Source organism: Callithrix jacchus, chromosome 5 (assembly GCF_049354715.1).
Source record: "Callithrix jacchus isolate 240 chromosome 5, calJac240_pri, whole genome shotgun sequence".
NCBI lineage: Eukaryota > Metazoa > Chordata > Mammalia > Primates > Cebidae > Callithrix > Callithrix jacchus.
The window spans coordinates 165,406,983-165,551,161 of record NC_133506.1 but is presented as its reverse complement, the minus strand read 5'-3'; the positions used below and the strand labels follow the sequence as shown (position 1 = coordinate 165,551,161).

Sequence of the window (144,179 nt, the reverse complement as noted above, 5' to 3'; positions counted from 1 at the left end):
ACTAAAGTTTGTACAGACCCTATCCTATAATTCAATTATGACATTAATTACTGAAGTTTGTACAGACCCTACAGATTAAGGACTTAGTAACACCAGACTGTTCCCATCCTCAGATGCCAATCAAAAGTAGTGAATTCCCAGTTTACCCAAAATTCTATGACTTGGCTAGAAACTATGCACTCCTGCACCCCCTCCTCAGGTTTGATACTTTGCTATAATGGCTTATGGAACTCAGGGAAACACTTACTTATGTTTACTAGTTAGTATGGTCTCAATGTGTGTATACCCTCCAAACTCCTGTGTTGAAACTTAATCCCCAAAGGAATGGTATTCAGAGGTAACTGAGGGGTGACTGGATCATGAGGGTGCTGCCCTCATGAATGAAACCAGCACCTTTATAAAATAATCTAGGAAACTTTCCCCCCCAATATTGCCATGTCAGAACATGGCTAGAAGGCACTATCTATGAAAATGAGCCCTCACTAGACATCAAATCTGTCAGAGTTGATCTGGGACTTTCCAGATTCCATATTTTAGGAATTTTTATGAAAGCTTCATCATGTAGACATGATCAGCTATTAACTCAATCTCCAGCCCCTTCACACTCTCAAAGGATTGCATGTGAAGCTAAAAGTTACAAGCTTCTTATCAGGGCTTGGTGTTTCTGGTGACCATCCCCCATCCTGAAACCATCCAAAAACCCACAGAGGGTCCTTACAGAAGACATTCCTATCACTCAGGAGGTTCCAAGGAATTTAGGAACTCCATGTCAGGATCCAGGGCCAAACACCAAATGTTAGAACACAAGATATTCCTAGCACCCCTATTGTTCAGGAAATTATAAAGGTTTTAGGAGCTCTATATGATGAACTGGGGACAGAGACAAAATATATTTCTTATTAAATCCCAACCTAGAATCTGGATCAAGAATGAATTCCTTGTTCCCAATGGAACAAGGATGAAATAAATGGCAGATAGTGACAGCCACATTCCTCATTGTTCGAGTGAGAAGTTACAGATAAGAAATGCGGGAAGCCTGGAATGATCTCTGTGATAATGGATCAGAATATATATATATATTCCCGAGATATATATATATATATATATATATATATATATATATATATATGTAGGTATAAACTCAGATTTAACATATATATATATATATATGTGTGTAGGTATAAACTCAGATTTAACATATATATATATATATATATATATATATATATATATATATATACACACACATACATACACACAGATGGCTCCATGTAGAAACCTGTATAATTGAGTACATATAAGTTAGAAAACACACACATATTTGTTTGCACTGTCAGCTGTGAGGGTCATGATGCAATAACCACATTTAGTGGCCAGATGTAAGTTTTTAATACCATTGTCTATCAAAGGAAATTACGGGTCTTTGAAAAGCTGGTTGAAACTAGGACTGGGAAAGAAAATATATGAGCCAGGGTACTTTTGAAGTAACAGAAAGAAATTGTAAATAAATACATGAAATTATGTCAAAGGAGACAGTGGAAAGATCTCCTAATGGCCACAGGGTATAAACAAAAAGCAACAAAATACTGCAAAATTGGAGAAGAACCAAAACATTAAAGTAACTGAGTGTCCACACTGGTATCTATTTACGATTAAATTGATACATGAATGGCCTGAATAGAAATCTCCTATACAGAATAATTCCAAATACCTGATATACACACTCAGCTATCAAGGAGGTGGGGCTAAATCCCCACTTCTGAAGTGTGGGCTCTGCATGGTGACTTCCTCCAAAAGCATACATAAGATGTAGACATGGGAAAAAAGTAACTTCATAGTGAGAAATTTGAGAACACTACCTCAGCCAGGTGATCAAAGTTAACATTATGGTGATAACACATCTTGAGGCATGAAGTGACTAGAATAGTACCTGCAAACCAAAAATAAAATTCAAAGGCCCTTCCCCCAACCATCTGTACAGACTCCCTCCTCTCCACCAGGGGACATCAAAGTTAACCTGGAAGACTGGTTCAGGCCTTGATGGGAATGGGGTAGTCAGACATGCCTCATTATTCCCTCCTCCCTATTGGAATTCAAGAAAAGCCAATCAGCATTTAGTTTCTTTTTTTTTTTTTTTTTTATTTATTGCATTTCAGGTTTTGGGGTATGTGTGCAGAGCATGCAATACAGTTGCATAGGTACACACATTGCAGTGTGTTTTGTTTGCTTTCTCCCCTTCACCCACATTTGGTATTTCTCCCCTGGCAATCCCTCCCCACCTCCCCCTCCCACTGGCCCTCCCCTTTCCCCCCTATAGACTCCAGTGTTTAGTACTCCCCTCTCTGTGTCCATGTGTTCTCATTTTTCATCACCCGCCTATGAGTGAGAATATGTGGTGTTTCATTTTCTGTTCTTGTGTCAGTTTGCTGAGAATGATGTTCTCCAGATTCATCCATGTCCCTACAAACGACACGAACTCATCATTTCTGATTGCTGCATAATATTCCATGGTGTATATGTGCCACATTTTCCCAGTCCAGTCTAGCATTGATGGTCATTTGGGTTGATTCCAGGTCTTTGCTATTGTAAACAGTGCTGCAATGAACATTCGTGTGCATGTGTCCTTGTAGTAGAACGATTTATAGTCCTTTGGATATATGCCCAGTAATGGGATTGCTGGGTCAAATGGGATTTCTATTTCTAAGGCCTTGAGGAATCGCCACACCATCTTCCACAATGGTTGGACTAATTTACACTCCCACCAACAGTGTAAAAGTGTTCCTTTTTCTGCACATCCTCTCCAGCATCTGTTGTCTCCAGATTTTTTAATGATCGCCATTCTAACTGCCGTGAGATGGTATCTCAATGTGGTTTTGATTTGCATCTCTCTGATGACCAGTGACGATGAGCATTTTTTCATATGATTGTTGGCCTCATATATGTCTTCTTTCGTAAAGTGTCTGTTCATATCCTTTGACCACTTTTGAATGGGCTTGTTTGTTTTTTTCCTGTAAATCTGTTTGAGTTCTTTGTAAATTCTGGATATCAGCCCTTTGTCAGATGGGTAAACTGCAAAAATTTTTTCCCATTCTGTTGGTTGCCGATTCACACTAGAGACTGTTTCTTTTGCTGTGCAGAAGCTGTGGAGTTTCATTAGGTCCCATTTGTCTATTTTGGCTTTTGTTGCCAATGCTTTTGGTGTTTTGGTCATGAAGTCCTTGCCTACTCCTATGTCCTGGATAGTTTTGCCTAGATTTCCTTCTAGGGTTTTTATGGTGCTGGGTCTTATGTTTAAGTCTTTAATCCATCTGGAGTTAATTTTGGTGTAAGGTGTCAGAAAGGGGTCCAGTTTCTGCTTTCTACACATGGCTAGTCAGTTTTCCCAGCACCATTTGTTGAACAGGGAATCCTTTCCCCATTGCTTGTTTTTGTCAGGTTTATCAAAGATTGTATGGTTGTAGCTATGTTGTGTTGTCTCTGATGCCTCTGTTCTGTTCCATTGATCTATATCTCTGTTTTGGTACCAGTACCATGCTGTTTTGATTACTGTAGCCTTATAGTATAGTTTGAAATCCGGTAGTGTGATGCCCCCCGCTGTGTTCTTTTTGCTTAGAATTGACTTGGCTATGCGGGCTCTCTTTTGGTTCCATATGAAGTTCAAGGTGGTATTTTCCAGTTCTGTGAAGAAAGTCAATGGTAGCTTGATGGGGATAGCGTTGACTCTGTAAATTACTTTGGGCAGCATAGCCATTTTCACAATATTAATTCTTCCTAACCATGAACATGGAATGTTTCTCCATCTGTTTGTGTCCTCTCTGATTTCGTTGAGCAGTGGTTTGTAGTTTTCCCTGAAGAGGTCCCTTACGTTCCTTGTGAGTTGTATTCCAAGGTATTTTATTCTCTTTGTAGCAATTGTGAATGGCAGTTCGTTCTTGATTTGGCTCTCTTTAAGTCTGTTATTGGTGTAGAGGAAGGCTTGTGATTTTTGCACATTGATTTTATATCCTGAGACTTTGCTGAAGTTGCTTATCAGTTTCAGGAGTTTTTGGGCTGAGGCGATGGGGTCTTCTAGGTATACTATCATGTCGTCTGCAAATAGAGACAATTTGGCTTCCACCTTTCCTATTTGAATACCCTTTATTTCTTTTTCTTGCCTGATTGCTGTGGCTAGAACTTCCAGTACTATATTGAATAGGAGTGGTGAGACAGGGCATCCTTGTCTAGTGCCGGATTTCAAAGGGAATGCTTCCAGTTTTTGCCCATTCAATATGATATTGGCTGTTGGTTTGTCATAAATAGCTTTTATTACTTTGAGATACGTTCCATCGATACCGAGTTTATTGAGGGTTTTTAGCATAAAGGGCTGCTGAATTTTGTCAAATGCCTTCTCTGCATCAATTGAGATAATCATGTGGCTTTTGTTTCTGGTTCTGTTTATGTGGTGAATTACATTTATAGACTTGTGTATGTTGAACCAGCCTTGCATCCCCGGGATGAATCCTACTTGATCATGATGAATAAGTTTTTTGATTTGCTGTTGCAATCGGCTTGCCAATATTTTATTGAAGATTTTTGCATCTATGTTCATCATGGATATTGGCCTGAAGTTTTCTTTTCTTGTTGGGTCTCTGCAGGGTTTTGGTTTCAGGATGATATTGGTCTCGTAGAATGATTTGGGTAGGATTCCTTCTTTTTGGATTATTTGAAATAGTTTCAGAAGGAATGGTACCAGCTCCTCTTTGTGTGTCTGGTAGATTTCGGCTGTGAACCCGTCTGGACCTGGGCTTTTTTTGTGTGGTAGGCTCTTAATTGCTGCCTCGACTTCTGACCTTGTTATTGGTCTATTCATAGTTTCAGCTTCCTCCTGGTTTAGGCTTGGGAGGACACAGGAGTCCAGGAATTTATCCATTTCTTCCAGGTTTACTAGTTTATGTGCATAGAGTTGTTTGTAATATTCTCTGATGATGGTTTGAATTTCTGTGGAATATGTGGTGATTTCCCCTTTATCATTTTTTATTGCATCTATTTGGTTGTTCTCTCTTTTATTTTTAATCAATCTGGCTAGCGGTCTGTCTATTTTGCTGATCTTTTCAAAAAACCAGCTCTTGGATTTATTGATTTTTTTGAGGGTTTTTCGTGTCTCAATCTCCTTCAGTTCAGCTCTGATCTTAGTTATTTCTTGTCTTCTGCTGGGTTTTGAGTTTTTTTGATCTTGCTCCTCTAGCTCTTTCAATTTTGACGATAGGGTGTCAATTTTGGATCTCTCCATTCTCCTCATATGGGCACTTATTGCTATATACTTTCCTCTAGAGACTGCTTTAAATGTGTCCCAGAGATTCTGGCATGTTGTGTCTTCATTCTCATTGGTTTCGAAGAACTTCTTTATTTCTGCTTTCATTTTGTTGTTTATCCAGTCAACATTCAGGAGCCAGTTGTTCAGTTTCCATGAAGCTGTGCGGTTCTGGGTTGGTTTCTGAATTCTGAGTTCTAATTTGATTGCACTATGGTCTGAGAGGCTGTTTGTTATGATTTCAGTTGTTTTGCATTTGCTGAGGAGTGATTTACTTCCAATTATGTGGTCAATTTTAGAGTAGGTATGATGTGGTGCTGAGAAGAATGTATATTCTGTGGATTTGGGGTGGAGAGTTCTGTAAATGTCTATCAGGTTTGCTTGCTCCAGGTCTGAGTTCAAGCCCTGGATATCCTTGTTGATTTTCTGTCTGGTTGATCTGTCTAATATTGACAGTGGAGTGTTAAAGTCTCCCACTATTATTGTGTGGGAGTCTAAGTCTCTTTGTAAGTCGTTAAGAACTTGCCTTATGTATCTGGGTGCTCCTGTATTGGTCCATATATGTTTAGGATCGTTAGCTCTTCTTGTTGTATCAATCCTTTTACCATTATGTAATGGCCTTCTTTGTCTCTTTTGATCTTTGTTGCTTTAAAGTCTATTTTATCAGAGATGAGAATTGCAACTGCTGCTTTCTTTTGCTCTCCATTTGCTTGGTAAATCTTCCTCCATCCCTTTATTTTGAGCCTTTGTGTATCCTTGCATGTGAGATGGGTTTCCTGGATACAGCACACTGCTGGGTTTTGGCTTTTTATCCAATTTGCCAGTCTGTGTCTTTTGATTGGTGCATTTAGTCCATTTACATTTAGGGTTAATATTGTTATGTGTGAATTTGACACTGCCATTTTGATGCTAGCTGGCTGTTTTGCCCGTTAGTTGTTGTAGATTCTTCATTATATTGATGCTCTTTAGCATTTAGTGTGATTTTGGAATGGCTGGCACTGGTTGTTCCTTTCTATGTTTAGTGCCTCTTTCAGGAGCTCTTGTAAAGCAGGGCTGGTGGTAACAAAATCTCTGAGTACTTGCTTGTTCACAAAGGATTTTATTTTTCCTTCACTTCTGAAGCTCAGTTTGGCTGGATATGAAATTCTGGGTTGAAAGTTCTTTTCTTTAAGGATGTTGAATATTGGCCCCCACTCTCTTCTGGCTTGTAGAGTTTCTGCCAAGAGATCTGCTGTGAGTCTGATGGGCTTCCCTTTGTGGGTGACCTGACCTTTCTCTCTGGCTGCCCTTAGTGTTTTCTCCTTTATTTCAACCTTGTTGAATCTGACGATTATGTGCCTTGGGGTTGCTCTTCTTGTGGAATATCTTTGTGGTGTTCTCTGTATTTCCTGCAATAGAGTGTTGGCCTGTCTTGCTAGGTGGGGGAAATTTTCCTGGATAATGTCCTGCAGAGTATTTTCCAGCTTGGATTCATTCTCTTCATCACATTCTGGTACGCCTATCAAACGTAGGTTAGGTCTCTTCACATAGTCCCACATTTCTTGGAGACTTTGTTCATTCCTTTTTGTGCTTTTTTCTCTGATCTTGGTTTCTCGTTTTATTTCATTGAGTTGATCCTCGACTTCCGATATTCTTTCTTCTGCTTGGTCAATTCGGCTATTGAAACTTGTGCATGTTTTGCGAAGTTCTCGTATTGTGTTTTTCAGCTCCTTTAATTCATTCATATTCCTCTCTAAGGTATCCATTCTTGTTATCATTTCCTCAAATCTTTTTTCAAGGTTCTTAGTTTCTTTGCATTGATTTAAAACATGCTCTTTTAGCTCACAAAAGTTTCTTATTATCCACCTTCTGAAGTCTAATTCCGTCATTTTGTCACAGTCGTTCTCCGTCCAGCTTTGTTCCCTTGCTGGTGAGGAGTTTTGGTCCTTTCTAGGTGGCGAGGTGTTCTGGTTTCGGGTGTTTTCCTCCTTTTTGCTCTGGTTTCTTCCCATCTTTGTGGATTTATCCACCTGTCATCTGTGTAGTTGCTGACTTTTTGATTGGATCTCTGAGTGGACACCCAGATTGTTGATGATGGAGTATTTCTGTTACTTGGTTTTCCTTCTACCAGTCTAGCCCCTTCGCTGTATGACTGCTGAGGTCCACTCCAGGCCCTGCTTGTCTGGGGTGCACCTGTAGTGGCTGCGGAACAGCGAGGGATGCTACCAGATTCTTTTTCTGCTATCTTTGTCCCGGGATGATGTCTGCCGAATGTCAGTCTTATGGATATAGAGGGGTCAGGGAGTTGCTTGAGGAGACAGTCTGTAGGAGCTCAAGTGCTGAGCTGTGAGCTCTGTTGTTCATTCAGGGCTGCTAGGCTGCTATGTTTAGTTCTGCTGCAACCTAACTCGTAAGAAAACCCCTTTTTTTCCCCTCAGATGCTCTGTCTGGGGGGGGTGGGGCTTTCCTTGTGAGTGTCCGCCTCACTGTCCTGCCCAGCTAGGAGGCAGTCTAGTCACTTTTTGCCTGCCAAGGCTCCGCCCTGCTGGTGTGAGGTTCGCCCTTTTCCTGCAGGCTCCACCCTTCTGCTGTGGTCTTCGCCCTGTTGCCACGGGCTACGCCCTGCGGGAGTCTCTCTGTCTTACCGGGTTGCCTCGGCAGCGGAAGGCTGCATCAGCAATGGGCGTGTACCTCAGTAGGGGCTGATTGCCTCAGTAATGGCTGACGCCCCTCCCCCGCGGAGCTGTGCTTTAAAAAAAAAAACCTATTTACCGGGAGCGTTTGGAATCGCCGTTTTATTTGTCCCACTGCGCTCCCCCAAACGCTGAGTCCCTGGGATTTCCTGGGCTGGGTCACAGTTCAAGACCCGTTCAGTCTCAAGTTCAGCCCTCTCGGGTCTTAGTTTGCCGGTTCAACAGGGCACCCGTAACAGTGCGCTTTAGTATGGAGCGCTGTGGAGCGCCTCTGCGCTCCGGCATGGGCCGGAGCTGCACCGGCTGCCGGCTACTCCAGCGGAGACCTCTGCCTGGCATCCTGCGTCTCTTTTATACCTGGGAATTTCCCCGTTCTGTGGGCAACTAAGATCTGTCTGGAAATGCTTCCCCGACTCACCCTCTCCGTGCATCCAGCGAGAGCTTCAATCCTGGGTTGTTCTCACAGCGCCATCTTGAGTCCCCGCTTTCAGCATTTAGTTTCTTATCAGACCTTAAATCTGATAAGAAACATTTACAATCTAACCTTAAATCTGCTAAGAAATATTTAAAATCTATTCTCTCTGAAGCCTGCTACATGGAGGCTTCATTCTGCATAAAACTTTGGTGTCCATAACTGCTTATCATAATCCGGACACTCCTTTCTATTGATAGTAATTCTTTCAACCAACTGCCAATAAGAAAATGTTTAAATCTACCTATAACCTATAAGCCTCACCCCACCCTAACCCACTGGGTTGTCCCACCTTTCTGGACCCAACCAGTATATATCTTAAATGCATTTGATTAATGTTTCCTATTTCCCTAAAATGTATAGAACCAAGGTGCACCCCAACCACCTTGAACACATGTTCTCAGGGTCTCCTGAGGGCTGTGTCACAGGCCATGGTCACTCATATTCAGCTTAGAATACATTTCTTCAAATATTTTACAGACTTTGACTCTTTCTTATGGACACACTACATATCTGACCTGCTTCCCCCAGACCTATAACCCCAGTCTAATTATGAGAAAAATACCAAGTAAGCCACAATGGAGGACATTCTACACAATATCTGACCAATCCTCCTAACACTGTTCCAGGTCCTCAGAAGTCAAGTCTGAAAGACTGTCACAGCCAAGAAGAGTCTAACATGATGACTAAATGTCCTGTGGGATCCCAGATAGGATCCTGGGACAGAAAAAGGCAGAACTAAGGGAAACCAAATAAAATGTGAGCCTATATGGTAATATCTGGTCATTAACTGTGACAAATGATATAAGATGTTGGCCAGGCATGGTGGGTCATGGCTGTAATCCCAACATTTTGGGAGGCTGAGATGGGAGGATCACCTGAGGTCAGGGGTTCCAGACCAACCTAGCCAACCTGGTGAAACCCCATCTCTATTAAAAATATAAAAATTAGCTGGGTGTGATGACAGCTGCCTGTAATCCAAGCTACTCAGGAGGCTGAGGCAGAATCACTTGAATCTTGAATCCTCTAAAAGGTAAATTATTTTTTAGAGTCACTTGAATCCAGGAGGCAGAGGTTGCAGTGAGCTGAGGTAACACCACTGCACTCCAGCCTGGGTGAAGGAGACTCCATCTAAAAAAAAAAAAGATGTTAACATATGTGATACATGTTGTATGCTAATGAAAAGAGAAACACGGTTGGGTCTACATGGAAAATCTGCATTTCCTTCCCAATTTCTGTGTGAATCTAAAACTAATTTAAAATATAACATTTATTTAAAAACTGTAATTTTTTTATAAGTCTGCTTAATTACTTGTACCAGTAAGTAGTAATTGACACTAACTATTTCTACTTTTTAAAGTAAGAGCATTCATGAGGCTGCAAAGTAAACTATGCAAACTAATATATAATTCCAAGGAAATGCCGCTTTTACACATTTTATGATAAAATAACAAATACATGTAAACATAATTATCATATCTTTTTTCCTGTGGTATGGTTCACTCTCTAGGAAAACTGGTCACCTTAGAACTGGGAAAAAAATTCACATTTTGGAGACTATTTCAATTTACGGCTGGATGTTTTCAAAAGTATGACTGTGTAAAAAAAAAGTTCAAATAGCAAATTGATTGACTGGATCACTTATTCTAATGAATGCTTGTGTTTATTTTGTTTCCCAGCATCCCTTTTAGCTACAATAAAACAGAAGCAAATATTTGCCACTGGAAAAAAATATTCAAAGAAAAGAAGAATGTAAACAGAATTTGTGACCACAATCCTTCAATGTTTCATCATGATGATTTCTAATACAGAAGAGTATAAAAGGATAGTCAAAGTTATTCCCCCAAAGATGCTTTGCAGAAATTGATGAATCTAGAGAAACAAAAGTGGCAGGACATTCAATGTGACTCTAGGTGTCACTGTGTCTTGTGGGAAAAAATAATTTACCTTTTAGAGGATCACAAAGAATTCCTGGAAGCCCAGACTCTGAAATGTTTCTAAATCTAGATGTTAATATAGCTAGTAATGAATATAATGATAAAAAGGGATCTGTGCTTTATTTGTGTAATAAAATACCAAAGCAGTAGTTACTACTCCAAGGAAAAGAAGTTATGTCTGAAATACAGTTGACAATATCAGAATCAAAATATCCTTCCTGGCCTGGCATGGTGGCTCATGCCTGTAATCCCAGCACTTTGGGAGGCCACGGCAGGTGGATCACCTGAGGTCAGGAGTTCAAGACTAGCCTGACAAACATGGAGAAACCCTGTCTGTACTAAAAATATAAAAATTAGCCATGCATGGTGGTGCATGCCTGTAATTGCAGCCATTTGGGAGGCTGAGGCAAGAGAATCGCTTGAACCTGGGAGGCAGAGGTTGTGGTGGGTCCAGATCGCACCATTCCTCTGCCCTATTGTAGATGTAAAAATGCAGATTCACTAAGCCAGACTAAATTGTGTATTCAGTGGAAGACTGATCAAGGATTCAAAAGAAGGCAACCTTTTGTCTCTTACCTACTTCTGACCTGGAAGCATCCACACTTCCTGCTTCTAGTTGTCCCACCTTACTGGGCCAAACAACTGTACATGTTACACATGTTGATTGTTGTCTCACGTGTCCCTAAAATGTATAAAAGCTCTACCCTGACCACCTTGGGCACAGGTTGTCAGGACCTCCTGAGGCTGTGTCATGTGCACCATCATTAACCTTGGCAACATAAGTCTTCCAAATTGAGACCTGTCTCAGATATTTTGGGATCACAATCCACAATCACCTCGGTGTGAAAGTTAACTACAGCATTCAGTAGAGACGTACTATAGAGCTTTGTAGCCTGGGAGCAATAGGCTACACCATATAACTTACATGTGGAGTGGGCTACACCATCTAGGTTTTATAAGACCGTTATATGGTGTTTGCAGAAAAATGAAATCAATAAGGACAAATTTCTCAGAAAATATCCACCTCATTAGGAGATGCTTGAGTGTATTTTAAATGGTTGAAGCCAAGGAGAAAAAAGGAAGAAACTCAACACCTGTTATTGTTTAATAACAAGGCTTCACATAGTTTACATATTTCATCTAATCTAAGATGCCAATGATTAAAAGACATCATTTTATGCACCACCCCAAATAGGTTGCCAATGAACCAACTTTCTGAATAATAACAAAAATATGAATTTACTTCTAGTGATGCCAGGAAAGTAAAATGAAAGTGAATTATGGTTTTGACGGGTTAAAGCAAAATAGGAGGCCATTAGCCTGAGGTCTTCCCTAAGCAAATGGAGACCAAACTTGGAAGCATTTAGACTTAAAAAAAAAATTAACCAACCAACCACAGTCAATGACAAAACTCCCAGCCGCCAGTGGCTGTGTGACTAGGGACACCGAGGAAACCATCCCCACAACAGGTGGTACCCCAGATGGAGCCAATGAGAAACCTCACTTAGCTGCCACCGCTAAGAGCTCGAAGCCCCAAGCCCTTTTTCTGTTGTGGTGCTTCAGGCGTGATTCATGGATCGTTTCTTTCCTCAAACAAACACTGTTTAAATTTACTGTGCCTGAATTTCTTCTAACCCCTAAACCCTAACCCCTGACCCTCACCCTAAACCCTAATCCCGACCATAGGTTAGTTTCCGTGTTTGCACTGATAGGCCAGTGTTGGTTATTAACACGCTGTATTGGCGGCGTAGGTAGCGCAGACTTCATAGTAACATCTGGTACTGAGGCCTTGCAGTCGCATCCCACGAGTACTGTGGGTGTCGCCGTCACAGTTCGGATGTCACATCTGCCTTAGGAACGCTCTATCTGTGTTCTGAGGCTGCGGTGTGGACCTCATACTGCAGCCCCCTGGCCTAGGCTGGGAAGAAGCTGGGAGCGCAGAATTCAGAGGGGCTTTTGGTGTCCAGTTTTCCACACCGAGACCTTCTTACTAGTCTCTGACCCTCAGCAGCCAGGGCTGCAAACAGGAAGGATTTTACTCACAGTGGATGCGGGGTCCCCGAGGTCCGTGCTAAGATCACTGCTCTGCCTTTGCAGCGCCCTCGGGTCTGTGCTAGGGAGAACGCAGCTCCGCTGTCGCGATGCCCCCGCCACCATGCCCCGGGGTCTGTGCTGAGTAGGATGCAGCTCCGCCCTTGCCGCGGCCCTCAAGGTCTGTACTGAGGAGAACGCAACTCTGCAGGCCCCCGTGACGCCCTCTGCTGGCTGCCAGGCACTGCAGGTCCCTCTTGCTGACAGTGCTGTGCCCACGCCCCCTGCTGGCAGCTAGGGCCACTGCACGGCCCTCTTACAGTGTGGTGACCGGCATCCCCAGCTGGCTGCCAGGGCACTGTAGGGCCCTCTTGCTCAGTGTAGTGGCAGCAAGGCCCCTGCCTGCAACCAGTGCAGTGCAGGATCCTCCTGCTCATAGTGTGGTGCCCATGGTGCTCTTGCTCATGGCATAATGGCAGCATACCCCCTGCTGCTGCTGGGGAAAATGCAAGGCTCTCTTGTTCACAGTGTTGTGGTAGCATGCCCCCTGCCGGCTGCTGGGGGCACTGTAGGGCCCTCTTGCTCACAGTGTGACGGCTGGCGCCCCCTACTGACCTCCTTCTGCACCACCTAAAGTCAGAGTGCCAGTTACTAGGAATCCAGTTCTGGAAACTTAAACCAAAATGGAGCTATTATTGGAGAGCACGGATGTCCCAGTTCTGTTCTAACTTGGAAGAAAGGTTTTCACTAAGAGGCAGTACAAAGATGGCAGATAATGTCATTGAAAATAAATACAGTGTAAAGAGCTTATTGTAAAAAAAAATAGGCAGGCCCCAAGGGAGGAGCAGGCTGATGGTGCAGGAAAACAGCCCAAGGGTCCTGTGCAGGGAATTTTAATTTGAGCTTCTTCACATTCCTGCCTCTGTTTCAAGTCTCCGCCTGTTTGGTCTGATTTTTCTTCTCCTGCCTTAGGTCCCCAACTTGCCCCTCTTAGGCTTGTGGGACCTCCTCTTGCTCACTGTGTGGTGCCCGTGCGCCCCCTGCTGGCAGCTAAGGACACTGTAGGGTCTTCTTGCTAACAGTGTAGTGGTAGCACACCCCCTGCTGGCACATGCACGGTGATTAAGGCATATGTGTTGTGAAGGCAGTTGTGCAGTGATCAATCTCAACCCACTGTTGGGGCCGGCTCCTTCCCACATCTCAGGAAGGTCCTACAGCTGAGACATCTGTACCTCCTGTGCCTGCCTATCTCTTTTGAATGTCCTTCTCTGCCCTAATTTGTACTTATGATGCCAGGTTTCTCTTAAGAATATCCCCTTTGCCCTTCTTATCAGCATATAGCTAGCAATATTCTGACATTTTAACTGCACAGCAAATGATGATTGAGGCATCTTAAGAGGAGTTCTAGGGTGTTTCTTTTTGCATACATACCTCTTCTCCCTCCTACCCACAAATGACAAGTGCCCAGCCACTCCAGCATTAAAGATGCTACTAATATGTAAGTTTTTGGTGGTCCCTCAAGGTGAGCCTTCCCTTTCTCTTTCCCAGGAGTTCCCCCTCCTGTCCATGTCTAACTACATACCTACTTTAACAGAGCACGCTATCCTGTGTCTTTCCTAAAAGTAGTGAAGGAACGATTAATTGCAGACCATCAGAAATAAAATGAATGTAGATGAAAACTTTACAACTTACACAAATAATCACTCAAAATCATCCTTACACTGAAAATGCAAAACTATACCATTTCTAGAAGAAAAGATAGAAGAAAAGCTATGTACCCTCCAGTTTAGTAATGAATTTTAACAAATGACACAAAGTATCAATACACACAGAAGAAAGAAAAATGTGGATTTTTTTAATATTGAAAGTTTTTTTTAAAAAAAGTTTATACTCTTGTTAAGAGCATAAAAAGACAAGCCACATATTGAAAGAAAATATTTGCAAAATACAGATCGGAGAAATAATTTGTATTCAAAATATACCCCCCAAAAATCTTAAAACTAAAAATAAGTAAAACACCCCAATTAAAAATGTACACAATCCTGAACAGACCTCTCACCAAAGAAGATCTACAGATGCCAAGTAAACATACACAAAGATGCTCAACATAGTAGAGAACTAAAAAACCATAATGAGATAGCACAGTTGGTTTATCTCTGTTAGAACTACTGAACTCTTAAAAAAAAAGACAAATTGCTGGAGGAAAGATAAGAACTCCTCATTGCTGGTGGAAGATGGTGTATAAGACCAGAATCTGCTGTCACAAAGTATAATGGTAGGAAACCAGAATATGCTACCCCAAAATATGTCTTTTTGGCATAAGAATTATTCCAAGCTGATTATGTTGAAAAAATTCTAACCAAAGAAGTTTTGAAAACAGAGTAGAAGTTACCCTCGTGTAAGGAAAATTTACATCTATAAAGGAAATCCCCATTTAAAAGATCTCTCTCTCTCTCTCTCTCTCTCTTTCTCTCCCCCCCTCCACCAAAAACAGAAGGATAACTAAATAACTGAAGAGTCTTATCAATGGAGAATTCATGGACTTACGTCTGGATAACAAACCTTGCTCTTGTCTCCTGTGCTTTTGCTGGTTACCTCCTCCCTCTACTGCACTTCAAATCTTCTTTCTTTCAGTTGAAGACAGTATTTACACTTGAATTGAAAGCCACCTCTTGCAACTTTACTCGTTTTTCCCTCAGTATCTCCCATGTATCCATAAGGTGTACATGTTTTTAAACTTTTCTACATTATTCTCTTTTTAATCTGTCATTTGTTACAGAGGATACCATCTAAGAATTCCAAAAAGGTAGAGAGAAAATTATTTTTCCTCCCCCATTACAAGTTGGGCAGTTTTTTCCAAAACGAAACAAGTCTCACCTTACAATCCAAAAATCATATTCCTAAGTATTTTGACAACTACTTTGAAGTTATTTCCAAATAAAAGCTGTCATGTATAGAAGAACGCTTCGATTATTCATAATGACCAAAGGGAAAAAAAGGAATCAGAAAGCCTTACAATAGATGACTATGTGGGTACTCACTCAGCTATCAAGAGTTATTATAAGGATTATTTAAATGAAAACATTTGAGATACTAAAGATAAATGATGAAATCTTACCAGAACTGACTTTATCCAATTAAAGCAGAGCTCCCAGAAAATACAGCTGCCATTAACCCCATCCAAGGGGTTTCTTGCAAATTCAGCTGCCATGAAGTCAGACTGCTGTTTCCCATTAGCACTGATGAATATAAATGAAATACTAAGCTTCCAACTGACTGAACAGACCCACTCTTGACTGAGAGAACCACAGAGTAACTTTCAAAACTGAATTCTTGGCTTAGCCAGGATGGGATGACAGAGGTCAGATACACCTCATTATATCCTCTTTTTTGTGAACCATGGTGAGACTTTCTTCCCCAAGGATTTAAGAGAAACCAGCCCTTTCAAAAGATTCCAATGCTAATGCCAACCAACTACCTGAAGCTGCCTCTAAGAGACCACCCATGACAGAGAGGTACTAGCCAGCACACAGAGGATGCACAGAGCAAGTTTGCCTGTCCTCTCCTTCACCTTCTAATGTCAGAGGGCTGGAAACTCCACCCTGGGATCATGTTAACATTGCCATTTTTGTACATGGGACCCATGAAGGAGTAAGAAACTCAATTGCTCTTGCATGCATTTCTCCTTTCATAAATATTCATGACTCCTCCTAAAGCTTACTAAATATGTATATTTGGTCATGCCACTCAGCATAAATTACTGTCCTTTACCTCACCCTTGAAATGTATGTTTCTGGCTTCTGGCTGGATGCTATGCTTCTCAGCCTGTCAGAAGGACTACCCTGCAGGCTGCTACCCTTTATAGGAAATAAATCTCTCACTGGGTGCAGTGGCTCATGCCTGTCATCCGAGCAATCTGGGAAGCCAAAGTGAGTGGATCACTTGAGTTGAGGAGTTTGAGACCAGCCTGGCCAACATGGTAGAACCCTGACTCTACTAAAAATACAAAAAGTTAGCCAGGTGTGGTGGTGAGCATCTGTAATCCAGGCTAATTGGGAGATTGAGGCAGGAGACTCATTTGAACCCTGGAGGTGGAGGTTGCAGTGAGCCAAGATCACACCATTGCACTTGAGAAACACTGTCTCAAATAAATAAATAAACAAAAATTTAAAAATCTCTCCTTTCCAAATTTCTGAACCTCATCATTCTTCAGTTGACAGTGTTAAAAAGTTCAAAAACACCTACCATACTCTCCCACAGAAGCTCTATAAGTTGTCATTTTGTTATTTTGGATGCCTGAGAACTTGTAAGCAAATGAGTAGAAATGTTGAAATTGTGCTTTACCAGCTATGTGATTATCTCTTAATAAAGTCAAGCAGATGTCTAAAATTAGCCATCAGAACACTCATGCCTGATTCAGGGCTGAAACTTCAGGACCAGCCATGAGCTCTCTGTTTGTGTTTGTACGCCTATTAATGTACATTGTGTGCATGTGATGTTTTCTTAGCTCTGAATAACATTGTATTGATACATGCTATGTGTATGTGATGTTTTCTTAACTCTGAATAACATTGCAAAATTAATGTACAATATCTTCTAAAAGTGCTCTATTCTAACTTGGCTTGGAAAAAAATAAGCATTTATAAATAAATATTCCCCAAACTCCTAGAAATGTAGGAACTGATACAAATGTTTTTCAAATTAACATGATTTTGATGCGACTTAGTTAAATAAGATTAATTTAATATTTTTGGTGTAATAAAACAACTGTATTCAGAGCTCTCATTATTAAATATAAAAAAACATAAATTTCTATTCTGCTTGAGTTCTAGTCTAATAAACTGATATTATGCTTGCTAGATACTTAACATCTTAAAGCTCATAGATTTTATTCTAATTAAGTTGTCATTCTTATGAAAAACAATATTTCAATAATACTTTTTACAGAAAATCTGCCTAATAATAGTTTCCAAAATACTTTTGGTCATTTTTAACCTTAAATTTAAGCTAACTAAAAGATTTGCATGAAACATCTAGATCATTTATAAATAAGATACAATACTAAAACATTAATTACCGGACATAAGTAATTCAAGTGTATATACTTTTGGCCTCCTATTTTTGTGGAGAGACTAAAGATATTTTGGCCCGTTAATAAACTTATTTTCTCTATCACACTGAGAAATTATACTATGAGGAAACACATTTCTCTAGATGTTGGGAGATCATATACTCGTACATTTTACATTTTTAAATCTATAGAATGCTAGTATGTGACAATTTAGAATTGTCTACTTTCTAGTTTACTCTGGAAAATAAAATTACTATTAAAATTATAATTAATATATATAAATACAATTACTAGAAATAATAGAATAACTAGAAACAACTCTATGTGAAGTATGCAAGAAAATTAGGGAAAGTTTTGCAAGTAGGTTGCATTTTTTATAAGAAAAACTATACAAAATATACAAATAAAAAGAGATACCTAATCTTCCCTGGGTTACATTTATATGGGTAAAATGTTATATATTCAGAAATTATATAAAAGTCCTGGAAATTTGTCCATGTCCTCCTTATCCACGGTATGTGCTGGTATGGTGTCGTGAGTCATATTTTCAGTGATTATTTTAAATGCTGTGTGCCACAGGCAAAATCGAACATCCTTGGCAGCTGTGGTATAATGAACTCTCATCAGATCTTTCCTCACAGCCATTCCATGCTCTTATCATTTAGATATTATTTCCCCCTGATGCTTTCATGAAAGCTCCTGCAATCAGCTACAGATCAGAATGTTTGTCTACAACACAGGACTCCCTCTGAGACTCATGGAAAACACTATGACAGGTACTCTGGCTACAGGCTTCTGATGATATTGCTTAAATAACTTTAAGAACATACACTTGATTCAGTGATGCCCTCCAGAAGTCTAGTTGAGAAATTGATGGGTTCATGAGCACTGCTAACACAAGATTCAGCAAGACTGGAATTGATTACGTGGTACTGAATGAATGGATAAAAACGGATTATAATTGTATAGCTTTTTTTGAGCATTGCCGGTTCTTTAATGTTCTGGTTTCTGGATTTAAGAAATCTCTGTCTCTTAAGCTAACTATAACTCACAAGAATTTAGGTTACACTTTTGTAAACAGAAATGAAGTATGTATCTTTTTTCCCCACCTGATTTCTCCAGAATTTTGAAATTCTTACTGAATACTCTTATTTTCATGACAATATAGTTGTTAGCAAAAGTCCAGTAAGAATCTGTTCACCCCAGAACCATAAGTAAGTGGAAACTTTGGTTATATTATCCAGGCTTTTACTGGGATATCATATTTAGAAATAGTGTGCCTAAGATTAGTTATGACCAGCAATTTTAAGAAGCTAATGTTGACGCTCAGGAGCCAATCCTTACAAAGCACTCTGATACTTAGATTACAAGGTTCATGGCCTTACTTGGTAAGGAAGGTCATTTTCTGGTAGGCCCAGGAATTTGGGGTATTTGGGGGACCTCGAGAAGAGAGGAATTCACACAAAGCTATAAGGACTGCAGCTGAAATTTGATAGCGTCTTAGCTTGGCTTTGAGCCTCAATAAGGCCTTTAAAGTCCAATCTGAAATTCTGTAATTTATTTTCCCAAAAAAGTAAACTGTGGAACCACAAGCCCTCCCTCAAAGACCAGTTCATTTATGCAACTCCAAGGACCAAAAGGAATAAGAGGTGAAAATCCTGAACTCATCCCATATCTGCCCTAGGGAAACCCATGATACCTGTCTAGAGGAAGGGAACAAGATGCTGGCCGGCCTATCAGGGGATTGCTTTCCATCCCAGCTTCATGGTCAGGAGCAAACATCATCAAGTTCTTTGCAGTGGGGACGAAGGAGAAGAGGGGCTGGCAACACCCTCCCGGAGACACTCTAGGATGCCACAGGAAAACAGATAGCACTCCCTCCAAGCCACCGTCAAGAACCACTGCCCTAGTCAGGGGCGAACCAGGAATTTAGGCAGGACCCAGCCTATCTAGGGTGGACCAACATAAATGCCATGACAAGGGAGCATCTGGAAGTCTGAAAATAACCAGAACAGAGAAAGAGAATAGAAGGAACAGTCAAGGTCACCATCATGTATCATCCATCTATGGCGGGCCTGGTACTCTGCTGAGTGATGGATACTTAGAATCTTATTTAAATCTCCCAACTGCACAGGAGTAAGAGCATCTGCTTTGGCAGGTGCCTGGCTTCAAACCCTCTCTCTGGTGGTATGATATTGAGCAAGCCATTTGACCTCTCTGAGCCTCAGTTTCCTTTCATGTAAAGCAGGGTAGTGGTTAGTAATACCAGAAGACAGACTTTACAAAATGAGTATCTTTCATATCATCATGAGGAAGAAATGAAATAATTGCAAGTGCTTCTCAAACTTTCCAGAGCATACAAATGACTCAGAGAATTTGATTAGATGCGTATTCTTGTTCATTCAATCAGAATCTCTAGGTAATTTGGAGTTTGGCCTGAGAGTCTACATTTCTTGCAAGCATCCAGGAAATGCTAATGCTGCTGGCCTAAGGGCCACATTTTGGGTAGTGAGGATATAAAACACTCATAACCTTCAGTGATTATTATTGGTATTAATATGCTAACATGATCTCCCTAGCAAGAGCAGCAGAGCTGGTAAGTGGCAGAACCAGGGTACAAATTCAGGACTAACTCTCCTTCTCTTCCTCCACTCTTATTTACCTCTCAAAAGGAGCCGGATATGGTTGGAACAGAGATAAGCCATTTCTGTTTCATTTCTTCAGTTATCTCCCTGCCCAGTGACTTCGTGTGACGTTTCAACCCTGATATCTCAAAGTCTCCAGAAAGTGCAGCAAAGACATTATGGATTCACTGCATCCTCCATCATATTCTTTCATACTGAGGACTTTCTGGGTTGCCCAGAAAACTTCTGTCAGCAAAGACAGATTCAATCAAAAAAATGAAAATTGAGGCTTAATACAGCCTGAGGATGAAAGTGATTAACTAGGAGAAGGGAGATTAACCCCCTGGGCCACATCTCAGGGACAAGCAGGGGCTGACTGTTCCATGTTCATTAGAATTAATTCACCACTGTCTTCCCTGGGAATCACAGGGAGGACGTTCTCTTCTAAGATTGAACAGGCCTGGAGACATGGGCGTGGGGCTTAACTCGCATTGCCTCTCAATGGAGGGTTGGACCTGAACAAGCCGATGTTGGGCTTTAGAGAGGGTTGGTAAGGTTGCCACGATGAGTCTGGCATTATTATTTTATACTTATACTTAGGGTACCTTAAAAATGCAAGAGTGCTTTGCATTTTTAAATTAGTTTATCTTAAAAACACCAGCGGTCATGGGAAAAGAAAGCAGAGATCAATTCTGAAAGAGAGAAAGAAGTGAGCAATCCTCCCATCCAAAACCTTGATGTCAGACACTTTAGAAATTGTGCATATTGGAGCTGGGTGTTGCTGCAGACACATGCGCAGCTAGTTGTGAAGGTTTGAGACCAAGTGATGTACTTCCAAGCACAGCTAGTTCAAAACTGCACTAACCATGGTTCTGACTGATAACAGGTGCTATTCTGTCCCAGGCACTGTGTTAAGCACTGTAAATGCATTGTCACAGTCATCTCTCCAATAATCTTATGGAAGATGGCTCTGTTCTCCCTTTTGTACCAAGAATTGGAGTGATGTTACTTCCCTAAGTTTTCATAGGCAGAGGCAGTGCTACAAACAAATATCCTTGTTTATGTGAATTGAATCATTTGGTAGAAACAAGAGATTCAGCCGCTCATCAGGGCACAGCATTTGAGCGAGAATACAAGACAAAAGAGTCTTGTTGTTATTTGCCAACATCAAAGCACTAGCGCCCCCAGCCTTTTCTAGTTATACAAACCACTCAACAGAATACATGTGAGCTTTACTTGTGGGCAGCATTCTGGGACTTCAAACCACTTCTTGATGTGGCTATTGTTCCTTAAGGCCCACATAAATCCCTGTGCAAAAATCGAGAAACAGAGACAGAAAGTGACTCACCTAAGGCTTGTCACTTGAAAGTGAGTGGCTGACTGACTGGAAGAGGGCTGGAAATCAAATCCAAACCTCCTAATTTCCACGGGTGCACTGCCAACCTGAGGCCCAATTTTACAGTTCAATGACATCAAGATAAATTTGTTATAACATACATGTACTGTGTTTTTAGGAGGGCTGGGGTTATCCAAGGTTCTGAGTAACATGCTACCACAGGAAGAAGGAGGTGCTGGCCCAACCCTGGAGACAGACACAAAGACACACACATACACACACACACCCCACACACACACAGTCTAGACACACAACTGGTAGTGTGTCAGCCAAATACTTAGTAGTATGTGGAGGGCTTTGAACCCATCCATGCTTCAAAGAAAGAGACATTTTTCCCTGATTCACACGTCCATTCTCCCTCCTTCTCCCCCAGCCCTGCCTCCTCCTCAAGCCCACCCATTATTACATAGAACACAATTAGGCAGGGCTATCAGGTTAAAGCATTGTCAATGATGCTCTCATTAAAAACAACAGCACAGTCAAACAGAGAGCATGCTTGCATATGAAATGTGATTAATTCTTTCAGACATGGCTCAAGATGACTGGGGACACAACCAAGACAGCTGCTCTGCTCTGCACCGAGCCTACAACCTGCCTTCAGTCTTCCTCCTAGTGAGAGGAGTCTGGACTCCCATCCAGATTTCCGATCCTAAAATGATCGTTTCTTTTGCTACACTGCAGTTTGCCATTTCCATCTTTCAAATCCAGGAGTATCTTGAGAAAGTTCTGTTTTTCTGACATCTGTTCCACAAGAGCAGAGCTCATGAATGACGATGATTTAAATTCCCAAATCCCTGCTTGAGCATTCCTAACTGTCATGAGGTTGAGTATGGCTTTCTCATCACAAAACGAGTCATCTGAGCCTTTGAATCTTGCATAGGAATTGGAAGCCGGGGATAGACCAGGAGAGGTTGTCAGCACCAGCTGTGGCACTCACCCTCCAGTATGCTTGGCAGAGGTTGTGAAGCGGCTGTGGTACTGTGAATACCTGGGGAAGTATTTCTGTGACTGCTGCCACTCCTATGCGGAGTCCTGCATCCCTGCCCGGATCCTGATGATGTGGGACTTCAGGAAGTACTACGTCGGCAATTTCTCCAAACAGCTGCTCAACAGCATATGTCACGAGCCCATTTTCAATCTGCTGAGCATCGGCCAAAACCTGTATATGAAAGCCAAGGAGCTGGACAGAGTGAGGGTGAGCCGCAGCCCCAACACTGTCCCTCTCATTAGAAGTGTTCTGTGGTAGGAAATGCACATCACCCTAGGATAGGGAACCCATAGATACATCCTCTAAGAAGCAAATGGATCATAAAGTGAGTCAAGCGGCTGGGCATGGTGGCTGATGCCTGTAATCCCAGCACTTTGGGAGATCGGGAGTTTGAAATCAGCCTGGCCAACATGGTGAAATCTCATCTCTACTAGAAATTAAAAAAAAAAAAAAATTAGCCAGGTGTCGTGGCGCATGCCTGTAATTCCAGCTGCTTGGGAGGCTAAGGTAGGAGAATCACTTGAACCTGGGAGGTGGAGGTTGCAGTGAGCAGAGATCACGCCACTGCACTCCAGCATGGGTGACAGAGCAAGACCCTGTCTCAAAAAAAAAAAGAAAAAAGAGTGAGGATTATGTTTTGCAGCCCCTCTCCTGCGTATGCTGTTTCCAAGGCCCCACACTGATTCTTATACTTAGTATTATGTTTTTCTTTTTTGAGACAGTCTTAGTCTGTCACCCAGGCTGGAGCGCAGTGGTGCAATCTTGGCTCACTGCAACCTCCACCTCAAGGGTTCAATGGAGTCTCCTGCCTCAGTCTCCCAAGTGGCTGGGATTACAGGCACTTGCCACCACACCCAGTTAACTTTTGTGTTTTTAGTAGAGACAGGGTTTCATCAGGTTGGCCAGGCTAATCTCAAACTTCTGACCTCAGGTGATCCAAGTGACTCGGCCTACCTAAGTGCTGGGATTACAGGTGTGAGCCACCGCGCTGGCCAGTGTTACGTTTTTCTTGAAAAAGATCCCAAAGCTCTGTAAGTTTTAGGTTCCACAAAACCTGGATCCATCCAAAACACACTTTGTGGATCAATGGACTCAGTTGTGAAGGCTTGCTGTAAAGGCAATCTGGTTTCAAGGTTTGTTTTATACAAATGCAGCATTTCAAGGTTAAAAACAAGACTTGCACTTTTCCTGTGTCGTTTATTACATTTGACCTTCCCCCGTGTTTGGTTTGTCCCATGAGGAAATTCAGGAGCAGCTCTTCCCTATCAAGAAGCTGTTGAAGACCTGCAGGTTGGCTGACAGGTACTATTAGCAGCTGGAACAGGTTGCCTCCCTCCATACATCTGCTAATCCTATTAGTGCCTCCTGCACCTGGCGCCCCCATTACACAAAGCACCTTAGCACAGTGATGACCTCATGGCTTTCCTTGGGAAAACACACCATCTCCTTGAATTACTAAACCAATAGTGGAATGCATTAGTCTGTTCTCAAGTAGTTAATAAAGACATACTGGGTAATTTATAAAGGAAAGGGGTTTAATTGATTCACAGTTTCACGTAGCTGGGGTAGCCTCACAATCATGGTGGAAGGTGAATGAGTAGCAAAAGTGTGTCTTACATGGTGGCAGGCAAAGAGAGAGCATTTGCAGGGGAGCTCCCCATTATAAAACAATGAGATCGGCCGGGCGCGGTGGCTCACACCTGTAATCCAGCATTTTGGGAGGCCAAGGCAGGTGGATCACAAGGTCAAGAGATCAAGACCTTCCTGGCCAACATGGTGAGACCCCCATCTCTACTAAAAATACAAAAATTAGCTGGGCATCGTGGCGTGTGCCTGTAGTCCCAGCTACTCAGGAGGCTGAGGCAGGAGAACTGCTTGAACCCAGGAGGCAGAGGTTGCAGTGAGCTAAGATCATGCCCTGTACTCCAACCTGGTGACAGAGTGAGACTCCATCTCAGTAATAATAATAATTTTTAAAAAACCCATCAGCTCTTGTGAGACTTATTCATTAACCACAAGAACAGCACAGGAAAGACCTACCTCATGATTCAGTTACCTCCCACCAGGCTCCTTCCATCCCAATCCCAGCTACTTGGGAGGCTGAGGTAGGAGAATTGCTTGAGCCTAGGAAGCAGAGGTTGCAAGAAGCCAAGATTCTGCCACTGCACTCCAGACTGAGCAACAGAGCAAGACTCTGCCTAAAAACAACCAAAAAACAAAAAAAGACTATAATTTAACTTAATCTCTGTCTATATCCATCGGTATGTCCCTAGGATAAACTTTTAAAGTAGAATTTATGAAGACCATGGTCCCACTTGGTTAGACATACCTCCCTATAAGGGGTTTTAAAAGGCCTCTGATGGCTGGGCACAGTTGGCCTAACCATATAATGGAGAATTTAACTCATTAAGAAGAATGGTTTAGTTGGAGGATGAAACAACTCTTTTTATTATTGTTGTTGTTGTCATTAAATTGTGGTAAATACATTTAAAATTTACCCTCCTAACCATTTTTAATGTACACTTTGGTAACATGAAAGCATTAACATCATTGTGAAACCATCACTACCATCCAGCCCCCAAACTCTTTTTATCTTGCACAACTAATCATTTAACTCCCCATTCCCTCCTCCTCTTAGCCTAACTCCTGGCAGTCCCTACTCTACTTTCTGTCTCTATGATTTTTGCCTACTCAATTGCCTTATATAAGTGGAATCTTACAGTATTTTTCTTTTTGTGGCTGGCTTGTTTGACTTAGCATAACATCCTCAAGGTTCATTCATGTTGTGGCATGTGTCCGAATTTCCTTTGCATGTATATACTGCATTTTGTTTATCCATCTATTCATCCATGGACACTAGGGTTGCTTCCCTCCTTGGCTATTGTGAATAAGGTGAATATGAACATGAGTATACCAGGGGCCTGTTTGTTTGTTTGTTTGTTCATTTGTTTAAACAGAGTCTCACTCTGTCGCCCAGGCTGGAGTGCAATGGAGTAATCTTGGCTCACTGCCACCTCTGCCTCCTGTATTTTTGGTAGAGATGGGATTTCACCATGTTGGTCAGGCTGGTCTTGAACTCCTGACCTCGTGATCCGCCGGCCTCAGCCTCCCAAAGTGCTGGGATTACAGGCATGAGCCACCGTGCCCAGCCACCAGAGGCCTTTTAAAACCCCTTATAGGGAGGCATGTCTAACCAAGTGGGACCATGGTCTTCATAAATTCTACTTTAAAAGTTTATCCTAGGGACATACCGATGGATATAGGCAGAGATTAAGTTAAATTATAGTCTTTTTTTGTTTTTTGGTTGCTTTTAGGCAGAGTCTTGCTCTGTTGCTCAGTCTGGAGTGCAGTGGCAGAATCTTGGCTTCTTGCAACCTCTGCCTCCTAGGTTCAAGCAATTCTCCTGCCTCAGCCTCCCAAGTAGCTGGGATTACAGACATATGCCATTATACCTGGCTAATTTTTGTATTTTTAGTAAAGACAGTGTTTCACCCTGTTGGCCAGGCTGGTCTAGAACTCCCGACCTCCGGTGATCTGCCCGCTTCGGCCTCCCAGAGTGCTGGGATTACTAGTTTTATTTTACATAAGAAACAGTATTAAAAGTCTATTTAGAGGTATTATACTCACTCCCTGGGTGATGGGATCATACTTCAGTGTCGTACAATATACCTATGTAACAAACCTGTACACAGACCCCACCTGTACACAGACCCCCAAATCTAAAATAAAAGTTGAAAATATTTTAAAAATCTACTAGCTGCTCATAATAGGGCAGTCGTTACATTAATACCATGTCCATAGAATAGAACACTACACAACCAGTAAAGATTGAGGCATTGATTCATCGAGAGAGAGATTTTTAAGTGGAAAAGCACAGGTTACTCAAGGGAGTTAAGATTATTGTAGCTGATGGAATCATAGAGTTTTAAAATAAATGGTTTGGCTTTAAAGCATTTTTTTCAGTGTGTAATCTTTAATGATGAGGTATCTCTTTTTAATTACATTTGGGGAAGGAGAATGTATCCTATAGTCATCTGACTTCATGACCTTGGCATGGCCTTGGTCTCAGGGCCTCAGTCTTTTCATCCGTCACATGTAACAGTGCCTACGCTTCCTACCTTGTACACAAATTCTTTATATTTATTCTGTGCTTCAGATAAAAAAAACTGGTAGATCTGTGTTAAGTCCAGGGGGATGGTCAGCATGAACCGATCATTGTTGGAATGCGTGTTAGACACACGTCAGGGCGCCATGAGGGTACAAAGGGAGGCAGCGTTTATCTCACTTAGGAGTGAGGTGGGGTGGAGAGCAAGCCAGGATTCCAAGAGAAAAAGACTGAGCTTCAGGAGTAAGGGTGGAGCAAAGAAGAGGGACTGGGGACTCTCCAGTCAGAGGATACCACAGAAGTGGGCACCTCAGGCTGGGTGGATAATTGGAGAGAATTTGGCATGAGTAGCATACCAAGTTCAGTGTAGACCATGGCTGTCTTAGAAGTGCAGGGAATAGTGCTTCTCCTAGCCATTTAGAGAATTCAGGTGGACACCTGCTTGGTTGGGAGAAGATTAAGTTTTGAATACCCTGGGGACTGTGACCACTGGAAGTTGGCTGCATGAGCCGCTCAGTGCCTGACTCGTGCATTTGGAAGTCATAGTCTTGCCCCATGAGTGAGAATTCTCCCAGCTGAGCCAACAGTTCATGAGGCTGTTAGACTTGAAATGTAGCTGGAAGAAATAAGGTAGGAGTTTTGATGACTTGGTAAACGAAAGGTCCTAGGTACACGTTCTTTAAGACTTAAAAAACTAATGCTCGGTTTTCTTTTGCTCAGTGTTTGCATGGGATGGCTGTAAGAGATGCATGTCTCTGCTCATTTTCATGGAATTTTAACTTCCTGGCTTCCAAGCAAACTTGCAAAATGTAGAATGGTGGCGAGCATTGTTCCCAGTTGTTTTGGGGGCTATTGATTTTTTAAATTGAGTTTAAGAAATGAAGGGTGAGTGCCAAGAGAAAACAGCAGGCTCCATTCTTCCCCAGACTCTGCGTGGGTGGGTTTCTGAGTCCCTCTTCGTTTCCTCTCTGGCAGTGCATTAAAGGAGTTTGAACAGGTGCTGGGACACTTGGCTGATGAGCTCCACCTGTTCTCTCTCGAGGACCTGGTCAGGATCAAGAAAGGGCTGCTGGCACCCTTGCTCAAGGACATTCTGAAAGCTTCCCTCGCACACGTGGCCGGCTGTGAGGTGAGGGTGTGCCTAGAGCAGATGCATTCCTCATGCACCAGGGCCTGGGCTGTGTGTTCTGCACTTGACTTCATTTAACTCTCACAGGCCCTGAGGGAAGTGCCCATCACCTAGTTAGAGATGAGAAAACTGAGGTCAGAGCTGTGAAGTAACAGCTGAGACGCTCCTGCTGGTACGTGGCAGCGCTGGGACGCAAGCCTGGACCAAGGGACTTTTCATCTTGGTGCCCAGTTCTGCTCAGGGCCCATGCTGCCCTGGAGTGCCAAATACAGCCACGTGGAACCAGGAGTCAATGGAACAGGAAGCTCTGTGTCTACATGGATTGAAAATTGTAGTGCGGCAATGAGAAATGAAATTAGATCATTTCAGAGTGCATGTTTGCAATTGTGACATTTCTCCAGCACCTTAAAACTGCTTCGATGTGGAATTGGATGAATGTACATTTTTTTCTTTTTCTTGGCTCTGTTTCATTCATTGCTGCCAAACAACAGCATCCTTTTCTTTCTAGAGGCTGGAATCACAGACATTCAAAAACTGATGTTTATAAAGCTCTGTAATAATGAACAATCAGGAGAAAGTTGTGACTTTTTGATGTCTTCCTTTACAGCTGTGTCAAGGAAAGGGCTTTATTTGTGAATTTTGCCGGAATACGACTGTCATCTTCCCGTTTCAGATGGAAACATGAGAAGATGTTCAGGTTTCTTAATAACCTAATAACAGGAGCTTAATAATAGCTTAATAATTATCTAAACTAAGTTTAGTAACTTAAGCACAGGCTCACGTCCGTAATCTCAGCACTTTGGGAGACCGAGGCGGGTGGATCACAAAGTCAGGAGATCAAGACCATCTTGGCCAACATAGTGAAATCGTGTCTCTACTAAAAATACAAAAATTAGCCGGGCATGGTGGTGGGCACCTGTAGTCCCAGCTACTTGGGAGGCTGAGAGGCAAGAGAATCGCTTGAACCCCGGAGGTGGAGGTTGCAGTGAGCCAAGATCGCGCCACTGCACTCCAGCCTGGTGACAGAGCAAGACTCTGTCTAAAAAAAAAGAAAAGAAAAAGAAAAAATATAACATCAGCACAATATTAAGCTGAATAATTTAAGCACTGTTACTTAAAGTGCAGTCGTGCTGCTGTGTGCTTGTATGTTGGATTGGAGATAACGAAGTTTTGGGCACAGAAGGAGGAGTATTTGTGTAGGGCAGAGATAAAGGATGATGTCTCCTGGTGCAGGGTTTGAATAGTGGAAATGGTCCCTTAGTTGCCTCTGCCCACCTCTCTATCTTGTAACTGGATCAGTCATGCCCAGTGGTGAAGTCCCTGGCTGCTTTTGTGTCACAGAGGCAGAGTTGAGTAGCTACTGTAGAGAAAACACGGCCCACACGGCCTAAAACATTGCTATCTGGCTCTTTACAGAAAACGTTGCCAACCCTTCTTCTACGGTATTGGTGCCTGAGAGAATCCCGTGTTCCGTAAACTCTGTTTCATGGGAGAGATCCTGGTAACAAACTCTACCTTCGCCCTTGAAAGGAGGATGTCCTCCTCTCAGGCCACTCCAGTATTTTCTCTGCTAACCCCATCCAGTGTTGCAGGATGACCTCCCCGGCAAAGAGACTCTGAGGCAGAGATTTGCATGAAAATAGTTTCATGTTCCTCAACTCAATACACCTGGGGTGTGCAGGCAGCAGGGCTGGGAGAGGGAGAAGTTGAATTGTACAGTGGTTACAATGGAGCCCTCAGCTCGTTTCACAGGGAGCTCTGGAGTTTGGTGGCCTTTCAGCATTGTTCCAAACTGGGGACAAATTGGGGCTAGCCTGCTCACTACATAGTGGCCAGTCATTGGATGCAGGCTGGTGCCAGGAAGGGGGTATAAGCTTGGATAAGGCAGCTCTCTCAATGTAGGGCCATTTCTAGAGAAACAATATGACTTCCCAAGAGTTATCAGCCACCAGCTCTCTCGGCAGCTGGGGAAGCACCTGCCTCAGTGCTTGGGCAGATCCAGGAGGCACTGCAGCATCCATTACATCAGGCTCTCTGAGCCTTCTGCTCATGACCTGTCGGGAGAGTAGTAATTCTGGTGAGTTTCAGCCTGGCTGATTGCTTTTTAGAATATTCTGGGTTCTGGATTCAGATCCCCTCCCTCCTTAGGATGTAGATAAGTGCTGCAGAGCCTGTTTGCTGGCGGCTGTCTTCCTGGCTTGCAGTGTGCAGGGCTTGCTTTCATGAACAGTGCTTCCGGTCCTCCGAGAGCCCCCCCCTGCGTGAGGATCACAGCTAGGAGGAAACTTCTGGAAAGTGTGCCCTCTGCAGCAACATGATGCCCTTGAGTATTGTGAAAAAGACTGTTCAACATGCCTTGTGATTACCCCAATTTGTGTCTATTATTGGTGACACTGTTTTAGATACCAGGTATTCTCTATTAAGGAAAAAGATGGTCAATATTCTCTTTATTGTATATACTTAATATTTCAGAAGAATGCAGATTCTGTGATTAGGCACGGGATTAACAGTGGCTTTGTTTACAAATGCCACTATTGACTGCTCTTGGTTTTTCTAAGAGTTTTTTATACTTCTGTATTTGAACAGTTACGTTGAACTGATGTTGAGCAATTGTGTGTGTGTGTGTGTGTGTGTGTGTGTGTGAATTGTAACTAACAAGATGAATTACTCAATTTCTCCTCCTCTAAAACTTGTTTGATGAAACTGATTGGTACTTTCAGTGAACAAAAATATGACCCCAAATCTGTTTGCTCTGGCTTTTATTTTACTAGAGACAGACCTCGATTTAAATGCCATTTTGTGATTGTGTCAATCTTACACATTTTATTTACTCCAGAGTTTGAATAAAGAGTACACATTTCTTCTGCAGATTTATTTTGTGCTGAGTTTGAGTTGCTTAGCAGGGCGTGTAGGTCCAGTTGAAGTGCAGTTTGAAGCAGTTGCCTCTAGATGGCACTCTTTCAGATGGCACAAATTGAACCTGCATTTGTTGCTCTGTTCCACCCACTGCAGCGACAAGGGAGGCAGAAGTGAGAACTCCATCCCTGCCTTTGGGGATCTTGCTTTATATATGTAAAACTGAACATAAGGTATTTGCAGCTTTAAACAAACTGGGGAAAATACTCTTAATGAACAGCGTGGTTCTAGTGACAACATTAAAATCATAGACATTGACTCATAAGGTTAAATGAATCACAAAACCTTGATGAATTTCTTTTTCCTAATAGTTCTTAGATGTTTTCCTGAAACATGTGAGCCTATTTTTTTCTTCTACTTTCTATATACTTGCTCCTACTTGAGAAAGGGGCCTTGAGGCTGGGTTCCTTCATGTTATATCTTTAGACTGAACAGTTTTCAACCCAGGGTTTGGGTATTACATTCCCTGAGCTTCACATGCCGTAACTAAACCGACCTTGATTTTCTCAGACAGCACGGGCAGGCAACAGGGACACAGGGACAACAGGACAGGTTGTCCCCAACCCCATCCAGCCATGTGTACGTGTGTTTTATTCAGCGGGATAGTATTGAGCACAGGAAAGAAATGAATGACGTCCGTCAGTCTCTTTTCATTCAGTCTTTTCATTCTGACCATTGTTTTCTCATCCTCGATGTCTCTGCCAGAACTGTGCTCACATTCATTATTTAAGTCAGACCTTTTTTAAGTAATATAGACGTATAGGCACATAGGATAAATAGAACCAGATTCCAAACAATGTTTCAGTCTTGCCCATTGCTCATATTCTCTGTTAGGAATCAAGGGTGAGGGTGGTATGTTCACATACCTTTCTAAGGTAAACGTCTGTATCTCCATTTACAGGTAAGGAAATTGAGGCCTAGAGAAGAGAAATAACTTTCCTAGATTCCCACAGAGAGTGCGTGTTGGAGGTGGGGTTGGCATTCAGTTCCACCTGCCTCCAAAGCCCATGCCGAGCCCCTGCTGCTTTTGTGATGTCTTTTTGAGACACAGGAGTAAAAACGACTTTAACTAGTAAGTGTTGCTCAAACCTGCAGAAGCAGCATTGGGCTGTTTTCTCACCTCAGTGTTGATTTAAGGCAGCTGCTGCGGCTCAAGCATTGCTTGAAGGGCTCTGTGCTCAGGGTGTCTGTCTGTAAGGCACTGGTGAGCATGAGTGTGTGTATGTGTGTTGCGTATCTTTGATATTAAAGAAGAGTGCACAGCAGTGGCCAGGAAGTGATGCTTTTGATTTTTTATTTTGAGGAAGAATGAGGTTATTTAAACAACTGCAGCATGCAATTTGTCTGAGACTTTGTTCCTCTCCAATGTGATAATAGAGGCTTCTTCCCAGGAAGGCACCTGTTGTGGAAGTGATCTTCAGCCCACGTATAGCACCCCATAGGGAAGTCATTAGTTGTGGCATATACAGCTCTTTAGTGGGTTTTCTTGATTGTATGGGTTTTGGGTTCAACTCTTCCTTGGCTGCAGGCAGGAAGGTGAGTGCTGGGTCAGACCATCACCCACTGTGAGGCCTCAGTTGCTGTAAAGGTCAGTGATTCATTTTCTGCCTCTACACTCTTCGCATGGACAATTCCAGCCATGTGTCATTTAGAGTCATGATTCTCAACTGCAGGGAGGAAGTTGCACCACCTGAAGGCAGAGCCTATAGGATGAGGAGGGGCAAGCTAGCAAGCTATCCCAAAGACGTTCTGGTGCGTTGACCTGGGTGAGAATTATCGGCCAGGACTTCAGATTAGATCCCAGATACACCACTTTCTGCCTACCCATGGTGACTCTGGCTGCTCTAGTTTGGTTTGTTTGACTCCTCCAAACCTCATGCTGAAATCTGAGACCCAGTGCTCAAGCTGGGCCTAAGAAGAGGTGTTTGGGTCAGGCGGGGGATCCCTCATGAATAACTGGGTGCTGTCTTTGCGGTAATGAGTGAGTTCTCACTCTTAGTTCCCGTGAGAGCTGGTTGTTATAAAGAGCCTGGCCCCTCCTGCCCTGTCTTTGCCTCCTCTCTTTCCATGAGGTCTCTGCACACTCAGGCTCCCCTTCCCCTCTGCTATGAAGCAGCTAGAAGTCCTCACAGAAGCAGATGTTGATGCCATGCTTATACAGCCTGCAGAACCATGAGCCAAATTAACCTCTTCTTTATAAATCACCCAGCCTCAGGTATTCCTTCACAGCATCACAAAGAGACTCAGAGACTGGAAAAGCCATTTAAATTATCTGAGCCTCCGTTTGTAAAATGAGGGGTATGACTCCATTCGGTTGAGATGAGGGTTAGAAATGAAAATGAAACACCCATTAGATATGAAAATGAGTCATACACCCTATTTTCTGTATCTCTGGGTAAGTTACTCTCTGGGTTTCATTTTAGTCTGTAACATGACTATTAGAACAATAGCTACTGCTGTGGGTTGAATTGTGTCCCATGAAAGGATATGTTAAAGGTCTAACTCCAGGTGTCTGTGCTGTGACCTGTTTGGAACCAGGGTCTTTGCAAATGTGGTTTAGTTAGGACGAGGACATTCTGCATTAGGATGAGTTTTGATCTAGTGACTGGTGTTCTTATAATAAGAAAAGGGAAATTGAGAGCACAGAGAAGATACAGGGAACAGCAAAAGCAGGGGTTGGGGTGGTGCATCTACATGCTAAGAAGCATCAAGGATTGCTGGTGACCACCAGAAGCCGGAGAGAGGCAGGGGGCGGGTTCTTCCTCAGAGCCTTCAGAGAAAACCATCATGGCTGACCCTTTGATTTCAAACTTATGGCATTGAGAATTATGAGACAATAAATTCCTGTTCTTTATGTTTGTTTGTTTGTTTGTTTTTTGACATGGAGTCTTGCTCTGTCACCCAGGCTGGAGTGCAATGGTGCGATCTCGGCTGACTTCAACTTCTGCCTCCTGGGTTCAAGAGATTCTCCTGTCTCAGCCTCCTAAGTAGCCGGGATTACAGGCACACACCACCACGCCTGGTTAATTTTTGTAATTTTGAGACGGAGTTTCACGATGTTGGTCAGACTGGTCTCGAGCTCCTGACCTCAGGTGATCCACCTGCCTCGGCCTCCCAAAGTGCTGGGATTACAGGCGTGAGCCACCACACCCGGCCCTGTTGTTTTAAACCCCCAGACTGTGGTCATTTGTTGGAGACTTTGAAATTCAAACCTGCAGGAAGGAACATGGTAGATGTGTCACAGAGGGGTTTGGCACTCCAGGTCTGAGCCTGTGTGGCTGGCTTAGCATCCACCAGATGCCACCTGCACAGAGCTTTCCTGAAGTCATCGGCCAGGGAGGGTGAAGTAGAGAACGTCACTGTGTCATTTGTCAACCTGCTTTAGAAGCATGCTTCCTTAAACCAAGCATTTAAGGATCTCTGTCTTTAAATAACTTCTCAACTGGTTTGGGAAGGGAAACTGTTGTTCCCCTTTTTCACTTCACTAGAAACTAAAATAGTGCTTTTGTGAGTGATGCTGAGGTAGCACACACGATTGGGAAGCCTCAGCACAAACGGAGAAAATGGGAGTTTCTGCATTCTCGCACGTCTGGGCAGCTCTCCCAGCTGAGGGGACTGAGGATTAAAAAGCTTAACCAAATACATTAAGCAAATTGCGTATTTTTTCATTGCACTTCTTTTTTATTGAGACAGGGTCTATCTCTGTCACCCAGACTGGAATGCAGTGGGCATGATCTTGGCTCATTGCAACCTCCGCCTCCCAGGTTCAAGTGATTCTCCTGCCTCAGCCTTCCGAGTAGCTGGGACCACAGGCATGCACTACCATGTGAAGCTAATTTTTTTCTATTTTTGGCAGAGATGGGATTTCGCCATGTTGGCCAGGCTGATCTCGAACTCCTGACCTTGTGATCTGCCTGCCTCAGCTTCCCAAAGTGCTGGGATTACAGGTGTGAGCCACTGCCCCCAGCCCTTCCTTGCACTTTTTCTGGCCTCTACCTCTGCTTCCAGCCTTCTCTCTCCCCAGGGCTGCCCCCTCTTTTCTCATCCTGCTGTGTTCCTGCCTTCATGGTAGAGTCCTCCATAAAAATGACATCAACTTTTCTAAGGGACTCCTTCCCATTTGATCGTTTGTTGTGGGGAGGAAAGGGTGATAGTTTTGGCCCATGGGTGATGAGAATGTAGAGGGAACAGTGAGTCAGGAAACCTACATGGAAAGCGTGGCTTAGACACTTTCAAGTGGGGTGACTTTGGACAGATCATTTAATCTCTGCACCTGGGCTTCCTTATCTGGAGAGTGGTGCATAACACCTACCTTGCGAGGTGATTGTGTGCATACAACAAGCTAATGGAAGTGAAGTGCTGTAATGTGCAGCACACAGAGACGTAGCTCAGGACAGTTACTCTCTTCTGGTGCTAGTGCTAATGAAAACCTAACGCTGGTGGTTTCCATCCCCAGAGTGCGCGTCAGTTGCCATTGGATTTCCTCAGAGCCATCTCCCTACCAACCTTCTCTGGTTGTCAGAGTCCAGATTGGCCACATTTTGGCCGAGCTTCCCAAAGCCCCATCTTTGGATGAGAGAATTGGTGTGGGAGTGGCAGCCTAGTAGGGTTGCCAAACTGGGCAAACAAAAATACAGGCACCCAGTTAGACTGAACTTGAGACATACAAGTAAGTTTTGACTGTATATATGTCCTGTGTGATATGTACATGTTTCTTCCAACCCTGAGCTCTATAGAAAGCTGGTAGACACCTTTCCTGAGCTATGACCATTCATGGTGGCCTGTAAGCTCATGTGACATTCTGACCATGTCCTGACCAGTCCCAGAGCACATGCCACTTTCTTGGCCAGTTATTCCCCCCAGGGAGCTGCTCTTGGTGGCCGTGGCCAACTGAAGATGCTGATAAGTGTGTATCCCCACAAAGCTCTCCTGGTACTGGAAGACTGACCACAATTTCCAGGTCTCCATCGCCCATCTTCCTGCATCTTCACTTCTTGGGTGATCTCATGTATCCAGCAATTCTTAGTTGAAGACAATTTAAAAATCTATCACTGACCATCAGCCTTGCTCGGGAAGCAAAGGTATGAACCTGACCCAGTGCCTACTCGAGAACCTTGCAGCCTCCAAAACTGACAGTATTAAACAGTCAGAATCACCTTCTGATTCCAGTTTCTCCTCAGGCTCTGACTTGGTTCTAAAGCATGACCTATAAAAATGCTACAGTAAGTAGTCTTCCTCACACCATGGGGGCAGGAGTGTGGGTCAGGCTGCATACCACAAATGCCACCAGACCCTCCCATTCCCTTGCGAGTAGTCCTAGGACCCCCTGGAAAAGTCTCCCAAAGGTGCATGCTAGGGAACACTCTCCATATGCATATATATTACAAACACAAACACAGGCAGAATTTACTGCCTTTTTCTGACCAAACCTGATTCCAATTAGGTTAACTTCCTCTGTTAACTACCTCCTCTCCTCCCCCACCTGAAGCTGATGACCATACGCCATGTTGTCTCTGCTCTAGTGTCCAGATGTCCAAAGCGTAGGGCAGGGCTGAGCCGATGCCCCATGCCAGGCCCCTGCCCCTGGCCCCTCCAGCCAGATGGGTCCATGTGGGTCCATGTGGGATTTCAGTAGCTGCTCCCTTCCAGTTCCCTACAGAGGAAGAAAAAAGGCAGAAAAGGGAGGCAGGGTTAATATGATGCAGTCAGTAACAGCACCTCCACTGACATTCCTGCTCCCAAAGTTTTGTTGCTGATGTTTCCTCCCTCGTCCTTTCTGTCCTTGTAAGTTTATGTCTATGAAAGAGTTCCTTCATTGTTGTTTTTGAGCAGTCTTTCTACCGTTGCTTTGGAGGGACTTTAGCAGTACGCAAAAGTAAACGTATGTCCAGGCTGCCAGTTTTATAGGAAGCTCCAGCTCACAGTCTTTTAATTTCATTGTGGTTAAGCTTACACTCGTAACCGTTGCACTATGCCTCACCTCTATGTTTCACTGTCTCAGAAGCACTTTTGACAGGGGACTACTATGTTTGTGCCTTTAGAAAGTTAACTCCAGAAGATGGAGATAGAATCGTGGTAGTGAGGCTGCTCTGAGGATAGTATTTACAAAACCCCGTTACAAGAAGGACCGCTGTGGACTCTCACCTCACTGGGAGCGTCACTCAGTGCTGGGGGCTATAAGTTCTAAAGTTGGATGAAGAATTACTCACTAGAAAGTTACCCTTTAAAACCTCTTAAGCAGCTGCCTCATGGGAGATAAACATAAGGAGGCTTAATAAGTCCAGCAAAGTGAGGCTGTTCCTTACTTCGGAGTAGATTGCTGTTTTAACACTTGAACAACAGAAAAAGTGGTTGGCTTGCATTTGTTGAATTTAAAAAAACTGTCTTCAGATATTATTTTCTTGCTCATGGCGGCATTGTACATGCCATGGGGACCAAGAACCCCCCAGGGGACCACATGCTCTTGTCTGCCTCTTCCCACAGCACAGCCTCCTTTCCTTTTTGTGTGTCTTTTAACCATCTCCTTTTTTTCCTGCAAGGTTTTGATTAAATTGTGGTTAACTCAAATATGCAGATGATGAGATTGTAGTGCAGTAATGAGAAAGGAAGCCAGATTGCTGCGGTGAGGATAAAATGGTTTTGTACCTACGTAAATCGTGGCTATTTGAAAAATGTTCCTCAATTCTTTCTCCTCCTAGTGTTTGTTCCAAACTTACCTGCAGATTTTTCTCTGACATTTTTACTTTACAATATTGATGGGGGGTGAAGTGAATGATTGTTTCCCCCCTGCCAAGCATCTAAATTCCCTTCCTACTTTGGGAAATTTCAATCTGGTGATTCTTGCTGGGAGCCAAAACCACGTCTTGCCATAAATGCAAAAATTTCCAGTCTTCTTCCTTCTCTGACCTTTTCTTGCAGCCAGGGGACTGGCAGGTGACCCAGGAACCACAGATTGGATGCATCCCAGCAGTTCTGAAATCAGGATCTTGTGACACAGAAAGGCGGGGCTGAGGAGCACCCATTCCAGGGGCACAGCCTTGGTCGAATTGTGCCTGAGGTCTGGCAACTGTAGGCTCCTCATTTCAGATTCTTTCCAAGCATGGCTCTTTATCCTTGCTTGCTGTTCTGGAAGCTCCTGATGTCCTTTCTATAAATCTCTGTTCTGCTTAAAGCAACCGGAGCAGATGACTCTTTCTTTTAACTGTGAACTCTGACAGACTTTTTTTAAATGGGGGGAATTTTCCAAGAGCCTGGTTCCAGTCCACAGCCACCAGGGTTACGCCGAGGGACAGAGGTGTGTGCACACACGTCCAAGTACATGCACACAGCCTTATCTACGTAGGCTTTCTTTGCTGTTTAGGTTGGGTTTTTGAGACTTAAGCATCTTCGACTCCTACTGAGAAGGGGCAGGCTGCACTTGCTGCTCAGGTTCACAGCCTGGGGGAGTGGATAGAGTGAGAAGAAGGAAGTGGGGAGGAGGAAGCCCATGGCCGAGAGAGGCATGACTGTCACCCTTGCCTTGCCCCAGCACAGGCAGTGTTGATCTCTGAGGGCTTCTCATCCAATTTAAGGTCATATCTGGTCTGGTGAGGACAAAACACATCTTTTTTGAATAGAAGTGAGTCTGCGTTTACATGCCTTTTCACTGTTTCCAGCTGTTACAATTAGCAGACCATCATAAAGCGGCAGAGGTGCTTCTAATGAATTTTTGGTTGGTATTTCAAAGCATAAACCAAGAAGGATTGTGCCATTAAAATTGAAAAGAAAACATGTAAGAGGAAGTCTTCCCTCTTTACCAGCATGGAAAACTCCTATTCGTCCTTCGCCACCATCCTCTACAAAGCTGAGCCTCGTTCTCCAGCTCTTCTCAGTATTAGTTACTCTTTCTGCTTTATTATTATTATTTCAGTTATTTCATTTATTTTATTTATGTATTTTTTGAGATGGAATCTCTCACTGCAGTCCGGGCTGGAGTGCAGTGGCATGATCTCAGCTCACTACAACCTCCGCCTCCCAGGTTCAAGCACTTCTCCTGCCTCAGTCTATCAAGTGGCTGGGATGACAGGCGCCCACCACCACACCCAGCTAATTTTTTGTATTTTTAAGTAGAGACAGGGTTTCACTATCTTGGCGAGGCTGGTCTCAAACTCCTGACCCCATGACCCTGTTCACCTTGGCCTCTTAAAGTTCTGGGATTGAGGCGTGAGCCACTGTGCCCAGCCCGCTTTATTATTTTTTATGCCTTGTATGGATTTATACTATCACACATGTTTACTGATTATCAGTCTGCCTCCCCTGTAACGTTTTTGAGGGTATCTTGAGTATCTCTGAACATTTTACTCACAACGCTTCAGACACCAAGCGTGTGGGGCTTTTCCACACCAATGACCAATTCTCCTCTTGGGACACCGGCCAGGTGTCCTACAGTTTAATTCAATTCTGGCAGTAACTACTTGGAGTTAGTGTTCAAGCACTCAGTCCCCAAAAACTGTCCTCACTTCAGATGCCAGACCCACGTATTGAGTGCCAGGCTACTCACATTGCTGTCTAATCGGCTACAAAGTTGGAGGTTCTCACAAGCCTCCGCAGTTGCAGGTTCAATAATTCAGAGCTCTGAAAAGTACCTATTTTAACCAGTTTGTTATAAAAGGTACAGCTCAGAAGCAGCCCAATGGAAGCGATGCGTGGGGCGGAGTATGTTAGAGGGTGCAGAGCGTCCGCACTCTCTCCGGGTACGGCGCCCTCCCAGCGCCTTGACGTGTCCCCCAACCCAAAAGCTCTCCAAGCCCCGGGGGATTGCTACGTTCCACCCACACGGATTTTCTCTCTATTTTTAGAAGGCATTGAACTCCTACCTCAGAAGACGCTGTCTTCTGCTCCTTCCCATGGCTTCCCATCTTCAAATGTTGGGTTGCATCCCAACCTCACAGCTCAGCTCAGCTCCCCAACCCTTCCCCTCAACTCAGTGGCTCTTGTTTCTACATGTCTCCAAGTCAACCTGATTATTTTTTCAATGTAGCTTGTAACACAAGAGCCACATTGCTCCCTTCTGACAACTGCCCTCAGAAGCCTCTAAACTGAGGCCAAACACAGTTCATTCGTCTGGCACATACCAGCGACTGTGTATACCTTATTGAATGAATGAATCATTGATTAAGGTAAAAATAAGTGAGAAAATCAGAATAAAGTTAAGCGAAGAAAATATACTACGAATTCAGGGGAAATGTCAGAGTACAAAATGCAAGTGCAAGACGCTTTACCTTCACTAACGGGAGCATAGATTTGGCCTTGAACTTTCTCACGGCCAATATGGATCTCAGTTATGTGATTCGAGCCCCTGAGATAAAGATCAGACCTTTTAGGCCGGGCGCGGTGGCTCAAGCCTGTAATCCCAGCACTTTGGGAGGCCGAGGCGGGTGGATCACGAAGTCAACAGATCGAGACCATCCTGGTCAACATGGTGAAACCCCGTCTCTACTAAAAATACAAAAAATTAGCTGGGCACGGTGGTGCGTGCCTGTAATCCCAGCTACTCGGGAGGCTGAGGCAGGAGAATTGCCTGAACCCAGGAGGCGGAAGTTGCGGTGAGCCGAGATCACGCCATTGCACACTCCAGCCTGGGTAACAAGAGCGAAACTCCGTCTCAAAAAAAAAAAAAAAAAAAGATCAGACCTTTTAAAATCAGGAGAGATGCAATTATTCCTAGAAATCGCCCCTGAGAGATATTTCTCTTGGGGGTCAGGTAGAGCCTCAAGGACATCCTAAATTAATATATTAGAGCTTCAGATAAATTTCTACTTAATTGTAGCTGCTTTCTGCTGAAAGCAGCTTCCCACATAAGCCCCTTGAAGGAGGACCATATTTATTTCTTGTTATTTATTTTAGTTTTTCTCTAAGTGGTAAAGTAATATATTATTATTTCTGATTACAAAAGTTGTTCATGTTTCCAAACCTTTGAACATGTATAAGGTTTGTTAGCTGTTCTCCTACACCTATTAAAAAGGGGATAATCAGCGAATTCTATTATGTAAACTACTTTTCCCACTCAGTTGTATTTTTGGATATCTTTTCATGTCAGTTCGAATAGCTCTGCACAGTGACTTTAATGCCTGTATTCTGTTCTATTCTGTGGTTCTATCATAATTCATATGACTATTCTAATTTTTGTCCGAATATTTTGCTGTTATAATACCCTAATATTTTTTGCTAGTATAAAGGTGTAATATTATACCTATAGCTTTATTCATGGGTCTAATTAATTCCTCAGGATGTGCTTTTCTGTTTTTTTGAGATAGAGTCTTGCTCCGTCACCCATGCTGAAGTGAAGCAGGACAATGTCAGCACACTGCAACCTCTGCCTCCTGGGTTCAAGTGATTCTCTGCCTCAGCCTTCCAAGTAGCTGGGACTGCAGGTACCCAGGCTAATTTTTATATTTTTAGTAGAGATGGGGTTTCGCCATGTTGGCTGGGCTGGTCTCAAACTCCTGGCCTTCAGTGATTCACCTACCTTGGCCACTCAAAGTTCTGGGATTACAGGCGTGAACTACTATGCCTGGCCTCTTTTCTTTCTTTCTCTCTTCTTTACTTCTTATATTTCTTTCTAGCTACTTCTTTGGCACCAGTTTAAAATTTTGTCATAAGATTTATTCTAGAAAAAGATACTGCAAGGTCAAAATGTGAGTACAATTAACATCTTTATAAATATTTCCAAATCACCTTTCCTAATGATGAATCAGTTGATACCCTGTCTGGTTGTGCCTGAGAATTTCCATTTCGCAGCGATACCCCAAACGCCACACCTTTTTTTAACTCTTGCTTTTTGCAGCTCTATTGAGGCATGACTGATGTATGCTAAACCACACATATTTACCATCATTCATTTAAACCCTTGCCTGTTGATGACACATGGTATGTTCCTGATGTAATTCACATTTCTTTCTTTACACATGAGATTTAGCATCTTAGCGTATGTTCATAGAACATTATTTTGAGTGCTGCCTGTTCTATGGCCCATTTTTCACTTAATTCTTAGTCTTTGTCTTAAAGATTTCTGATTGAAACTCAGACTTAGACTTGCCGTTATAGTCAAATGAAAGGTAGAATCTCAGTTTGTCCCCAGCGGCTTGGCTGACACGTGCGCTGTGACATCACTAAGCACCAGGTGAGGGTGTCAAAAAGGAAAATGAGGGCGGTTGCACAGGAGGCTGCTCTTGGTCACTGGTTCACGGTGTGCGTCTCCGCAAAGCAACCCCAAAGGCTAAGGTGCTGCGAGGCTGACGAAAGAGGCTGACAAATCTGGTTTCTCAGAAGCATTTAATAGGGACTTAGGAACAGAAGCAATGTCTTGGACAGCCATGAGGCAGTAAATCTTCATGCCTGCCCCCCAAAACAATCATTTATATAGCAGTCTTTTTTTTATTTTATTTTTTTCTTTTTGAGACAGAGTTTCGCTCTTGTTGCCCAGGCTGGAGTGCAATGGTGCGATCTCGGCTCACCACAACCTCCGCCTCCTGGGTTCAGGCAATTCTCCTGCCTCAGCCTCTTGAGTAGCTGGGATTACAGGCACGCGCCACCATGCCCAGCTAACTTTTTGTATTTTTAGTAGAGACGGGGTTTCACTGTGTTGACCAGGATGGTCTCGATTTCTTGACCTCGTGATCCACCCACCTCGGCCTCCCAAAGTGCTGGGATTACAGGTGTGAGCCACCGGGCCCAGCCACATCTCAGACTAATGACCACTGGAGAGGTTAGATGAGCATCTTTATGAGGAATTATCTAAGCCACAGGCATTGTTTAAAGACCTTACTGAAGAACACCTTGGTCTGCAGGAGTCACGTATCTGTCATCATGGCAGTCCCACTTCAAGATGGCATCAGTCTTGCCACGCAACAGGCTGTTTTCCTAGAGTCAGTCAGGGTTCTGTGAAAGAAACAGACCCAGCAGGACACACACACACACACACACACACACACACACACACACACATTCATTTGTTTGTTGATTGATTGCAAGGAATGGCTTACATGCTTGTGGGACTGACTAGCCAAATCTGAACTCTGTAGGTTGATTCTCCTTATCTCAATCACAATCCTTCCTGAACCTGCCCCAAGATATGGGATGAGCCATCAGTTGGGCCAGCAGCCCAGTAAAAACTCCACAAGTCCTTGATTCTCTCTCCTGGTCCAGACTGACAAATTTTTGGAAAGCAATTATTTTAGCTCAGCGTAATGCAGACCATGGTAATACTCATCAGCTTAACCGACTTCTATACTTTCCTGCATGTTTTCTTTCTACTTTTTGAACTTCAAAGTTCTGCGTGTGCTGCAGTGAGATAGCACTGCACACCCTCTCGGAGGTGCACAAGTTAAAGGATTGACAATACCAAATGCTGGTGAGGATTTGGAGCAATAGGACCTCATGCATCGCTGGTGGAAATACCAAATGGTTCAGACACTTTGGGAAACAGTTTGGCAGTTCCTTACAAAGTTAAACATACACGCACCATATGACCTAGAAATTCCACTCCTACATATTTATCCAAAAGAACTGGAAAATAACCCAAAGTCCATTAACAGAATGAATAAACCAATCTCGTTTTATTTGTATAATAGGATACTGCCGGCGTTAAAAAGAACATGCTGAATGAATCTGTCTACATGAAATTCTGTAATAGCCAAATCAATCGTGAAAGGAAGCACATCTTGTTGTAATTGCCCTGTAAACTCTAAAATGGGATGCTCTAATTATATACAATTTATTCTCCAGCGAGTTTTCATAATGTCCATGTAGATTTCCAAGTGACTTTTTTCAGAAATCACATACAGAACTTCAAAGAAAATCAACTGTATTGAAGTATCACTTGAACACAATAAAATATCACCATGGCTCTTACCTGCATCACTCAGGTTACATGACTAACGTAGGCAAATCTCACCTCCCTGGCAGATCACGCCACTGCACTTCAGCCTGGGTGACAGAGCGAGACTCCATCTGGGAAAAAAGAAAGAAAGAAAATGTAATAGTAACTGCACCCGCTATTGCATAGGGACGTGGTGAGAGTTAAGTTAGGTAACGTGTGTGATGTTTGTAGATCAGCACCCAACACTTAGCCCTCAGTGAAACATTAGTCATTATCTGAGTGTTGCTACTATTTTGTAATTTCGAGGTGCTGTGGGTTTCACATCTCCCCACAAGAGGGCACTGGTGACACAGTTTTGCCTCAAAATGTTTCCAGTTGAAAGACCGGGAAGCTTTGCTTGTTTCTAAGGCACTAAGGGTCCGATTTCTCATGAACTGCTGAACCACGGATTTTAGAGCTGATAGACACCCACAAGTGATCTAATCCAATCATCAGATGTTGCAGTTATAAGCCACAGGTGGGTAAATGTGGACCAGGTGACATTTTAGAGCTTTAAGACACCCACAAGTGATCTAATCCAATCATCAGACATTGCAGTTATAAGCCACAGGTGGGCAAATGTGGACCAGGTGACATTTTAGAGCTGGAAGACACCCACAAGTGATCTAATCCAATCATCAGACATTGCAGTTATAAGCCACAGGTGGGTAAATGTGGACCAGGTGACATTTTAGAGCTGGAAGACACACACAAGTGATCTAATCCAATCATCAGATGTTGCAGTTATAAGCCACAGGTGGGTAAATGTGGACCAGGTGAGTACGACTTACAAGATCAACAGAGTCCCAGGACAGGCGACTTCACATGCGTCCTCTGTGGAGTTGAAAGGTAGGACAGAAACACCATCATTCTGAGTATAAAAATGCACCAAAAGTGTTAACAGCAGTGCCAGGCTGAAATGAAAAGAAGGCAGTGAGTTGTATATATGTGTGTGTCTGTGTCTGTGTCTGTGTGTGTGAGAAAGAGAGAGGCACTCTAGACCTTTGAAGGTACTGCTAATATTTTTTATTATTGATGGATTTGTTTTGAATTAATAATTTACACATGCTAGTATATATTTTTGGGGCACATAATGATGTGATACACGTAATAGTGATCAGATCAGGGAAATTAGCATATCCATTATCTCAAACATTTATTATTTCTTTGTGTTGGGAACATTTAATATCCTCCTTCTAGCTTCGTGAGACAATATTGTTAACTACAGTGATTCTGCAATGGTAGAGAACACTAGAGCGTGTTCTTCCTGTACAGCCGTAGCTTTGCATCCTTTAACAAATCTCTTCCCATCCCTTCCTTCCCTTTACTCTTCGCAGCTAACTAGTATCCTCTGTTCTGCTTTCTACTTCTATAAGACCAACGTTTTAAGCTTCCACACGAGTGAGAACACGTGGTATTTAACTGTCTGTGTCTGGCTTATTTCACTTAACGTAATGTCCTCCACTCCCACCTATGTTACCACAGATGACAGGGTTTCATTCCTTTTTGTGGCTAGTAGTATTCCATTATGTATACATGCCACATTTTCTTTATTTCTCTGCTATTGTACACCCAGGTTAATTCCGTATCTCAGCTGTTGTGAAAAGTGAACTGCAATGAATGTGGAAGTGCAGACATCTCAGCAATATACTGATTTCCTTTCCGTGGGATAAATACCCAGCAGTGAGACTGCTGGGTCATATGGTCGTTCTATTTGCAGTTTTGGGGGAACCGCTACAGTATTCTCCACAGTGGTTGGACTAGTTTACACTCCCACCAACAGGGTATGTAAGTTCCCTTTTCTCCTCACCCTCACCAGCATTTGTTATTTTCTGTCTCTTTAATAATAGTTATCCTAACTGGGGTGAGATGATGCTTCACTGTGAGTTTGATATGTATTTCCCTCATCAAGGACATAGTGATATTAAACACTTTTTCATATATTTGTTGGCCATTTTTGTGCCTTTTGAGCAAAAGTCTGTTAAGATCGTTTACTCATTTATTAATTGAATCTTTTAGGGAATTTTTGCTGTTGAGAGGTTTGAGTTCCTTGTATATTCTGGATATTAACCCCCTGTCAATGAATCGTTTGCAAATATTGTATTCCATTCTCTAGGCTGTCCCTTCACTCTGTTGATTGTTTCCTCTGCTATGCAGAAGCTTTTTAGTATAATAGAATCTCAGGTGTTTATTCTTGCTTTTGTTACCTGTGCTTTTGAGACCTTATTCATACAATCTTTTCCCAAATCAATGTCCTGAACTGGTTCACCATTGTTTTCTTCTAGTAGTTTTGTAGTTTCAGGTCTTACATTCAGGTCTTTGATCCATTTTGAGTTGATTTATACATAGGGCGAGAGGTAGGTTGGTATCTAGTTTCTTTCTTCTGCATATGGATATTCTGTTTTCCCAGCACAATTTGTTGAAGAGACTGTCCTTTCCCCAGTGAATGTTCTTGGTATCCTTTTCAAAAATCCATGGGCTGTAGATACATGGATTCATTTCCAGATTCTCTATTCTGTTGGTCCATGTGTTTGCTGTTACACTGGTACTACGCTGTTTCCATTGCTACAGAGAAGTAGTATGGTTCGAAACGTGGTAGTGTGACGTCTCCAGCTTCATTCATTTTGTTCACGATTGCTTTGGTTATTCAGGGTCTTTTGTGGCTCCATACAAGTTTTAGACTTTCTTTTCTATTTCTGTGAAGAATGTCACTGATATTTTGATAGGGTTGCGTTGAATATTTAAATTGCTCTGGGTAGTACAAATGTTCACATTCATGTGAACCTCTCTCTGTGCGTATGTGCGTGCATATTTACACTTCTGAGATAGTCTGAGTGTAGGATACAGAAATGAAGTTCCTTTACCTCCAAATATTTTTCTATTTCAATGGGTATTTCTGAAAGATAAGGCCATTCTTTTACGTAATGAGACTTTCGTGATCAAAATCAGAAAATTAACACTGATATGATAGTATTATGTTTAAAAATCTATACATTATTCCAAATTCGCCACTTGTCTTCTCATTCAAAATTTGCCACTTCTGATTCAAAATCACACCTCGCATTTTTTTCGTCATAACCCTTTAATCTCCTTTAATGTGGATCAAATCCTTGGTTTTTCTTTCTTTCATTTTGAGACACACATTGTTTTGTAGAATGTCCTTCAATCTGGGTTTTCCCGATGTTTCCTCTTGGTGGCAATCATGTTATATTCTTGAAAGGAATCTCATAGAAGTGAGGCTGTATCCTTCTATGTGCCGGGGCTTCTTAATTCTCTCATCTTTCTCTGCAGAGAAAAGGCAGACCAACACCTTGTTGGAGTGTAAAGTGCCCCAGCCAATTCCCAGGGCTTTGAAAAAACCTGGAAAAATTAACACCTGAAATAAGTTTTGAAGAATAATGAAAAGTTATTGAGCTAAAGGCTGACAGGGAGGGATTCTGGAAGGAGGGAATAGCTCACTTGCTTGGAGGTGAGAACATGTGTTGTGTTGGGAACATATTGGTCATTGTGTGTAGCCGTTGCCAGTACCCAGACACATCATACTTTCTTACCTTCTTGGCTCTGCCCATTCCTGGGCTCCCTCTGCCTGGTGGCACTTCCTCCACCACTTACCTTTTCTTCCTTTTTCTAGATAATTTTACTCAGCCTCTAAAACTCAGTGGAAGTATTTTCCTTGTCTTATTGCCAGGGAATGGTGAAGATCACATGTTTGGAGTCCAACGGGCCTGGGTCCAATCCTGCTTCCGCCACTTTGGCAGGTGAATGATCTTGGGCAAATTATTTAACCTCTTTGAGATCCAGTTCCCTTTTTGGACAAATGAGAGGTTATATCTGATGAATATATAATGTTTGTGTCCCTTGAAAATTCATATGTTGAAGTCTTAACCCACAGGGCAATGGTCACAGGAAGTGAAGTCATTGGTAGGTGATTATGAGATGGGTGTGCTTTTAATAGAGGTTCTGGAGAGCTGCCTTGCCCCTTTATACCACCACGTCAGGACACAGCTAGAAGGCAACGTTTATGAGCCAGGAAATGGGCCCTCACCCGACATGGAATCTGTCAGTGCCTTGATCTTGGACTTCCCAGCCTCTAGAACTGTGAGAAATAAATGTTTCTTGCTTATAAGTCATCCCATATATCATATTTATTATAGCAGCCCAAACGGACTAAGACACCCTCTGTGCCTATCACAGGCACAGTCTAAACAGGCACCTCCTTCCCAGGACCTGTGACCCCTCAGAGGGTCTCCTTGTATTCTAAGAGTTTCTGGGCCTGACTTCTTGTGCTTTTATCTTCTTCTACGTCTCTACACCTATGTGTACCAGCACGATTTTGCCTTGTTTCAAATACAGGCATGAGGCTCATCTGTCACCATTTCCAAAAAAAGGAATATAAACATACCATTGGTGAGTTTAGGAAGCTCACTGTGAATGTGAAAGTCCCATGGGAAGAGAACCACGTGGCCCAGTGCCCAGCCTCCTGCCTACCTGGGGCCAGTGTGCTTGTCCCCTCACACAGTACTGCCTCTTGACGTTGATGCATGCTACCATTAAGGCTTACTTCCCTATCTGAACTCCTATTCACTAGCGGAAGCTGAAGATGAGGAGTCAGAGTTGGATCAGGCAGCAGGTGTGGTTGGTGGTGGGAAAGGTGGCTCTGTGGTCAACCAACGTGCCTGCTGTAAAAGCAACTTGTCAGGCTTGTCCAGACCCTGCACCCACATGGGTGACCTACCCTCACCCTGCCTTCTACTTTCTCAAGCTCCTTGCCTACAGGATTTCGTTTCTCCATATACCTCATCCATGCACTCCTGAAATCGTGGCGTTGTCATGGCTAATCATCTCATCACCTCTGAAACCTCAGCTCCAAGGCTCCCACCATCTGAGCACCATGCTCCTACCTCCAGCCCATTCACTCTTCTCTCCTCACTCAGGTGATTTGACATTTCTGAGCCCTTGATATCTTGAAACTTGTGCTTTCTCCCCATCAATCTCCCTATGTATTTCAGCCCCCCAACCTCATTTTCCTCTACCCTGCCCTGCTTACTTAGTTCCAGCCATGCTGGCCTCTCTCATATCCTGGGATGTGTCTAGCTTGTCCCATTTTATGGCCTTTGTACTCAATGTCTCTTCTGCCCAGAATGTTCTCCTAGCATTGTTTCGATTTTGGTTAAAAATACTTTTAAACATATAGTTAATAATTAATCCATGCATTAATTAATGAATTATTAATTCATAATTATGATTTATAATATAATTTATAGTCTTACATATAAGTTAATTATATTATATATAAAGATAAAATAAAATATATAATAAATACATTTATAATCAGTGAATTGTTTTTAATTCATTAATTAATGAACTAATGCTATATTTATAAAATGAACATCATGTTTAGAGAACAACGTGTCTTACATTCTTGGACCTGCATTTCATTTACCATAAACCCTGTGAGTTCCTTCCTGATCTCAGACCCTCTCCTACTTATTGTTCCTAAGTTTCATTATGTTGGTGTTTAAAGCTGTAATTCATCCATTTTCACTGCTGTGTAGTATTTCATTACATCAAAAATACCCAAATACAACTATCTGTTCTGCCATTGATGGACATTTCAAGTTTTCCAGCTTTTTGCTATTACAATAAACTAAACTTTCTGAAGGATATCTCCTAATAATACACATGTGCAAGGTTTATTCTCTTGAAGTAGGTATAGACTTGTGGGTTCTAAAATATAAGCAGATTCCTCTTCTCTAGGTAACATAAAATTGATTTCAAAGTGGCTATTCCAATTTATACTCTCATCATTAGTGAAGGAGCATCCTGCTCTATATCCTTGCTAATATTTGGTATCACTTGACTTTTCGACTACCACCAATCTGGCAGGTGTAAATGAATCTTGTGATGCTCTCACTTGCATTTTGCTGATGATTTGTCATGACTTCTTCAGGGCTGCTCCTTCTTGTCATTCAAATTTGAGCTTTAAACACCTGGAGTCACCTTGTCCTTCTTAATTGTGTCAACCTATTTTAATTCTCACTATTTGCTATTTCCCTTCCTCTCTTTTTCAAAAAATGTTTGTCAGTCTATTTTAGTTCCTCCTCTACAGAGCGTGTACATAGTGGCTGCTCAATAGGTACTTATTGAATATTGATTAAATAATAAATGTGCCAAGTTTAGTTCTGTTCAGATCAATATTTGCCTTCTTCCTGCTTGGTGTATGTTCTGTCTTTCATCTTGCTTTCAGCTTCATCTTGTACTTGCTCCGCTGTCTTTCAGTCTCCACCAATGTCTACTTCTGTCTTTATTCTCATTCTTGCTAACCCCTTTCTTCCTGCTTCCGTGCTTGTTGCCACACTTGAGACTTCAGGAGACATTACGCATATTCTTCAAAGCTGACTTTTCCATTGAATAACCCTGTGCCCAGTCCCCTTCCCGCTCCTTAAAAACACCGCTGGGCCTTGGTCAGCCAGAAGCAGACTGATTCTAGAATATGCCGGAGACAAGAGCTGACAGAAACCCTCAGTCATTCAAATCATCTGCCAAGGACCCTAAAAGAAACAGCCCCAGGGGCCTGTCTTTTGTCAGAGGTGCTACACTCTAGAAGCAAAAGGACATCTTGTCTAGAGCTCATTTCAACTAGCCTTTTCTCACATTTCCTGCCAAATTTCCCAACTTTGATATTGCAGTAGCCGCAAGTCGGGGTAAATACATGTGGCAGATAGAACCACGTATCCCCCAACGAAGTTTTAAAGATGAATGAGGCAAAAATATTCCTTATCTTCTGAAACAGTGAAACTAATCTTTTTTGTGGTACCTTTTATGAAATATGATCTCATGTTACTTCTGTTTAAAATTATGTAAGACAAAAATTCCATTTTCGTCTCATATTTCAATTTATTATTTTAAAAAAGGTCGTTGTATGCTGCATAAGCATGGCAAATTACGTAAATGCCCTTTCCCCTCTCCCTCCTAGAACCTTACTAAAATATCTGTAGAAGAAGCAAAAAATACAAAAGTCCGATAGGACAAAGTGGACTGCATATGAAACAGCATCTGATGCTGTTTGTTTGATGGAAGATTTCTAACATGTTGGTGTCTACAGAGGGGATATTTGATGGGAAATGAGCGATTCCTCTTCAGAGGCATGAAAAGACTTAACACAGGTGTGAAGTGCCATGAGGCAAAGGTGGGAATGGGGGCATTTTCAGAAGGCTATACGCAGAGTGGTTAGACATCCTCCCCTGTCCTCATGAAGCCAGAGCCCAGGCTGGAGTGTAGTGGTGTGATCTTGGCTCACTGCAACCTCCATCTCCCGGGTTCAAGCGATTCTCCTGCCTCAGTTTCCTGAGTAGCTGGGACTACAGGTGCATGCCACCACACCTGGCTAAATTTTGTGTTTTTAGTACAGATGTGGTTTCACCATGTTGGGCAGGCTGATCTTGAACTCCTGACCTGAAGTGATCCATCTGCCTCAGCTCCCCAAGGTGCTGGGATTACAAACAGGAGCCAAAGTGCCCGACCTGAAGGTTTATTCTTTATGAAAAATGAACTTGAGAAACTCAGGAGAATCATGATGAACGTGAGTGGGAAGAGATGGGTACAGATTGAAAACAAGGAAATTAAGTGAAAATCTGCACATTGAATAGTAGACTCTCAGCACCCTCCGCCAATACTCTGCTTGAAGGACACTAGCAGTCAGGCTTACAATTCTCCCCACCCCCGGGGAGATTGGAGGCATCTTCTCTGGACTATGTGAATGAATCTAGAGAAATATCTCAGGCACCAACATTTGGAGGACCCTTTGGCAATGAAAAAGTTGATGTACCAACTGACCTCTCTGTGGTGGGCCGTGCAGCTACGCACAAGCTGAGCCTGCAATTTGCTTCATGCTTAAATATGAATAATAGGCAAGATCGCCAGACATTTGTAGGTAGCTTTCAAAATTAAAGAGAGCTAGGGGAAAAAAGGACAGAAAAAAATTGAATATGAAGAAAAAATACCGGGCTGAAAACAGAAAAGAATTAATTTTAATATTATATGGTGGGGGAGTGAGAGTGTGTCTGTAAAGGTAGAGCATGAGGGAGATCTTTGTGGTGATGACACACGTCTGTGGGCATGTGCGATCCACCCACCTCAGCCTCCCAAGAAAGATTTTCATCACTCAAGACTCATGGGACTCCCATGAAAAGAATCCCTACTAAATATAAGTACAGTAAAAAAAATTGCTAGTCAAAACAGGAACTCATCCACTCTAAAGGAGAGTTGCCACACATGTGAAACAGGAGATTAGCACATTGAGAATTTGAAATAACAGGATAATCTGAAAGACACTATAAAAGAAGTTTATTTATAATGATTAAATAAGTCTAATAGGATTAAAAATCATAATAAAATAATAGGTGCTGAAAAAGACAGGGTTGAGAAAGAATCAAACAGAAATTTGAGAAACAAAAAGTCATTAAAAACAAGAAGTAGGTGTGTGTATTAAATAGCATATTAGAAACAGCTGAAAAACTGGACGATAAATATGAGAAAATTACCTTGAATCCAGTACGCTAAAATAAATAGGTGGATATGTAAATGAGAAGATAAAAGACATGGAAGCCTAAAGAAAAGGTTTCAAATTACATTTAGCAGGAATTCTAGAAGGAGAGCATAGAGACAATGGGGGAAAAAACTAAGCATTCGCTAAGATTTTTCAGGAAAGAAACAGAAGGCAGCTTCAATTTGAAGAAGCACACCAACACCCAAGCATAATAAATAAAACCAAATTCGCACTAAACGTGTCATGGGGAAACTTCGGAATGTTAAAGACACACAGCCAATACTAAATGCAAGGAGAAGACGCACAGGTTACCCACAAAGGACATACATACATATGATGTATGTTATGTCCCATCATACAGAGAACAGACTTGTTATGAAGAATAGAGCCAGAAGGTAAATGTCAAATTGCTGAAATGAAATAGCCATGAGTCTAGAATCCATTCTCAGCTAAATGCCAGCTCTGCAGGTGAAATGAAATAGAGGCCTTCCGCACATAAACGCCTACCACATAAGATAATTTTGCTTTTAAAAATTAGTTGTCTCTCATAATAAGCTTTATATATATTAGTACTGCTGATTTAATTCTCTGAAGAAAATAAAAGCTGAGATTAAAAACACCAACTTTCCCAAGTTTACCAGACAAATTGAGGATAAAAAAAAACCTTGGATTATTACATTCTGAACTACAAGATAAAAAAATATCAGAAAGGGCTGGGCACGGTGACTCATGCCTGTAATCCCAGCACTTTGGGAGGCTGAGGTGGGCAGATCACAAGGTCAGGAGATTGAGACCATCCTGGCCAACATGGTGAAACTCTGTCTCTACTAACAATACAAGAAATTAGCTGGGCATGGTGCTTCGTGCTTGTAATCCCAGCTACTTGGGAGGCTGAGGCAGGAGAATCGTTTGAACCAGGGAGGTGAAGGCTGCAGTGACTGAGATCACACCACTGCACTCCAGCCTGGATGACAGGGCGAGACTACATCTCAAAAAAAAAAAAATCGGAAATATCTTTCCTTTCTTATCACAGATATGCAACCTATATTAGTCAGCATTTGATAGGTTAGGTTGCAGTAACAGTTCCAAATTTTCAGGGTCAATAGCAAAGAATTACTTTTTTGCTTACAATCCATGTCAGCCAGGGTTGGCTATAGCTCTGCTCTACATGTCTTCTTAATCCTGGTTTACAGGCTGAAAGATTCACCCCTACCTAGGACATCCCCTTCCTGTCCCTCCCCCAATTCCCACTTTTTTTAAGAGAAGAAAAACAGCCATGGCTGAACTATGCAGTGACTTTTTTTTTCTCTTTTTTGGAGATAGAGTCTTGCTCTGTTGCCCAGGCTGAAATTCAATAGTGCAATCTCAGCTCACTGCAACCTCCACCCCTGGGTTCAAGCAATTCTCTTGCCTCAGCCTCCCTTGTAGCTGGGATTACAGGCGTGTGCCACCACACCCAGCTAATTTTTGTATTTTTATTAAAGACGGGTTTTCACTGTGTTAGCCAGGCTGGTCTTGAAGTCCTGACCTCAAGTGATCCGCCCACCTCAGCCTCCCAAAGTGCTGGGATTACAGGCATGAATGACTTTTAAAACTTCTGCTGAGACGTGATATAAGTCATCTGCAAACATTCCATTAACCAAGGCAAGCCCTTGGACAAGTCTGATGTCAATAGTGGGAAGAAATGCATTCCACGGGAAGACCTGGAGGTATAATTTTCTTACAGGGAGAGCGTAAAAAATCTGGAAAAAATACTGCAGTCTATTGCAGATCCCAAAGATAGTTTCATCATTTGTATTTTTACAAATACTTACTGGATATTATTCCTGTCTTGCCAAAAAAAAAGTTGTTATTCTCTAAAAGTTTTCTGATATTAACCACATATTCACCTCTGAACTTCGAAGTGTTTCCCACGTCAGCATTATTCAGACTACGATCCAGGAACATCTGCTACAATCTGCAGTGAAATAAGATGGCGCCAGGAGGCAAATCAACACACTGCTTCCTTCACCACGAAAGCCTTGCTACAAAAAATCAAATGGCAGCAGAACTGAAGGGTGCACTTGCTGATGTAGTTGGCTCACATTTTGGCTTAGCTCCTTATCTTGTCATTGACAGGTACTAAGTACTCCGTGGACTGACAGAGGTTGACTATGCTTTGAGTGGCACTGTTCTGCAGCACCGTGGTTTTACCCATTAGATCATTCAGTTGTGGAATTTTAGAACTGAAAAGTGTCTTCAGCATTATCTATCCAAGTTCCTGGTTTCACAGCTGAGAATCCTTAGAACCTGAAAGTTTTAGCAAATGTCCCAAAGTGGTTGTGATGCGATATGAAATAGAGGCCAATTGTCCTGACTCTTTGCCGTCACCAGCATGCCCTGAAATTCCTGAAGGAAGAAGAATTTCCTGGTGAGTCGTATGCAGGCTCCATCTGTAGAGACTCAGGAGAAAGGGCCAGGTTGCCTCCTGATGGGAGCAGCGTGTGGAGGATGAGCCTGGGCTTACATGGCAGACAGATCTGGTCATGCTCCAGCTCTAGCTCCTACTTGCAGCATGTCTTTGGGAAAATTACTTACATTCTCAAAGCCTGATTCTTTCTTTGTCAACATTCCTTGAAGGCTGCTGTGAGGATGAAATATACTAAACTGAAGACTCTGGTGTTACCTTTTGTGGTAGGGAGAATAATAGCCCCCCAAAGATACGTACATCCTACTCCCTGGAACCTGTGACCATGTTATGTCACATGGCAATGCGAGACTTGAGGTTCCAGGCTGCATTAAGGTTGGTAATCAGCTGACCTTCAGGTGGGGAGACTATGTGGGATTATCTGGGTGGGTCCAATGTAATCACAGTGTTCCTTTTAAGAGGGAGGCAGGAGAGAATGAATCAGAAAGATGGCAGCATGAGGAAGACTCAGCCTGACATTGCTGGCTTAGAAGATGGAGGAGTGAGGCCATGAGCTAAGGAATGCAGGAAGCCTCTAGAAGCTGGAACACATCCCTGCAGACACCTGGACTTGTACCTAGTAAAACCCATTTCAGACTTCAGAGCTCCAGAACAGTGCAGGAATGAAGCGGCATTGCTTTTAGCCACAGATTTGTGGTAATTAGCTGCGCAGCAGTAGCAGGAAAGGAGTTCATCATTCATCTGAACATTGCTATTGCATCCCTGGAGCAACGGCTACGTCATCTTTGGGAAGATACAGCTTTTTTGAGGACGTGTTTTATAGTGATATTATTTGGCAAAATCTGCTGTAACACAAGCTAGCCAAGGCAGGAAGCCTGCTGCTTTAGAGGACATAGTTTCTCTCTGGCTATTTCTCAATCCTTTTTAGCTGTTTTAGTCATAGCTGGTCAAAAACAATGGTTTGCATTTCAGGGTCATTGCACTTGGGAATTTAAGAGTGCTCTAAAATAGCTGATAATCTGATTTTTTTTCCTCTTGCTTGATCATCAATTTTAGTTAGAGCTGCGGTCTCTCTAAAAGTGCTGCCCTTTTCCACTGTGTCAGATACAGTTTGCCAGGAAAGAGTTGAGGTTACATGGCGCCTGGCAGTGGTGGCAGATAGTTTGTGGTCTCCACACCTTGCAACACTCATCATCCTGTTTGCTGCAACTCTTTGACGCAGTCTGGAAGGCGCTGCAGCAGGAGGAGGCGTCTCTGTCTGACCTGCTTCCTCATATTTGAGCATAGGTATTGGGATTTGAATGCTTGATAATCACATAGTCACCAAGTTGCATAAAATTCGCAGCCTGCACCCGACATAACATCCGTGATGAGTTTGTTAGAAGAAGAGAAAAAGCACAGAGTGAGGCTCAAGCCGGCTTCGAGGCATACACGCCCACATGCTTCGAAGCACGTGGTCTGCAACGCTTAGCTTCTTTTGATAACGCAGGTGATGTGCTGCAGCCCTGGCTGGTGAGAAGAGGGGCAGAGCAAGCTTCTTTCTGGTTCCTCAGAGTGAAGAAGCTGTTCCTTTTTCTGGAACAACCCGTAGAAGTGTGGGAGGGTCTGACACTTTAGATTTTCCCTTTTCTCATTTTTTCTTTCCTTTTAAAAATAAAATAGCTAAGTCAGTTCTAGGAAAAATAGTGAAGCATTTCCTCTATTTAGGATTTACGCCATGCTTACTGCCCACAAAACTCAGAAGGACTAGAAAATTGAACCCTTGGAAGACTGAGAATGTAAAATAAAGACAATTAACCACAAGACACCATTTTCCCATATGAAAGGACTGAGTATTCAGAAGACAACCCTGAATGTTTTGGTGAGTGTGTGGTGGGAAGGACAAGTGTGTAGCCTGCTGGAAATGAACACTAGCAGGAACACTGTTTTCAGAAAAACAAATTGGTTTCTTGTGTGAAAAGCCTTAAACATACTTACATTTATGACCTTGAAATTATACTGTGCGAAGTCCACTCTTTGTTAACTCTGTTTGCTTCAGTTCACTAGCCTGCAAAATAGAGATACTAACAGGAACCATTTCATAACGTGACGTGAGAATTAAATCATGGGTAACTGGCACAGAGCGCGTGCCTGAAGAAGTAAGACATCATTATTAATAAAAATATTTTTAGGCAAAAATTATGACAGCATCACGGCATAGAAATTTAGGCACTGATTGCTCCATGTTGTGGTGAATCTGCAGCCCAGGTGTGTGGGGTTTTGAGGCCCTCCCTCCGGTACACACTGTGGAAAAGTATCCATTTGGGTTTTGAGGTCCTCAGGTACACACTGTGGAAAAGTATCCATTTGGGTTTTGAGGTCCTCCCTCGGGTACACACTGTGGAAAAGTATCCATTTGTTGCTGTTGCACCTCGAGTTCCTGTTGTTTCAAAAAGTACCAGAAAGGAGCTCAGCCTCTGCAAAACAAAAAACGGATTGATTCGGGAGATGCCTGCTGTGTTGAAGATGAACTTCGGGAAACTCTCCTCTTTCCCATACTAAAATCCCTGCCCAGGGAGGAGGAGTTTTTTTGCCATTTTCTATACATGCAACGTTTTTTATTTTATTTTTTTGAGATGGAATCTCACTCTGTCATCCAGCCTGGAGTTCACTGGCATGATCTCTGCTCACTGCAACCTCCACCTCCCAGATTCAAGTGATTCTCCTGCCCCAGCCTCCCAAGTAGCTGGGACTATAGGCATGCCCCACCATGCCCAGCTAATTGTTGTACTTTTAGTAGAGGTGAGGTTTCAGCATGTTGGCCAGGCTGGTCTCGAACTCCTGACCTCAAGGGATCTGCCTGCCTCGGCCTCCCAAAGTGTTGGCATTACAAGCGTGAGCCACCGTGCCTGGCGCCATGCAACATATGTAGAAGCATGACCAGCAACTGCACCTGTGTGGCCTAGACTCCCCCTTCACATACAGTGACTCAGCTATCCAGCCCAATCAAAGCCCCGTTTTCATTTCTGTCATGACAGGCACTGCTTTGGGGAACTATCCCGGTGTCTTCCTTACTTGTTGCAAGCAATACAATCCTCCTGTTAAATCCTCCTTGGTCGTGGTCACTGGACGGTCACCTGCCAAGTGATCATACATGCCCACTGTGTGGGTAATAAACAGAAACCATCTGAAAAGAGCTCTGGCTGTCCTGTGAGCTTTCTACCCACCCACTTCCCATTAAGTTCTGGAACAGCCCTCTTCAGATGTCTGAAAGTTATGTAAATTGGAGGGAGTTACAAGAAAAGGACATCTTTGATATAAGAAAGCTACCCATGTTATTTTCATGGATTACTTTGGGGGCATACAGTGTGCTTCTGAGGGGACATTCTAGAGTGTTCCCTGTTACCTGGAATTGTGTGGTTGGTGCAGGCTTTTCAACCCTCACAGGGGCCTCTCTTGCAGGACTAGGATCTGAGTCTATTTGAAAGTTGTCAAGGGCTTTGAAAATGGAGGCTTCTTGGTTCTTAAGGAAAGGGGGCCCAGATTGTTTTGGGCTGGCCGTGCTTGGGCTGTGGTGTAGGGGAGCAGCTCAAGCTGTGCTGTGAATGAAGAGAGGATGCAGCTGTCTAAGAGAGTTGGGAGAAGGGTGTGCAGCAGAACCCACAGAATGGAGAGGAGGGAGATGCCCAGGGGTTGCAGGCCGGAGACCCAGTTTTCTGGGACCTGAGCAAGAGGGAGTTGTCAGAATGGGGAAAGAGGCTGTCCATGCAGTGCAGGAGTGAGGCAGGGTGTTGGGAAGGGTAGACTCATAGAGGGCCTAATGCAGGGTCCCCCTCCCATGCTCCCAGGAGCCGCCTTGAGTACTGTCCTCATTGCTGACCACCCAGCCTTCCTGCATGTAAAGATCTCCCTCTCCTCCTCCTCCACACTATAAGTGGACCTCGGCTCCACGCACCCGTGCCTCTCCAGTTAACTGAGTAGCGAAAGTGACCCCAAGCAATGCCACAAGGCTTGCTTCTGCCCAGTCTTCCTCATGTGGACATCTTCCCAAGATATCTACAAAGCCAAAGGGGGTTCTCACAGCTTCGTGTTCTCAGAGTTCCCTGTCCTGTGCTTGGGGCAGGAGTCCTGGTGAATTGAGCAATTTAGACTCTCCAGCTGAGACAGTGCTCAACAGCACTCCATTACCTTTATAAGGTAATGCTGTTTTCCTATTTTTTTTTTTTTTTTTTGAGACATGGTCTCTCTGTATTATAGGCCTGAGTGCAGTGGCACAATCATAGCTCACCACAGCCTCTACTTCCTGGGCTCAAGCAATCCTCCTGCCTCAGCCTCCCAAGTAGCTGGGACCACAGGCATGCACCACTACAGCTATTTATTTTTTTATTACTTGTAGAGACAGGGTCTTGCTTTGTTGCCCAGGCTGGTTTCAAACTCCTGGTCTCAAGCAATCCTCCTGCTTTGCCTCTTAGAGTGGTGGGGTCACAGGCTTAAACCACTGCAGCTGGCCTTGTCTTCATACTTTTAAACTTATTTGCCTTACACAGGACATCTTTTCCACTTGTGTCCACTAAGGACTACAGATAGCTGGGATTCCACTTGCCCCGTATGAAGTGGAGGACAAGGAGATAAACTTGATACCCATGATGATAAACACCTGTAGCATCAACATGAGAGGATTTCAGGAGGGATCAAAATACAAGGACAGTTAAGGGTTCTTTGAGCTTTGCCAAAAGGAATACTGCAGATCATTTTTGAGTTTTGTTTTTTCTTTTTTTGGTGTACTGCCAAACTGAAAAGGGAAATAAAATGGTACAGTTCAATTAGGCAGTTTGTTCTGTGATGCATGGTGTTACAGAGAAATGCCCTTGTCTGAATGCTGTTTCAAGGACAATCTATCATTATGCTTTCTGGGCTAAGAGAATGCCCAGTTAAGGTCGGCTGGAAATCTGGCATCCCAGCAGATATTTCCAATTAGATAATGACTTTGTGAAACTGTCTGTGTCTCTGGCCCAGGCCTTACAGAGACTATCGATCTGCTTGTTGAGCCAAATTCTGCATTACTATAAATTACTTGGGTAATGCTTACATGTTATTACCTCACTCCTAAATTAAAAGTGCATGACAGCAGCAAGAGTGACCCAGGGTCCAAAAAGTACAATTGGAGTGCATCTCTTTTTAGTTAAAAAAAAAAAAAATACAACCCATAAGCTCTATGTAATTAAGCTAGAGAAAAGTACAGGAAGAAAATCAAACTATTATCTGTACAGTTTCAGGTAAGCCCATGGTTCTCACGAAGCTGTTTATAATTATGGCAAATGGCTCGTCTGAGTTCCTGAACAATATCCCCATTGGCCTCATGGAGTTTCAGCTTAAAAGGATCTAGTCGTAATAGTATTGTGGAGACACTTCTGACGTCAGCAGCTTTCTTTATCTGAAACATAAAGACTGGTTCTCTCCCTGCCTCTGCATGGAATGTCTGGTAGATCCCAATACTCCACCTGTTTTTTTGTGCCATAAGAGCAGTATCATTATAGCAACAAAGTGTCCAGTCCAGTGTAATAATCACACTCCAAGCTCTTAAGCAAGTGAGATCAGTATTGAGTTGGACAAGAGACCTAGAGCCGGGTAGAAGTGATCAGCGTCATCTGTCACCTCCCAACCCCCAGTCCCACCTTGGTCTCCCATTGGCTGGCTGGAGTTTCTGACCCTTTCAGAAACTACAGTGGTGTTCTTCGGGGGCAAAGGAGGTTAGGAGAAACTGGCACAGTCTTGTGTCATGATCTGGCATTGTATCTTTTGGGTTTGGTGGATGCTCAAGGCTGATTGTCCCTGGACAGTTTTGTGGGTTTCCTGAAGAGTCTCCCAAACTCATCACCAGGAATCTCTCACTGCAGCTCCCATCCTGGTGGTGCTTCCTTCAATTTCTGCTTTCCATTCCCTCCGTCAAGCCCTGCACCTCCAGCAGTAGATCCCCCGTGTGGCTCAATCTCCAGGCAGAGCTCCTAAAGAGAACCCTTCCGACATGACCCCAGGCCTGATCCTCCCTCTGGTCCACCTGACTCAGGCGAAAGCTGACACATCCTTGCCTCTGTCTGGAGTCTTGTCGCTTGTGCCTGAGCTGACCTGGGTCTGTTCTTTCTACTTGGCCGTCTTAGGCCAATAGTCAGTCTCTTCCCTTTCGATTTCTGAGTATGTCCTGTGCCAGTGTCACGTCCCTGAGCTCCAGGGAATGCACTAAAAACTCATCAGGCAGGCCTTTGAGGTCTCTCCCACTTGGCTTAGGGCAAGGGGAAGCAACCACGGTGATGCCTGGAGCTTCAGCTCTGCAGCTGTTCTCTCTAAAGAAATTCTTCCATCTGCCTCCTGAGGTCTTGGTGAACCTCCCACACACCTCTTACACGTGTTTTCCAGATTGCCAGAATACATACACACACACGTACACATACACATGCACGCAGACACACACACATACATGTATGACTAACTCACAAAACCAGTTTTAACCACCTTCTTTCCAAGTTCTTCACAACATATCATTTGGGAAACTTAAAATCCTATTTTAAGCATTTGGCCCTTAACTAAAATGGGAAGAACGCGAATCCTATTTTAGCATCCTGTTCAGGTTGCTAACCATGACCGAACAAGAGCTTAGTAACCTAAAAAGAGGTGAGATAGAGTGCACTTGTAAGCACTAACGTGTAAACAAAGGGAAACTTAGTCTGACAGGTCATATTGACAGTTTTGGAGGCACATCAGGGCCTATCAGATGAGAGTGTCAGGATTGATTAGTAATGTCTGCAGTGAGCTGGGGAACGCGATACCTGGTTAGAAATTTGCCATCCCAGTACATGCTGGGAGACTCAATAACAAATTGGATTTTGCATGCAGTTCCCAGGTTTTCCTGGTTTGCTGATTTATAAGGCTTTTTTTTTTTAAAGAGGTATATAGAGATACAAAAAGAAAATATAAGTTGACCAGAAATGGTTGATTTCTTCCGGACGAGTAGGTCATATACACCCGTGTCTTGTGAGGGGAGAGAGCCCAGGCCCCTGCCCCACCCCACAAGTGAGATCACAAATCAGTTTTCTTCAGTTTTTCCCAGGCTTACACAGAAATCTGACTGAAAGTAGGTTTAGAAGAGCCAAGAGCCCCTTGAAGGGAAAAGGAGTGAGTTAACAGATTTCTCCAGTAGGGGGAGCCTAACTCTTTGCTGGTGTCATTGATTACTTTTCTAAAGCAGTATCTGTTAGGATTGGATTTGGCAGGATAAAACAGAGACCCAAATATCAGTGACTGAAACAAGATAAACATCACTTCTCTCCATGTACAAGATAGGGAATGCCAGGTCTGACACTGTGGCTGTATGATGCCATCGGGGACATGGGCCTCTACTCTCTACTCTATTCTCAAGGTCACCTTGTGGTGAAAATGACTGCTGAAACCCCAGTCATCCTGTCTGGTTCTACGCTGGAAGAAACGGTCATGACCAAAGGGTAAGCCTCTTTCCAATCAATCACCTCCCTGAGTCTGACCCAACACTTTCACTCACGTTCTTGGCCACAGTACAGTGGACAGATATAGCCACAAGGGAGCCTGGGGAAAGTAGGGGCTTCTACTGGGCGGCAGTCGTGCCTATCCAAAAACTGGGATTCTGCTCCTAAGGAGGAAAGAGAGAAAGAAAATGCCGTGGGTAATCAGTCTTTTGCACCACACAGGTAATACCAGAAAAACAATGGCTTTAAAACTTCTCCCTCCCTCTATATATGAAAGTGCTTTGCAAAATTATGAACTGTACAGGCAAGGGAATTTGGTTTATATTGGGATGTAAGAGTTTGAAGTAACGCAAAGACAGCGTACTGTTTGATGAGAGATTAAGTGAGCAAATTAGGAGTATTCAAATCATAATGTCTTTTTCTCCCAGCAAACCACTGTATATCTGAATTTATTTAAAAAAAAAAAAAAACACAGGAATGCATAGCCTGGCATCTCTTCTGAGTCTGACATAAATCAGAATATTACAAATGGTGAAATCATTTACACAGCATTATTATTGGAGTCACTTTCTGGTTTTGAGAATTTATTCGACTAAATAAATCTATAGAAAGTTCCCACTCTGCGCAAAGCACTGTTCCAGGAAATACTTAAAATTAGCAAACTGAATAGCATATTCTATTTCATAGAAGGAAAAAGGTATAATCCATTAGAGTGTGCATTCTATGAGGATGGAAAATTTTGTCTGTTTCATTCATCATAACTGAAATGTAGACGATAGCATCTGGCATGGAATAGGAATCCAGCACATATTTCTTAACTGACTGAAAGAATGAATCCTAAAAAATACTGATCTGCCACTTACTCTCAAGAAATAAACGTATCCTGGGAAAAAATAAATCAGCTTGAAAGTACGTGTATGTCTGTTTTTAGAAAATGGATACGTTTCTGAGGAATAATACATTAAATCATATTTAGAGCTAACAGTTTAAAAGTATCATATAAAGATGCATTTTCTAGAACAAATAATCATTTTATAAAGAGAATAATTACCTTCGTTTACTTGACAAATACAGATTTTTAAATATATGTCACATTCGTATAAGGTGGCGTAAAGTCCACTTTAGTACCCAGAAGAGAACAGAACATGAATTAAAACTAACACATAGTTTTGCAGTAGCAGTCCTATAAAAGTATTTTTTTCTGCCGGGCATGGTGGCTCATGCCTGTAATCCCAGCACTTTGGGAGGCCGAGGCGGGTGGATCACGAGGTCAAGAGATCGAGACCATCCTGGTCAACATGGTGAAACCCCGTCTCTACTAAAAATACAAAAAATTAGCTGGGCATGGTGGCACGTGCCTGTAATCCCAGCTACTCAGGAGGCTGAGGTAGGAGAATTGCCTGAACTCAGGACGTGGAGGTTGCGGTGAGCCGAGATCACGCCATTGCACTCCAGCCTGGGTAACAAGAGTGAAACTCCGTCTCAAAAAAAAAAAAAAAAAAAGTATTTTTTTTCTATAAAAAATTTATAGGCTTAGTGAATTGATGAGTGAACTAAAGCTTTTTTAAAAAAATTTCTTCCTCCATAAGATACAAATTTAGCAAATAATTCTAGAAACTTCCCTTTCTCCCTCAGTCTCAACATCCAATCTGCCAATTTTATATTCTAAACATAAAAACAATTTTTCTCTGTACTACTGTCCTGCCTGGTTGGAAATCTTAGCATTTTCTCTGAATTTCCTCTGTATACCTACCAGACTAATGTATTCAGAATGCACTTTAGATTATATTCTTCATCAGTTCAAACCTTTCCATGACTCCTTAACAGCTAATCACAGTCCTTACATGGCCTCTGAGAGCCTTGTGACCTGGACCTGTTTATGTTGCTGGTATTGTCTCCCATCATTATCTGTCATGCATTTTACAACAGCAAGATTGGTTTAACTAATCCCCCGAGTCAGTTCCGTGCTGCTTCACTGCGCTTCTGTGGCATGCCAGGGACACCTCTGTCATAGAAATTCCACATTACACTTTATGCAAAGGATTTAGCATGGCGCCAGGCATCTAGTAGGTGCTCAATAAATCACTGATGAATTGAACCAAGCTTTAACAATTGTGATCCCTAGAGAACACTAGTTTGGAAGTTTTACCCGATAGTTAGTATAGTTGTTATTTTCTTCCACTACAAAGCAACTAATCTCCACATCTCCCCAGAACTACGTTGCAAAAGAACACTTTGAACCATTTGGCCTCACTGCGCCTATGTCCTCCTATAACTGTTTTCTGATCAAACACACAGCATTTTCTTATTGGTGAAAAAACAGGACTTCCTAATATGTCCTATTAGGAAATATTAGAAGAGTGGCTAGGTAGTCAAAATGAGTTGGCACTCTTGGTTTGTGGATGTATGGATTTCTGAGCTTAATTACATTGGGAACGTTTGCATTGCTTGCTCGCTGAAGGAATCCCATTTAAAGATTAGAAGTGCTTAACTAAGCACAACTGGGAGAAAATAAAAAGCAGAATCAATTTTCGTCATTAGTCTCTACCTCCCGTCCCTCCCCTAAATGTAATGAAAACAACAAATGAAAAATCAGAGATCCTCAGCTGACATTCAATCATTTGAAAAGGTCATTGTGTTTATCATTTAAAAGAAACTGGGAAAATGCATGTTTAAAATCTAGTTTAGAAAAACGAACCATAATGTCCTTGAAGGCAGCCATCATGGTACAGGAGAAAGGAGAATTGGCTGGGCAGACACAAGTTCTGACATTAAAAATAAGAGCTTGAGTCCCTACACTGTGCCAACCCCTGCATCAGGTGTCTGTAAGTCCTGTGCTTTGTAGGCCCGGCCTGTTGGATGGATGGGTGTCTCAACTGGGTGTTAACCCTAACTCCTGGGAAGGGGGAGGAGAGAGACTTTTGGGAGGGACCAAGCATCAGTAGAGGAGGTGGTTGGCCTGGAGAGAGGACATTCCACAACCACTGCAGAAGGGGACCACATCTTGCCTTTCTGAGTAAGCAAACTCCAGGACCTCAGCAGCTGTCCTGAGCCTGCAGGAAGCCAGGCTTTTGGGTGGCGCCACCACAAGCCCTTATTGCTGCTGCACCAGCCTGGCTGCCTTGGTTGAGGACTGGTCCTTCCCCATCTCTGGCCGACAGTGACACCAGGTAACATCTTTAAATCATCACTCACGGTTGGTTGGTGGTGGCGGTTTATGGGAGTCAGATTATCAGGGTGGAGGCTCAGGCTGCACGAAGTCAAATATGTGGAAGTAAAGCACTGCCTTGGTGGGCAGGTTATGTTTAAATGTGATAACGGCGAGCTATTTCTCTTTTCTTTGAGGCAGGGTCTCCTCTGTTGTGTGGTCTTGACTCACTGCAACCTCTGCCTCTTGGGTTCAAGTGATCCTCCCACTTTAGCCTCCTAAGTAGCTGGGCCCATGGGCGCACACCACCATGCCCAGCTAATTCTTGTATTTTTTGTAGAGATGGAGTTTCTCTATGTTGCCCAGGCTGGTCTCGAACTCTGAGGCTCAAGCAATCCACCCACCTTGGCCTCCCACAGTGTTGGAATTACAGACATGGGCCACAGTGCCTGGCCAACAAGCTGCTTCTTGAGTGCCTGCTACCCAGAGGATATTTAATATCCCTTGTGAGGTACACAAGTTATTACATAACCCTTAGCCTCCAAACACAAAATGATAGCCCCTATGGAAGGGGGCTCAGAACACCCTGCCCTTCCTTCTCCTCCGTGCTTTTCACCAGTTGGCTGAGAATGTCCCCTGCACACAGTACTCTGATAATGGACAAGAGGACAGAGAGCAGGCAGAGGTGGCATCCAGTGTGTCAGAACAAGGCAGAGTATTCCACGGAGACATATCGGGTAAAACTCTGAGCTTGGAAGTTATGCTTTTTGAGTAAATGCATAAGCATAATATCCAAATAAGATCCAGACAAAACCTGCAGACTGTATTGTTTTTACCACAAAAAAATATGGATCATAGAGAAGTGAATTCCCCAATGACTGAATTATCGTCATCATGATCATTACATTAGCGAAGCTACACAGCACGTTACCAGATGGGCGACTCTAACCTGTGTGCCTCTCAGCTCTCTTCAAACTAAAGTAATCCTCACCAAAATCCAAAGCACTTTACTTGGTATGGGAAAGGGAAATGGAAAGGGAGATAAAACAAAATAATTTTAAAGATGATAAGAATTCTTGTAGAAAAACAAAGGTACAAGAATAGCTAAAAAGTTTTGCATAAGGATAGCAATGAGTTGGAACTTGATAAATCAGGTATATTGAGGCTTGGTTTTGGTTAAAATAATTTAAACATTGGCATTACATAAAGAAGTTAATGAAACAGAATAGAAAGTGGTGGAATAAAATGGCCTAACCATGTAAGAATTTAGTGAATCATAAAATGGCATTTCAGATTGGTGGGGTAAAGATTGAGCAGATAACGGCTAAAGGTACAACTTCCCGGAATTCTAGAAAGACCTGAATTTTGGAACCACACATCGCTTGCCATACTGAGGTAATTCTGAGATGAATCGAAGATCAATTCTGAGGTGAATCAAAGACAAAAATGTAAGATAAGTAAAGTTTAGGTCAATGTGTAATTTAGGAATTGAAGAAGGACTTACTAAGCTTGGCAATAAGAAGAAAAACAAGAAATAGATTTTATCATCTAAAATTTACATTTTCTTTATGGAAGGAAATCTCACTTCAAAAAGACAGACAATAAACTGAGAAAGATATTTTCATCATACATGACAGCAAGTTTACATTCTCTCTCTCTTCCTCTCTCTATAAGCTGTTAACTGTCAACAAGATGAACAAACATGCCAACAGAAACCCGAGAAAAAGATGTAAAGGGAAAAATCAGAAAAGATAATAGGATCATGATTATTTAACACGGAACCCAAATCGACTTTATTATTAATTTTAAAAAATTAGTCACATTGTCTAATGGGCAATAAATATATTAATTTCTATCAGTAATGTGTGCCTAGGCAAAAAGGGCTCATGATACACTATTGGTGGAAAGGTAAAGTGATATGAAGAATAGTTTCAGCATAAAAATTTCTATCAAAATCAAATGAAAATGGGTAGAGATTTTGGCAATGATTTAGCTTTAGAAATTTTCTTTATCAAATTGTTGTTTAGAAAAAAATGAAAGTAATTTGCTTAGTGAATATTAGATAAGTAAATTGGGGCACTTCCATGATGGCATATCAATATTGGAATCTAACAACAGAAAGATATTTGTGATATATGGTTGATGAGAGAAAAATAGAAAGTGTCACCATTATATGATTCCATTAAAAGTTAAAACATTTTTAATTTTCACAAGGGTAATACATACTTATATTAAAAATTCAATCAAAAATTCATCTAGCCAAAAGCAAAGGACCCTGTGATCAGACGCTAGACTCTGCTTCCCAGACGTAACCATGAAATTCATGTTTATCATTCAGGTGGCTTCTGTCAACCTGTTTCTTTGCGTATACGGACACTTGTTTGCACACATACTCACTGTTGCAGGATGACTTTGCGATTCTCTTCAGTACTGTACAGACAGCTTCCATTATTCCTATTTCCCCTACATGTCTTCATTGAGCAAAGCACACTTTGCACTAGGAGTGAGGAAAAGATAGAAAAATAAAGAATGAAAGAAAGGAACAAGAGGGCAGGAGGGAGGCTGGAAAGAGAAGGAATGGAAGGCAAGCAAGTCAAGGAACAGGAAGGATAAAAAAGAGCCTGGTTATTGAGGTGTTTACAACAATGATCGAGAAAACCTAGAAACAGATACGTTCACTCATCTCTCTTCTTTCTCTGGTGCTCCAGGAGTTTTGGAATTTACAGATAATGTGGGGCTTACAGTGATTACCAAGTGACTTACACTGGTTGATAGTTAAATTTTTAACCAGTCCTGCTGCTGGGCATGGTGGCTCGTGCCTGTAATCCCAACACTTTGGGAGGCTGAGACAGCAGGATATCTTGAGCCCAGGAGTTTAAGACCAGCTTGGGCAATATAGTGAGACACTGTCTCTACAAAAAGTATACAAATTATCTGGGTGTGGTGGTGCCTGCCTGCAGTCCCAGCTACTCTGGAGACTGAGGTGGGAGGATCGCTTGAGCCCAAGAGGCCAAGGCTGTGGTGAGCTGAGATCGTGCCCCTGCACTCCAGCCTGGGTGATAGAGTGAGACCTGTCAGAAAAAAGCAAGAAGCAGTCCTGCAATCTTCGGTATTTTTTATAGATGAGATCTTCAATGATGATGATGTATAGCTGAGCCCAATGAGAAGACAATGAGATATGTTACACCAAAGCTGTCTCTCTTTTGAATCAACACTTTGATATGAGCATTGTGACCTCTGGAGAACAGTGATTCTCGATTTTAGGGAGCATTAAAGTCACCTGGAGAGGTAATAATTAAGATTCCTGGATAGAATCCCCAGAGATTTTGATTTAGTAGGTTGGAGGTAGGTCTGAGAATCCACATTTTTAACATGTGTATGAATGATGCTAATGCTGTTCTTATCTTACATAATGTAAAAAAAAAACGCCACTGGAACAAGGAAGATTCTTCTATATACAACTGCGTGCTTATAGGTACTTAATGTTTAAGTAATTGCAAGAAGCTGGTTACCAATATTTGGGCATCTGAAGGAAATTAATACGAAATAGACTTTTCACTCTTAAATCTTTTTTGAGCTGGGTAAAGTATGCTAGTATTACCTATTTAAAAAGCAAATAAATACATATGTTTTCCAACTCCCAATTAAATATAAATGAACATACCTTTTGACCCAGCAATTTACTTAGGGAAATATACCACAGATATTTGTAAACATGTGCAAAGAACAAACTTCTTCATCACAACATCTTTTTTCCAAGTAAGAGGTTAAAAAGATAAAAGTCCATCAAGTAGTGAGCTAGTGAAATAAACTACATACGTTGCTCAATGGAATAATATGCAACATAAAGAAAGAAGATAAACTAATAATGTACTGATGTGGAATAATCTCTATGACATAATTTGAATGGAAAGGTGCAGAAAGGAGTATATATTATGCTGATATTACACAGATAAGGAAGAAATATTTTTGGCCATGCACGGTGGCTCAAGCCTGTAATCCCAGCACTTTGGGAGGCCGAGGCAGGTGGATCATGAGGTCAAGAGATCGAGACCATCATGGTCAACATGGTGAAACCCTGTCTCAACTAAATATACAAAAAATTAGCTGGGCATGGTGGTGCATGCCTGTAATCCCAGCTACTCAGGAGGCGGAGGCAGGAGAACTGCCTGAACCCAGGAGGCGGAGGTTGCGGTGAGACGAGATCGTGCCATTGCACTCCAGCCTGGGTAATAAGAGCGAAACTCCATCTCAAAAAAAAAAAAAGAAAGAAAAAGAAATATTTTTATATGTTAGCATACATATTCATAAGCTATCCTGGAATATAATATGATTTATATCGTTGGTTGTCTCTGAAAAGGGAAAGGGATGCCAGGCATCCAGCTTAAAGAGTTTTTTTCCTATACTCTCTTGTACCTTTTGAGTTATGTGATTATGTTACCTAGTAAATATTTTTGAAAAACTACTTGGTAGATATCTTTCCATTTAAGGAAACATGGTTGTCTAATTTTTAAATGACTGAACTGATAATGCCTTGTGTGTATTTACCAGATTTAACTAATTCCCTATTGATGAGCGCTTAGAATGCTTCTAGTTTTTCACAATAGTAAATATCCTTGTGGTAAATATACTTGAATACATTTTTGGACATATGTGCAAATACCTTTTAGCAGAAAATTATTAGACATATTATGGTAAAAAACAAAAATTAAATTCTGATTGTTAAAGCTGTGTAAATATTAAGCTCATCTTTTTGTTGTTATTGTTACTTGTAACGGTTTATTGTATGTCAGGAAGTTCTAGAATTTTAGCTGCCCAAAACACTTTTTCTTCCCCTAATTTTCAATTCTTCTTTCTTGTGGAGGATCTAATTCGCATGTTTTGGGAGGGGCCAATTCTGCCTTACCTAGTTACAAAGATGGGCATGTGACTCAGGCCTGGCCAGGGTATGCCATCCATGAAGCTCTAATGATTTGTTTGTATTTGGATTGGTGACCCAGGCTGAGCCAATGAAAATCATCCCTAATGTATTTTACAGTAATAGTTGGGGCAGATAGTGTGTCTTCCTCTGAGGTTTCTGAGGTTCCTGAGATTCTTGTATATGAACCTGGAATGATTAATGGCCATCCATATTACCTGGATATGAGACAATTTTTTTAAAAAGTATTGGTAAGAGATAGATGATAAAGTGAGCTAGATTAGATAGAGAAATAGATAATGCCTTGATGACACAGTTGGAGGTCCTGAATGAGTTGTGCCAGAAGACACATCCACAACATATATATGTATATTTGTTGAAAACTTCATTCTTTGCTGGTCATATATACTATATTTTCCCCAGTGTTCTGCTTGTCTTTTTTATTTTTGCCATACAGACATTTTTTTTTTTTTTGAGACAGAGTTTCGCTGTTGTTACCCAGGCTGGAGTGCAATGGCACAATCTTGGCTCACCGCAACCTCTGCCTCCTGGGTTCAAGCAATTCTCCTGCCTCAGCCTCCCGAGTAGCTGGGACTACAGGTGCGCACCACCATGCTCAGCTAATTTTTGTATTTTTTTAGTAGAGACGGGGTTTCACCTTGTTGACCAGGATGGTCTCGATCTCTTGACCTCGTGATCCACCCGCCTCGGCCTCCCAAAGTGCTGGGATTATAGGCGTGAGCCACCGCGCCCGGCCCTATACAGACATTTTAAACTTTTTTTTTTTTACATGATAAACTTATTCAACTTCTTTAAGGTTTCATTTCCGGCTTTAAAAAAACTTTCTAAATCTGATTTTTTAAAGACCATAAGTATTATTTTTATATTTTCACCTTTATGTCTAAAATTGGAAATTAACCTTTGGTGTGGTGTGAGGGAGATAATCCCGTTTTTTAAAAAAAGAGTAATACATTATAATGTGTGTATACACACATACACATGTTGAAATAATTATCTCTGGCTCTCATTGGGTGGTGGTGTAGCCAAGTACCCCATTTTTAAAAGGAAAACGTGATTTTTTTTTTCTTTACCCCACTTCCTACTTAGCTCTTTAGGAATGCAGTTATAACCTTTACCTTCTCTCCATCAGGTGCGGCAAGTTTATCTGTTCACTGAGAAGTTCCAGAGACTAAAACGTGAAGCAAATCAGGCCCATCTGGAACTCTCACCAGGAGACTGCCTGAATTTACAAGGTAGCTGCCTGCAGAGGCACCAGCCAGACCTCCTGATAGGTAAGACCTCTGAACCAAGTCACACAGACCCTGCACCTCCTCCCCTAACACCCCCTAAAAAGCCCTTGTCTCCTGCCCTGAAGGCTGAAGTGGTATCTAAAGGCAGGAGTCTGTACTACTTCCCCTCAGGTAGCTCTTGAATAAAGTGACTTTCCGCAAACCTCGCTCTTGTTATTCAGACTCTGCAAGCAGCGGATTACTGAGTTACAGCGGCGTTACAAGGAGGATTTTGATTTCTTCTTAGGTTTAGTTGTATTTTCTAATATTTCTATAATAAATATGTCTTACTTCCATTCAAAAATACTGTAAGTTACTTTTTTTTGGAAGCTCTATAAGAGATCACTCAGACTCAATGCTTATACTATGCATGAAGAGATTGGGTTCTAAGTATATTTCCTATTTGTCCAAGTATCTAGGTTTATTTGTTTTGAAATGTCTCTCAGACTTTGTCATTTCCCTTGAAAGCTATTCTTTTTTATTTCCTGTGTCAATGTAAACTACTCAGTTAAACCCAAACCCAACATGTTTTGAATAAATAAATAAACATACTTCTTTCCCCAAGAAATATTTCAGGAACAAGTGTGAGTATTAATAAGCTATATGCCACGGGGAGTTAATATTATTTTTTCATCTTGTTTTCTAATTATGAATATATTACATTTTAATGAATTGACTTACCATTCTATCAATATACCTTTCTGTATTACATGTGTAATATGGTAGTTACTTCTTTCATTATAAATAATTTTAATCATGTGCTGGAGAATACAGTGTATATTCTCAAGCTCAGCAAAGTTTACCTGGTTCTGCTTAAAAATGAAACAGAGTCTCAAGGAAGAGTGTGTAAGCATCACAATCTATTGAAATCAATAGTCAGAAAAATTACTTTGCCTGATTCTTTATTTAAATGATATCACTAAATGATACACACAGACATGACATAATGTATATTTTCTGACATTCTCTAAAGATAGCTGTGTAATTTTAAATCATTTCATATCACTAAATTTAACTCACAATGATATTTGAGATTTGAGTGAACTGCACGTAAAAGTTACATTAAACAATTCTATGCCGTTCTAAAGTGGTTTGTATATCAAAATGACCTTTTATCTTTCTCTTACCAAATGTTAATTCTTAAAGCAAGTTTTGCCGTATGCATATGCTGCTTTGCAATGTTATTTTGTAAGCTGTACTTTATTTTCCTGTCAGGCTCTCACTGTAGGCCTTGGTAGACGCTGGTGCTGGCCTATGGAATCAGGCTAAGGTCCAGTTTCTCTGCTTTAGGAAATGAAGTTCAAGGTGACAAAGACTGTACCAGTTCTCTAAAAACTTGGGAAATTAATTCAAACAAATAAATGGGGATAGACTTAATCTTTTATTCCCCAAAACAACCTCCAATTGGGATGGTAGGCACTGGACAGATTCCCACCGAAATGCACAGGCACTGAGAACGTGGATGTATGACCTTGAAGCTGTATGCAGCACAAACCCCACTGGTGACTGCAATGCTATCTCATCACCTCGTATGGATGCAGGAAAAGACCAGTTGTAAGATAGAATCCATTTTGCAAAGGATTTTAACCTTTTTCCTTTTATAGTAAACAGGTTCTGAAATTTTCCAGATCTTTATTCAAATCTAAAGGCTTTACTAATCCTCCTTGAGTATTATTCTGCAACAATTCCCTAACAATCACAAACTTTCATAAGCATCTAGAATTACAAAGAGAATTCATATGAGAAGACACTTAGGTCTTCCAAACAGAACCTGTACTTTCAAAGAGATGAATTATGATATGTAGATATATATGTAGTAAAAGGCAGTAAAGTTCATATATATGTGTAAATATATATATGTATATATATGATAAATCATTGTACTACAATTCTGTTGACAATTCCACATCTAGTGCTATTCTTCTACCAGGACTATCGTCTAAAACGAAACTACTTTCCTTTATTCTTCTATAGCAGGAAGAAGAACAGACATAAAACATAACAGGAAGCTGTGTTGCTCCAAAAATATCACAGGATCGAATGACACGAAAACCTTCACCAAACTTGGGACCATGACACCATTCACACTTGGAGGTGCTGAAATGGAGGAAACAGCAAGTAAATATTTAACAAATTTTTATTAAAGACTCTGTGCTATGCAGGACTCCAAATAGTATAAAATATGGCCCTTGTCTTCATTGAGATTAACAGCTAAATGAGTGCTACCATTAAGTGAATGACTAAATGCTAAAAGAGCTAAACAATCAAGTAGATATATGTATAATACAATCCTAGCTTTTTAAAACAAAAAAGTATATATGCATAACAAGAAAAGACTCTAATGATCGATCCCTATTTGAAAATAGTTATTCTTGGGAAATGTGATCACAGGGAATTTTACATTTCTTTACAGTGTGTTTCTTTATTTCTAATTCTTAATAATAAACGTGTTATTTTTATGATACAAACTAAATATATTATTTTTAAAGATAAAGATACTATCATAACCCATTATAGAATTAGAGTCCATAATGTATTTTTAAATGGTTAGAAATCAGTTAAGAAATAGTAATGCATTAGTACATTAGTACATGAATAGACTATTCACAGAAGAAAAAAATGAATGTCAAGAGACCATGGGTAAAACTTCTCAATCTCCCGAGTAATTGGGGAATACAAAATAAAACACCAGGAATGACTATTTCACAATCATCAGATGGGCATAATGTAAAAGTCTGACAAAAAAAAAGTTTGGTGAGGATGAGAATCATTAAGGATTCTCATACTTTCTTAGTGGAGTATAAATGGGTGTAATCACTTTGGAGAATGATATAGCAGTTTTTCCTTAAATTGAAGATGCACATTCTCTGTACCTAGATAAACTTGCATATTTGCATAAGGAGATGTTTTTAAATGTCCATTGCAGACTTCACCATATTAATGAAATATTGGAAACAATCCAAATGTTCATCAGTAAGGGAAATGATAAACAAATTATGAAACACTCATTGCAAGAAAAACGATTCAGAAGTTAAATGATCTAAAGCCATATAAATCAACATTGACAAATCTAAAACAATAATGTTGAACATAAAAAACAGGTTGCAGAAGAAAATACTGTGTGATATTTAAATATATATATAAAGTATAAAACATGAAAAATACTAGATATTTGTCAGAATTTTTAATAACAGCAATCAATGTTCTAGTCTTCCGTGCATACTAACTGGGTATCCTATAATTCAATCAAATTTTGACACTATCTACCCAGAGTTAGCATCAGACTTCACAGGTTAAGGGCTCAGTCCCACAGGGCTACCCTCACTTCAGACACCAGGGCAAGCATTGGATCCCTGTAACAAAAACAACAGAAGAAAAAATAAATTGTACTTCATAAAAATGTAAAACCTTTAGCATCAAAGGACACTGTCAACAATGTGAAGAGGCAACAAGCAGAATGGGATAAAATATTTGCAAAATATATATCTGATAGGGAATTAATATTCAGAATATAAAAAACTCCTATAACTCAACAACAAAAAACAGAAAAAAAAATTTTTTTAATGGGCAAATGTCTTAAATGTACATTTCTCCAAGACATACGAAAGGCTGATAAGCACTTAAAAAGAAGCTCAACATCACTAACCATTAGGGAAATGCAAATCAATATAACAGTGGGAACCATAGCTCACTGCAGCCTCAAAATCCTGGACTCAAGTTATCCTCTAGCTCCAGCCTCCTGAAAAGCTAAAACTAGAGAGTTGCATGCCACCACATCAGATAACTTTAAAATATTTTTTGTACTAGCTGTGTTGCCTAGTCTGATCGCAAACTCCTGGCCTCAAGTGATCCTTTTGCCTCAGCCTCCCAAAGTGCTGGGATTACAAGGCATGAACCACTGCCCAGCCAGAATGAGTTATTTTTAGTAAAGATAAGTTCCAAGTATTAGTTACTATCAAGGCTTCATAGTTTAGTGGAACTGAGTAATAATTTTGAAAGTTTAGTCTATATTTCTAATTAAACATTGTCTTCAATAAATGGTGCTGAGAATACTGGATATCCACATGTAGAAGAATAAATTAGATCCCTGTCTTTCACTGTATACAAAATAAACTCAAAATGGATTCATTTCCCCTATGATTAAACATAAGACTATGTGTAGGTATTCAAACAAACTATAAAACCACTAGAAGAAAACATAGGGGAAGTGCTTCAGGACATTGATCTAGGCAAAGATTTTATGGCTAAGACTTTAAAAGCATAAGCAACAAAAATAAAAATAGACAAATGGGACTATCTAGACACATTAAAAATCTTCTGCACTGCAAAGGAAAAATCAACAGAATCAACAACCTACAGAATGAGAGCAAATATCTGCAAAGTATTTATCTGACAAGGCACTAATAAATATATGAGGAACTTAAACAATTCAACAGGAAAAAAAAACACTCAATCTGATTTAAAATGGTCAAAGAATAAATGGACATTTCAAAAGAAGACATATAATTGGCCAATAAGTATATGAAAAAATTTTCAACATCACTAATATTTAGGAAAATGCAAATCAAAACCATAATAATATATCTCGCCCCAGTTAGAATGGCGATAATTAAAAAGATAAAAAGTAATAAATGCTGGTAAAGATGCACAAAAAAAGCAATTCTTACACTTTCAGTGGAAGATGTAAATTAGTGCAGCCATCATAATGGAGTATGGAGGTTTCTCGAAAAACGAAAAATAAAACTTACTATCCAGCAATCCCATTACTGGGTATTTATCCAGAGGAAAGGAGAATAGTATATTGAAGAGACATCTGCACCCCACATTTATTGCAGCACCATTCGCAATAGCCAAGATATGGAATTGACCTACATGTTTATCAACAGATGAATGGATAAGGAAAATGCAGTATATACACACAATGGAATACTCTTCAGCTATAAAAAAAGAATAAAATTTTGTCATTTGTGGCAACAGGGATGACCCTGGAGGACACTATGTTGAGTGAGATAAGTCAGGCACAGAAAGGTAAATACTGCATGTTCTCACTCATATATGGAAACTAAAAACAAACAGAGCTCATGGAAGTAGAGAGTAGAATTGTGGTTATTAGAGGCTGGGAGAGTCAGAGGGAGAAGAGGATAGGAGAGGTTGAAAATGGAAAAAAATCAGAGGTAGAAGGAGTTTTAGTGTTTTATAACACTGTAGGTGAATATAGTTAATAATCTATTGTGTATTTTCAAAAAGCTAGATTGTAAATGTTCACGACAAAGAAATGATAAAGTGATGATATACTAAATTTATTTGAGTATTACATACCATATACATGTATTGAAATATCACTCTGTATGTTATAAGTATGCATAATTGTGTGTCAAACAAAAATAAAAACAAAAATTTCTAACATTCTCACACATAAGGAAGTCAAGGTACAATTTGTGAAACATGAGTCTTCTGATCCCACCCTAAAAAGAGGTGGATTCTCTGTCTGAGGTGATATAATGTGGGTAGAGAGAAAGAAAGAGGTAGATAGCAACAAGAAGTTGTACAGGACAAAAGGACAAACAGAGCTGCTGATGGACAGGGCAGTCCCTGGAGTGACGCAGTAGCTGAGCTTGGAGTGGCTTTGGTGCAAGTCCACAGCTGAGCTGCAGTCCAAAGAACTCAGCAAAAGTGGACGGTATGAAATTTTCAGTAGCTGGAAATTCAGGATTAAAGCCAAGGGTAGACATTGGAGGATGACACTGGTTGGGGTGACAAATCCCTCCTTCATTGTTATTTTTACTGATATCACAGTCGTCTTTGATGCGATTGAACCCTCAGTCATTTTTTATCCTCCCTCTCTCACTTGCCCCACATACCTAGGTAGCTGGTAATTTTACACCATTATTTGTCTTGTTGCATTTCCTACCTGCTCATACCCATGCTTATTAATTTGAATCAATCCCTCCTCACCTGTTATGGACATGAGTGTTTTAACTGACCTTCACCCAGCCTTCCCCTGCACTACGCCATCTTTGACCTACTGCCAGGTCTGTTTGGACTCAGTGATTCCCAAGGCCTGAAGGAGAAATTTCCAGTGCATTCAGTGATTTCCAAAGGACAGCTAATCCATTTATTTCTTTTCAACTCACTTCTCAGTACATTTTTTTTTTTGAGACAGAGTCTTACTCTGTTGCTCATGCTGGAGTCCAGTGGTATGACCTCGGCTCATTGTAACCTCTGCCTCCTGGGTTCAAGTGATTCTCCAGTCTCAACCTCCCAAGTAGATGGGAATACAGGCATGTGCTGCCATGCCCAGCTAATTTTTGTATTTTTGGTAGAGACAGGATCTTACCGTGTTGGCCAGGCTGGTCTCAAACTCCTGACCTCAGGTGATCAGCCTCCTCTTCCTCCCAAAGTGTTAGGATTACAGGCGTGAGCCACTGCGCCCAATAACCACTACTTTTTTTTTTTTTTTTTTTTGAGAAGGATTCTGTTTAGGTTTTCTGCCTTCTACTGAGTCAATATTTATAAAGGATATATTCCTGGGAGCCATTTTACTTAGGCATAAAAGCAAATATTTGTTAAATTAATAACCTAAACACCGATGGTCAATAATTCAGTAAAAATGGTTTTATACGATCTGAAAAAAATAAGTGACAAGCCTAAGTGGACTGTAAAGATATGAGAGTTTAAGAACCCCAGTCTTGAGATGAGGCAATGATTCCAATACTGGTCATTGATACCCAAGGGAGGTTACTCCATGCATGCCTGCTCTATTCCTGGTCTCCCTGACATCACAGAGGAGCAAAACCCATCCCGGGATCGTGTGCCTGGAGCCAAATAATTTTTTTGGAAGAATCTACTTCTATGGACTTAGAAATTCATAGAAAAGATTTATGCAACAGCCATGTAGACAACTCACATTTCACACTAGATTTAAGTAACAACTTGAGAATATTATAAAATGGGGCTGGATTCAGGCTACATTATTATACCTGAAGAACTGGAAGGGGCAATTTGAAGAATTGTGTGAAAGGCTTTGTGTGTGTCATGGAGTGTGTGTGTGTGTGTGTGTGTGTGTGTGTGTGTAAAACTGTCACCTGAGCCTGTAATGAAAAACATTTAAATGCTTAAAGATATGTTTCGGTTAAAAGAACTTCAGCATTTGCTCACCATTTTAGTAACTTCTGAACTTCTACTGGGATCGTATCATAAAATGTATGTAGTTTATTTTTGACAATGAACAAAGAAACCATATGAGTAAGTTGTTGTGGATTATTCAAAGAATTATCTCTCCAAAAACAAGGATGAGTGAAATTATTCTCAAACTGAAGTTTTGTCAGGTTAAGCTCCAAAATCCCACATGGGAAAAAACTCAGTTCATTCCCATCAACAGTCAGTTTTTCAAGTGATCTGTAAATAGAGGAAACCACAGTTTCAAAGGTATTAAAACAATTCATATTAAAGTAAAATCCTGCCTCAATTGTTCTTGAAAATTGGCATCAAACCTAGGAGCAATAAAATACAAGTGTGAATTTAAGTATTCCTTTAGGATCAAGAGAATTAATTTATAAAGCAATTAAACCAATACTCAAATGCAAATAAGTGCATTTGAGTGAACAGCACAGTTAAAGCATATATTTTGGATTTTTGCAATATGTCATCACTACGGAAAAAGAAATATCCACCAGCACAAGACTAATGAAGGTCATATTACCTAAAATATAGTATAATAATACACAGAACATATTTTTGTAGACAAATTAAACATCAACTCATATTTTTCCATTCAAGCCCAATCAAAAGAGTGAGATTTATACTATCAAAACAATTCATGTGCTATTTTGTGCTTTGACTTGTCATTAATTGAGTCCTCTGGGTTTTTTCTGTGTCAGTTCTAATAACCCTTATTCTTTATTCAAAGAGAACCAACATTACAGATTTTCTTATTTTCGCTTGCCTCAGTGGTATTTTTTTACCATCACTATTCTCCTTTCTAATTAGTCCTAGAAGCAGATAGAAAAGAGTCTGTTCATGAGGGATCTATAAAAATCAAACCAAAGGCTGGTCCAGCTTGTCAGATGCATTAGAGGTGAAAAAGCTGATATACAAACTTTAGGTAACAAACAGCTGAGGGCCTCTGGATTCTCATTTACTGTCTAGTTCCACAACTTATAGCCACACAGTGTAACTGGTTTATGACTCCTGATAACATTAAAATGTGATCAACGAGGGTATTTAAAACAATGAGGCTAGGAAGAGACCTCAGCTCTCTTCATCCCTCAACCAGAGTTGGACTAATTCACCTGTCATGGTCTGAAAAAGGTGAGCAAGACCCTGTGCTCTGCCACAGTCCTGAATGAGAAAGCTGACATGGCCACCTTTTTCTTCTGCACAGAGCCTAGGGGCCAGCAGCAGAAAGCCCTGCTATGGTCTGAATGTTTGTTTCCCCAAAAATTAGAATGTTGAAATCTTCACCCTCAGTTGATGGTATTTGGAGGTGGGGCCTTAGGAGGTGACTGGTCAGGGCAGGGGCCCTCATGAGTGGCATTGGTGCCCTTGTAAAAGTGACTTGAGAGACAGCTCCCTCCTTCTTCCACGTGAGGTTAGAGTGAGATGGCTGTCTATGAGGCACTGGGCCCTCACCAGACACCAAATCTGCTGGGGCCTTGATACTGGACTTCCCAGGCTGTGGGAAATAAATTTCTGTTTTTTACAGCCACCCAGCCTATGGCATTTTGTCATAGTAGCCCAAGCTGACAAATGCAAACTCTATGTGGACACTCAGAATGAGCGTGGCACACTCTAGGCAAATATTAGCCATGGTGAGGCTCTTCCTGCCTGAGCTGGTTCACCTTGGAGGGCACACCCATTTGGCTTCCTCCTTCCCATCAATGAATTCTAAGGGAGCTAGGCAGGCTAAATTATCTTTTTTCTTTTCTTCTTCTTTTTTTTTTTTGAGATGGAGTCTCACTCTCTTGCCTCGGCTGGAGTGAAATGGCCCCATCTTGGCTGACTGAAACCTCTGCCCTCAGATTCAAGTGTTTCTCCTGCCTCAGTCTCCCACGTAGCTGGGATTACAGGCACTGGCCACCATCCCAGCTAATTTTTGTATTTTTAGTAGAGATGGGGTTTCCCCATGTTGGCCAGGCTGGTCTTGAACTCCTGACCTCAGGTGATCCACCCACTTTGGCCTCCCAAAGTTCTAGGATTACAGGTGTGAGCCACTGTGCCTGGCTGCTAAATCATCTTTAAAGCTAGAATAGTACTGTGTTGAGACTGCCTTGGCAGCTGAGCACCCTGGGGTGCAGAGAAACTTCCTTCCGGTCCACTACTCACTTTCTTAGCATTCTGAGTGGTGTTCTGTGACTGCCATTGGGCTTGCGTGAAAGAAAGAGTGGCGAGAAGGGAAAAATCACATAGAACGCACAGAACAAAGGTCCTGGGACAAGCAGCTTCTGTGGAGGGATGGATAGAAAACCGTGGTTAGGGGTGGGAAAACAAGATTCGAATACAGCACACACAGATACACAGAGATGTTCTGGAACAAAAATGCATGGTTTGCAAAACTAAAAAGTTAAGTGGATGAATGAAAGAACATGGTCTTCATGGGGATCCAGATTAGAGGCAAAGACAAACTAGAAAAATATTTCAAAACAAAGAAACAAAAATATAAAGAAAAACCGTGAAGAAAAATCTAGGTACCATGGAAGACAGATCTAGGAGGCCTAACATGTAAATAATAGGCATTTTAGGAAGAAAATATGAAAGAGATGGAGAAGGAAAGGAAATATTTAAACATATTTTCTTAACCAGAAAAGAGAAGTTTGTGCTGACTGATTAAAAGAGTTCACAGAATTCCAGGAAAGACAAGTTAAAACACACACACACACACACACAGACACACACACGTAAGCATAATCTGATAAAATTCTGAAAGGTCAAAGATTATGGGAGAATCTTAGTCCTTCCAGTTAAGAATAAAAGTCACTTAGGAAGAAAAAAGAATTAAACTGGCATCAGGTGCCTCCCCCGCAACCCCGGAAACTAGAGGAAGACACATGATGGAGACTCCTGTGAAACATGCTAACTGCAAGCTTGTCCACTCACTCAGGGCAGCATTTATTTGTCAGGGTTAAAGAATCAGAGAAAAAATTACCTATGTATGCCATCTGAGGAAAATACTATAGGAAAAACTCTAAACAGCCAACGAATCAAAAGAGACATCACCAGGTTCCAGATGAGAGGAAAGGAGCGAAAACAGCTGTAAACAATGAATCTTGAAATGCATACAGATAAATAGAAAAGGAGAATGAACTAAAATGCTGGTAAGATTTGAGTGCTAAGTAAGCATTCTTTAATAAAAAGAGACATGATGCAAAGGAAAATACGAATGAGAATCTGAAACAAAAGTTTCTAAACTATTTTAGCAAAGCCTAGAGTTAGATAAGGGGAAGATGAGTTTGGGGAAAAAGCGGGAAAATAACAGTGTTCTGAAGGTCTCAACAAACAGTGGAAGGCAGCAGTGGGGAGACAGACCTTCATGGGCCGGGAAGTAGTTTTTATTTTGCCTTTATAAAATATTAAAGAAAATGTGATTGGTTATGAGTAGAAAAGATAGCCATTAACAGATTAGGGAGGTACAATAGAAAGCCAAAATTAATAAGGTAGAAAAAAACAGGTGGCAGGACCACTTGAGGCCAGGAGTTTGAGACCAGCCTGGCCAACATAGTGAGACCCCGTCTCTACAAAAAAACCTGAAAAAAATAGCTAAGCATAGTGGTTTGCAGCTGTAGTCCCAGCTATTCAGGAGGCTAAGGCAGGAGACTTGTGTGAGTACCGGAGTTCAAGGCTGTGGTGAGCTATGATTGTGCCACTGGACTCCTGTCTGGGCAACAGAGTGAGCTCCTGTCTCAAAAAAATAAAAATGAAATAAATTCAAAAATTTAAAAAGAGAGGAAACAGCATATTAATAAGTAAGAAAAAGCAAAAGTAAATAAATAGTAAGTACGAAGTAAAATGAAAGAAAAAAATATGTTGGTCATAACAAGTACGAATACGCTGAATTCTACTAAAATATAGGGATTGTCACATTGGAAATTAAGTAATTGATTTATATATTTAAAAAGCAGAGATAAAATTATCTCATTCTACTAAACGCAAAATTATGTTCCTAGGAAACAAAATAAAATGCAGTAAAACTAATCAGAACTAACAGGAGAACTCGGTTACATACATTAGTTTTAAGGTAATGTAAAGAAGTACATAGCTTTTCTCTATTCTGTACTGACAACAGAAACAAATGAAATAAGAGAAATAGTACCTTACATTGACAGTAACAACCACTATTATAAAACACCTAGAAAAGGTTATTAAGAAAAATATGAAATGAGTTATAAATTCTTATGAAGAACATAAAACAAGATCTGAAAAAAATTTAAAAAAAGTTTTAGAGTGGAAAAATTTATCATCAAAAATATAAATTCTCCCAAATTGATGAGTAAACTCTAGGCAATTACAATTAAAATTTGAACTTTGTGATTATGTGTGTTGCTGGATGTGCTAGAAATTATACAAAATGATCTTAAAGATTATGCTCTAAAGAGAATAGTTAAGAGATTATTACTGAAAAATAATCTCCCTGCTAGTCATTAAAAATTATTCTGAAGTCACAATCAAAACAGTATGGTATTGACATAGAAGGACACAGATGAACTTCAGACTTCTTTTAATGTGAGAAAGAATTGAAGCTTTGCATTAAAATTATATTTTGTAGTATTAGCATTTTGTGTATATGTATTTCCTTACAAAAAGTTAACGAAACAAATAACAGCCACAGGTACACACACAGACAAATGGACATAAATAGCTTATCATTCTGTAAGTAGTCATCTGTACTGTTCCTTAAATAATTCCTGGAAACAGTGTACACCGATCATTAAAAATATTATACACCAGGCCGGGTGCGGTGGCTCACGCCTGTAATCCCAGCACTTTGGGAGGCTGAGGCGGGTGGATCACGAGGTCAAGAGATCGAGACCATCCTGGTCAACATGGTGAAACCCCGTCTCTACTAAAAATACAAAAATTAGCTGGGCACGGTGGCGCGTGCCTGTAATCCCAGCTACTCAGGAGGCTGAGGCAGGAGAATTGCCTGAACCCAGGAGGCGGAGGTTGCGGTGAGCCGAGATCGTGCCATTGCACTCCAGCCTGGGTAACGAGCGAAACTCAGTCTCAGAAAAAAAAAAATATATATATATTATACACCAATCATTCAAGTTACATGTTTGGCAAACGTTGCATTTTACAGATTACACTTTATGGCTATTAAATAAATGAAATGACTCAATTTTCTTTATCACAATCATTATTAAATATATAAGTAAGGGGCATATATCTTTCTATATACTTCCAAAATACCTGAGTTTCTGGATTTCATTTGGAATAAAAGTAAGTTCATTGTAGGAAACATCAAGTTCTTCAAGAAAAGACAAGGAAAATAACCTTAAATAGGAAGAGAAAATTAATTGTAGAAAGATGATGTATCATCACTTGGAATAAATTAGTACGTGAGTAAGTAGGCAGAAATATAGAAACCAGATTGCTAAGATCCTAATTTATATTCTTTTCATTGCAGATGGCATAATTACCATGAAAGTTCCTAAGAATTACTCATCTATCCATCAAGACTGGTTTGAAATTTTTGGAGTAGACAAAGCCCTATGTAGAAAAAGTCCCCTGAGAAATTTTCATTATCATTAAGATACTTTTTTTTTTGGTTGTTGCATGCGTTTCCTAGAGATGACATAACAAATTACCAAATCTGGGTGGCTTAAAGTAACTGAAATTTATTTTCTCACAGTTCAGGGGGCCAGAAGTCCAAAATCAAAGTGTTAGCAGGGTTGGTTCCCTTGGGAGGCTCTGAGGGAGAAACTGTCCCTTGCTTCTCCCCAGCTCCCAGTGGTTGCCTGCGATCTTTGGCATTCCTTGGCTTGTGGCAGAACAACTCCAGCCTCTGCCTTTGTCTTCACATGCCTTTCTTACAGGGACAATAGCCACTGAATTTGGGGCCCACCCTTCTCCAAGTTAGTATAAAAATGACCTGAGATTAACTAACCGTATCTGCAAAGACCCTCTCTCCAAATATGGTCACATTGAAGTTCTATACAGACATCAATTTCTGAGGGACGCTATTCAACCCACTACAGTTGCATTAAGACTTTCCTAGTAAAATACCTTTGATTTTTCTTTCCATCAAGATAAGTACTTAAAGGGAAGAACCAAAGAATAGAAACACCCGGTAAAATATAGTTGTGCCGTCACAAGCCCTGATTCCTTGGGGATGAAAGTGGGAATTGCTTCCTGAAGACTGGAATTGAAGGGCTCAGTATCATAGTCTCCATAATCCCTTGTAAACACCCCCTTCTCTGTGGATGCTGTTCTCAGAGACTTTCTTGTTTTCCATATAAATAAAAGATGAAAAGTTATTTGTGTGATTCTTAACAAAAGCATGATGAGCAGAATTTTACACTAACTTCTGACTCTCCTAGCGTGGCATATAAAGGTCCTCATGATCTGGTCCCATGCTGCTTGTCCAGCTCACCTCTCACCAACCTCCATATTCCTCTGTGGTCCAGCATTTATTTGCTACAATTCCCTGAATTAACCAGTTATCACCGATCTCTAAATAACACATGCGATCCCCCCCAGCTTGACTCTTTGATCATTGTCTTTTTATCTTTTGTCTTGGCTCAGATATCATCTCTTCCCACAACCTCTTCCCAAATTCTTCAGACTGGGCGAGATGCCTCTTCTGTACTTCTCTGCTTACTCTCTCATAGCACCCAGCACATTGTGCAATAAACATCTGCCCCTAAAATTATGAGCTTCTAGAAGCCATGGATTCAATTTTATGTTTCTATATATCCAATGCATTGCATAGTGTCTAGTACATTCTAAGTGCTGAGAAAATCATAACTGAATGAAAGGAATGGTAATAATTTGCTCTGAGAAGTTAATGAGATTGACTAGGAAAACAAAAGAGATGCCTTTTCAATTAGATGTTCATCTCTGACTTCCTATCATCTGTGTAAAGAAAACGTTAATACCATTGGCTCTAGCTTTCAGTTCAATATCATATCATTTTCTTGCCTCGGGCAGTTTCTGGAGTCACTCTGTGTTTCCTTATTACTTTGGCACTGGCCGTCTAGTCTGGTTCCAGGCCTTCACCGTGGATGACGCATCCCTGCTGATTGTGAGATGTAACAGGTGTGGGCAGCATTGAGGTCGCTGAATGCAAAGCTGCATAGGTTCTAGAGTTGAAATTTATGTCAGCTATATATGATTTTATAGAAGAAATCTGTTCAGACAGCCTCAGTTTCATCTGCCCCACCAGTACCAAATCCATCACATTTTTTAGGATATGTAAAACTTTTTACATTTATTTCATTGCCTTTTTATTAGCATATTACTGGCCAGTGAGCTGCCTAGAGCCCTACTGTTAGCTTGCAAGATTAGACTAGCATTAATAATTTCATGTATTAACAGCGATGCCCACCACACTGATATAAATGTCATTTATTAAAAGCATACTATAAGGCAATTTAGAATAATCATTTACTATACCAATGTAGGGGTTTGGTTGTTTTTTTTTTTTACAGATTAAAAAATGGAAGCTCTAAGAGATTAAGCAATTTATCCAATTTGGTATGAAATAAAATGTAGCTATCCCTTTTCATCAGAATGTAGAAGCAAGGTAATTTAATCCTCTTCTTTAACAAACAGCAGTATGGGGAAATAAATGTGTACAATTTCAGAATCAGCTCTTCAGACAGGACATTCAAGTAGGCTGTTAGGTTTTTTGTTCCAAATAGTTTCTCTTTCCCAAAGAACCTACCTGCCAATTAAAGCAAATTAGTCAAACAGGTAAGGCAAGGATTTGACTCTGTTGGTTAAAGTAGCTATTTTCTGTCATTTTTCTCCTGCTATCCACTGAGCAAAAGATAAAGACTTTCTGTTTTAACCTTTGTGACAGTTGCTTCTGCATAACCTCAGGGCATGAGGCTAAAACACGTCTCTGTCCTTTACTTTTCTTCACCCCACCTCCCTTTTTCTGCCTTTTTCATCTTTTCTACCCAAAAGCTTCGGGAAGAGAAAAAAATATGGAATTTTAAAGTGATTTATTATCTTCATTTTATAAGACAGTTGAAAAGACAAATCAAAGAGCTTTTCATAAAGTTCTAAGCGTAACATGGGAGTGTGAATCCACTGGCTACCAATAGGAGGCCCCTGTTCTTTCTCTCACAGAGGCTGCCTCCAGGCTGCCCCACAGGATATGCCCTAAACTGCTCAAAGCCAAACCTTAGGAACAGAAATGTCCGCCTCAGTAAATGAGTGCTTTACTCAAATAGAATTTTTCTTTCTTTACTAACTTCTAATTTCCCTACATTGAAACCATCAATTGCTACATCATTTCAAAAATATTGCATATTTTATTTTATTTTAGAAAATTAGGTCAAGGAAAAGAGACCAAATCTGTGAAAATAATTGAAAGGATTTAAAAAATAATTTATAAGATTTTCCTATTTAATTTTTGTAACATCCTTGAAGACAAGTGTAAGTTTTCTAAACTTTCAGATGGAAACTGAAGTTAAGAGTAGGTCAGTGGCTTCCCAGAGTTTACAGCATATAAGGGGCCAGAGGTTGCCTCTGAAAGTGTCTTGCTTTCTCTACTTTATCATTTTGAGTCTCATGAAACTAGAAAGAGCTTGTTAGGAATGGAAAGATAATAGGGAAAGTGCTCCTTTATACTTTTAGTAAAACTTTCGAGAAGGTACCAAAATAATGTATCTGGGGAAAAAATGTATATATTTTAACATATGGAACCTATAAGAAAAAGTTAATTGATGATGAAGAGAATTAAAAGACAGTCTTCTAAGTACAGTGCTTACCCACCAGAATAAAAAGCATTTTTCTATGTCAGGTAATGTGCAGGAAAAAACATGTATCTCAATTTAAACCCTAACGCTATGGCTTCAAACAAATTGAGTTTGCTTCAAACATTTGCTTTATTTAATAAAACACATATTTAATAATATGCTGACTGTCTCCTCCTGTGGGAATTGTGATCTCCACCGGAGTTGAAATCTTTGGTTTCATATACTGCTGTAACAAATTGCGACACAAACTTGGTGGCTACAACACAGATTTATTATAGTTATGCAGGTTGGAAGTCTGCGCCGGTCTCACTCGACTAAAATTAAGGCATCAGCAGGACTGCATTCGCATCTGGAGGCTCTAGGGAGAATCTGCTTCCTTACTCATACAGGTTGTAGGAGAATTCCGTTCTTTCTGGCTGTAGAACTAAGGCCCTTGTTTTCTTGCTGGCTATACACTGAAGGCCATTCCCAGGTTTTGCAAGCTGCCTCATTCCTTGACTGACGGCTCCCTTCCTCCATCCTCAAAAACAACGAAATCAAGTCACGTCCTCAGGCGGTATCTCTCTGACAAATACTTCTGCATCCCTCTTCCATTTTTAAGAGGATTCTAATCCAGAGAAAAGGAAAGGTCAAGAGGAATTACCAGTCCCAAGCAATACAGCTGAGTAACTTCATTTGGTTTCAAGGCGTGGGAATTAGCAGCAGCAGCTCACAACTCCGCTGCCTGCTTTCCAGTTTCTGCCCTCCTGGCTCCTGGCTCTGTCTTTTGGAATCACAGCTCCACCTTCTGTGTTCCTGGCTCCACCCTCTGAATCATCCTCCCTTTTTCATGAAAGTTGGCACACGTATTCAGCTGTTTCCTGCCCATAGAATTTGGGGGAATCTGACAGCCTTTTTCATTTCATGTCCTGTCTTTGTCCTTCTTGATACACTCTGGCAACATTTCTGTTAGTACAAAATGTTCCAGAACTTAGTGGGTTTCCCATGTATATCATGGGTATTCATTCCATAAGACAAAAGACTTGTCCACAGATTTGTTCCTAGTTAATCCAATTTCTATTTTTGACTTTGCTGAAATGGCTGAGGCCATATGCCATGAGGTCATCATTAAAAAGGAATGGAATACTGATATATACAACGTGGGTGAATCCCCAAAATTTCTGTTGTGTGAAAGATGTCAGACTAAAAAAAATTATTTGTTGTATCAATCAACTTTTAGAATTTTCCAGAACAGGAAAACAAAGCTATGATGTTAGAAGTCTGGGAATGGACTAGAAAAGTACATGAGGACATTTCTAGGGTAAACTTTCCAGGATAATGGGAATGCCCCATATATTCTTTTCAATAGTAGTTATAAGGGTGCGTATATTTGTTAAATACTTCAAATCAAATACCTAAGATTTGTGCATGTTATTGTATATAAATTATACCTAAAAATTTTAGAAAAAAGAGAGACTAGGAAGAAAGATGAAAAAATTGAGGGTACTAATAACTATAAATATATATTTTTGAGACAGGATCTCACTGTTGCCTACAGCTCACTGCAGCCTCAACCTCCCAGGCTCAGGTGATCCTCCCACCTTAGCCTTCCACACAGCTGGGACTACAGACATGCCACTATGCACAGCTAATATTTTGTATTTTTTGTAGACTTGGGGTTTTACCATGTTGCCCAGGTTCTATGTAATTTTTGTTATGGTGAAATGTATATAACATAAAATTTGACATTTTAACCATTATTAAGGGTGCCATTCAGTAGCATTAGTAACAGTATTATGCAACAATCAGCACTATCTGTATTTCCAGAACTTTCCCATCATTCCAAACAGAAACTCTATATCCATTGAACAACTGCTCCCAATTCCCCGCTTCTCTGCTACACGCAATCCCCTGGTAACCTTTATTCCACTTTCTGTCTCTGTAAATTTGTCTCTTCTATGTACCTTATATAAGCAAAATCATACAATGTTTATCCTTTTGTATCTGACTTATTCCACCTAGTGTAATGTTTTCAAGGCTCATTGTTGTTATAGCGTGTACTAGCATTGCATTCTGTTTTCAGGATGAATAATAGTCTATATATGTAGACATTATATTTTATTCATTCATTAGTCTGTTAATGGACGTTTGAGCTGTTACCACCTTTTGGTTATTGCGAAGAAAAACAATTAGGTTTTCCAGTGTTTTGTTGATGAACATTTGAATTGCTGACTTTTTTAGAATATTGTAGATAAAACTGCTATGGACATTCCCAGAGAAATCTTTTTATAGAGGCTAAAATCTACCTTCTCCATCTTATACCTGAGTGACCGAGCTACTGAAGATAATCAGCAGAAATGCAGATTAGTGTTACTATGAATCCTTGGTGTCCAGTCTCAGCTAAGCCCAGAGCATTGTCTCTCAAACATCTACTTTTCTGTGCTCTGCTCAATATCAAAACTAAATCATCATAATTTTCTTTAAAACTTTTCAGTCACTATTCTTCTTGCTCTCAAAGATTATCTGAAGTCATTTCATAGTAATCTCTCAACTGATGCATGATAGGAGCTAAATCAATGTTTGTTGACTAAATGAATTTCCTGTTTTCTCACCCATATAACTACATATTTTCCGTGTTCATTGTTAGGACCTACCTCCAGTTTTAGGAAACAAGGATTACTCCTCCTGCTCAAGACCATAATCTCCACCTGAGCTGATTACTTCCCCTCCCATCTCCTGTAAAATTCTGCACCATCTGTCATCCTTCCACATCTTCAATCTATTCCCTATTGGTTTCTTTCCAACAACCTATAAATACACCCGAGTTTTAAAAAAACTAACAACACATTAGTTATTACATATATGTGGCACATATATGCCATGGAATACTATGCAGCCATAAAAAAGGATGAGTTCATGTCCTTTGCAGGGACATGGATGAAGTGGGAAACCATGATTCCCAGCAAACTAACACAACAGAAAATCAAACACTGCATGTTCTTACTCATAAGGGGGAGTTGAACAATGAGAACACATGGACACAGAGAGGGGAACATCACACACCAGAGCCTGTCTGGGGTGGGGGGATAGGGGAGGGAAAGCATTAGGAGAAATACCTAATGTAGATGATGGGATGATGGATGCAGCAAACCACCATGGCATGTGTATACCTATGTAACAAACCTGAACATTCTGCACATGTACCCCAGAACTTAAAGTATCATAATAAAAAAAAAAACTAACAACAAAAATGTTTCTAAGAGCCTACATTCTCGTTAGCTTTTATCTAATTGCTCTTCTCACATTGCATCTAAATCTCTACAAAGAATGGTCTACACTCATTATTACCAGTTTCTCTCTTCCCATTCCATCACAACCACTGCGAGCTGGCTTTTATTCCCTAATTCCACTAAAAATGTTCTCTTACTGAGCTTCTCTATTGTGTTTGACACTGTTGGTCATCCTTCCTTTTCAAAATAATCCACTTCCCTGGCTTCCGTGATATACTTGGTTCTATTTATGCAATTTGAGACTTTTCTTCGATCTTTGTAACTTCCTGTTTATCTGTCTATATTTGAAACACAGATGTTTCTCCCGAAATATCTCCAGCACAAAACTCTCCTGTGAGGTTAATACGTCCAGGTCCAGCTTTGTGATGGAAAACAGAGTCCAAAACCAACATGTTAACCTAAAACAAAACTCATTCTTTTCCTTCCTTCAAACCTCCTCAGCCTTAACAACAACCGATGGTTTCTCAATGCACTTTAAATAAATCAGAAATGTTTTCACCTGACCCTCAAAGCGTCATGGGATGTAGTCCCTATCCAACCTCTAAACCTCACCTGGGACCACACTTCCATTTTACCCTAAGCCATGCTGGCTTCATTTCAGCCTTTGAGGAGTCCAAGCTCTTATTACTTCACATGTTATTCCCACTGCATGAACGCTATTTTTCCTATTCTTGGCCTGGATTCAATAAGCCTCTGCTTACATGTCATTTCCTCAGATACACCTTTCTTAGTGACGCGATTATTTTTCTCCTGATATCATATTATTCTTTTCAGTCAAAGCCCTTAGAATGTTTTATATTTATATATTCATATATTTATTATGGTGTTTATTAAAATTCCTGCATCCTTCCCTGGATTCTAAACTCCAAAAGGGAAAAGATCACGCCCCTTTCTTTTAACAATCTAAACCCAATGCTTAGGACAGAGCCCAGTATTTAGTAAATACTCAATAAAATATATTTTACATGATTGAATTGTTTCACTCTAACTAGAAAATTGTTTCACTCTAACCTGGGTGTTACCTTGACTTGACTTTTTTTTTCTTTTTTTCTTTTTGAGACGGAGTTTCGCTCTTGTTACCCAGGCTGGAGTGCAATGGCGCGATCTCGGCTCACCGCAACCTCCGCCTCCTGGGTTCAGGCAATTCTCCTGCCTCAGCCTCCCGAGTAGCTGGGATTACAGGCACGCGCCACTGTGCCCAGCTAATTTTTTGTATTTTTAGCAGAGACGGGGTTTCACCATGTAGACCAGGATGGTCTCGATCTCTTGACCTCGTGATCCGCCCGCCTTGGTCTCCCAAGTGCTGGGATTACAGGCTTGAGCCACCGCGCCCGGCCGCCTTTCTTTTTTTTTTTTTTCTTTACCTTGACTCTTCTGTTCCCTTTTAGCCTCTATGTCTCAATACTGGATCTTGCAGGTTTTACTCCAGTGTCATAACACGTTGTTCCTCCTCCTCCCCGCTCACTGCCGTTGCCTCGGTCCAAGTTCTCTCCATCTCTTCCCTGAGCTACCGCAATGTCCTTCCAACTGGCCGCCTTTAATTCTGTTTACCCACCCTCTGCACTGCCACTAGAAGAGCCTAAGATGTAAGCTTTACCACTCACCTATGGGAAACCTGTAAAGGTTTCTCATTGCATACAGCATAAATTCTTTACCTTCGTTCACAAGGCTCGCAGGTAATTTGGTCCCTGCTTACCGTACCATTCATTACCACTTGGCGTTGCCCTCTAGGCTTCAAAAACAGCAAACTGCTTGTATTTCCCATCTTATGTTACATATGCTGCTTCTCTGCATATACGTTGTAACTTTTCCTTGAAGAAATATCCACCCTATCAATGGCCTAACTATCCTTCGTTGTCTCTCCTGTTTAATCTACCTAAATTCATACTCAGTCATCTTTGGATCAAATACCATCTCTTCCAGGGAACCATCTCACCCTCCAGAACGGGTTACTGGAGGGAGCCGCTCTTTGTAACTCAAAATTTTACCACGTACATCTCCATTATTTTACTTTCCTCAACTGTCTCTCATCATCTGCCTTCTTCGTAGGTGGTGAGCTCCTCGGAGGACACAGTATGAATAGATGCTTCATGAACATCTGCTCAGTTAACTACAAGAATGAAAGTATAAACAGTCAAAGTGTATCAGTGCAGTTTGCTTGTGATGGTAATAATGTCCAAACTCCAGAATTTACACGGAGCCAGAATAATCTCAAATATATTTCAGTTACTGATTTGTGAGTCTCACCACACTGTGTGAGGTCTTCTTTGCTCAGGAAGGTGGAGTTCTGACAACAACCCTTAAATGCAAAGAATTCAGCACCTCCATTCTTCACTGTGTAAGTGCCCTCCTGCTGAGTTTTCATTTAACAAGCTTTGCAAATAAACATTTTCATTATGTCAGAGCTTGCTTGAAGTCTTCTTCAAGGTCAGTAAAGTTCTCCCCATTATGCTTTTCATTCTTGGCTTTAATATGCTGTCAATCTTCCCTTGATATGCATACATATCCTATGTTATTTGATAAAAGTACAGTGCTTTATTTTAGAAACACTAATATTTTTTTAAAATAGCTTCTGAAAACTTTTTGATTATAATCAACAGTTCACACTACTTGCCCAATATCTAAACAATGAACAAAATGTTGACCTTTTAGTGATAATCACATTTCACTTGCTTTAGGAATTTTTATTTTGTTTAAATGACAGTTATGATTATTGAAAGTGTATAATTATGATTATAGATTATCCGGTAGAAATTCATGTTTAGATGCTGTATATGTACATATATATTTATATGTATACAGTTCTGTGTGTGTATATATGTAATTGTATATGTGTTTATAGCTATATAAGCAATTAGAGATATGTGTGTACACACGGGTTAGTATACATACATATATTACTTTGCTCTCTCTAATGAGAGAACCTAGAAGGAATCACATCCTAATGGTGATGAAGGACACCCAGCACCCAGATCTTGGCTTTTAAATACCATTTTCCAATAAAACGAAACAGGATCTCCTTAGAGAAATGGCTGATACTAGTATTTGGGCTGGGAAAATACAATTTATGTACTGTGGAAAAATACAGATGAGTCAAAGAGAAATAAAATACCCATATGTAACATTCTTACTTCTTTAGTGTTTATTCTTTCTTTTTTTTTTTTTTTTTTAATTTTTTATTGGATTTTAGGTTTTGGGGTACATGAGCAGAGCATGTAAGACAGTTGCGTAGGAACACACATGGCAGTGTGCTTTGCTTTCCTTTTCCCCTTCACCCACATTTGGCATTTCTCCCCAGGCTATCCCTCCCCACCTCCCCCTCCCACTGGCCCTCCCCTTTCCCCCCCAATAGACCCCAGTGTTTAGTACTCCCCTTTCTGTGTCCATGTGTTCTCATTTTTCATCACCCACCTATGAGTGAGAATATGCGGTATTTCATTTTCTGTTCTTGTGTCAGTTTGCTGAGGATGACGTTCTCCAGATTCATCCATGTCCCTACAAACGACACAAACTCATCATTTCTGATTGCTGCATAATATTCCATGGTGTATATGTGCCACATTTTCCCAATCCAGTCTATTATCAATGGGCATTTTGGTTGATTCCAGGTCTTTGCTATTGTAAACAGTGCTGCAATGAACATTCGTGTACATGTGTCCTTATAGTAGAACGATTTATAGTCTTTTGGATATATACCCAGTAATGGGATTGCTGGGTCAAATGGAATTTCTATTTCTAAGGCCTTGAGGAATCGCCACAGTGTCTTCCACAATGGTTGAACTAATTTACACTCCCACCAACAGTGTAAAAATGTTCCTTTTTCTCCACATCCTCTCCAGCATCTGTTGTCTCCAGATTTTTTAATGATCGCCATTCTAACTGGCGTGAGATGGTATCTCAATGTGGTTTTGATTTGCATCTCTCTGATGACCAGTGACGATGAGCATTTTTTCATATGATTGTTGGCCTCATATATGTCTTCTTTCGTAAAGTGTCTGTTCATATCCTTTGCCCATTTTTGAATGGGCTTGTTTGTTTTTTTCCTGTAAATCTGTTTGAGTTCTTTGTAAATTCTGGATATCAGCCCTTTGTCAGATGGGTAGACTGCAAAAATTTTTTCCCATTCTGTTGGTTGCCGATCCACTCTAGTGACTGTTTCTTTTGCCGTGCAGAAGCTGTGGAGTTTGATTAGGTCCCATTTGTCTATTTTGCCTTTTGCTGCCAATGCTTTTGGTGTTTTGTTCATGAAGTCCTTGCCTACTCCTATGTCCTGGATAGTTTTGCCTAGATTTTCTTCTAGGGTTTTTATGGTGCCAGGTCTTATGTTTAAGTCTTTAATCCATCTGGAGTTAATTTTAGTGTAAGGTGTCAGGAAGGGGTCCAGTTTCTGCTTTCTGCACATGGCTAGCCAGTTTTCCCAACACCATTTGTTAAACAGGGAATCCTTTCCCCCTTGCTTGTTTTTGTCAGGTTTATCAAAGATTGTATAGTTGTAGATATGTTGTGTTGCCTCCGGTGCCTCTGTTTTGTTCCATTGGTCTATATCTCTGTTTTGGTACCAGTACCATGCTGTTTTAATTACTGTAGCCTTGTAGTATAGTTTGAAATCCGGTAGTGTGATGCCCCCCGCTGTGTTCTTTTTGCTTAGAATTGACTTGGCTATGCGGGCTCTCTTTTGGTTCCATATGAAGTTCATGGTGGTTTTTTCCAGTTCTGTGAAGAAAGTCAATGGTAGCTTGATGGGGATAGCGTTGATTCTGTAAATTACTTTGGGCTGTATAGCCATTTTCACGATATTAATTCTTCCTAACCATGAACATGGAATGTTTCTCCATCTGTTTGTGTCCTCTCTGATTTCGTTGAGCAGTGGTTTGTAGTTCTCCTTGAAGAGGTCCCTTACGTTCCTTGTGAGTTGTATTCCAAGGTATTTTATTCTTTTTGTAGCAATTGTGAATGGCAGTTCGTTGTTGATTTGGCTTTCTTTAAGTCTGTTATTGGTGTAGACTAATGCTTGTGATTTTTGCACATTGATTTTATATCCTGAGACTTTGCTGAAGTTGTTTATCAGTTTCAGGAGTTTTTGGGCTGAGGTGATGGGGTCTTCTAGGTATACTATCATGTCGTCTGCAAATAGAGACAATTTGGCTTCCACCTTTCCTATTTGAATACCCTTTATTTCTTTTTCTTGCCTGATTGCTCTGGCTAGAACTTCCAGAACTATATTGAATAGGAGTGGTGAAAGAGGGCATCCTTGTCTAGTGCCAGATTTCAAAGGGAATGCTTCCAGTATTTGCCCATTCAGTATGATATTGGCTGTTGGTTTGTCATAAATAGCTTTTATTACTTTGAGATACGTTCCATCAATACCGAGTTTATTGAGGGTTTTTAGCATAAAGGGCTGTTGAATTTTGTCAAATGCCTTCTCTGCGTCAATTGAGATAATCATGTGGTTTTTGTTTTTGGTTCTGTTTATGTGGTGAATTACGTTTATAGACTTGCGTATGTTGAACCAGCCTTGCATCCCCGGGATGAATCCTACTTGATCATGGTGAATAAGTTTTTTGATTTGCTGTTGCATTCGACTTGCCAATATTTTATTGAAGATTTTTGCATCTGTGTTCATCATGGATATTGGCCTGAAGTTTTCTTTTCTTGTTGGGTCTCTGCCGGGTTTTGGTATCAGGATGATGTTGGTCTCGTAAAATGATTTGGGAAGTATTCCCTCTTTTTGGATTGTTTGAAATAGTTTTAGAAGGAATGGTACCAGCTCCTCTTTGTGTGTCTGGTAGAATTCAGCTGTGAACCCGTCTGGACCTGGGCTTTTTTTGTGTGGTAGGCTCTTACTTGCTGCCTTGACTTCTGACCTTGTTATTGGTCTATTCATAGTTTCAGCTTCCTCCTGGTTTAGGCTTGGGAGGACACAGGAGTCCAGGAATTTATCCATTTCTTCCAGGTTTACTAGTTTATGTGCATAGAGTTGTTTGTAATATTCTCTGATTATGGTTTGAATTTCTGTGGAATCTGTGGTGATTTCCCCTTTATCATTTTTTATTGCATCTATTTGGTTGTTCTCTCTTTTCTTTTTAATCAATCTGGCTAGCGGTCTGTCTATTTTGTTGATCTTTTCAAAAAACCAGCTCTTGGATTTATTGATTTTTTGAAGGGTTTTTCGTATCTCAATCTCCTTCAGTTCAGCTCTGATCTTAGTTATTTCTTGTCTTCTGCTGGGTTTTGAGTTTTTTTGATCTTGCTCCTCTAGCTCTTTCAATTTTGACGATAGGGTGTCAATTTTGGATCTCTCCATTCTCCTCATATGGGCACTTATTGCTATATACTTTCCTCTAGAGACTGCTTTAAATGTGTCCCAGAGGTTCTGGCATGTTGTGTCTTCGTTCTCATTGGTTTCGAAGAACTTCTTTATTTCTGACTTCATTTCATTGTTTACCCAGTCAACATTCAAGAGCCAGTTGTTCAGTTTCCATGAAGCTGTGCGGTTCTGGGTTGGTTTCTGTATTCTGAGTTCTAACTTGATTGCACTATGGTCTGAGAGGCTGTTTGTTATGATTTCAGTTGTTTTGCATTTGTTGAGCAGTGCTTTACTTCCAATTATGGGGTCAATTTTTGAGTAGGTGTGATGTGGTGCTGAGAAGAATGTATATTCTGTGGATTTGGGGTGGAGAGTTCTGTAAATGTCTATCAGGTTTGCTTGCTCCAGGTCTGAGTTCAAGCCCTGGATATCCTTGTTGATTTTCTGTCTGGTTGATCTGTCTAATATTGACAGTGGAGTGTTAAAATCTCCCACTATTATTGTGTGGGAGTCTAAGTCTTTTTGTAAGTCTTTAAGAACTTGCCTTATGTATCTGGGTGCTCCTGCATTGGGTCCATATATGTTTAGGATCATTAGCTCTTCTTGTTGTATCGATCCTTTTACCATTATGTAATGGCCTTCTTTGTCTCTTTTGATCTTTGTTGCTTTAAAGTCTATTTTATCAGAGATGAGAATTGCAACTCCTGCTTTTTTTTTGCTCTCCATTTGCTTGGTAAATCTTCCTCCATCCCTTTATTTTGAGCCTTTGTGTATCCTTGCATGTGAGATGGGTTTCCTGGATACAGCACACTGATGGGTTTTGGATTTTTATCCAATTTGCCAGTCTGTGTATTTTGATTGGTGCATTTAGTCCATTTACATTTAGGGTTAATATTGTTATGTGTGAATTTGATACTGCCATTTTGATGCTAAGTGGCTGTTTTGCCTGTTAGTTGTTGTAGAATCTTCATTATGTTGATGATCTTTAACTTTTAGTGTGATTTTGGAATGGCTGGTACTGGTTGTTCCTTTCTATGTGTAGTGCCTCTTTTAGGAGCTCTTGTAAAGCTGGCCTGGTGGTGACAAAATCTCTGAGTACTTGCTTATTCGCAAAGGATTTTATTTTTCCTTCACTTCTGAAGCTCAGTTTGGCTGGATATGAAATTCTAGGTTGAAAGTTCTTTTCTTTAGGAATGTTGAATATTGGCCCCCACTGTCTTCTGGCTTGTAGTGTTTCTGCCGAGAGATCTGCTGTGAGTCTGATGGGCTTCCCTTTGTGGGTAACTCAACCTTTCTCTCTGGCTGCCCTTAGTATTTTCTCCTTTATTTCAACCTTGTTGAATCTGACAATTATGTGCCTTGGGGTTGCTCTTCTTGCAGAATATCTTTGTGGTGTTCTCTGTATTTCCTGCATTTGAGTGTTGGCCTGTCTTGCTAGGTGGGGGAAGTTTTCCTGGATGATGTCCTGAAGAGTATTTTCCAGCTTGGATTCGTTCTCTTCGTCCCCTTCTGGTACACCTATCAAACGTAGATTAGGTCTTTTCACATAGTCCCACATTTCTTGGAGACTTTGTTCATTCCTTTTTGCGCTTTTTTCTCTAATCTTGGTTTCTCGTTTTATTTCATTGAGTTGGTCTTCGACTTCAGATATTCTTTCTTCTGCTTGGTCAATTCGGCTATTGAAACTTGTGCATGCTTCACGAAGTTCTCGTATTGTGTTTTTCAGCTCCTTTAATTCATTCATATTCCTCTCTAAGTTATCCATTCTTGTTATCATTTCCTCATATCTTTTTTTAAGTTCCTTAGTTTCTTTGCATTGATTTAATACACGTTCTTTTAGCTCACAAAAGTTTCTCATTATCCACCTTCTGAAGTCTAATTCCGTCATTTTGTCACAGTCATTCTCCGTCCAGCTTTGCTCCCTTACTGGTGAGGAGTTTTGGTCCTTTCTAGGAGGCGAGGTGTTCTGGTTTCGGGTGTTTTCATCCTTTTTTCGCTGGTTTCTTCCCATCTTTGTGGGTTTATCCGCTTGTCTTCTGCGTAGTTGCTGACTTTTCGATTGCGTCTCTGAGTGGACACCCAGATTGTTGATGATGAAGTATTTCTGTTACTTGGTTTTCCTTCTACCAGCCTAGCCCCTTCGCTGTACGACTGCTGAGGTCCACTCCAGGCCCTGCTTGTCTGGGGTGCACCTCTAGCAGCTGTGGCACAGTGAGGGATGCTACCCGTTTCTTTTTCTGCTATCTTTGTCCCAGGATGATGCCTGCCAAATGTCAGTCTTTTGGATATAGAGGGGTCAGGGAGCTGCTTGAGGAGACAGTCTGTACTTTTTTGGAGCTCAATTGCTGAGCTGTGAGCTCTGTTGTTCATTCAGGGCTGTTAGGCTGCTATGTTTGATTTTGCTGCAACAGAGCTCATTAAAAAAACCCTTTTTTCTCAAATGCTCTGTGTTGGGGGTTCGGGCTTTATTTTTCGATGTCCGATGAGGTGTCCTGCCCAGCTAGAAGGCAGACTAGCCACTGTTTGGCTGCCAAGGCTCCGCCCTGCTGTTGTGTGATTCGCCCTGTTCCTGCAGGCTCAGCTGTGGTCTCCGCCATGCCCTGCAGCGGAGTCTCTTCGTTGTAGCGTGTTGCCTCAGCAACGGCAGGCTGCGTCAGCAGTGGGCGTGTATCTCAGTAGGGACGGGTTGCCTCGGCAATGGCTGGCTGCGTCAGCAGTGGGTGTGTATCTCAGTTGGGGCGGGTTGCCTCAGTAGTGGTGGACGCCCCTCCCCCACAGAGTGTCTCGGACCGTCTGCTCGGGATAGTTTGAAATCGCGGTTTTGTTCATACCACTGGGTGTCCCAAACGATCTGTCGTCCCTGCAATCCCCTGGGCTGGCCTACTGTCCAAGTCTTGTTCAATCTCAAGTCGAGCCCTCTCAAGTCTCAGGTTGCTGGTTCAACAGGGCACCTGGACAAGCGTGCCCTGTGGGGATTGCTGGGTAGGGCCAGCCACTGCCGCCCCGGCTGCCGGCTTCGCCAGGCAGAACTACTGCCTGGCATCCCATGTCTTTTTTATACTTGGGAGTTTCCCCGTTCTGTGGGCAACAAAGATCAGTCTGGAAATGCAGCTCCAACTCACCGTTTGCGGATTCAACGAGAGCTCCAATCCTGGGTTGTTCTCACAGTGCCATCTTGAGTCCTCCCCCTATTCTTTCTTTTTATATATGTGACGTGTAATGGGTAACATGTATATGTATTTTATACAGAAATGGTATAATTTTTTAAATATAATTTCTTATTCTTTTAAATAGCTGAATGTCTATGAATATACAATTTGTTGGATCATAACAAACAATACTAAATGAACATCTTTATAAAAGAATCTGGATGCACTTTCTTTCTTTCTTTTTTTTTGAGACAGTCTTGCTGTGTCACCAGGCGCCAGGCTGGAGTGCAGTGGCCTGATCTCGGCTCACTGCAACCTCCTCCTCCATGGTTCAAGCAATTCTCCTGCCTCAGATTCCCAAGTAGCTGGGACTACAAGCACGCACCCCCACGCCCAGCTAATTTTTGTATTTTTTAGTAGAGACGGGGTTTCAACATGGTCTCGATCTCTTGACCTTGTGATCCGCCCGCCTAGGCCTGGATGCACTTTCTTAATTACTATAAGACTCTTATTTTGCAAAGTATTATTCAACTATTTATGAGTTCCTTTCTTTTTGTGCTTAGAGATTCAATCTGTTAAACTCTAATTGTAAAAAGTATCTTGTTTTGACAGTTGCTTAAGGTTTTGGTTTAAAACTTTCATTAGGAATTAAATAATCACTATTCCATATATGGAAAGAAATCCATCTCTTTTATGTCCAAATATCAGTACTCCTATGGAGTTGAAAGGGTCTTAGATATCATATAAGCCAATCTCCATAGTTTCCAGATTAGGAAATTGAGGCCAAGAATGGTTAAATTACTTTCTCCAGATCAAATATATAATTATCATCACCTTTACAGTCAAAGGTCTAGATTTCCTAATTCCACATTCAGTGCTCTTTCCGTATCCAAAAAGCTGTCAAGAGATAGGTGCAAGGCTCTCATCTGAACTATTTTAGGTAATTCCTGTTAATTTAACCCACACTCAGATAATGTACTTCTAGATGTATATTCACTAGACCCATATTAACTGATCTGTATGTAGCTGGTAGGATTGTTTTTAACACTGTAACAAGAAGCATATTAGCAAATTACAACAGAAAAGGAATTACTAAATAGCCAAAAAGCTGTTAGCTGCTTTTAAAGGGGAAACTGATCTTTTTCAAAATTATAAATTATTTTCTGTGTTTATAATCTCAGACCATCAACCTTACCCAGGTGGAAGAACAGTAATGAAATTAAAGGCAATGGTGAAGATTCTAAGGAACTTAAGTTGTTGAATTTCAGAAGGAATTTCTTTGATAGGATTATTTCTCAATTTCAGTATTTGTAAATTTTTAAGACACAATATCTGGGGAATAAAAAAGAGAAACAAATGTGAGTGGAATAATAAATTATGCACATGATTATTTGTTACCTTTTATAAATTCCCTGAACTACTGTAGTAGAATCATTATAGTCAGTTAATTGGCTGTTTCATGTAACTCAGTAAACACCCTGGGTCAACCTTCAATATAAGTGACCAGCTTTAATATGTATCGTATGGTGAAATAGTGCAACTTCTGTACCATACACCTCAACTCAAGAATGGTTCTTTTCTACATGTGAAAGTCACCCTTTCATAGGAGGGAATCACAGAATAATGAGGGAGGAAGGAGATAGCTGCAGAACCAGGAAGATAGGTGGAATTAACCTTAGTGATTGAGAAGTGTCAGATATCATAGCCAGATTATTTCTGATATCACAGTAATTTCAGGTACACTGATTTTTCATGGGAAATTTAAAAACAGAACATACCATTTAAATCTATTATCTTCCTCTTAAATTTACACAAATTTTGAAAAAAAAATAAATCTATGACCTTTACTTGATTCATGTATTTCTCTGTGAATATTAATAAGGTCTTTTATTAATTCTCTTTAACCTTGAGCTCAATCTTGTTATCATCATAACGGTCTGAAATTGGTGAAGCAGAACAAGTTCATTCTTGTAAACCGGAACCATCAGTCCTCCAAGTTTGCCTTTCTCTTCAAAATTATTTTGGCTCTTTGGAATCCTTTGCATTTCTGTATAAATTTTAGGGTGATGGAGCCGTTCATATTTTCTAAAGTCCCCTCTTGTGTCTTTGTAGAAATGTGTTCATTTCCCCTAAGTTACTTAATTGGTTGGTATGCAGTTATTTATACTATTTTCTTTAAATATTTTTAATTTCTATAAGGTCGGTAGTGATGTTTCTTCCTTCATCCTTGTCTTTAGTAATATATGTCTCCTGTGTTTTTTTTCTTGGTCAGTCTACATAATATTTGTCCATTTTGTTGATTTTTTTTAAAAGTAATAACTTTTGTTTTTTAAACTTTCTCTGTTTTTCTGTCTTCTATTTCACTAATTTCTGTACTAATAGTCACTATCTCCTTGCTTATTCTTTGTTTAGGTTTAGTTTGCTCTTTTTTTTTCTAGTGGCTTTACATGAAAAGTTAGTTCGAGATTTCTTCTTTGTAAAAAACTACAGGCATTTACAACTCTAAATTTCCCTCTGAGTACTCTGTAATGCATCTCAGAAATTGTTTTTTCATTTATCTAAATATATTTTCTAATTTCATTTTAACTTATTCTTTGGCCCACTGGTTATTTAGAAGTATGTTGCTTAATTTCCATATATTTGTGAATTTCCAAGTTTCTTTCAGTTTTTTTATAATTTAATTCCATTGTAGCCAAAAATAGACTTTTGTGATTTTCAATCATTTTAAACTTATTGAGACTTATTTTGTAGTCTAACATATGATTTATCTTGAAAATTTTATATAAACTTGAGAATTGTATATTCTGCTGCTGTTGGTTTGAGTTAGACCAAAAAAATTCCACACAGATTTATTAGCCCTAATTGGTTTAGTGTTGCTCAGTTCTTCTGTTTCCCTCTTCTTTTGCTGCTTAATTTTTTCTATGCATTATTGAAGGTGGGATGTTGAAGTGTCCGATTATTATAGTTGAATTTTCTATTTTTTCCTCCAATTCTTTCAGTTTTTGCTTCATATATTTTGGGGCTCTCATATTAAATAAACATTTGCTTATAATGTTCCATTATCTGATAAATTGACAAAATGTTCCTTTTTATCTCTAGTAACTTTTTTTTGCTTTGAAATATATTTTGTCTGATATTAGTATAGTCTCTTCATCTTTCCTATTGTTGCTGTTCACATGATATATATTTTCTCATGCTTTTGGCTTCAATCTCTTCAATCTTATGTTTCTTTCAATCTTAAGTGTGTTTCCAGGAGAGAGCATATCACTGAATCTGTATAAAAACTTGCATAATTTTATACAGTCTGACAATCTGTATATTTTGATTGGATTTTTTGATATATTCACATTGAATGTCATTATTGACACGATTGGATTTACATCTGTCATTTCACTTTTAGCTTTCGACATGTCATATGTTCTTTTAATTCCGCCTCTACTGCCTTCTTTTGCATGAAGTGAATATGTTCTAGTGTAACATTTTGTTACTTCAATAATTTTTTTCAGTATGTTCTCGAGCTATTTTATTAGTGATTGTTTAGAGGATATACACCTTATCAGAATTTACTTCAGATTTATATTAATTTAATTCCAGTGAGATATGAAAATGTTCTTCATACTATTCAATTCCTTCTTTTTTATCTATGATTTCTATGTATATATGCATATATGTTACAGATCTAACAATACCTTATTGTAATTTTTACTATATATGATTTTATGACTACTAAAGAATCTTAAAGAAGACTGAGTATATGTATATAGGGGTTTGCTATACTAATCTTCGTTATTTAACATTTCTGCCTCTACCTTCTCCCATCCTAAACCATTTTAGTGGCTGCTGCACTCTGCCTGACTCAAGCATCCTCAATTTTCCATGAAACCAGTAATAATTCAAATCACCCCACTTACCTGTCCCCAGTATTCTATAACAGAGCCTCATTAGCCTGTCCCCAAAACAGTCTTTCTAAGCCTGAAATTATCATCCTCATTGGAATGTTTTATCTATAGCTATATAACACAGATCTGCATGTTCATGACAAGTTGATTTCTATCACTTTAATAATGAGCACTTTAATATCTTACATGTGACTAGCTCTCTTGTCTTCATACATTACTTTTTAGTGACTAGTATTCTTTGGCAGATACACATGTATTATCTGTATCTACTTAGAAGAAAGGTTAAATTAGTGTGAAGAACTCAGATCTCTATATTCCTTGGGAATTCTTGTCAATTTGTCCTAGTTAAATTAATAAAACTGATGTTATGTATTAGAAAAGAAATAGCTTCTCCTACTGAAAATAAAAACAATATATAACAGAGAAAGTATGGAAAATAATATTTTCAATACTATATAATTGAAATAGGAAGAAAGTACATTTGTCAAAAATGAACTTACTAAAAGACAATACTCTGGAAATCAATGTACAAAACCACCAATTACCCAGTAATCAATGAAGCAATGACTAAAGACACTAAAAACACGATCTGTCCTAATTACTTGCAATGGTTCATTCACTTAAAAAGACATTAAATTAGCTCATCCCATATTTGATTATCCTTCATACATTTTATTAAGCAGAATATTATATTTTATCCTTTGGTAATTAAAACTTGTTACAACAGTGCATGATTACTTTGTTTTTAAAACTTCTGATTAGCACATAAATAAGGTTTATTTTAGATTATATTCAGAGTTAGAAGAATAAATACTTAATATACATTATATGATTATGAGAACACATTTGAGAGCCTCACTATAACATAGTTTTTGAGGATTATATCATGGGACTTTCTAAGAAAGATGTACTGTACATTTTGTACTTCTGAAAATAAGCCATCTAAAAGATGCAATCCAAAATACATTTACAGTACTTTATAGTAACTTCAAGGTATTAAAAGATGTCTATTTTTTATAATTATTATTCACAATAAGTTATAACAGTACCTAACAATGCAAATGGACTCACTTCTGTGGGAAAATAACGAAGATCATTAAATGATAAATTAAGATATATCAACTGGGAAGCCAAAGGTGTTAAGTCTGGACAATTTAGGATAAAAAAGCCCTAAAAGAAAGTGACAAGAGATAAGATGTTAGTCATTAACAATGCACAAAATAGTTTATACAAGGGTAAAACAAAATGAGAACATAATTTGAATGAGAATGTTTTACACAATGTACTAACAAGCCTATACTCATCTCCCATTCATTTTTTTTTCAGCCTGTGAAGAAAATAATTTCCTTGGTAAGTAAAAGATAGAAAAAAAGTAGAAACACTATGTATTAGTCTGTTCTCACACTGCTGTAAAGGAATAACTGACATTGGGTAATTTATAAAGAAAAGAGGTTTCATTGGCTCATGGTTCTCCAGGCTATACAGAAAGCATGGCAGCACCTACTTGGCTTCTGGGGAGGCCTCAAAAAACTTATAATCATAGCAGAAGGTGAAGGGTGAAGCAGTCTTATGTGGCCAGAGCAGGAGGAAGAGGTGGGAGGTGCCACGTACTCTAAAACTAACAGATCTCATGAGAACTCACTTGCTATCAGGAGAACAGCGTCAAGGGGGAAATCCATCTCCCTGAGCCAGTCACCTCCCACTAGGCCCCACCTGCAACACTGGAGATTATGATTTCACATGAGATTTGGTGAGGACACAGATCCAAACCATATTACACAATAAGTATTTATGTATGTGGTAAGTGTAGTATGTGTGACAGAATTATTTCAATCAATAACAAGCAAATATTGGGTGCCTGCTATGTGCTGAAATATAATTGAATCTATTTTATCTTTAGTAATCTTCTTTACCTCCCTTTTATATCTCTACCTCTATTTCTCTGTGTTCCGTCTACTAATCTAGCATCTACCTGAAACTTCTTGTTAAATATGCCAGTTTCTGTACTGTCTTCATTGTCATTCAATTCAAAATATTTCAATTTCCTTTGTGTTTTCTTTCTTGACCTATTTTTTAATTAGTGTGTTGTTTGATTTCCAAACACTTAGTGCTTTTTAATATTTAAATTAATATTTAGCACAAATATTTGGTACTTTTCTAGATAACTTACTGTGACTGATTCTATTTTATTTCTTTTGTGGTATGAGAACTACAATATTTCAATCTTTAAAAATTTCCTGAGACATATTTTATGGCCCAACATATGTTCTGTCTTGAAATTGTTCTATGTGTACCTAAAAAGTAATGTTTATTCTGCAGCTGGTGGATGTATCATTCTATAAATGTTAATTAGGTCACGTTAGTTGCTGGAGTTACTTCAGATCTTCTGTATATTTATTGAATTGTTTTTGACTACACATATCAATTCCTGACCAAGATATGTTAAAGTCTAATTTCCAATTATGATAGTGAATTGATCTACTTCTTACTTAGTTTTGTCAAATTTTGCTTTATGAATTTTGAGGCATTCTAATGATATTTATACATATTTAGATTGTTCTGTCTTCTTCTTTTTTTTTTTTTTTTTTTGAGACGGAGTTTCGCTCTTGTTACCCAGGCTGGAGGGCAATGGCGCGATCTTGCCTCACCACAACCTCCGCCTCCTGGGTTCAGGCAATTCTCCTGCCTCAGCCTCCTGAGTAGCTGGGAGTACAGGCACGCGCCACCATGCCCAGCTAATTTTTTGTATTTTTAGTAGAGACGGGGTTTCACCATGTTGACCAGGATGGTCTTGATCTCTAGACCTCGTGATCCACCCGCCTCGGCCTCCCAAAGTGCTGGGATTACAGACTTAAGCCACCGCGCCCGGCCTGTTCTGTCTTCTTGATGAGTTGACTCTTTAAACATTTCAAACCTCTCTTTACACTTGGTAATACTCTATTTCTTTAGTATTATTTTCTACTTAGTCGGCTAATACAGCCATAAGAACTTTACAATGCCTACTGTTATCTTTTTCCAGTTTTACTTTTTGATCATCAGCGTCTTTATGTAAGTATGCTTCTTGTAAATAGCAAATAATTGAGTCATACTTCATTAGCCAGTTTAACAATCTCTATTATTTTATTGTGGTATTTAATCCATTTACATTTAACAAAATTATTAATGTGTTTAGGCTAAAGTTTACCATTTTGGTAAACTTCTTTGGCCAGGTATGGTGGCTAATGCCTGTAATCTCAGCACTTTGGGAGGCTAAGTCCGGCAGATCATGAGGCCAAGAGATGGAGACTATCCTGGCCAAAAGGTGAAACCCCATCTCTACTAAAAACAAAAACAAACAAACAAAAAAAAAACAAAAATTAGCTGGGCGTGGTGGCACAGGTCTGTAGTCCCAGCTGAAGCAGGAGAATCGATTGAACCTGGGAGGTGGAGGTTGCAGTGAGACAAGATGGCACCACTGCACTCCAGCCTGGCAATGGAGCAAGACTCTAAAATAAAAAAGTGACTTCTTTAAAGATCACAATATGTGCCTTAACTCAACCACCCTTCAATTGATTTGAAAAGAGTGTCCTTTCCTTGCTTTATGTTTTTGTTTGCTTTGTCAAACAGCAGTTGGCCACAGGTATTTGTCTTTATTTCTGAGTTCTCTATTCTGTTCTATTGGCCTATGTGCCTATTTTGATACCAGTACCATGCTGTTTTGGTGACTATGGCCTTGTCTTATAGTTTGAAGTCGGGTAATGTGATATGTCCAGATGTGTTCTTTTTTCTTAGTCTTACTTTGGCTATGTGAGCTCTTTTTTGGTTCCATATGAATTTTTGGATTTTTTTTTTTCTAGTTCTATGTGAATAATGATGGTGGTATTTTGATGGGAATTGCATTGAATTTGTAGATTGTTTTTGGCAGCATTGTCATTTTCACAATAGTTGTTGTGTCTCTGCCAGGTGTTGGTATCAGGATGATGCTGACATCACTGAATGAGTTAGAGAGGAGTCCCTCCTCCTCAATGTTTTTGGAATAGTTTCACCAGAAAGTGTACAAGCTCTTCTTTGTACATCTGGTAGAATTCAGCTGTGAATCCATGTGGTGCTGGGCTTTTTTTGATTGTAGGCTATTTATTGCTGATCAGTTTTGGAACTCATTATTGGTCTGTTAAGAGAATCAATTTCTTCCTGATTCAGTCTTGGGAGGATGTATGTGTCTGGGAATTTACCTATCTCTTCTAGGTTTTCTAGTTTGTGTGCATAAAGGTGTTTGTAGTAATTTCTGATCATTATTTCTATTATTGTGGGGTCATGTGTAACTTCCCCTTTGCCATTTCTAATTGTGTTTATTTGGATCTTCCCTTTCTTCTTTATTAGCATACCTAGTGGCCTAGTTTTTTTTTCAAAACACCAACTCCTGGTTCCACTGATCTTTTGAATTCATTTTTGTGTCTCAGTTTCCTTTAGTTCAGCTCTGATTTTGTTCATTTCTTGTCTTCTTCTAGCTTTGAGGTTGGTTTGCTTTTGCTTCTCTAGTTCTTTCAGTTTTAATGATAGGTTACTAATTTAACATCTTTCTAAATTTTTGATGAGGGCATTTAGTGCTGTGAATTTCCCTCTTAACACTGCCTTAGCTGTGTACTAGAGATTCTAATATGTTGTATTTTTATTCTCATTAATATAAAAGATCTTTGATTTAATATCAGATTTGCCCAAAAGTCATTCAGGAGCATGTCATTCGATTTTCATGTAATTGCATGGTTTGAGTGATTTTAAAAGTCTTAACTTCTATTTTTACTGTGCTATGGTCCAAAATTGTATTTGGTATAATTTCGGTTATTGACATGGTTTTGTTGTGTCTGTACCAAAATCTCTCCTTGAATTGTATCTTCCATAATCACCATGTATCATGGGAGGGATCTGGTGGGAGGTAAATGAATCATAGGGGTGGATTTTTCCCATGATGCTCTGGTGAAAGTGAATAAGTCACATGAGAGCTGATGGTTTTATAAAGGGCAGTTCCCCTGCACATGCTCTCTTGCCTACTGTTATGTAAGATGTGTCTTTGCTTCTTCTTTGCCTTCAACCATGATTGTGAGGCCTCTCTAGCCATGTGGAACTGTTAGTCCATTAACCCTCTTTTTCTTTACAAATTACCCAGTCTTGGGTATTTCTTCATAGCAGTAAGACAATGTACTAATATAGTCATTTTGCATTTGCTGAGGGTTGTTTTGTGTCCAGTTACATGGTTCGTTTTAGGGTATGTGTCATATGGCATTGAGAAGAATTCTGTTGTTTTGGGGGTAGAGAATTCTGTAAACATCTATCAGATTCATTTTTGTCCAATGTCAAATATCTTCGTTAATTTTCTGCCTTGATAATCTGTCTAATTCTGTTAGTGGAGTGCTGATGTCTCCCACTATCATTGTGAGGGAGTCTCAGTCTCTGGGTAGATATCTAATAATTTGCTTTATGAATCTGGGTGCTCCTGTGTTGGGTGCATATATATTTAGGATAGTTACATCTTCTGGTTGAACTGAGACCTTTAACATTTGTGTAATGCCCTTGTTTGTCTTTTTTGATCTTTGTTGGTTTAAAATCTGTTTTCTCTGAAATTAGGGTTGCCTGAAATTAGGTCCATCTAGTCCTGGATTTTACTTTGTCTGGAAGTTTTTGGTTAATCTGATTTCATCTCATTACTTGTTAAAGGTCTGTTCAGATTTTTATTTGTTCTTGAGTCAGTTTTGGTAATCTGTGTTTTTCTAGAAATGTTTCCACTTAACCTAGGTTATATAATTCATTGGCATACAATAATTTATAATATTTTCTTATAATCCCCTTTATTTTTGTAAAGCCAGTTGTAATATCTCAATTTTCATGACTAATCTTAGTTACTTGTATATTATCTCTTTTTATTTGGTCTAGCTAAGGATTTATCTTGTTAATCTTTACAAATAATCTACCTTTGTTTTCATTGATTTTCTCTACTGTTTTTCTATTATCTGTTTCATTTATCTCTGCTTTATTTTTGTTTTCTACTTTCTGTTAACTTTGGGTTTAGTTTACTTTCTTTGTACAAGTTTTTTAAGGTGTAAAGTTAAATTCTTACTTTGAGATTTATCTTCTCCACATACTCCTTTCCCTCGGGTACCTATAGCCTTCTCCCTACATTAACATCTTGTACACCATGTTGGTACATTGATTACAATCAATGAACAAAAATTAGCACATCAATATCTACCCAGGTCCACAGTTTAAATTATAGTTCACACCTTGTGTTATATATTCTATGGGTCTTCAAAATGCATAAGAAAATAGATTCATCATTACAGTATCATACAGATCCACTGCTCTGAATATCACCTATGCTTCTCCTATTCACCCTTTCTTCACTTCTGCCACAACCCTGACAACCACCGATCTTTTTAATGCCTTCACACTCTTCTCCTTTTCTAGAATGTATTGTCCTTGTTGGTTTTGTTCATTCCCTTCATTAGAGCCTTTTGTGTATTTAATTAATTTTCTACAACGTACCAGAATAATTCCTTCCTCACTTCCTTTTGTGTATATTTTAATATGGTTTATCAGTAGTAGTTACCATGGGGACTGCACTTGGCATCCTAAATTTACAATAATCTAGTTTGGATTGATACCAAATTAACTTCAATGGCACACATAATCTCTGTTCCTATACAGCTTCATCTCCCTTCAGTTTTGTCATAAATCTTTATACATTGTGTATCCATTAATATATATTTATAATTATGTTTATGCATTTGTCTTTTAAGTGATATAAGAAAGAAAAAGTAATACAAAGCAAAACCAAAGTAATACTGACTTGTATATTTACCTGTGTAGTTACCTTCATCAGAGTTATTTATTTCTTCTTAAGACTTTGGGTTGCTGTCTAATGTCCTCTCACTGTAGCCTGAACAACTCTCTAGCATTTCTTACAGGGCAGGTGTACTGGCAACAAATGCCCTCAGCTTTTGCTTATTGGGAATGTCTTAATTACTCTTGTTTTTGAAGGATAGATTTTCTGGGTATAGACTTTTGGTTGACAAACTGCTTTTCTTTCAGCACTATTGAAGTGGCATCCCATTCCTTTCTTGCCTCCATAGTTTCTGGTAACAAACTGGCTGTTAATTTCATTGTAGATAGCTTGTACATGACAAAACACTTCTTGCTTGCTGCTGTCGAGATTCTTTCTTTGACTTTGGCTTTTGACAATTAGATATTATGTCTCATTGTGGATCTCTTGGCAGTTATCCTTCTTGGAGATTGTTGAGCTTCCTGTATGTAGATTTGTGCTTTTAATCAAATTTGGAATGTTTTTGGCCTTTATTTCTTTAAATATTTTTTCTGACCTTCTTTCTTCTCTCTCTCTCCGTTTTTTTTTTTTTTTTCTGAGACTCCATTATATGTATGTGTGTATACTTAATTATGTCCTAGAGGTCACTTAGGCTCTGTTCATTTTTCTTTATTTTTTTTTCTTTCTTTTCTTCATATGTGATCATTTCAATTTGACGTATTTTCTAGTTCTGTGATTCTTTATTCTGCCTGATCAATATTCCTACTATTGAAACTTTCTCAGGAAGTTTTTATTTTGGTAATGTAGTTTTCAGCTCCAGAATTTTTTGGGTTTTTGTTCCTTTTGACATTTCCATCTCTTTATTAAAATCTGTTTACACGCTATTCTCCTGATTTTCCTTAGCTCTCTGTCCATAGTTTCATTTAGCAGTTTGAACATATTTAAGACAGTTTATTTAAAGTCCTTTTTCCAGCAAGTCTGTCCATAGTTTCATTTAGCAGTTTGAATATATTTAAGACAGTTTATTTAAAAACCTTTAAATGTAAGTCTTTAAGTCCAATGTCTGTGCTTCCTTAGAGGTAGTTTCTAATCCTTTAGTAGTTCATAAGTATAATGATTGGCTTTTTATGCTCATGAATAAGATGTGCCTCTATCAAGCCTTGTTATGACACTGGCACATTACTTATCTGACATTAAAAAATAGATACAGTTTATGTTAGTTTCTTATGTGAACAAGCCATATTTTTTGCATATTCCATAATTTTTGTTAAAAACTGGAACTGGACATCTTAATTATTATAATATGTTAATTCTGGAAATTACATTTTCCACCTCTTTAGGGTTTGTTTTTGTTGTTTTGGCTTATAGTGCTATTATTATTCTGCCTGACTAAATCTACTATTGAAATCTTTCAGTGAGATATTCATTTCAGTTATTATATTCTTTAGCTCCAGATTTCTGTAGGCTTGATATGAGCTATAGTTATTGGGTTAATAATTTTCTTTTTGTTTTTTGAGACCGAGTTTCTCTCTTGTTACCCAGGCTGGAGTGCAATGGCGCGATCTCGGCTCACCGCAACCTCCGCCTCCTGGGATCAGGCAATTCTCCTGCCTCAGCCTCCCGCGTAGCTGGGATTACAGACACGTGCCACCGTGCCCAGCTAAGTTTTTGTATTTTTTAGTAGAGATGGGGTTTCACCATGTTGACCAGGATGGTCTCGATCTCTTGACCTCGTGATCCACATGCCTCAGCCTCCCAAAGTGCTGGGATTACAGGCGTGAGCCACCACACCCAGCCTTTTTTTTTTTTGAGATGGAGTTTCACTCATGTTACCCAGGCTGGAGTGCAATGGTACGATCTCGGCTCACCACAACCTCTGCCTCCTGGGTTCAGGCAATTCTCCTGCCTCAACCTCCCGAGTAGCTGGGATTACAGGCACGCGCCACCATGCCCAGCTAAATTTTTTTTTTTTTTTGTATTTTTAGTAGAGACGGGGTTTCACCATGTTAACCAGGATGGTCTTACTCTCTTGACCTCGTGATCCATCCGCCTCGGCCTCCCAAAGTGCTGGGATTACAGGCTTGAGCCATCGTGCCCGGCCCTAGGTTAATAATTTTCTAAACTTTTTTTTGTGAAGTCTGTATTCTTTCTTGTTTGTGTTTTTTTTAGAATGATTAGACACTATTTAATAAATAATATCAAATGGCAATCCTTACACTCAACTGACTTTGCAGTATTGTGTTAACAAACAATTTACAGTTGGATTTCATTCTTTGCTTTTGCTGTGAAATAACTTAACTGAAAACTCAATGCCTGAAAATGAGAATCATTTCTGTGCATTTGTCAGTATGGGTTTGAATCAGGTGGGTAGTTTTTCCACTGGTAATGTTTGAGCATCCACATCACCTTCAGTCAGCCTAGGGACAATTTGTCTAGAATGAACTAACCCACAGGTCTGGGGGTCACTGCTCCCTATCATCTGTATCTATGACCATCAGGCTAGCCTGGGGATCATTCGCATGGGGGTGATTAACAGTTTTTACAGAAACAGCAAAGTAAGGTATATTCCAAAGCAGAAGCACGTTGAAGTTCCTCCTTGTGTCACATATACCATTACCCCAGTGATTGCTGTCCAAAGCAAGTCATGTGACCAAGCCAAATGTAAATGGATTTTAGTATTCTCAAGAGCATGGATACACACATCCATGATTAAATTGAGGGCTATTGCTATAACAATTTATAATGCTGGGATAATGTCTTGCTAATTAAATACAAAAAATCAGATCTTTGTATTATACTATTTGAATCAAATTAATGCATCAACTAATACATGCACTTTTCTTTTTTAAAAAATTTTATTTATTATACTTTAAGTTCTGGAATACATGTGCAGATTGTGCAGCTTTGCTACATAGGTATACATGTGCCATGGTGGTGGTTTGCTGCATTCATCACCCTGTCATCTACATTAGGTATTTCTCCTAATGCTATCCCTCCCCTAATGCCCCACCCACCCAGGCCACAGTGTGTGATATTCCCCTCCCTATGTCCATGTGTTCTCATTGTCCAACACCCACTTATGAGTGAGAACATGTGGTGTTTGGTTTTCTGTTCTTGTGTCAGTTTGCTAAAAATGATGGTTTCCAGTTTCATCCATGTCCCTGCAAAGGACATGAACTCATCCATTTTTATGACTGCATAGTATTCCATGGTGTATATATGCCACATTTTCTTTATCCAGTTTATCCTTGATGGGCATTTGGGTTGGTTCCAAGTCTTTGCTATTGTAAACAGTGCCACAATAAACGTATGTGTGATTGTGTCTTTATAATAGAATGATTTACAATCCTTTGGGTATATACCCAATAATGGGATTGTTGTATCAAAAGCTATTTCTATTTCTAGATCCTTGAGGAATCACCACACTGTCTTCCACAATGGTTGAATTAATTTACACTCCCACCAACAGTGTAAAAGTGCTTCTATTTCTCCACATCCTCTCCAGTATCTGTTGTCTCCTGATTTTTTTTAATGATCACCATTCTAACTGGCATGAGGTGGTATCTCAATATGGTTTTGATTTGCATTTCTCTAATGACCAGTGATGATGAGCTTTTTTCATATGTTTGTTAGCTGCATAAATGTCTTCTTCTTTTGATAAGTGTCTGTTCATATCCTTTGCCCACTTTTTGAAGGGTTTGTTTTTTTCTTGTAAATTTGTTAAGTTCTCCATAGATTCTGGATATTAGCCCTTTGTCAGATGGGTAGATTGCAAAACTTTTTTCCCATTCTGTTGGTTGTTGGTTCATTCTATTGATAGTTTCTTTTGCTGTGCAGAAGCTCTTAAGTTTAATTAGATCCAATTTGTCTATTTGGCTTTTGCTGCCATTGCTTTTGGTGTCTTAGTCATGCAAGTCCTTGCCCATGCCTATGTCCTGAATGGTATTGCCTAGGTTTTCTTCTAGAGTTTTTATGGTGTTAGGTCTCATGTTTAAATCTTTAATCCATCTAGAGTTAATTTTTGTGTAAGGTGTAAGGAGGGGTTCCAGTTTCAGCTTTCTGCATCTGGCTAGCCAGCTTTCCCAACACTATTAAATAGGGAATCCTATCTCCATTGCTTGTTTTTATCAGGTTTGTCAAAGATAAGATGATTGTAGTTGTGTGGCGTTCTTTCTGAGGCCTCTGTTTTGTTCCATTGTTCTATATCTCTGTTTTGGTACCAGTACCATGCTGTTTTGATTACAGTAGCCTTGTAATGCAGTTGGAAGTCAGGTAGTGTGATGCCTGCAAGTTTTCTGTTTTTGTTTTTGTTTTTTGCTTAGGATCGTCTTGGCTATGCATGCTCTTTTTTGGTTCCATATGAAGTTTAAGGTGTTTTTTTCTGATTCTGTGAATAAAATCATTGATAGTCTGACGGGGATAGCACTGAATCTATAAATTACTTTGGGCAGTATGGCCATTTTCCTGATATTGATTCTTCCTAACCATGACCATTGAATGTTTTTCCATCCATTTGTGTCCTCTCTTATATCCTTGAGCAGTAGTTTGTAGTTTTCCTTGAAGAGGTCCTTCACATCACTTGTTAGTTGTATTCCTAGGTATTTTATTCTCTTTGTAGCAATTGTGAATGGGAGTTCAATCATGATTTGGCTCTCTATTTTTCAATTATTGGTGTATAAGAATGCCTGCAATTTTTGCACACTGATTTTTGTATCCTGAGACTGGTGAAGTTGCTTATCACCTTAAGGAGATTTGGGGCTGAGACAATGGTGTTTTCTAAATATATAATCATGGCATCTGGGAACAGGGACAATTTAACGTCTTCTCTTCCTATTTGAATGCCTTTATTTCTTCCTCTTGCATGATGGCTCTAGCCAGAACTTCCAATACTGTGTTGAATAGGAGTGGTGAGAAAGGGCATTCTTGTCTTGCGCCAGTTTTTAAAGGGAATGCTTCCAATTTTTGCCCATTCAGTATAATACTGGCTGTGGGTTTGTCATAAATAGCTCTTATTATTTTGAGATATGATCCATCGATACCTAGTTTATTGAGAGTTTTTTGCATAAGGAGCCATTGAATTTTTTCAAAGGCCTTCTCCACATATATTGAGATAATCATGTAATTTTTGTCTTTGGTTCTGTTTATGTGATGAATTACATTTATAAATTTGCAGATGGTGAACCAGCCTTGCATCCCTGGGATGAAGCCAACTTGATTGTGATGGGTAAGCTTTTTGATATGCTGTTGGATTTGGATTGCCAGTATTTTATTGAAGATTTTTGCATCAATGTTCATCATGGATATTGGCCTGAAATTTTCTTTCTTAGTTGCATCTCTGCCAGGTTTTGGTATCAGGATTATGTTGGTCTCATAAAATCAGTTAGGAAGGATTCCCTCTTTTTGTATTATTTGGAATAGTTTCAGAAGGAATTGTACCAACTCCTCTTTGTACCTCTGGTAGAATTCAGTTGTGAACTTGTCTGGTCCTGGACTTGTTTTGGTTGGTAGGCTATTAAATGCTGCCTCAACTTCAGACCTTCTTATTGGTCTATTCAGGAATTCAACTTCTTCCTGGTTTAGGCTTGGGAGGGTATAAGTGTCCAGGAATTTAACCATTTCTTCTAGATTTACTGGTTTATTTGCATAGAAGTGTTTGTAGTAATCTCTGATAATAGTTTGTATTTCTGTGGGATCGGTGATGATATCCCCTTTATCACTTTTTATTGCATATATTTGATTCTTCTCTTTTCTATTAGTCTGGCTAGCAGTCTATTTTGTTGATCTATTCAAAAAAACAGCTAGCTCCTGGATTTACTAATTTTTTGAAGGGTTTTTTGTGTCTCTATCTCCTTCTGTTCTGCGTTGATCTTAGTTATTTCTTGCCTTCTGCTAGCTTTTGAATTTGTTTGATCTTCTGGCTGGTAGGGTTTCTGCCAAGAGATCCGCTGTGAGTCTGATGGGCTTCCCTTTGTGGATAACACTCTGGCTAACATTAGCACTTTTTCCTTTATTTCAACCCTGGTGAATCTGACAATTATGTGCCTTGGGGTTGTTCTTCTCAAGGAATACCTTTGTGGTGTTCTCTGTATTTCCTGTATTTGAATGTTGGCCTGCCTTGCGAAGTTGAGGGAATTCTCCTGGATAATATCCTGGAGTGTTTTCCAACTTTGTTTTATTCTCCCTGTCACATTCAGGTACACCAATCAAACATAGATTTAGTCTTTTCATATAATCCCATAATTCTTGGAGACTTTGTACATTTAATTTTTTTTCTCTAATCTTGCCTTCTCACCTTATTTCATTAAGTTGATCTTCAATCTCTGATATCCTTTCTTCCGCTTGATTGATTCAGCTATTGAAACTTGTGTATGAGTCTCAAAGTTCTTGTGCTGTGTTTTTCAGCTCCATCAAGTCGTTTATGTTCTTCTCTACACTGGTTATTCTAGTTAGCATTTCATCTAACCTTTTTTCAAGGTTCTCAGTTTCCTTACATTGGGTTAGAACATGCTCCATTAGCTCAGAGAAGTTTTTTAACCCACCTTTTGAGGCTTGCTTCTGTCAATTCATCAAATTCATTCTCTATCCAGTTTTGCTCCCTTGGTGGTGAGGAGTTGTGATCCCTTGAAGGAGAAGAGACATTCTGGTTTTTGGCAATTTCAGTCTTTTTTTAGCTGGTTTCTTCCCATCTTTGTGGATTTATCTACCTTTGGTCTTTAAAGTTGGTGACTTTTGGATGGAGACTCTGAGTGGACTTCCTTTCTGTTGATGTTAAAGCCATTTCTTTCTGTTTGTTAGTTTTCCTTCTAACAGTCAGGCCCCTCTGCTGCAGGTCTGCTGCAGTTTGCTGGAGGTCCACTCCAGGCGCTGCTTGCCTGGGAATCACCCATAGGGGCTGCAGAACAGCAAAGATTGCTGCCTGTTCCTTCCTCTGGTAGCTTCGTCCCAAAGGGTACCTGCCAGATGTCAGCCAGAGCTCTCCTGTATGATGTGTCTCCCAGTTAGGATACACAGGGGGTCAGGGAGCCACTTGAGGAGGCAAGTCCCTTAACAGAGCTCAAGCACTGTGCTGGGAGATATGTTGCTCCCTTCAGGGCTGCCAGGCAGGGATGTTTAAGTATGCTGAAGTGGAACCCACAACTGCCCCATTTCCCAGGTGCTCTGTCTCAGGAAGGTGGAGGCTTTGAAGGTCCATGACAGGCTGCTGTCTTTTTTTTTTTTTTTTCAGAGATGCCCTGCCCTGTAAGAAGGGAATCTATTTCACAGTCTGCCTGCAGAGGCCTTGATGAGCTGCCGTGCTGGGCTCCACCCAGTTGCTGTGTAAACTTCCTGGTGTCGGTGGCTTTGCTTACACAGGCGACATTGAAACCATCTACAAAGCCTCAGCAATGGTGGATGCCCCTCCCCCCAGTACACTCGAACATCCCAGGTTGAGCTCAGACTGCTGCTCTACTGGCTGTGAGAATCTCAAGCTAGCGGACCTTAGCCTGCAGGTCTTCGTGGGGAGTGGAACCTGCCCAGCCAGCTCACTTGGCTCCCTGGCTTCAGCCCCATTTCACAGGAGATTGAGCAGTTCTGTCGTTCAAGGTGCCATTCGACTAAAACGGCTGCCTTAGTTTTGTGCTAGAAACCTGGGGCACTAGCACTGTAGGCATGGGAGGGAATCTCCTGGTCTGCAGGCTATGTAGACCGTGGAAAAAGTGCAGTATCTGAGCTGGGAGGGAATCTCCTGGTCTGTGGGCTTTGTAGACTGTGGGAAAAGCGCAGCATCTAAGCTGGGAGGGAATCTCCTGGTCTGCGGGCTATGTAGACTGTGGGAAAAGCGCAGTATCTGAGCTGGGAGGGAATCTCCTGGTCTGTGGGCTTTGTAGACTGTGGGAAAAGCGCAGCATCTAAACTGGGAGGGAATCTCCTGGTCTGCGGGCTATGTAGACTGTGGGAAAAGCACAGAACCTGAGCTGGGAGGGAATCTCCTGGTCTACGGGCTTTGTAGACTGTGGGAAAAGCGCAGTATCTGAGCTGGGAGGGAATCTCCTGGTCTGCGGGCTTTGTAGACTGTGGGAAAAGCACAGTATCTGAGCTGGGAGGGAATCTCCTGGTCTGCCGTCTTTGTAGACTGTGGGAAAAGCGCAGTATCCTAGCTGGGAGGGAATCTCCTGGTCTGTGGGCTTTGTAGACTGTGGGAAAAGCGCAGAACCTGAGCTGGGAAGGAATCTCCTGGTCTGCGGGCTTTGTAGACTGTGGGAAAGGCGCAGTATCTGAGCTGGGAGGGAAACTCCTGGTCTGCGGGCTTTGTAGACTGTGAGAAAAGCCCAGTATCTCAGCTGGGAGGGAATCTCCTGGTCTGTGGGCTTTGTAGACTGTGGGAAAAGCACAGCATCCGAGCTGGGGGGGAATCTCCTGGTCTGTGGGCTTTGTAGACTGTGGGAAAAGCGCAGCATCCGAGCTGGGAGGGAATCTCCTGGTCTGTGGGCTTTGTAGACTGTGGGAAAAGTGCAGTATCTCAGCTGGGAGGGAATCTCCTGGTCTGCAGGCTTTGTAGACGGTGGGAAAAGTGCAGTACCTGAGCTGGGAGGGAATCTCCTGGTCTGAGGGCTTTGTAGACTGTGGGAAAAGTGCAGTATCCGAGCTGGGAGGGAATCTCCTGGTCTGTGGGCTTTGTAGACTGTGGGAAAAGCACAGTACCTGAGCTGGGAGGGAATCTCCTGGTCTACGGGCTTTGTAGACTGTGGGAAAAGTGCAGTACCTGAGCTGGGAGGGAATCTCCTGGTCTACGGGCTTTGTAGACTGTGGGAAAAGCGCAGTACCTGAGCTGGGAGGGAATTTCCTGATCTACGGGCTTTGTAGACTGTGGGAAAAGCGCAGTATCTGAGCTGGGAGGGAATCTCCTGGTCTGCGGGCTTTGTAGACTGTGGGAAAAGCACAGTATCTGAGCTGGAGTGCCGCAGTGTCCAGAAAAGTCTCTAATGGCTCCATTTGGCTGGGAAAGAGACTTCTCTGGCCCCTTGCACCTCTCGGGTGAGGTGATGCCCCACCCTGCCTCGGCTTGCCCACCTTGGGCTGTTCCCATTGTCTAACCAGTCCTAATGAGATGAACCTGGTACCTCAGTTGGAAATGTGAAGATCACTCGTCTTCTGGTGCACTCTTGCTGGGAACTGCAGACCTGAGCTGTTCCTATTCGGAAATTTTGGCAGAAGTCCACATGCACTTTTTGTGATGGCTATCTTCTTTGTCACATGTTTCCTTTAAAGTCTGCCCCTTTAGCTTGTGTTCAGTTATTGTTTTAACAGAGATTGCTTTATACAATAGAACATAGAGAGAGGAGGAGAGAGAGAGAATTCCATCTTTCCAGATGGATTCTGTGCTAAGAAATTGCTTCAATGCTTAGCCAGGCCATTTACAACTGCCGTAGGTTTTACTTCATGCTTGTACTGCATTTAGAGGTCAGCCAGATGTGCAAGCTGAGGGCCTTCTCAGGTCTTTTCTAAGAATGCGTCTGGCCCCCGCCACGCATCTGGCTTTCCAAATTTTCCAGTATATATGAGTATTATTTTAATGCCCTGATTTTTCAAACAAACTCCCTGTAGCTTTTCCAATTTTTACAACTTTTCTATGAGTTAGAATTTATTTCAAAACAAAATTTAAAATAAAAAAGCATAGATTTTGAGGCCAAAAAGTTCTGGGTTCAAACCCAAGCTCTACAACTTGTTTACTATGTGATCATATACAAGTTACTTTCATTAAGCCTCAGTGTTCTTATCTGCAGAATGAAGATTACAATACCTACTTTACATAATTGTGTTTTTGTTTTTCGAGACAGAGTTTCGCTCTTGTTACCCAGGCTGGAGTGCAATGGCACGATCTCAGCTCACCGCAATCTACGCCCCCTGGGTTCAGGCAATTCTTCTGCCTCAGCCTCCTGAGTAGCTGGGATTACAGGCACGCGCCACCGTGCCCAGCTAATTTTTTGTAATTTTTAGTAGAGACGGGGTTTCACCATGTTGACCAGGACAGTCTCGATCTGCCGACCTCGTGATCCACCCGCCTCAGCCTCCCAAAGTGCTGGGACTACATAATTGTGTTTTAGGAGTAATGTGTAATTGGCACATAGTGGTTACTTAACAAATGATAACTAATATTGTTATTCATGATACTGAGCTTGTGTTTAGTGAAAAGCCATCCTAGTACTAGATTTGTCACAGAGCCAGAGATTGCTAATAACTTAAAAATACAATAAATCTGAATTCAAATTCTCTTATCATGCTAAGTAATTAAAAAAGCACTGTGATTGACTTGGGCCTCAGAATCTTTTTAAACTGAAGGCAAACTAGGGATATAGGGTTAGAGATGCAATTTGAATGTTTTCCTGAGAAATTTCTATTGTAATAAGAAAGTTCCCCTCAATATCATGGAAACTAATTTATACTGGGAAATCTAAAGCAAAATAATGGATAATATGGAGGACACTGTCATTGAAAAGACCTAGCATACCTTAAGATTAAGTGCATTTCTTCCATGTACTTGACAGTTTACTATGGCCAGGTTGGTCATGGCTGTTATTGTTTCATACCGTGTTGCTGCAACAGTCTTAAAACCTTCACCACGTACATGTACCTCTGATTCTATTTTTTCAGTTTTGGTGGGACCTAAATAAAAAAAACAAAACATAAGATTTAAATGTGTTATCACTTAGAATGATGGTTAAGAGGGATTTATCTTATGATAACATTGAGTTACCCTAAAGCTTAGGTGCACACATGCCCTGGCGGTAATTCCCAACAGCCTTCGTCTACGCAAACTCCGTTAGCTGTTTGCCAAATTGGGTGTTGTTTTATTTTGTGATTTTAGATGTACCATGATCTTCCCCAAAGAAAATCACATGTTCATAGATCTCTACCTAGATAATTTAGATTCCATCAATATCTGTCTTTTTATACTAATGTGTAAAAGTATTTTCTTAAAACTTACTATGAATTACATAAAGAACTTCTTAGCTCACAAAGTTAATAAGCGACATCATGTAAGAATACCTCAGCAAGACATCAACCTCACTTTTTCCTTAATATCACTTTGATGTATAATTCAAATGCCCTCTGTAATTGAACTCTTCCTTTACTTTGTAGCTCCCCCATAGGAAATAAACAAAGAAATATCTCAGGACTAAGCCAAAAAAAGACCATCTAAATTTAAATTTTCTTTATTATGACCCTATGGGTTTCACCTTCCATCAAAAATGTCCACTGGACGTATACACCAAAGTGTGGCAGGAAAGCATTTCAAATTTTATGTAATATATTTTATTCCCAGCCATTACTGCTGCATTGCCTGCAGAAACATATTTTATTATGTCAGTAATTCTTATGCTACTGCTTCAATGAGAGAAAATAATGCATCCTAGAACAAACAGAACAAAAAGATTTTTAATTTCTAAAATAGAATCTCTGTGCCCATTTCAGATCAAGAGATGTGAAAGCTGACCACAGAAGAAAGAAAAATATACAATGTAATATAGAGATTTTTTGGCATGGGAGAAAGAATGGCGCAAAAAGGAAAAGAAAGTCTGTTAAGACATAAGTCTGTGGCCTGTTCCCTGCTCTAAGCCCAAGCAGTTGGTTGTTGAGTAGAAATGAGGAAAATGGAGGTGAAGAGGAGGTGATCTCTCAAGAATCTGAGAATCCTTGAATTTTCTAAGGAGGAAACCACCAGAGAAGAAACTCAATAAAGCAAAAATGGCAGGATGACATGGAAGAGACCCAGAAGTTAAGTTACATCATAGACAAGGATACAAAAGTTCTGGGAGGAATGGAGGGCTGTTGTTGGAGTGTTCTGCTATGTATCACCTCTTATTAAATGCACCTACTTGAATTATTAATTTGTTATATTATTTTTATTGTTCTAGAATTTGACTCATTTTTACAAACAAAAATAGCAGTTCTGTGGTGAAATTCTCCAATGATCTGTTTATTTTTTTGGACATAGTAATCACAGTCATTTTTAAATCCATTTGAAACTCTTAATATCTGAATCAAATATAGGGCTATTTCTATTGCCTTTCTTTCTACTGTTTTTCAGATGTTTTGTTTTTTTTAGCATGCTTTGTAAGTTTTTAATTTAATGCTGGACTTTGAGTATGAGCTATTTTAACAAGTCTGGATAATGCACTCTCTCCTGCTCTCTCTCTGTCTCTGGCTCTCTTATTCTCTCAACACGTGTTAGGTTTTCCTTGATTAGCCAGAAAACACCATTATCGAAGATTGACTTGAGCGTTGTTAGGGCTTGGCTATTTTGGTTTTGTCCTCTTTCCTAGAACACCCTCTTTATTCCTAAGGCATGGAATTTCAACTGTGTTTACAAAGGCCCCAACACTGTGTCAGAGCTTGACCTCTACTATCTACCTCTTGTGCAACCACGAAACTCTATGATCAATTTCCTGTCTTCTCAGATAATGTTTTCTGCTGTGTTTCTTGAAGTCTTGTTCTACACATGCACAGCTTAGAAATCAGCTAGCACCCTTTAGAGTCTGTATGCAGACATCTTTTTAGGAGATTGTGATATAGTTTGAATGTTGTCTTCTTTAAATCTCATGTTGAAATGTAATCCCCAATGTTGGATGTGGGTCCTGAAGGGAGGTGTTTGGGTCATGCAGGCAGATCTCTTATGGCTTGGTGCTGTCCTTGTGATAGTGAGTGGAATTCTCATTAGATCTTGTTTAAAAGTATGTGGCAGGCCAGATGTGGTGGCTCACGCCTGTAATCCCAGCACTTTTGGGAGGCCAAGAAGAGTGGATCACTTGATGTCAGGAGTTCGAGACCAACCTGGTCAACATGGTGAAACCCTATCTCTATGAAAAATACAAAAATTAGCTGGGTGTGGTGGTGCATGCCTGCAATCCAAGTTACTCAGGAGGCTGAGGCAGGAGAATCACTTGAACCTGGGAGGCAGAGATTGCAGTGAGCTGAGATTGTGCCACTGCACTGTGGCCTGGGCAACAGAGCAAAACTCCATCTCAAAAAAAAAAAAAAAGTGTGGCACCTCTCCTCCAATGTCTCTTGTTTCTGCTTTTGCAACATGATATACCTGCTCTTGTTTCATTTCATCTTCTGCCATGAATAAAAGCTCACTGGGGCCTCCCCAAAAGCCAAGTGCATGCCACGACTACACTTGTATAGCCTTCAGAACTGTAAACAAATTAAACCTCTTTTCTCTATAAATTACTCAGTCTTGAGGGTTTTTTTTTTGTAACCATTCAAGAACAAACCAACACATAAAATTAATACTGAAAAGGGGGCATTGCTATAAATATACATGAAAATGTGGAAGCCACTTTGGAACTAGGTAACAGGCAGAGGCTGGAAGAATTTCTAGGGCTCAGAAGAAGACAGAATGATGAGGGAAAGTTTGGACCTTCTCAGAGACTGGGTAAACAGCATGACCAAAATGCTGATACTTATTTTAACAGGGAAGTCCAGGCTGCCAAGGTCTCAGATTGAAATGAGGAACTTATTTGAAACTGAAGCAAAAGTCATCCATGTTACGCCTTAGCAAACAGCTTGGCTAAATTCTATTCATGCCCTAATGATCTGTGGAAGTCTGAACGTCAGAGTGATGACTTAGGGTATCTGATAGAAGAAATTTCCAGGCAGCAAAGCATTCAAGATTTAGCCTGGCTGCTTCTAACAGCCTATGCTCAGATGTGGGAGCAAAGTAAAGGCAAAGTTGAAATCTATATTCAAAAGGGAAGCAGATTGTACAGGTTCGGAAAATTTGCAGCCTGGCCATGTAGCAGGGAAAGAAAAAGCTCTAGGAGAGAAATTCAAGCAGGCTATAGAGTAAGCACTTGCTAGAGAGATCTGCATAACTAAAAAGGATCCAAGTACAAATAGCCAAGAAAATGGGACGAAGGCCTCAAAGACATTTCAGAGAACTTTGTGGCAGCCCCTCCCATCACAGGCCCAGAGGACCAAGAGGAGTGAACAGTTTTAGGCGCCAGGGCCGGGGCCCTACTGCCCTGTGCCACCTGAGGGGGCTGCTCCTTGTGTCCTGACCATTCTGACTCCAGCCTCAGCTCAAAGGGCTCTAGATACTGCTTAGGCTGCTGCTTTGGAGTCTGCAAAGACTTCATGCATGTAAGCCTTGGTGACTTCCACATGGTGTCAAGCCTCAAAATCTGCAGAATGCAAGAGTGAAGGAGCTTTGACAGCCTGCAACTGCGTTTCAGAGGATGGATGAGACAGCCTGGGAGCTCCACCACTCTGTCACAGTGGTGGAACCTTCACCAAGAACCTCTATCAGGGCAGTACAGAGAAGAAATGTGGGCTTTTCCCACACAAATGGAGCTGTGGGAAGTGGGCTGCCACCCTTCAGATCCCAGGATGGTAGCACCCCATGCAGCTTAAATCCTGAGGCTGGGAAAGCCACAGGTACTCAACTCCAACCCACGAGAGGAGCCACAGGAGCTGCATCCTGCAAAGCCACATGGGTGGAGCTGGAAAAGGCCTTGGGAGCCCACCCCCTGCACCAGTGTGCCCTGGATGTGGGCCATCCAGTCAAAGATTATTTTAGAGCTTTAAGATGTAATATCTACTCATCCGGGTTTCAGACCTGCACAGGGTCTGTAGCCCCTTTCTTTTGGCCAATTTCTCCCTTTTGGAATGGGAATGTTTACTCGATGCTGGTACCTGCCCCCATTGTATCTTGGCAGTAAATAACTTGTTTTAATTTTACAGGCAAAAAAAAAACAAACAAACAAAAAAAGAGACAAACTAAAAAAAAATTTACAGGCTTGGAAACAAATAACTTGTTTTAATTTTACAGGTGTCTAGGTGGAAGAGTGTAATGGTTAATGTTAACTGTCAACTTAATTGAAGGATACAAAGTATTGTTGCTGGGTGTATCTGGGTGTTTCTGAGTGTGGCCAGAAGAAATTAACATTTGCTCACTGGAGTAGGAGAGGAAGACCCACCCTCAGGAAGACCTACCCTCAGTGTGGGGTAGGCACCATCCAATCAGCTGCCAGCACAGGCAGCTAAAACAGCAGGCAGACGGTAGGAGAAGCCGACTTGCTGAGTCTTCTGGCCTTCATCTTTCTCCTGTGCTCCATGCTTCCTGCCCTAGAACATCAGACTCCAAGTTCTTTGGCATTTAGGCTCTTGGATTTAACCCGTGGTTTGCCAGGGGCTCTTGGGCCTTTAGCCATAGACTGAAGGCTGCACTGTTGGCTCCCCTACTTTTGAGGTTTTGGGATGCAGACTGAGTCACTACTGGTTTCCTTATTCCTCAGCTAGCAGACGGTCTATCGTTGGACTTTACCTTGTGATCATGTGAGTCAATTGTGCTTAATAAACTCCCTTTCATATACACACATATCATATTAGTTCTATCCCTCCAGAGAACTCTAATACAAAAGGACATGACTTGTCTCACATGAGACTTTGTACTTTTCAGTGATGCTGAAATGAGGTAAGACTTTTGGGGAACTACTGGCAGGGGATGATTGTATTTTGCAACAGGAAAAGAACATGATATTTGAGGGGCCAGAGGTGGAGTGATATAGTTTGGATGTTTTCCCCTCTAAATCTCATGTTGAAATGTAACTCCCAATGTTGGATATGGGCCTGGTGGGAGGTCTAGGTCATGGGAGTGGATCCCTCATGGCTTCGTGCTGCCCTCATGATAGCAAGTTCTTGTAAGATCTGGCTGTTTTAAAGTGTGTGGCACCCCCTACCCCACACCACTCTCTTGTTCCCACTATCATCATGTGACGTGCAAGCTCTGACTCTGCTATCTACCATGAGTAAAAGCTCCCTGAGGCCCTCACCAGAAGCAGATACCAGCACCACACTTCTTGTATGGTCAGCAAAACTGTAAGCCAATTAAATCTCTTTTCTCTATAAATTATCCGGTCTCGGGTATTTCTTTATAGCAATGCCAGAATGGCTTAACACAGAGCCTCACTATGTTACCCAGGAGGGCCTTAAACTCCTGGGCTAAAGTGATACTCAGGCTCTCAAGAGCTGGGACTACAGCTGCACACCACTGTGCCCAGTTTGTATGCAGATGTTTGGCTTCACCTTCTTTCAATTCTTTCCTTGACAAGATTTTCTCCCTCAGGTCCCAAGTCTATTGGCTGCTCTGAAGTCTGACTGCTGTCTCCTCAATCCACTAAAACCACCACTTGTGATCCATACTCCCTCACCACAAATACCCTCCGGCAAAAGCCAAGGTAAAGGTAGAGCTTCCCTTCTTTCAGGAACTGTAGGTACTCAAGTCATATCCACATTGGTTACTGTCCAGTGCCTTCAATATATACCTTATATTTTTTTGACAGCTTTAAAAGTCAATTTTGGTAAGGTTAGTCCAATGCAAACTAGTTAATCATGGGAAAAAAAAAACAGAAGTCACCAGGTTATTTTAAAATGTGTCCAATAATCCTAACACCAAATAATCCTGTGCATATGTTTCTAGTGCTTATTGTTTCTGCTAATTTTCATTCATTTTGTCTTTCTCTTTGTGTGCTTGGTAATTGTAAATTATTTACCACACAGGATATTTGAGAGATTGTTTGTAGACATTATGTAACATCTGGGATGGTGTAATATTTCTTCAAAGATGTATCTCATTACTTGTTTCTTCCAAGTAAGTAAGGTCAAAGAACTTAAAACAGTGCCTGGCACATGGCAAATAGTTAATTCATATTTTTGTGTGCCTGTTTGCCCCACCCAGAATAAGAGTACATCAGCTTTTATATTCTTAATATAAAAATGTTCGGTTCATAGTCAATACATTAAAAATAGCTGCTCCATCAATGACTTAGGGAGCTGAAAATGAGGTAAGCCATATGTGTGTTATGCATGCATGAAATGCTCACATAAACATACAAAATCACTAACACTTGTATAAAGATATCATCTGTACACAGTTGCTAAAAGAATTGGATAAATCTAGCAGTTACCTTCAGGTGGTCTTGGTGGGATTCGCTTTGGGGTACTTTCTACATTTTCATTTTCTGTTGCAAGAGTTTCTAGAAAAAAAGGGAAAAAATGGAGGACTTTGGATACTTGTAAAAATTCATTCGAGGGTTTTATGGCTTCAATATAATTGTTCATCATTTAATGGATTGCAGTTATCCTGGAAAATGTATTCATGAAGGCATCTATCAGCATTGGCATTCTACTTCTGGAGTTCATCCAGATCACCTTTTGAATGAGTGTGTATTCTCACTGTTTCTTTATTTTAGCTTTTCTGATCCTTTGAATTCCCTTATTGGTTCCCATTATCACCATCTGGATGGAGTGCCCAGTTTGGCCTTAGCAGATCTGCAAGGTCAGGGCTCTGGTTATTGCCCTATGGCTCAAGTATTACATGTATAGATACAAGGTGATTCCATCTTCCCACCCTGAAAACCCAGAGGGGGAGGGGTACCATTAGCTTGAATGCCTTCTCTCCCCTTTGCTCTACTTGACTCTGTAATTATACCATGTTCAGATTGTATTTACCTATCATAGACTGTCTTTGAGGTTTTCTTGGCAAAGTTGGTGTGGGCAAGGCAATAAAACCTGGAAATTCAGTAACTCTTACTGCCAATGTAGCAGTCTGTTTAAACTGTTCAGGTTGTCCTTCTGGCTTTGTAGATACAGTCCGAGGGGGAGGGCTTGGCACTGTTGCTCTTAAATCTCTCGAGGTGTGCTGATAAGTATAGCCTGGACTCTTTGGTAAAGGTTGATACTTAGGGTGCACTTCCTCAAGTCTGTCAGTGAAAACTGGGCCAGGAATACTTTTACGTTTGGAGAACTCTGAAGAAAGAACTAAAATGTTTTCTAGTCTTTTTTCAGTATAAACATCTTTCATAGATTTCAACTTTCTTGAACTTTCCATTTTGTTTGTTTTTTTCCCAAAAACTTGAGTAGAAGCTGAAGGACAACTTGGAAAAAATATGGAGCCAGTAGCAGTATCTGGAATCTTCCAGCACATATGCTTAGTAGATTTTTGGGGTGATAAAACTGTAGTTACTCTTTCTTGTACAGAATGATCAAGAAAGATATTTTGAATGCTGATAGGTGTTACTGATTGATTTCTTAAAACATCAGGAGAACGGTTTTTATCTGTTTTAATGGAAGTGGTTTCATCTTCAGTGAATGCTACACGCAGTGACTCAGTTTTACCAGCTTTGGCTAAACCAAAAGAAAAAATGAAAAATTAAATTATCAGTATGTCACAGATGAAATATCTTAGCATTCACAGCTTTCTTTACTCACCCTTTCTCATCTTCTAAAAATGTTTCTCTATACACCTGCTCAGCTATCAGGACGTGTGTTGAGATGACTGGTACAAAGTTTGAGTGAGGAACTGGGGACGTGAAAAGGCTAAATTGTATTAGATTTAAAAAGGGTCAGGAATAATTCTTGGAAGAGCAGAATTGGTAGAGAGAAGCAGGGGAAATTAGGAGAGATTTTTGAGAGGTTATCGCTAAAACTCTGGCACTAGGGATGAATAAAATATTTTTGATGAAGTTTTGCTATTTATCATACATCGTTTGAAATACATACCTCCCTGATTTGAAATTTCCTTGACCAAAGATTTACATTTCTTTTACATGCCAGACATCAGACCAATGTGTCTTTTGAACCTGATAACATTCTGATAGTGACTACAGGGGCCATAAACTCATTTCGGTTATAACAGTAAGTATTCTTTTCTATCTTACATTCAGAAAATGCACTGGGCCTGCATTCTTATGCGGGAATCATATATGCCTTTTCTTTCCTAGGCAACAGCATGTGAAATGACATTTTTCTGTTCTCTCAGCTGAATGCAATAAATGATGAGAATGTGTACATTCAAAATGAGGAGATAATAGATTCATTAAGACAAAATTTGCAAAGGGGTGGCCAAAAAAACTGTTTCAACACTTCACCCTTCACCCACCTGTTGTCTATAGATGGGAAGGCTGGAGATGGATCTGAGTTCAGAGAGAGTATTTCTTCTGAATAGAGCTACTGGAGTTCTATGCATTTCCCTGATTTTTCCCTCCCCATGGAGGGTGGAGGTGGGATGACGTCCCTTATCTCAAACCAAGGAAGAGGGACTTTTTATAGTGAACAGGAATATATACAAAAAGGAGAAAGTAACATCTCACTCTTCCCAATACTGCAAAATCTACTGGTTTACCCAGTGCTGTTTCCTGATCAGAGTAATATAAGAGTATCTCTTTAACTACTTGACTTGTATTTCCTGATATTTCCATGGGGTACAAGACTGATGCTGATCCTCACTTTAATTCTTAACTCTTTAACAACTTAACTCTTTCCCACACCTTGCCCCACTTATGGAGGAGCCAAAAACTATAATCTGAATTGAAAAAGAGAGTACGGCCAGGCACAGTAGTTCATCCCTATAATCCCAGCACTTTGGGATGCTGAGGCAGGAGAATTGCTTGAGGCTAGGAGTTCAAGACCAGCCTGGACAACATAGCAAGACACCTATCTCTACCCCTCAAGAAGTTAGCCAAGTATGGCAACATGCTCCTGTAGTCCCAGACACTCAGAAGGCTGAGGTAGGAGAGTACCATGAGCCCAGGAGATTGAGGCTGCGGTAAGCCATGATTGCACTACTGCACTCCAGCCTGGGTGAGGGAGTGAGACCCTGTCTTTAAAAAAAAGAAAGAGAAGAAAAAGAACTAATGAAAAGAATAGAAAAAAGAGAGTAAAAGAATAGGGTGGCAGAACTGATCAGGACCTTCTTTCCCTTGGCTTGTGTAATAATTAGCAGGACCAGGTTGAGCTGGGAGAAGGAACATAGCTTAACTGTATACTAAATGGAAGTACTAATTAAGATGAAATAAGTTATTTAATATCTGACAATGAGAAAGAGTTAATTGACAAAACTGACTAGGAAAGCTTTTAGAGAGATACGTGTGCCACATGAGTTTTAGAGAGAAACGTGTGCCACATGAGTTTCAGAGAGATACGTGTGCCACATGAATTTGAAGGGCAGTAGTAAGAAAATAACGTTTGCTCCCCACTTAAACTAATCAAATCTAGCTGATTCGATAAAATAGTTATACCGACATCTTTAAGTTCATTTTCTCTATATTAAAACACAACCTATTAACACAGCGAACACTTCAACAGGCTCCAGAACTCCTTCCAACTACCACCATCTGACCATATTTATCTTTCCCTTTAATGGCAAACTGGAGTAATTTATACTCATTAGTTTAATTTCCTCTCCCACCGACAGAACAGTCTCTGTTCTCAGGCTCACACATAGAGAACAGAACAACTCCTCCTTGTCCACACACCTGCTTCTGCTGCTGAAGGCTGGGTCAGGTGATCCAGAGCTGCCTGTCTGAGATCAACCCCACAGTGTCACATGCCCTGCATGCCTGGGATCTGGTGTGAAAGCAAGTCCTTCCTCCCTGCCACATGGCACCGTAGCACTGCTGCTACAGAGAGCAGAAGAGCCTGAGAGCTGTGGGTGGTGACTGGTAGCACAGCCACCACCAACACTAGCCCATACCATGCAGGACCCAGAGGATCATTCCACCACCACTACTGCCATGACCCATAGCACGCTGGTTGCCCAGTGACATGAGAACCTGTTCAGTCACCTAGCCCACTGCTGCCACTACAAGCATCCATGTAAGCCACCTAAGGCCCAGGAACCGGCCTACCAGTAACCGCCAACACAGGTGCCAGCATACACCATTCTGGGGAGCAAAGATAAGTAGACTCACCCTACTCTTGCCACCCTAGGGGCCTGAAGACTAGCCCACCTGGCTCCCTAGTCCCCAGCACAACTTCACCACAGCCTTCTCTAACAATTACAGCCTAATCCTCTAAGGAAATCACAGAAAGCACTAATGCTATTTACAGTAAAAAATAAAAAATTAAAAAATACAGAGACTACACTACTACGTGCACCCAGAATAAAAGCCAAAGTGCCCTACTCAACCAACACCACAGATATATCTTCAGAAAAGTCCTACCCTATGGAAGTGAATTCAAAAATAGGAAGATGCAACTGTTACCCCAGATACACAGATATCAACATAAAGACATAGAAAACATCAAAATACAAGGAAATATAAAACCTCCAAAGGAAAACAATAATTCTCCAGCAATAGATCTTAATCAAAAAGAAGTTGCTGAAATCCAAGATAAACAATTCAAAATTTCAATTTTAAGGAAACTCAGTTAGATACAAGAGAATTCTGGAAAACAAGACAAAGATTTCAGAAGGAGAATTCAGGATATCAATGAGAAATCTAGCAAAGAGATAGACAGATATTTTTAAGAATGAACCAAATAGAAATTCTGGAGCTGAAGAATTAATTGAAGAAAATATAAAATATATTTGAAAGATTCAGTAATAGACTAGATCATGCAGAAGAAAGAATCTCAGAACTTGAAGACATTTTTTAAATCGGTGAGACAAAAATAAAGAAAAAGAACCTAAAAAATCCACAAAGGCTTTGTAATATTTAGTACAACATAATGTGATCAAATATTCAAATTATTTGCATCCCAGGGGCAAAGAGACAAAGGAAGGACTATAATACCTATGTAATTAAATAATAGAAGAAAACTTCCCAAGTCTAGCAAGCATGTTAGACTCACATTCAGTTACAGGAGCTTCAGCAATGTGTAGGCAAACAAAATGCAAAAATATCTCCCCATGGCACATTATACTGAGACTGCCTAAAGTCAAAGATAAAAAGCATATCCTTTTAAAAGCAAGAGAAAAGCATCTAGTCACCAATAAAGAAACCCCCATCAGACTAACAGTGGATTTCTTAGCAGAAACTTCACATGCTAGAAGAAAATGAGGTGATATAATTAAAATGCTGAAATTTAAAAAAATAAAAACTATCCGCCAAGAAGAGTCTATCCAGCAAAATCATCCTTCACAGATGGAAGAAAAATAGTCTTTTCCAGACAAGCAAATGCTAGGGGAATTTGTTATAACCAAGAATGACCCTACCAGAAATGCTCAGTGGAACAGAATAGAGAACCCAGAAATAAAGTCACATACTTACAGCCAACTGATCTTTGATAATGCTGACAAGAACTGACACTGGGGAAAGGACACCCTCTTTAATAAACGTGTTAGGAAAATTGGACAGCCATATGCAAAAGAATGAAACTGGATCCCTATCTCTTACCATATACAAAAATCAACTCAAAATTGATTACTGAGTTAAGTAAGACCTAAAACTATAAGAATATTACAAGAAAACCTAGGTAAAACTCTCTTGGACATGAGTCTAGGAAAATAATTTAAGACTAAGAACTTGTAGAGTGGGAGATAATATTTGCAAATTATCCATACAACAAGGGACTAACATCTAGAATAAAAGGACCTCAAACAATAGGAAAAACAAAACAGACCAGGCTTGGGGCTCACACCTGTAATCCCAGCACTTTGGGAGGCTGAGGCAGGTGGATTACAACGAGGTCAGGAGTTCGAGACCAGCCTGAACAACATGGTGAAACCCTGTCTCTATTAAAAATACAAACATTAGCTGGGAGTGGTGGCAACCGTCTGTAATCCTAGCTACTCAGGACGCTGAGGCAGGAGAATCACTTGAGCCTGGAGGTAGAGGTTGCAGTGAGCTGAGATCACACCACTATACCCTAGCCTGGGCAACAGAGCGAGACTCAACTTGAAAAAAAAAAAAAAAAATCCCGAGGCATGACATGAGTAGCCATTTCCCAAAAGAAGATATACAAATGGCCAACACTTATATTCAAAAATGATCAACATCAGTAATCATTAGAGAAATGCAAATTAAACCATAAGGAGATATTATCTTACCTCAGTCAGAATGACTGTTATTAAAAAGACAAAAAATAACAGATGTTAGTGAGGATGCAGAGAACAAAACCTCTGAAGGTTTGTGTTCTCACCAGCTGTTCACTATATGCCTGACAACCTTTCACCCCCAGTACAACCTCAGCCTGGTCCTTTCATGTTGCTCTAATGGTAGGTTTTGGCACCCCTCAACCAATAAACTATACTGAAAATGTCCAGGGCCTGAGATGGGTTCTGGAAATCTTCATTCATCACAGCCATTCACACCAATGTCTCTTTCTTTCTTCCAACAGACCCTGACTCCTCAGCAGCAACGTCTCTTTCTTTCTTCCGACAGACCCCTACTCCTCAGCAGCAACGTCTCTTTCTTTCTTCCGACAGACCCCTACTCCTCAGCAGCAACGTCTCTTTCTTTCTTCCGACAGACCCCTACTCCTCAGCAGCAACGTCTCTTTCTTTCTTCCGACAGACCCCTACTCCTCAGCAGCAACGTCTCTTTCTTTCTTCCGACAGACCCCTACTCCTCAGCAGCAACGTCTCTTTCTTTCTTCCGACAGACCCCTACTCCTCAGCAGCAACGTCTCTTTCTTTCTTCCGACAGACCCCTACTCCTCAGCAGCAACGTCTCTTTCTTTCTTCCGACAGACCCCTACTCCTCAGCAGCAACGTCTCTTTCTTTCTTCCGACAGACCCCTACTCCTCAGCAGCAACGTCTCTTTCTTTCTTCCGACAGACCCCTACTCCTCAGCAGCAACGTCTCTTTCTTTCTTCCGACAGACCCCCTACTCCTCAGCAGCAACGTCTCTTTCTTTCTTCCAACAGACCCCCTACTCCTCAGCAGCAATGGGTTGACTTCTGCTGATTCAGAACCAGCTCCTGAGCTTGAAGACAAAATTTGAACTTTGATCTATATGGCACTTGAGAGACAGCAAAATATCACTGTTCCATATACTTATGAACTCCTCTTTTCCCCAAACCCAATGTTATAAAAACAAAATGTGAGAATAAAACTATAAAAAGTTTTCCCCTAATTATCCCTGCCGTCATCCTAGTCTCCAGAGTTCATTTCCCATTGGTTTTCTGATATTGCCGTACCATGTTTTCCCTGGATTATTGGAATCAGTAATCATTCAGATTTCTTAGCTTGGCATATAAAAATCTAAGTGAACAGGATCTACTTTACCTCACCTTTTTGTGTGACAACTCGTTTCTTTCCAATATGAACCCTTAGTTACTGCAGTTATTTCTGACAACCAAAAAGGCCACGTTGCTCATGTATGGCTTCATTTTACATGTTTATCACACTGTGTGGAACACCTTCTCTTATCAACCAATTTAGATCATTTTTTCTTTCAAAGGCTACCTTATCCCTATGCAATCCATCCTTCTTTGATAATACAACCCATATTTATTGTTCTCATCAATTCATTCAATGAACATTTAACACCTACCATGTGCCAGCTGTACACACAGTGCTGGAGGTACAATAATACAACATAAACCTTACTATAAACAAATATCTCACAATTTAGTTTAGCAACTAGGCAGGTAAACAGTTATAATAAGTGGTTTATAGGGGTAAGTATGGAATACTATGGGAGAAAAGAAATAACTCCAATAACTCCAGCCAGAGGTTCAGGGACAGAATTCAGATCTCCCTAGGCCTGAGCCCATAGGGGAAGGGGTAGCCACAGTCTCTGCAGACCAGCAGACTTAGCCTCTCCTCCTGGTAGTTCTGAGGAATCTGGGCAGCCCAGATGAACGGGTTTCACCCAGCAAAGCACACCCTCTTCACCAAGGGACAAACTGCTTCATTTAATGGGTCCTGCTCCCCATGCCACCCAACTGGGTGAGACCCTCCAACAGGGGTTGTCAGACACCCTATACAAGAGTGATCCTACTGGCATCAGGCTCGTGCCCCTCGCAGCCAGAGGTCCCAGAAGAAGGAATAGGCACCCATCTTTGCTATTCTCCAGCCTCCTTGAGTGACATCTCCAGGCACAGGAGCAAATCAGATGAACAGGGCCTGAAGTGAACCCCAAGAAAACCGCAGGAGCCCTACAGAAGAGGGACCTGACAAACAAGCAGAAAGCAACAACAACAGCATCAGCAACAACAAAGGCCCCCACAAAAACCCCATCCAAGGGTCAGTAGCCTCAAAGACTGAAACTAGACAAACTCACGAAGATGAAGAAGAACCAACAAGAAGTACTGAAAACCTGAAAGGCCAAAGTCCTCCTCGCCCCAAATGATCACAGTGTCTCCATCAAGGGTACAGAACTAGAAGGAGGATCAGATGGACACATTGACAGAAGCAGGCTTCAGAAGATGGGTAATGAAAAACTACACTAAGCTAAAGAAGCATGCTGTAACTTAATGCAAAGAAGTTAAGAACCTTGATAAAAAGTTCTAGGAACTGCTAACTAGAGTAACCAGTTTAGAGAGGAGCACAAATGACTTGATGGAGCTAAAAAACACAGCAAGAGAACTTCATGAAGCACACAGAAGTATCAAAAGTTGAATCAACCAAGCGGAAGAAAGGATATCAGAGTTTGAAGATCACCTTACTAAAATAAGACATGCAGACAAGAAGAGAGAAAAAAGAATGAAAAGCAAGGAACAAAGCCTCCAAGAACTATGGGACTTCATAAAAAGACTGAATCTACAATTGACTGGAGTACCAGGAGATAGGGAGAATGGAAACAAGCTGGAAAACACACTTTAGGATATTATCCAGGAGAATTTCCCCAACCTAGAAAGATAAGTCAACATGCAAATTCAGGAAATACAGAGAAGAGCATTCAGATACTCCAAGAGAAGATCAACCCCAAGGCACATAATCATCAGATTCTCCAAGGTCAAAATGAAGAAAAAACTGTTCAGAGCAGCCAAAGAGAAAGGCCAGGTCACCTACAAAGGGAAGCCCATCAGACTAACAGCAGACCTCTCAGCAGAAATTCTACAAACCAAAAGAGATTGGGGGAATGTCTTCAATATTCTTCAAGAAAGGAATTTTGAACCCAGAATTTCATGTCCAGTCAAACTAAGCTTCATAAGTGAAGGAGAAATAAAATCCTTTCCAGACAAGCAAATGCTAAGGGATTTCATTATCACCAGGCCTACCCTGCAAGAGCTCCTGAAAAAAGCACTATATATGGAGAGGAAAAACCAGTACCAGTCACTGCAAAGACACACCAAAATATAAAGACCAATGACAACAGAAGAAACTGCATCAACTAGTGTACAAAATAACCAGATAGCATCATGAGGACAGGATCTAATTCACACGTAACAATACTAACCTTCAGGAGACCCATCTTATGTGCAAAGACACACACAGACTCAAAATAAAGGTATGGAGGAAAATTTACCAAGCAAATGGAAAGCAAAAAAAAGCGGGGATTGCAATCCTAGTCTCTGACAAAACAGACTTTAAACCAACAAAATAAAAAAAGACAAGGCCATTACATAATGGTAAAGGGAACAATTAAATCAAGTGCTAACTATTCTGCATATATATGCACCCAACACAGGAGCACCCAGATTCATAAAACAAGTTCTTAAAGACCTACAAAGAGACTTAGACTCCCACCCAATAATAGTGGGAGACGTTAACACCCCCACCGTCAGTATTAGATCAACGAGACAGAAAAAATATTCAGGACTTGAACTCAGCTCTGGATCAAGTGGACCTAGTAGACGTCTACAGAACTCTCTACCCCAAATCAACAGAATATACATTCTTCTCAGTGCCACATGGCACCTATTCTAAAATCAACCACTTAATTGGAAGTAAAATGCTACTCAGCAAATGCAAAAGAACGGAAATAATCACAGTCTCTCAGACCACAGTGCAATCAAATTAGAACTCAGCATAAAGAAACTCACTCAAAACCATATGATTTCATGGATATTGAACAAACTGCTCCTGAATGACTCCTAGGTAAATAATGACATTAAGGCAAAAATCGAGAAATTATTTGAAACCAGTGAGGACAAAGAGACAATATACTAGAATCACTGGGACACAGCTAGAGCAATGTTAATAGGGAAATTTATAGGAATAAATGCCCACATCAGAGAGCTAGAAAGATCTCTAATCAACACCCTAACATCACAAATAAAAGACGTAGAGAGGCAAGACCAAACGAATCCAAAAGCTAGCAGAAGACAACTAGGATCACGGAAGAATTGAAGGAGACAGACACACAAAAAACCCTCCAAAAAAAAATCAACAAATCCAGGAGCCTGTTTTTGAAAAAATTAACAAAATAGATAGATCGCTAGCTAGACTAATAAAGAAGTAGAGAGAAGAATCAAATAACACAATAAAAAAATTATAAAGGTGATATCACCACTGACCCCACAGAAATACAAACTACCATCAGAAAATACTCTAAACACCTCTATGCAAATAAACTAGAATATCTAGAAGAAATGGATAAATTCCTGGTTGCATACATCTACCAAGACTAAACCAGGAAGAAGTCAAACCCCCAAAATAGACCAATAACAAGTTCTGAAATTGAGGCAGTAATTAACAGCCTACTAACCAAAAATAAATAAATAAAAGCCCAGGACCAGATAGATTCACAGCTGCAGAAATACAAAGAGGAGCTGGTACCATGCCTTCTGAAACTATTCCAAATAATTGAAAAGAAGGGACTCCTCCCTAACTCATTTTATGAAGCCAGCGCTATCCTGATACCAAAACTGGGAAGAGGCACAACAAAAAAAGAAAACTTCAGGCTAATACCCCTGAAGAACATCAACACAGAAATCCTCAATAAAATACTGGCAAGCTAAATCCAACAGCACATCAAAAAACTTATCCACCATGATCAAGTCAGCTTTATCCCTCAGATGCAAAGCTGGTTCAATATATACAAATCAATAAATATAATCCCTCACATAAACAGAACCAAAGACAAAAACCACATGATTATCTCAATAGATGCAGAAAAGGCCTTTGATAAAATTCAACATCCCTTCATGTTAAAAACTCTCAACAAACTAGGTTTTGATGGAACGTATCTCAGAATAATAAGAGCTATTTATAACAAACCCACAGCCATTATCATGTTGAATGGGCAAAACCTGGAAGCATTCCGTTTGAAAACCAGCTCAAGACAGGAAGGCCCCCTCACCACTCCTATTCAACATAGTATTGGAAGTTCTGGCCAGCACAATCAGGCAAGAGAGAGAAATAAAGTTATTCAAATAGGAAGACAGGAAGTCAAGTTGTCTCTGTTTGCAGATAAAATGATTTTATTTTAGAAAACCCCATCATCTCAGCCCAAAAATTTCTTGAACTGATAACCAACTTTAGCAAAGACTCAGAATACAAAATCAATGTGCAAAAATCACACAAGCATTCCTTTACACCAACAATAGGCAAGCAGAGAGCCAATTTATGAATTCCCATTCACAATCACTACAAAGAGAATAAAATACCTAGGAATACAGCTAACAAGGGACGTGAAGGACCTCTTCAAGGAGAACTCCAAACCACTGCTCAAGGAAGTAAGACAGGACACAATCAAATGGAAAAACATTCCATCCTCGTAGATAGGAACAATCACTATCATGAAAATGGCCATACTACCCAAAGTAATTTATACATTCAGTGCTATTCCCATCAAACTACCATTGACATTCTTCACATAATTAGAAAAAAAAAACTTTTAAATTGCATGTGAAATTAAAGAAGATCCCATATAGCCAAGACAGTCCTAAGCAAAAAGAACAAAGCTGGCGGCATCACACTACCTGACTGCAAACTATACTGTGAGGCTACAGCAACCAAACTAGCATGGTACTGTTACCAAAACAGACATACAGACCAGTCAGCAGAACAAAGGCCTCAGAAATAATACTACACATCTACAACCATCTGATCACTGACAAATCTGACAAAAACAGATTTGTCAATGGGGACAAATCAATGGGGAAAGGATTCCTTATTTAATAAATGGTGCTGGGAAAACTGGCTAGCCATATGCAGAAAACTGAAATTGGACCCATTCCTTAAACCTTACACAAAAATTAACTCAAGATGGATTAAAGACTAAAATGTAAAACCCAAAACCACAAAAATCCTAGAAGAAAACCTAGGCAATACCATTCAGGACACATGCGTGGGCAAAGACTTCATGACAAAAACACCAAAAGCAATTGCAAGGTAAGCCAAAACTGACAAATGAGATCGAATTAAACTAAGGAGCTTCTGCACAGCAAAAGGAACTACCATCAGAGTGAACAGGTCACCTACAGAATGGGAGAACATTTTTGCAATTTACCCATTTGACAAAGGTCTAATATCCAGAATTTATAAGGAACTTAAACATATTTACAAGAAAAAAAAAACAACCCCATCAAAAAGTGGGTAAAGGATATAAACAGATACTTCACAAAAGAAGACATTTACGTGGCCAGCAAACATATGAAAAAAAGCTCAACATCACTGATCATCAGAGAAATGTAAATCAAAACCACAATGACATACCATCTCACACCAGTCAGAATGGCTATTATTAAAAAGTCAAAAAGTCAGGAAACAATAGTTGCTGGCAAGGCTGTGAAGAAACAGGAACACTTTTACACGATTCTTGGGAGGATAAATTAGTTCAATCATCATGGAAGACAGTATAATGATTCCTCAAGGATCTAGAACCAGGAATACCATCTGATCCAGCAATCCCAATACTGGGTATATTCCCAAAGGAATAGAAATCATTCTACTCTAAAGACACATGCACAGACATATGTTTATTGCAGCACTATTTACAAGAGCAAAGACATGGAACCAACCCAAATGCCCATCAATGATAGACTGGATGAAGAAAATGTGGTACATATATATCATGGAATACTATGTGGCCATAAAAAGGAATGAGATCACATCCTTTGTAGGGACATGGATGAAGCTGGAAGCCATCATTCTCAGCAAACTAACACAGGAACAAAAACCCAAACACCACATGTTCTCACTCATAAGTGGAAGTTGAACATTGAGAACACATGGACACAGAGAGGCAAACAGCACACACCAGGTCCTGTTGTGGGGTGGAGAGTGCGGGGAGGGAACTTAGAGGATGGGTCAATAGGTGCAGCAAACTACCATGGCATATGTATATCTATATAACACACCTGTACATTCTGCACATGTAACTGTTATCTTTTAGAATAAATTGTAAAACAACAGTTTGAGTACCTACTGTGTGCAAAGCACTTTGACAAGAGCCTTTGAAGCAAGAGAGCTCTGCTTTCCCCACCAAAAAAAAAAAAAAAAAAAAAGAAACCATCTGGCCCAAAATGTCAATAGTGCCAAGGCTGTGAAATTCTGTGCTAGAAGAGAAACTTCAAACAAAAGATGAATAGAGAAATAGAATATAACTGATAAGTGAGCTGCAAATCTACATACTGTGAGCATCACTACAGAGCAGATTGTAAATATAGACATTATAGGAATGCAGAAATGATGATGTAGAAATCATGTAACAAAAATTGGAAGAGAAAGTAGGAGACGAAATTGTGGCAGTGGTACAGGTAAGTTGAGTTACATATCTTTAATAGCCATAGGTCAAAAAATAATAGTTTAACATCATAAATCAAGTTATAGACTAGATATATTTTAACAGTATAAATGTTGATGGTAAAACTGCAATTAACTAAAATCAGATGGAAGAGGAGACTGAGAAGGGGAAAATAAAAAAAAATGCCAATTTTATTGCTTATATTAAGGAGGGACTAGAAACCATACACAGAAATAGAGGATTAAGTATTATATAAAGTTATAGTTATATAAGTGGCTCATCTTTACTTCATAGCACTTATCCCAGGGTAATTTTGCATTGACTTATATGACTGATTGGTTACAATCAGTGTCCCATCAGGGGTAACTAATGAAGGGAACTGGTAAGGTCTGTTTTTGTTCACTAAATATATTCAGTCCTTGTTATCTGCAGTAGTTCTGTTCTACAAGCAATGAATTATCCACTACTGAACCATTTCTTCTAGGAGAAATATGGGGTTAGGTTCCTGAAAACCGCTGGTTTCAATATTTTCAACAACTGATCAACACCTAATTTTGTTTTATATGTGTTTCTACTTAAAGACACGTTTATACAATTCATTCATTCACACTGAACTTAGGGCCAACAACACTGTACTCACCCCTGAAGGAAGCCTATCTGGCACATATCTTGTTCTCTGTAAGGCCCATCACAGCCTTCTCCTGCTTAGGAACACTATGCTTGGGGTCCACAGTGAAATGACTAACTAAAAGCACAAATGGTGAAGAAACACAGCTCTGAACAGATAGGGAAAACAGGACCTGTTTACAATATGAGAGCTGAAACAAAGAGGCAGAGGCAGCCTTGTTCCAACTCAGCTGGGGGCATGTGTGTTGTATGACTCAGATTTTTCAGGGCTCTGCACATATCGACGCATGACTGAGAAACCCCTATGAGTACCAATTCTGAGGTTACAAGTAAAGTTTATCGGTGAGGTAAACTTGAACCTACTAAGTCCACCAGTGAGTATCAACAACTGTACTTGTAGAATTCAATTGGATGTTATCATCTGACAACAAACACTTGTTAAGTGATTAGTCAGTGTATTTCTTGTGATTCTGGGCTGTGCAAGTCAAGGAATTTCTATGAAAAATACGTAAATGTTAATACACATATCAGATTAATACACATACCTGTACGGGTTTTGTTTTTATGTAAAGTCGGCTTAGTGAATTTTGGAGGTAAGGGTCTTCGAAGAAGTAGAGGGGGCTTTTTCATTTTCATGAATAATAAGTGTTGTTTTCCATAATCCTTGGTTTAAGTGAGAATTGAAAAGGTTTTGAATATGTTTGAATTGTTGCTGAAAAATAATTAGAATTTAGAGTACATCTTAATGAAAATCGTTCTGTACCAATACTTTACTGATTCCAAGTAGAATTCCTTTATGGAAAAAAAGGGTAAGAAAACAATTCTTTAAAACTTCTGTTAATAGAAAGAATCCAGTTAAAATTTGGGGATATAAGTAAACATAGAATGTTTAAAATATGTGTATTACTACCCAGGATCATTCTATGATTTTCCATGTTAGCACAAAGTTCAACTTGCCAATGCTATTTCCTCTAGTAAATACTGATTTTTTAGAATAGTCGAAATGACATTTTTTTCCTCTCCCCTCAAAATGTTATCACTATAAATGTAGAAAAAGAATCTGGTCAGAAATCTGTAGATGATCCCTTCATTACATAAGCTTCTGAAGACCCACCATATGTAAACCATTCACATACAAGTTTTCTTTCTTTTCTTTTCTTTTTTTTTTTGAGACGGAGGTTCTCTCTTGTTACCCAGGCTGGAGTGCAATGGCTCGATCTCGGCTCACCGCAACCTCCGCCTCCTGGGTTCAGCCAATTCTCCTGCCTCAGCCTCCTGAGTAGCTGGGATTACAGGCACGCGCCACCATGCCCAGCTAATTTTTTGTATTTTTAGTAGAGACGGGGTTTCACCATGTTGACCAGGATGGTCTCGATCTCTTGACCTCGTGATCCACCCGCCTCGGCCTCCCAAAGTGCTGGGATTACAGGCTTGAGCCACCGCGCCCCGCCCAAGTTTTCTTTCTATAATGGTTTTTCAACCACTGTGCTTGAGCCAAAACCATTCAATCCTAAAATAAGATGGGTTTCACTAGAATGAAATTTCCCAGGACTGCTGGATCCCAACTCCTACTGTTTAGAAATCATGTGAGAAGATGTACCCCAAAAATGTGCGTTTACTTTGCAGGGCCACCTGAAAAGTGCCTGGCACCGCACTATCCCATCGAACACCCTGGAACTGCACAAACGGGCCGTTTACCGCCGAAGGATAAGTGCACACAAGCGCTCAAGGTGTACTCCACGGTCGTACGTTCCACTCGATGCTGGAAATCTGCCTTCCGTGGTATCCAGAGAGCTGCCTGAAGTGCTGGACTCTCACTACCCTTCACAAAAACAGCCGCTTCCCAAACCAACCGGCTTTTCGTCTCCCATCTCCTTTTCCTCGGAATTTAGGCAGCGAGGTAAAGGCCCCGCGAGGCCGCTGGTCTTCCTGCAGGAGGCTGCTCCTGAGGAAGCATCAGGGAGCCCCACCCTGTAGGAGGCCAAGGAGACACACCCGGAGACACACCTCTCCCGGGTCCGCGGAGCCGCCCTGCCACCGGACGCGCAGGCGCGGGGCGAGACGGGCGGGGCGCGGGGCGAGACGGGCGGGGCGCGGGGCGCTGGGCGCCGGGAGGGGAAGGCCCCGCCCACTTCTTCGCCCACGCCCTGCCCCGCCCACTTCCCCGCCCACTGCGCCGAGCGCGCGGAGCCCTCTCGCCTTCCTCCGCCGCACTGTGGACTGTAGGGGAGGCTGCGGGCCGTGGGGGCCGGAGGAGAAGCCGGCTCCACGTGCAGCTGCTGTACGGAACGCCGTGGTGACAATTGTTATTACTATTCTTGTGCTGAATGGCAGTGACCATTATTATTTCTTATTTACTTCTCTCGATACACGATGCGTATCTTGGGTGTCTGGGTGCCATTCTTCAGTGCTTCGCTTCAGCGCAGCCGGGTCCCGGGGATAACTGTGCAGTGCTCTGGAAAAGCGGGCCTTCGGTTTTCTTTCTGTTCCTTTCATGCAACTTGTTTTGTCTTTCTGATCCTTTAAAGTTCCTGGCTGAGGCTGGATTGTATA

At 40.7% G+C, this 144,179-nt stretch overlaps 2 protein-coding genes, 2 long non-coding RNA genes and 1 other non-coding gene across 15 annotated transcripts; 3 read left to right on the top strand and 2 right to left on the bottom strand.

The window, feature by feature from the left end:
• Nucleotides 1-22,021: 22,021 nt before the first annotated feature.
• LOC128931994 (protein associated with UVRAG as autophagy enhancer) lies at nucleotides 22,022-30,033 on the top strand. The gene is given in 8 exon segments (XM_054255058.2): nucleotides 22,022-22,105; nucleotides 22,374-22,688; nucleotides 23,722-23,783; nucleotides 27,562-27,715; nucleotides 28,323-28,395; nucleotides 28,398-28,412; nucleotides 29,920-29,963; nucleotides 29,965-30,033. Coding segments are annotated over 8 exon segments (816 nt in total).
• Nucleotides 30,034-40,329: 10,296 nt separating this feature from the next.
• LOC118153961 (uncharacterized) lies at nucleotides 40,330-63,493 on the bottom strand. The gene is made up of 5 exons (XR_004743826.3): nucleotides 62,016-63,493; nucleotides 56,462-56,940; nucleotides 53,967-56,128; nucleotides 44,321-44,443; nucleotides 40,330-43,621 (listed from the first exon to the last, which is right to left on the bottom strand). It is a non-coding gene; the product is annotated as an uncharacterized LOC118153961 (long non-coding RNA).
• On the top strand, nucleotides 61,682-84,782 carry LOC108591376 (uncharacterized). Its single transcript, XR_001911276.4, has 4 exons — nucleotides 61,682-61,959; nucleotides 71,176-71,317; nucleotides 73,289-73,432; nucleotides 83,937-84,782. It is a non-coding gene; the product is annotated as an uncharacterized LOC108591376 (long non-coding RNA).
• Nucleotides 72,200-143,662, bottom strand: LRRC63 (leucine rich repeat containing 63). 11 transcript variants are annotated; one of them, XM_035302649.3, is made up of 11 exons: nucleotides 143,227-143,662; nucleotides 142,172-142,338; nucleotides 128,148-128,822; nucleotides 127,604-127,672; nucleotides 121,144-121,298; nucleotides 104,933-105,031; nucleotides 101,158-101,294; nucleotides 83,720-83,803; nucleotides 78,473-78,712; nucleotides 74,582-74,667; nucleotides 72,200-73,411 (listed from the first exon to the last, which is right to left on the bottom strand). In XM_035302649.3, the coding sequence occupies exons 2-10, from the start codon at nucleotides 142,260-142,262 to the stop codon at nucleotides 74,616-74,618; spliced, it is 1,602 nt and encodes a 533-aa protein (XP_035158540.2). In that variant the 5' UTR covers nucleotides 142,263-142,338; nucleotides 143,227-143,662; the 3' UTR covers nucleotides 72,200-73,411; nucleotides 74,582-74,615. The 11 variants fall into 11 exon arrangements, with proteins under 11 accessions (XP_035158540.2, XP_078231520.1, XP_017827056.4 ...); XM_078375394.1 differs by having other exon boundaries at nucleotides 143,634-143,662; XM_017971567.5 differs by lacking the exon at nucleotides 74,582-74,667.
• Nucleotides 111,744-111,847, top strand: LOC118154404 (small nucleolar RNA U13). The gene has a single exon (XR_004744267.1). It is a non-coding gene; the product is annotated as a small nucleolar RNA U13 (small nucleolar RNA).
• Nucleotides 143,663-144,179: the final 517 nt, after the last annotated feature.

Bases quoted from the DNA above. Each gene is read 5' to 3' on its own strand.
- LRRC63 (XM_017971567.5), bottom strand. From the start codon at position 142,262: ATGAAAATGAAAAAGCCCCCTCTACTTCTTCGAAGACCCTTACCTCCA. The intron at 127,673-128,147 runs GTAAATACAATC...CTTTTTTTCTAG, and splicing joins TCAAAGACAGTCTATGATAG to AAACTCTTGCAACAGAAAAT. The intron at 78,713-83,719 runs GTATTTTGGAAG...CTCTATTTACAG, and splicing joins AATGAAATCCAGAAACTCAG to ATCACTTGAAAAACTGACTG.